The sequence below is a fragment of the Lampetra fluviatilis genome, chromosome 9 (assembly GCF_964198595.1).
Source record: "Lampetra fluviatilis chromosome 9, kcLamFluv1.1, whole genome shotgun sequence".
NCBI lineage: Eukaryota > Metazoa > Chordata > Hyperoartia > Petromyzontiformes > Petromyzontidae > Lampetra > Lampetra fluviatilis.
Window position 1 is genome coordinate 6,746,099 of NC_136283.1, and position 117,314 is coordinate 6,863,412.

Sequence of the window (117,314 nt, forward strand, 5' to 3'; positions counted from 1 at the left end):
ACATTTTGAATCATTGCTTCACTTGATGCAGCTAATCTGGCTGTGACGGTCCCACCTGATGACGGAGACTTGTGTTGCCTCCGAAACGTCGTGAATTTTATTTTTATTTTGTTTTATTTTACTTTCATTACTTTTAATGTTTTACCTACGTGACTTTACCGAAAAAACCTGAGAATATGAATCATTGCAGTCACGAAAGCTTCAAATCTAGAATTAATGCCCTCTACGGGGAGGAATTCCACCTATCTGTTAGAGTTTTTAACAGACAACGAGACAAGAAGTCACAGCTTCTCGAGACGCTGGCCTTCCTCAAGAGATGCCGCGATAACAAGGTAATACCCATCGCTTTCACACTCACATCCGCTGCTGTGTCCTCACCGAACTCCAAACAGATCTTATTTAAAGCTAGCCTATCACTAATCTCGGAGAGAATAAGGTTACTCCGATCTGAACTCGATAATTTAGACAAGACTCTCTTACAAACACATCTAATGTTAACACAAAAAATGTCACCTTCTGATTGGAACCACGTTGATAACATGACTTCTGCTTCTGCTGACTCAATGTCAGCCAAATGCAAAGCTAACCTGATTTCTAAATTCAACCTCCTATCTAAAAAGAAACCAGAGCCACACATCGCAAAGCTGGATGTTAACAAGACCGTGATTAATCAGAGTAACATTCCAATCTCTGACAATCTAAAAACGGTACTGGCCAAAGGACTAAATTTCGCCGTCACCCCTAAATATATACCAGTAGAGGATATGATTTCTCAGATTGATGTAGCCCTCAGAGGCATAGGACACATCCATGCTGATGTAGCAAGAGCTGAAATAGCTACTATTCTCAAGAATGCTAAGAAACCCACTAGTAACATCAGCAAAAACGAACGCTCTGAACTCGCGAATTTAAAAAAGAGAGATGATATAGTCATCCTCTCGGCAGACAAGGGCAATACCACGGTCATCATGGATAAAGATTCATACAACAACAAAATCCTGGACCTTCTTAATGATGGGAGTTACTCCAAAATTAAAAACGATCCCACTAAAAGCCTAACGACAAAAACCAACAGTATCATCATGAGTTCGACTTCCCTAATCGAACCAAGCAAACGTCCCTCTCTAAAACCATCGGCGGCAAGACCTCCCAGACTCTATGGTCTTCCTAAAATCCATAAAGAAGGCACCCCGCTACGACCCATCGTGTCGACGATAAACTCTCCGACGTACAAACTAGCCCGTTTTCTATCAGATACTCTGCTCCCCTTCACAGGCAAGACCTCTTCGGCAGTACTCAACTCAACCCAATTAGTCTCTATGGTTAAGGACATGGTACTATCTCCTGATGACATTCTCGTCAGCTTTGATGTAGTATCTTTGTTTACCAAAGTCCCAGTACCGGACACCCTAACAATAATTGAGGACTTAGTCCAACAGGGATTGAATTCTGATGTACCTGCGCTGGTTAGGCATTGCCTCACCAACACCTATTTTACCTGGAATGGCACCTTCTACAAACAGAATGAGGGTACCCCTATGGGCTCCCCCTTGTCACCAGTTATAGCCAACATTTTCATGGAAAAGTTTGAATCAGACGCCATCCAGACATCCACCCTGCGTCCTTCCCTGTGGAAGAGATATGTGGATGACACTTTCGTCATCTGGCCACATGGCCTCCCAGCATTGAACCACTTCTTGGACCACATCAATTCTAGACACCCATCTATCAGATTCACCATGGAAGTGGAGAAAGACGGTAAACTACCATTCTTGGATATTCTGTTTAAGAGGAGGCTTGACGGATCCTTGGGACATTCTGTCTACAGGAAAGCCACCCACACAGATTCCTACCTGAAACCGGATTCCCACCACCACCCATCTCAAAAGAATTCTCTCATCAAAACGCTATACCACAGAGCCCATGGCATTTCTGACCAACACCACCTGACTGATGAATTAAGACATGTACATCGGGCCCTCAGGATGAACGGATACTCTGACCGTACTATCCGCCAAGCTGTCTCTCACACCACACAGAAACAACCACATGAAACTCCGACCAAAACTATCACGTTACCATACATAGCAGGCGTGACCAAAAAGATCTCCAAAATTCTAAACAAACATAAGATCCAAGTCCGATTCAGCACAGTGCATAAAATCCGTGATCTGATTCCATCTGTGAAGGATGTCGTTCCTGACTTACAGTATCCTGGAGTCTACAAATTGAGTTGCATTTGTGGTGATTGCTACATTGGAGAAACAAAACGTCATGTTGCTGATCGTGTCCGCGAGCACAAGTCAGATCTGAAACACGGCAGAACTGATTCTTCGGCCGTTGCCGATCATTGCTACAACTCGGCGGGCTCTCATGATATTGTCTTTTCCGAGACCAAGGTTCTCTGCAAGCCTCCTGGCTACCATCAAAGGTTTGTACACGAAGCCATACAAATATACAAACACAGACATAATTTCAACCGTGATGATGGGTACAAACTCAGTAATCACTGGAAAGATGTTATTAACCACGCAAAAAAGACTTAATTACACTTTTTGGACCATCTTATCTGACAGGCACTATTTTAATTTACTTCACCGAGTGTTAACATCCCCAGTTATTTTTAACAGTACTCTCTTCATTTTTCAGCCTGCATTGGTATAAACATGGGCATTTTCGTTCCTTTGTTCTATCATGTGTATCAGACCTCCCCTCCCCCCTTTCTGCCCATTGTGTTGGCGTGCGCAGCAGCCGCGTCCAAGCCGTCGCCAAATGTTTTGTTGGCTCCCTCCCCCTCCCACCCCCCTCCCTCCCGATACGTTCCATTCATTGGCTACCACATTCTGATGAACTCCCCCCCCCCCTCTCCTCCCCCCCTTCAACTTGCTTATAAGGGATTACATTTTGAATCATTGCTTCACTTGATGCAGCTAATCTGGCTGTGACGGTCCCACCTGATGACGGAGACTTGTGTTGCCTCCGAAACGTCGTGAATTTTATTTTTGTTTTGTTTTATTTTACTTTCATTACTTTTAATGTTTTACCTACGTGACTTTACCGAAAAAACCTGAGAATATGAATCATTGCAGTCACGAAAGCTTCAAATCTAGAATTAGTGTCTACGTAGTTTGTTTAATGAACACTGTATTGTAGTGTGTGCCTTGTTTATCTTGGGAGTGTCTAAGTAGTTTTTTTTATGAACACTGTAATGTAATATGTGCCTTGTTTATCTTGGGAGTGTCTACGTAGTTTGTTTAATGAACACTGTATTGTAGTATGTGCCTTGTTTATCTTGGGAGTGTCTACGTAGTTTTTAATAAACACTATTGTAAAATTTTGACTTAAAACTTTCGTGACTGCAGGAATTCATATTCTTGGTTATTTCGGTAAAGTCACGTAGATAGAAAACAAAATCAGAATTAAAAGCAAAAAAAACCACGTTTCAATCGCAACACAAGCGACCTGAAGAAGACTGCTTGTGTTGCGATCGAAACGTCGTGGGTTTTTTACTTGTAATTTAGATTTTTTATATCTACGTGACTTTACCGAAAGAGCCAAGAACATGAACACTGTATTGTAGTATGTGCCTTGTCTATTTTGGAGAGTCTACGTGTTTTTTTTCCCTTTGCCTGTAAATTGAATCATTAAGCACATTGCTTTCACTCAATATTTAAATCTGTTATTAACCAATTCCTCTCCTTGCGCAATCTATAAGTAAAGATGAATATGCTTACGAATCCCAGTCAGTATTCATTATTTCACAATGAAACACAACGTGAATGGCCATACACCTAGTTTTTATTTACCTAGCTTTCATATCACGTACAAACGCAAACAAAAAATCAAAGATCTACACGTAATGGATTTTTACTTTGGCCTCAAAATAAACATTCCTGCAGTCACGAAAGCTCCAAATTAAGATAAACATCGTGTTTGAGAACTCTCAGATAAGCACTCTGCATTGCCAATAAGACTCGTGCCTTTTCAGCTTAGTATTCTAAGTGAGCATGCTGGACGCATCAACTCCCCAAGAGTGTAAGTCCTTGTTTGCATGACGCACGTGTCTAAACACGACAGTAAACGTGCGTACGTGTGGTCATCGACATGCCCTGATATTCATAAAACGTAACTTAATAGCCCTCTTTCAATAGCCACGAACAATGCTTTTTGATCAGACGCAACCGCACACTGGCAGCGTGGATTGTGAAGGTAGAGGTGGAGCTTAGATTTTGAGAGCATAGAGGGGGCAGTGCAGTGGGGTCAGAGAAGGAGAGGGTGGGAAAAGTCATAGCCGAGGCTTACGGGTCTGGATCACGGCTCGCGTAAACAACATCGGGTGTACTCGTACGGCTGTAAATCAACGAAGAAGCCGCATTCCGTCTGATTTAACCAAGATAACGCGAGGGAATCGCTTCGGGTAGTTTTTTTGGCTTTCCCATTGGACTTTTTTTTTGTTTCCCCTGGGCGGCGGGACAAAATTGTTCATTCGGAAAGAGCCACACTCTTGCGGGAATGTCCTGGCCAAAAGAACACTTTTGCTCGTATGTTTGTAGCAACCCGCACGTCTTCTGGTCGTGACCAGTCCGTCCTTCCCTTCAGACAGCAAAACTTTTAATGTCCTGTGTATGACAGCACTGTGATGTATAGACACGGTATGGGGGACCCTTTCACCCAGCACAGGACTGACAAAGGGCCTAAAATTGCTGTTATAGGACTGCCCAGATTGTCGTTCGGAATTAATGCCTTTAATACTTAATTTAATAGGTCTGCTACTGCGTTGGGGGTACAGTACATTGGTAACACGATTCCAACATTACGGAGACAAATCACCTTCCGTTCTATCCACTTAAAACGATTTAAATCTTTTGTTTTACGTATTGGCATTCCAAACATTGTCACCGGCAGAACTTGTTTGATCGTGCTCATTCTGAACTGGATTTAACTGGATTAGCAAACTCGGAAACGGTCAGTAGTCTCAAACGGATACCTTAACGCCTGGGAAATCAATAAACCGATAACATATACACAATGTGGAGATAGGGAATGCAATATTACATTGCTGTGGCTTGGGAGGCTTTCATCCAACAGTGGATTGACCATGGCTCATGATGATGATGGTGGTGGAATGGAATTATTTAAAAATGTATTACACTCCCATTGCATGCTATGACATTTTTAAAGATTTGTTTTCTTATTCTTTTCCTGATTGTTTTACAGACTTGTGTATTCATTCTTCACTTTTGTATTTCTATCTCCGATTATATTTCTCCTTTTCCCCAACAAATCTTTTGTGGTTTCAGGCAAATTTAGTTTTCTTAGCTTTCCATACCCACTTTCAAAATATTGTACAGTACTGGGAATGACTATCCGAGTTAATTCATTATTTTAATTGGTGGCATCTCTTTGATACATTTTCTATAGCCATTTGAATTTGTGTGCTTAAGAGTTCGCCTATATTCGGTTACCTGCTGGTCTACATTTTGATGTTAACTATCGTGGTTGTGCCCCGTCTTTCGGATATGTTGCAGTGCAAATGAAAACGCAACATTACATATGTAGTGGGTTAAATTCAGGCGCACACTGGAACTTTGGAGGCAACACTATTAGCTAAACACAACGGGTAACTCTGAATATTAACAGGATAACGACATAGGCTGGTAACCACCGTTCCTAACTTGGCTAACACACGGTGATACTACATTACTGGACCCGAGACCAAGGATCGTAGATGGTGGCTTCATCCCAGACCTGACACAGCAGAACAGCGTCCACACCCCGCTTATAACTACTCTGGCGTGGCCGGCTCCGCCCCAGGCCACGCCCCCCTTCCCGATCCTTCGGGAAGGCCCGAGCCCCCAACCACGTGACCCCCCTGGGGCCCCTGGTACCCCTTTATCCGGTCACGTGTCCTGTTGGGTTCACGGTAAGTGTCACGGCCCGACACGACCCCCGTGACACCTGCCTACAGCCCCCAACCGAGCCAATACAGTAGTGTCGTTCTACTACACTACGTACGAACTGAAACAAATGTAAGCTTATTTAAGAACTGAAAAGAAAGCAATGTGGCTTGAAGTCATGCAATATATAAATAGTTGGCAAACACACATATAAATAAATAAAAATACCTTAATCTGTATGTCTCAAAAATGAACGTATAATGCTGAAAGTTGGTACATATGTAGCTTTTCAGACATAAACAGGGAAAATCCGGATTTTTTATTTTAAGACTCCCAAATCTCGATTTTAAGTGACCCATAAACGTGTGTGCGTGTCATTTAGAAACCGTTCAAAATAAAAAAGAATTGCGGTTTTTTTTCCCTTTGATAAACAGCAAATAAAATGAAAGGAAGAACCATTTTTCTATTTTAAGTTTTTGAATTATTTCGGATTAAGGTGGGGTTGAACCAAAAAACACGCATTTTATGATGTTCAAATCTGAATTTGAAAATAGTAAAAGATAGGAGCTTCCCCTCATAGATTATTAAGTTAATTATTTTTTGTTCTTTCTAATAAAAAAAGCGTAATCTTTAAATTGAGCAGTTTCCGATGGGTAGTCTTTAAAAATAAGTTAAATCAAGTCGTCAACAATTTGTGTTGTTAGTGTCTGATCGTCGATAAAAAAAATGTTATCAGGTTATTATATTTACTGACATTATTTCTTGGTGAATCCACATAAAAAATATCCTGGTATCAATTTCGCTTGTATTTTCCTTATGATTACAACATAAAGCACTATTCTATGGCTGAATAAAGTAATATATTAAGTAATTATGTATATATTTATAACATCGTCAACTATTCAAGTATTTTACTATATATTAAGTAAAGTATACAGTCCTGTAGGTTAAAAGCACATTTCAATGATATCTTGACGTTTCACGAGCTGGTAAAATATAAAAAAGCATTCGTTTAACATGTTCTGTAAATGTTAGCCAAGATGTAAATTCAAATAATTTTACAACGGATTTATAATTGGCATGACATGAATTTCACAGTGTATATTTTATGGAAGGATCATTGTCTTTTACACAGCTTTGGTCACAATTCATGAACACCCCCTAATATTACATGCGTTTGATATTTCTCAGCATTACCTCTGCATAATGGTTAGGTTTTAAAAAGTGAATCTCTAGCATCGTGTATGATTGACCTTGAAGCATTGACCTGGAAATAATTTAATATATATTTAAGCATAAATTACTGTACATTTCATACTAAATTAATTACTCTATTTGAAAAATGGCTTTCTGAATATATAGATGCTTAGGCAGTGTTGTAGCCATACTCAAGGAGTACAGAAAGACCAGGAAATATCCTTATTTGAGATAACGATTCTGTAACACGTGATTTTGAATTTTTCAAACCTCATAAATCATGATGTTAAAAGGTTAATCTGCTAGTTTTGTAATGTTTATATGAACGCTTTCCCACCTAGCCTATTAATAACCTAAGCCTACGACCTGCCTAATTAAAACCATGATGACACTTGAGATTACAGGACATCACAGGGGCAAAAAAGCAAACGGCCATACCAAGGATATAATTGACGGAGATTGTCAGGCAATAAGATTTAGTGGAAACTGCATTCAATGGTATGCAGTGTATCGTAAACAATGAAGAGTGCTGCTTTTTTAAAGCCGAGAGCATTCATCTTTAGGTATTCCTCTTGGAAAAACTCTTCTCTTGGATTTCCCTGCAATACAGAGAGGGATTTGTTGCATGTGGTTTTTACCACTTCATTATTTATTCAACATTCAGATTCCTAGATTACAATATCAAATACCATTCATCAAAGTAAAAATTTTCATCAGCTTTTATATTCCTGAACAATGATAAAACGTGTCAAAAGGGTGTTTGGGTGATTCCAGAAATACATTAATTGCATGTTAGCCACATTTTCTGTTCTTTTAATCACACATATTTAAAGCTGCTGTTATGCTCCACATGTTCACAACTGTTTTACTATTACTGTAATTACCATATATAAAATAAGGAACTATAAAACTATCATAGTCGTAGCATGTAATCCATATGAAATAGGCTTTACAATAAATTGTTATATCGCTGTTTGTTTTTTACTTTAAAACAGCACTGTGATATATCTTACCACATATCCAGTTTCCTGAATTGGTGGTGTCTTTGATCATGCAAAGAGAAGACAAATAATTTCAATTTTACAATACAACATACATAAACCATATACTTAAAAAAAGTGGGCAAAGTGACAATCTAAACTACCGTCAATTTAACATGTAGGCTTTCGCAACCAATATTCATAACACAGGTTTTTGGGTTAGATCGCGTACGTATAAATGTGTCGTAACCCTCCACCACCCGACCCAGCCAGTAAGGTTTGTCACGCAAACAACGCGCCAATTAGTTACTACTTCAGCCCACCGGTGTGCTGGAGAGTAAATCCACAACATTTACAATTTGAGTACGACGTTTCGCTGGTAATTACATCCAGCATCATCGGGAGATTTGCCAGAATTTGTGAAGCAATCCACCTGCTTCCGGTCTTAAATAGAGCAAGATCTTAAATATCCTCCAATGCACTATTTTCATGAATGTAAGCAATCACACCAATACGCCACATTAAAGTAATGTCAAAGTTATTTCCTGCTTCAATGCTCATTGAAGCGGTGCTCACCTCCTGTTTATTACCCTGAGCCAGTGGAGGAGATTCCATGATCCTTTGGCAGGGGCGAGTCTACCCATAACACAACCACTGTTGACTTCTCCACAAGTGGTATGTATTTTATAAACCCCAGAGTGATGATGGGCTGAGTCAACCCCAAATCAGGATTTGAACTTGCGAGTTTCCAACTGTGAGCTGCTCACTCTACCACTGAGCCAACTGGCTGGTTGACCACATTAAAATAATGTTACTTTAAAACTGTTACCATGTGTCCGGGTTAAATGTTTTGGTTTATATGGGTGCTTCCCTTATGATACCTTATTCATGGGTGCTTGTGCAGGATTTATCTTCTCCTGCCAGATCTTGCCTGCAGGCAAAAGCCACAGGGTGTAAAAAAAACAGTCTTGCTTGGTATTATGCACAGTATAGGAAAACTCTTATGGGGCCATCCATTTAATACGTACGCATGGAGGGGGGAGGGGGGGTTAACCCAAATGCGTATGCTTGCGTATAGGGGGTCTACTGACAATGTACGTATGTATAGGAAACGAGGGAGGGGGGGTGAAGCCTCGATAATAATTTGTCTACATTGGCCTTCAAATGAGCCACAGTTCAGTTTCTTCAGCTGTGAGACAAGTACTACCGGGAGAAGTGGGACTGTGGGAGAGGTGTCACTTGTGTGCCACCGTGCCCCTCACTGCGAGCTATCACGCAGCTCAGCAAAATAAGTGGCCAAGGTACGCAACTTAATTATTTAATGCAGCCGGCGTGGACTATCTGTTTGCTTAAACACGTTAATATTATTAATCCTTGATCGTTTCTACGTGGATTAAATATCGGCCAAATATCGGCCATTGTATAGGATTCTGGGGGGGGGGGGGGGGCAATGCGTCAAGCGTATGTACGCAGGTGGGGGGGGGGGGTGTAAAAAGTACGCGTGTGTACAGGGAGGGGTCAAGTTTTGACAGATTTTTGCGTCCCTACTAAATGGATGGCCCCTATCCGTGGTGGGGGGGGGGGAGAACAATGTCACAAATCATATTATCCGTGGTGTGAATTTACTCCACTCAACTGCGAGTAAAATGTTTGTGTAATTGCAGAAAATTGGAGGAATTTGCGTCGCCAATGCTCTTATCCACAAAAATAGTGGATAATTGGGGCTATGGTGTATTTCCCCAAATGCATGCACCATGCTGGCGAGGTTATTGAAGGTGCCCACCCAAGAATAATGGAGATATCACCTTCCACTGTGATCAAGTATTGGTCTGGGATTGCTGGGTTAGAAAAAAGCAATACCCTAACCAATATGCCACTGCTTCCGAACAATGTATGTAGACAGTGCAAACTGAGGAATGGAAACATCAAAATATGAAAATAGCGATTCAGTGCCAGAAACTCGTGTATCAGGAACAATGAATGGATTACAGTAATGTAATTAAGTTGTAATTCAGATATTAGTGTAATCTGCAGTCTTGTGAACTTACGAAGGTTATCTGTTGATATCTTGGTTGGTTTCTGTTAAAAAAAAAAACATTCACCGCTTTTCATTCAATATGGTTGGAAAAGGTGTTGGTAATTACTGTATTGGAATGTATGTTGTATTGTTAAAACTGTAAATTATAGCTTTTGTTTTGAAACGGATGTTCTACTACATTAAAATTACATAGTTCTCACATCGTATCTGCTGTGTATAAAGTGTTAATCTGATAGCTCTTATTAAAATGCAATTTACCGCATATTTCCTGTGTTCAAGGTACACCTTGGCCATCTTCATAACAGCATGCTGCTGACGCCAAGGGACATCTGTAGCTACGTAGTGCCAAGCCAAGACCTGTTCAAGTGCTTCCTTCTTCTGATTCCTGATGCAACACACAAGCAACAATTATAACATACTCCTGTCAATGCACTGAATGTTTGCTGTTGTAATGAATATTATGAGAAAATGGGGTTTTGGCCATTTACCTCGTGTACGCAATGGGGAGAAGATTTTCAGCTGATTTCAACAGGTTGTTCAGACAAGGCAGGTGACATCGGCGACTATCCTGTGTAGAACATACAATTGATTACAGAAAACTAGGCAGCGATAGGTAGAACAGATCAGATGAATGTGTATATATATTGCAACATACGTACCATGTATAATGTATTCTTTAATACAGCACTTATCTGTGAAGATCACAATTAAAACAAATTTTAGAAACAAAACTGCAATTGTAATCACCAGCAAAACGTCACACTCAATTTTACATGTTGTGAATTGCCCTCCAGCACATCGGTGTGCTGAAGTACTGCAGTAACAAATTGGCACGTTCTGTTCACGTGACAATCTTTACTAATTGGATGTGTCGGGTGGAGGTGGATGAACGACACATTTACATAAATGAATCACTCGCTTTGAGATGCACTTCTGCGGCCGTCTGGAACGTTCTTCCGATATTAGTAAGCCACGGCAGCTATAGAACTTTTAAACCTAGATTGAAAACTAATTTCTTTAGAGCTGCTTATTGTTTAGTTTGTTGTCTTTCACATCACCTCCGATTATCACGGTTGACTACGTACCGTGCGAAAGAAGTTGAATATACAGGTAGTCCCCGACTTACGATGAAGATGCGTTACGACGACCCCATCGTAAGTCGAAATTATCGTAAGTCGAAGATGGCCTAGCCTACCCAGGTGTCTTAAAGAATGGTGATAATTTAGCAAAACAGAGCAATTTACAGTACAGTACTGTATATCCTGTATGTATGTAATTATGAATTACAATACTGTATTGCACAGTAACATGTAAAGTAAAAAACAAGGTAAATTCTTAGCCTACCTATACGAACTGCAATTTCATAGAAAGTTTTTTCAGGAAACAATCCTATCTGCATAATCTGCTATAAAAAAAAAACTTTTAACATGCATTGAACGTATGTATCGTATCGTGATAACCCTAAATGAAATCGCTAAAGCTACGTATCAAACATGCATTGAATGTATCGTAACGTATCATATTATACTGTACTCTGATTTAAAGTTTTCGTGACTGCGGGGATTCATCGTCTTGGTTCTTTCGGTAAAGTCACGTAGAAGGGAAGTAATACAATAATACAAATAAAACATAATAAAATTATTCTCACGACGTTTCGGCCACAACGCAAGCAGCCGTCCTCAGGTGAAAACCTGAGGACAGCTGCTTGCGTTGTGGCCGAAACGTCGTGAGAATAATTTTATTATGTTTTATTTGTATTATTGTATTACTTCCCTTCTACGTGACTTTACCGAAAGAACCAAGAAGATATACTGTACTCGCCAAGATTCTGTCCGTCGTCTGCATATTTGAATGATGTTAGGTTGTTGGTGGCAATTTTTCGTATCGCTATCGCCATCGTAAGATCGAAATATCGTAAGTCGGACCATCGTAAGTCGGGGACTACCTGTACACACATTTAGTAAAAACTAAATCTAACAACATAATTGTATCGGTGAGTCCCAGGACAATTCCAAGGGAGTCTGAACTCTTCACCAGTGAAGCCTCAGTGGCAGACAGAGACAAGAGGACATGGGAGTAGATTCTGGAGATAGCATGAGGTCAGGGGTTATAACAAACGGGGTTTGAACGATAACGAAAACATAGAGCAGCAGAGGTGATAACCAGGGAAAGTTTTTTGTGAGTATTGGCAACACCACTGATCGGCACAGCCTCGTTCACCATGACATAGGCACAGCCCAATTTAATAACGCCGAACATGTCTTTCACTTCCACAAGATATTCAGTTCTAGATAATTAAATGGGGGTCACAAGACATCTGGACTACCCTGTAAATCGAGGAAATGTTTCTGATTTATTGGCACAGCTATTTAATCAGTCATTATCAATCAACTGCTTCAAGTTCAAGTTCATGTATTAGGTATAGCCCTGTGAGCCATTCGCTTGATGAAGGCCTCGCCTTTGCCACATCACGATGTTGCGATGTTAAGAATCCACCTGTGTTGAATCTTTTTCTCTTCTAACACCGGCTATTTACCATTTAAAAGTTTGGTGAGTACTCTACAGCACGTGTATGATGCGTTCGATGATGATGGCAAACAATCTTGCATAGCTCTCAAACCATACGGTTTACCCTGTATTCGCGTAGTTTTCAGGTCCATACAGCCCACAACCGCTTAAATACCGGCAAAAATAATGTTTTTGTTTATTTGTTTGTGTTTCTCCCTTATGATGGGACTTTATAAAATGAACGTTGAGATGTATAAGGGGCACGGGGTGACCAATAAGGTCTGAATTGGTCTGTAAGGTAGGCTGACAGGTATGAGCTTGATATCTTTACACATTGCTTTCCCGATGCTTCACATTTTTGCAATATTAAAGAAATTACGCAGCTATCGGAGGAATGACAAGCATGGAACGCGAATGTTGTTAGAGCGCTGTTTTTAGTTCAGGCCGGTTCCTGATTGCGCCATGCTGAACTTACCAACACATTCAATTTCTCTTTTTAACACATCAAACAACGCCCCCCACGGGAAAACTTAAAGAGATACTTTTCGACAACGTGTATGCAACAAAACCACAAACAGTGAATACTTGTCATTATCTTTAAAGAAGACATTTTACTATTAAAAAACACACGACTTACCGTACGCAGTCTTGACGTGCCTTTTTAAAACTAAAATGTACTGTACACTTCCTCTTTCGTTACGTGCAGGGGGCCCGGCAAGTACAACATTAACAATAAGCATCCAGTTTATTTGTTTAAAAACAACTTAAAAATACCAAGAGCCGCGAATGCATGTGATTGTATACGAGACGGTGAGATCCATAATAAAATTAACGTCGCCAACCAGCGCACAAAATAACCGCAGATTTGGCCGACTTCCGCAAATGTTCATTCTGCCTCGGGGTAGTTTCTCACAAGTTGACGTACACACTCAAAAAAAGAGCGCTTTTATTTGAATGTGGACAGACATGACTTTGTCCTTAGGTTATTCATCACCACCACCATCATCGTCGTCGTCGTGCATGACGGTGGAAAATTATATTTGGACAATTTTGCTTAATTGCATTTGATTTTGGCACGGGCAAACCCCATTTGGCAATACATGCTCAGTTTTGAATGGATACCTGGTTATAGAAACTTGTTCACAGAAAATAAAACATGAACGCAACTATCTTAAAGCAACTGTATTTGTAATGAATAGGCTCAGATGTGTTGATTGGTGGCCGAGTGAATAACCCATCTGGCAAATTAGCAGAATTTGTATCACGGATCTGACTGTTGGTGGGAATATTGGAAGGCAAAACCAGTCGAAAATTGTCTTGCTGAAACAGATGGCCCTGGAAAAATATTGGTCGTTCCTTTATTTTAATGTGGAGTGGTCGTTTCTTTATTAATCTTGCATTGACTGAGCGAATGACGTTTCCTCGGCCGGTGCAGCTGTGTGTTCTCTTGCTCGTAAGACCTTTGTCGATATTTTGATTGAACGTTTTCGTAAAAAAAATGCTCCAGTCCAAAGTGCCATAACGAATCAGCGTTCTATGGGGTCGCATGTAATAGTGGGGTCCCGCAGTGGCGAGATGTTAACTTCCTCGCCTGGGTTCGGTCCCAAACTCTGACCCCGGTATATTTGGATTTTGCACGTCTCTCCCCGTGGTGTCGTGTTTTTTTTCTTCCCTTTGGGTCCTCCGGTTTTTCCCTTCACATTTATAAACATAAGTTGAGTCGTACTTATTTGGCTGCTATACATTTCCACGCGATAAGCCACTTCGTTGAGCTATCATTTGTGGCCAGGTGGCATCTGAAAAAGAGCTGCACACATCTCAGTGCGCTTTTACCTGGTAAATTAAGTATTTTAGTTTTAGTTCACGGCTGCTCTCGTCAAGTGGGTCCACTTTGAATGAAACTTTCGCGTAAAGGTTCGTTGTAAATTGTGAGTGGGCCATACCTGGTAAAATTAAAATACATTTGTTGAGAGTGAATCGTGTTGAGGGCCACCCACTCTGGCCCGAGTCTGACACCTCTCGGATTAAAGGGGCTCCGTGTCGCGTGCAAGTTTGGCACCACGTGAAACGCGATTTCGTGTTAGAGTGCAGTGGCCCTCGTCGCGCGCCGTCCGATACGGAGTCGATTTTATATTAATCTAAATAAAAGGAATCGACCTTATAAACGATAGATACAAATTAAATAAAAGCAAACTTGAACGTTTAACGTTCACAACAAACAGACCTAAAATATACCGATTGTATTCAAACACGATAGATTGTTAAATTTGTTATAACTTTTATTTGGGGTGGGGGGAATCGAAAATAAATGTTTTTAGTATCGATGAACAGGAATCGATTCCACGACCCTCTCGTCTCGTCTCGATACCACCAATGTTGTGATCCCCGACGGATCGAAAGTGCGTCCGCGAAGTTACAGCGTGAGTACTGTGCAGAAACGCCGCTCGCATTGCCTCTAGTTCCATACCTGTCAACCCCTTATCAGTGCCTGACCCTATTACAGACCAAGTCAGACCTCATTGGTCACCCCGTGCCCTGATAAGACGTTGCTCTGGATGGACTGACTCGGTCAAAGGAACGTGGAATGTGCCACCCCCGAGTGTCTGCCCCGTGTAAGGACCCTTTCCCCCCCTCGTCACACGGCGTCACAAAAAGTCAGACCCCCCCCCCCCTCAAATATGACGTCACAAAGCTCTACCCCCCCCCCCCCCCCAATAAAATAAAACATGCTTCAAATCGCTTTAAACTATTGTCATTCTAGTGCGTATTTAATGTGGCGCTGCACTCGGATGTTGTAGGAGAAAACATTTATTAAAATGTCTATTTAATTAAGTAGAACGTGTTGTCTGTATTTATTTAAAGTTGCGCATTTTGATGTGACGTCACATTTCTCAAACCCCCCCTCTCGTCACACATCGTCACAAATGTCTGACCCCCCCCTAGGTGCGTGACGTCATTTATGGACGGCCCCTAATGCTGATCGCAATATATATTTGTAATATATAACTTTTATCAACCCACTGGTGGATTTCGCCTCCCCATGCCTTGCGGGTCGTGGGGCGCGGTTTATCTGACCATACTTCACCACGCTGTCCCGTTATTAACTGTATTGGCTCGGTCAGGTACAACAGGTAAAAAACAAACAAAAAGAAACTAAGTTGCATACAACCCTTTGCACGTTACAATGCATTCGAAGAGTTGCAGAACCACTGCAGGAAACTGCACGCTTAGCTTCCCCCTTCAGATCAAGTTCAAGTTCATTTATTAGGTATAGCCTTGTGAGCCATTCGGCTCTTGAATCATGAACACTTTCCAGATGATGAATAACCATGAACACTTTTGTTCACTCTTTAGCCCCCTTCTGGCAGTGGAGTTGAACTATCATGTCTGGCCACCAGTGCCCCCACGCTTCCTGCTGTCATCTGGACCCTGCTCCGACCGGCGTGCACCAGACCCTGGATGAGATGGACTTTGAGCGCGGTAAGATTGAGCGGTGGGGCCGTGATCGGCGCACCACGCTGTAAACCCTAGTCACCTTGGGTTCGATTCCTGGCCACAGCTCACATCAGTGGCGAGCGATATGTGAAACGTTCCCGGGTCTCCTCCTCCTCCCCCCCCCCTTATTTAACCCGCAATGACCAGCATGGTGAAGTATGATCAAACAACCCCAGTGAATGACACGACATAGGGTGATCTTCAACAGTGGATTGGCAAAAGGCTGTAAAGGTCCCATTCATCATATGCAAGCTTAAAACTCCATGAGTGTTTCTTTAATAGGCATGTCATGATACATATGTAGTGGGTCCAACGGAGTCGCAGACGTTCCTTTCAGAGGCCACACATTTATTTGTAACACTGTAACACAAAGGGGTAACTGCCCCTTTACCAGATACAGCCTAGGGTGGTGACCACCCAGCTAACTACACTATACAGAGGAGTTACAGCTACGGAGGGTCGGACCCTCTCACTCGGGTCCGCGCCACGTGTTTGCCTCGTAGGACGTAGAGCTTCCAGCTTGAGACGTGGAGCTTCCAGCTTGTAGAATGCAGCGACCCTGGTCTCTCTCAGGGACCCGCCTTATATCCCCCCACGGGTCGGGGCTGCTCCGCCCTTGGCCCCGCCCCCTTCTGGAGCCTTCCAGCTCCCTCTCGATTCCTCTCGAGAGCTCTCGCCAGACACGTGATCACCCCCTAGCCCCCCCACCTGGGGGCCTCTCTGTGGACACTCCGGATCATGTGTCTGCGGGGTCAACCAGAGTGCCATGGCCCGGGGCAACCCTGCCCCTGGGCCCGCACCACACGCTATGCGTGGTGGCCGCGCTATCCCAGCGCACACCAAGCCCTGCTAGGGCTGGTACTACACCCGCCCACGGGGTGTATACGATGATAGTGCATCCATCGCGTGCCGTGGCCCTCTCAGGCCGGCACCATACAGTGACATCCCCGATGTCACTACACATACTTTAATTGATTAAATTATTGATTATGCCTGCGATATGTGTCAGATTATGGTTTTTCACTATCTATTATGTGTCATTTGTATGTACTGTATGTAATGGGTTCATGAGACCTCTGCTTCCACGAGCAGCACTACATTTACAATGTCAAAAAATTTATATTCATCAATTGTGACTCCGAAGCGTGAACATTAATTGATTCGTAAGGCACGTACATTTTTGCAAGTTGACCGTCAAATCATACCTGATCACACACAGCTCTATTAGCATTGACTTCATGAACTCAAATTCACGATCCACTCTCAAATTCTGTGTTGCTAGTGTTCCATCTTCGATGAGATTCTTTATGCTAACTTCTCATCTCACTTTACTCCTCCTGACAAACTCTTTACTCCAGTAAGCAAGGCTTTTATCGAAGCCCCCAGTCAACCTTCGCTGAGTTGGGAAGGTGCTCTTTCGTCTGTTGTCCCCTTTCTCCTGCTACCCATGCTGTCATCTCCCTGCCCCTGTTGCAGTTTGAGGTAATTTGTGTCCTACACCTATGACTGTCTCTCATTCTATGAAACTAATCATCCCAAGGAAGCACATGACCGACTGTTTTGCGCAGCATCTTGAGGTTTGCTGTTGTATTTAGACACCATATCCATCTAAATTATGTGTAACCCAAATGTCTGCAGAAGCTGTGTTTCTGTGGAAGAATGATATAATAATTTGTCGAAACTGGCTGCATGCAGGAATCTGGTCAGCAGCCGGTGAAGGGGACCTCAATAGAGTGGTGTCTCAACTGAATAAGGGGACTGATCCAAACAAGACTGATGCTTCTGGCTACACTGGACTAGTAAGCATTTTTTTATTTGCTTGTTACGAATACTGCCATATGTAAACATATATTGGAATATATTTCTAGAGGCTCGTATGTATTAACACTTGAGTAAAATTACTAGAAATTAAATTAGAGTTTCTAAATATATAAATGGCTATTTGTGGCCAATTGTTGTAATAGTAACAATATATTTCGATTTAAAGCTTTCGTGACTGCAGGGATTCATCTTCTTGGTTCTTTCGGTAAAGTCACGTAGAATGGAAATAAAATAACTAAAAGAAAACATAATTAAATCATTCTCACGACGTTTTGGCCGAAACGTCGTGAGAATTATTAAATGTTTTATTTTTATTATTTTATTATTTCCATTCTACGTGACTTTACCGAAAGAACCAAGAAGAGTAACAATATAATTCAGTCGTTTAATTTTTACAAATGCAACTGTAAAACAATTATATTTTTTACGTGCTTACATTTTATTAACAGTGGTACCTTCAATCCAAATATGAGATGATATATTGTAATGCTAATTTGCATTTTTTTAAAGTGAGTAGGCCAAATTGGCTGTTTGGTTCAGGAGAGCACAGTTGGAACTCTTGCACGATTATTGCTTGGTCTGCTTTTAAAACAATGTGAAGAAGAAAGGTTGCAAAGAGGATAGGTGTAACCCTGCAATTTCTTGCTCAGATCACCATACCTGTCAACCCCTTATCAGTGCCTTACTTATTACAGACCAATTCAGACCTTATTGGTCACGCCGTGCCCTTATAAATCTCAACATTCATCCTACAAAGTCCCATCACAAGGGAGAAACACAGACAAAAAATGTGTTTGCCCGTATTGAAACGGCTGTACGGCGTATGGACCTGAAAACTAAATTTCCCTGTACAAGAATACGGGTTAAACCATATGGGTTGACTGGTATGGATCACTGCTGGCAAAAGGGCCTCTACTAGAGGAAGCTCTCGAGAGCCCCTCGTAACAGGTGCGTTTGACCTACTCGTCTATGCTGGCCAGATGTATGATCTGCTGGTAAACAACGTTAATACAAGAGTCCTCTATTGTGTGTGGCAGCACTACGCCAGCCGGAATGGGCATGAGGCAGTCTGCCGGGCGCTGCTGTCCCATGGGGCACTCGTGAACGCGCAGACGCCGGGGGGAGCCACTGCACTGAGCCGAGCGGCGTACTGTGGCCACGCTACCATTGTGTCCCTTTTGTTCAAGCACGGAGCTGACTGCGGACTTCGTGACAGCGATGGAATGACTGCGCTTCACAAAGTAAGCCTGTCGTTTCTGCTAAGTATTTGAACAGTTGCAACAGGTTTTTTTTTATCTTCGCAATAATATTTAGCATTCGATTTTATTTCAAATTTATACTATTTTTTAGTGATGTTTATGATTGTTTTACTTAAATCTAAGAAGATAAAGCAATGGCCAAATAACATTTTAAATTGTGAATTCTCTGTTGGCCTTTTGAGATTGTTTGGTATGTCATTTTAATATTTATAATATACGTCACAAAGTTCTGCAAGTCACACAGTTATAGTTAAATTATTAGCAGAAGTATTTTTTTTTAATTCACTCACTCTGTAGAAACTTACTTAATTATGCCAGGTGTTGTGTAGCATTAAGGAGGTGCTTTCTGTGCAATGCCCATTTTATACTTTTTTAAAATAAAATGTATACTAGCAATATGAACATCTCAAACTAAAATCTGATTTTGCAGGTGGCCGAGGGAGGGCATTTATCAGTCTGTAAATTGCTAGTCCAACAGCAGCCTGATTTGAAGGACATTGTTGACAACAAGTGTAGGAAGGCCTGCGATCTATTGAAAGAAGATTCTGAACTCAAGGCCCTTCTTTCTACAGGTTGAATTGATTTGGTATTGAAGATAGGCACATTTATATAAGTATATAATAACATGGACCATTTTTCTGACATTGGATATTAATATATGAAAAATGCTTTAGAAATGCATATAAGTGACATGGTGATTTTGACTAAAACAATTTGGCAATTGTCATGTTTCATCATTGAAGAGACCTGCATTTATTTAGTAAAGGCAAGTGTTTGACCTTTATTCCAAAATTAGAGGACAGCACACCAATCTAGAATAGGTCAAGAAAGAAGGAACCAGGCCTGGGAGATGAATGGACTCTGCTGCATTCTAAGAATCTCCTGGACAGCCCACCAGACAAATAAGCCAATCCTCGATTAAACAGGCAACCAAAGTGTATTTCGTGAGTAGATTAAGGAGATGGTGTTTCTGGGACACGTCCTGTGGAAACCCTGGAGACTGCCCGGAGAAGATGATTGTTCAAGGCTCAGCCCCCAAGAAAGTGAGGCCGACCAGAAGAACGTGGATTGATGATGCAATTGCTTTGGACAGGGCTCAGTATGGGAAAACTCGCAAGAACTGCTGAACACAGAGCCCTGTGACGTAGTAGAGTCCATCTCACGGCCAACCCTTGGGTCAAGGAAGACCAGAAAATGGAACTCTGGTCCCACAGACGTGTGATGTAGAATAAAAAAAAGTATAACAATTTATAGAATCAAATTTTTTAATCAATGTAAAACGAGCACTTTCATAGGCTTTAAAACACACAATTTTTTGTTTACATTTGGTTAAAAAGCTTATTTAAACTATATAACAAGTAGCATTTCAAAGTATAAAATTGTATTTCATGTCATTAAATCATCTGTTACTTGGTTCCCTGACGAAGTGAACTTGACCGTAAGAGATTTGTTTCAAATAAACAATAGAGTTTAAACATGCCACCTCTAATCTCAAAGGCATGTTTCAATGTTTATGTAACTGATATGTGCAGGGCTACTCGGAATGTTGCGATTTGTTCCCAAGGAGCAAATTGCTAATATGTACTATATGTGTATGGAACAGAAAATCGTATAGACACTCATAAAAACATTCAAACGGCTATGGTATAAACATTTTAATCACTAGACCAATAAACAAAGTGCTACCTGACGAATACATGTAATTTGAAAAACTATGAATAACTGTATACCTAATAAAACGCGATTTTACAAATATCAAAATAATTGTTTAATCCTGCAGATTTTAGAGGAATTAAATCTTGCAGTATAATTGGCACTGATTTTATATCATAATTGCACTAGCGATATGCTATATAACTTGCTTGTATTATTAGTATTATTAGTTTATGTCACTTGATGGCTATTATCAAATTTGTAAAGCTCCATATTAAATCCATAGATCTGGTGAACTAACAAACAACTGTGTTTATAGCAGCCGGTTACCCTTGTATGGCTTTTAAATCGACCAATACATCAAGGGAAGTTCCTGTTATACACTCTCCTCTTATCTCTTCTGCCCTTTATATGTTCCCTGAATTGATCCATAGATCATATTGTTATCTGTGCGAATGTCTGCACATGGCAACGAAAAGTCTATACATGATAGCCCTGGCGTGAGGAGGCCATCATCGAGTAGTGGATTAACAAAGATCTATAAATAACTATTTATTACTTTAAATAGGAAATATATATATATTTAGAGGATATCAAAAACATAATTAGGAAGCACAGTGTATGTTTTGTTGCAAACATGATTAGGATTTTTGATGAAATCAATTATAATTGAATTTAGGATCACTGCAAGTTGAGGTTTTTTTACGTACTTTAAAATAATATGTATGGAAATGCAAACACACTAAGAAAGTTGTTTCATTTGGAAAAATGAAGTGCAGTATACATATTATACCTACTGGTTAGGTAAGTTGCTAATGTTTTTCTGCTCGTTCAGTTATTCATAGTTTAAATCGAATAAAATATACATTCAATCTTGATTTGTAATGTCCACATGTTTTTGGGATTAATGTTTAAAAAAAAAGTATAATTCCATTATGGGAATCAACGTGTGGCCCTGTTATCTAGCTGAGCTCACAATGATTTGATTGGCATTACCAACGCAACTCTTTTTTTGGTAACTTTCAATGAGCTCCTTCCACAAATCGCTGCGCATCAACAGATCTTGATTTCCTGGAAAAGAAAAGCAAGCATCGGATGGAACCGTTATCCAGTGCTGCTATGTTTATTTTTAGATTAGATAAAGTTCCAGCCCTGCAATACCTTGTTCATGCCAGTGCTAGCAAAAGCCCTCCACGAGGGGGATCTTTATAAAACCCCTCTGGAGGGTATTTGGCCTACTCATTTACCCTGGCGAGTTGTCCTGGAAAAGGTGGCGAGTATCAACAATTTACCTCATCACATGCGATCTGCCTATTGACTAACTCCGGCTTACCTATTTAACGTCAACTCGTAACGCGCCCAGTATTCACTCACTCTCTAAGAGAACGACTCGGGAGGCGTGAGGAACCACAGACAAGTGGGAAGGCAGCCACGCGGTGAGTCGCCTACAATTGCCAAAGCTCTTTGGGTTCTCTATGTATTAAGGTGTTATCAGCCAATTATTGAGTGCGAGAGGAAAGAGGAGCACCCTGAGAAAGCCCACACAGATGAAGGGGAAACAAGATCCCATGGTGAACTGCCTTCTGGGAAGCCAGGGAATAGTACCTAGATGCCCACGGGAAGGGAGTTTCGCAACATTTGCCTCGACAGTGCTGGATTACAGGAGTGCTTCACCGCTGTGGCATTTCTACTGCTCGGTAGATAATATGGGGCGGGGGGGGGTGAACCTGACTGGCCACCCAACTAGTAACCTCTGGATTGCAACGGCAGCATTTTACTCTTAGGTAAATGCTACTGAATTATGCATGTCTTTGGTCATGTGCAGTTTCACCTGTATTCCGCATAGAATAGATGCACAAAGTGGATTGTACATATCCACTTTGTATCCATAACCTCAGGACGAGGGCGTCACTACACCATATGGGACATGGGGGTGACTTTACCTTCACGGGAGTATGGGTTGATAGTTGTAGAGAATGCAGGGGCTAGGGGTCCTACTCTGAGTCTGGGTCCCTGCCGGCTAGCTCCGGTCTCTCGTGTCGGATCGTGGACTCTGCCGACTCCACCGACCGGAGAGAGAAGCACCTCTACGGCTACCACCGGCTTCTCCCCAGACTCCCTATTCGATCCCTCTCTCTACCCCTGGTTCCCTCTTCACCCTGCTTACTTTACCCGTTTTCACAGTGACCCCGCTTACGTCACGGGGTATCCCTTAAGTACCCTAGGAGACGTGACGTCATCGTACTGAATGGCACACCTGACGTCACGTCCCCATTTTACTCTACAAATGCAAGGGCCAAGTGGGAATATAGTAATGGATTTTGCTGCCCTCTGCTGCCCATCTCTGAGCTCCGCAGCAGCCTATGACAACCCCTTTGTGGATGGTGGTACCCATCCAAGCACTCTCGAGGCTCAACCCGCTTAACTTCCGAGACCTCACGAGATCGGGTGCTTGGCACATGATTTGGTCATAGGCCAAGGATGTTACACTTATTAATAAGCTCAAGACCTTAATTTTACTTTAACAGTGCTTTGCTATCGAGACTGGTCCATGCTGTACAAATGTGGAATTTCTGCCACTGAATTAGGACTGCCAATGGAAATGAATCCCATTAAATTTTGGAAAATATATACTTGGACTTTCACTTATTAACTTAAGAAGATCCCCCATGATTATGTTATAGTGCACTTTAAGCAGAATGCTTACAATCTTGTGTATGTAAGGAAACATTTTACCTATAATGCAGAGCCCTTCCTTTGCTCGGGTTAATGCCACGTTGACTTGGTTTTCGTCGGTGATGAATCCCAGCCTCCTCATTTGCCAGCCCCTTGATGGATTGGCTTGTAATTCGTCGAGAGAACAAGAACGAACCGTTGATAGTAGAACGTAGCGCCATTCACTTCCTGCGATATGGACAACAATAGTGGATGTACAAAGATCATTTTCTAGCATTTGGCATAAACACAAATCTCTGCAAGTAAAGCATTCAGCTATAGTACACACACTAGACGACACCATACATTTTGCTTATATTTCTCACGCAGACCGAATAAACTCGTGTTTATTCAACACTGCATGACCGACTGTATAACCCAGAACTAACTGTGAATACACCGGCAGAAACCTCTCTAGGACCGTTGGAGCTGCTCCATCTGCCATCTCCAAATTTGCTCCATACTTGCTGCCTTCCCGGCTATAATTGACAGTATTGTGAAGTCACTTCTCTCATAGCTGCCCCCTCCCTCTTCTTCCAGTGGGCATGTGCGCCCTCTGTGTTATTCGAACAGGATATGCCATGGACATTTCCACGTGTTCTTCCCTGGAACACCTGGTCACCTCAATGTGGCTGGCAGGGAGGTGCTGTCAAGAGGTATACACTACGGTTTCTGAGCACAAGCACATAGGCCCAAAACATCGAGCAGCCAGCGATAAACAGTGCTCTTGAAATTGTAACAGCTAAAGAGTGAATACTTTTCTTGAATTGAGCAAGGTTATACGAATTTTGGAAAAGAGATGATGGTAGGGAATTCCAAAGTTGAGCAGTGTGTGAAAGTGCAGAAAGAAGTGTTTGACCTGCAGTGAGACTTGAATATTGTGATGGTTTTCTATTATGGTATTTTGGAGTATACCTATGTTTAGATAGGACCTCTGTAACCCCCAATATTACTTGTTGAAAATTGGGTGACCATTCAGTCTGGGATATACGTGTTGTTTGGCACAATGTCTCAGGTTTTTCTTCATTTGCTAGGAGCTTTTCAAGGAATAATTCAGTTCTTGGTACAATATTATGCCTTTAAGGTAAGAGGTGATCCTCTTTTGTGAAGGCACATGGATTCCTGGTATGAAATTAAGGATTTACCAACACTAGATGTGTTTTCGGCTCATTAAATGAGGGTGATGGCCACATCTTCGGCTCTTTTTTGTGGTCGTTTACTTGCTAGATATTTGCAGGGCAGTGAACGCTGGTTCACCGTACATGGAAACTTCAGAAGAGGCTTCATTTGGAGAGTGCTGATTTGATTATACCTCTAGTTTTCTGCCTTTTTAAAATAAAGAATGCCAGTTGTGGTATAAGTAAAAGTTTATTCAATATATTTATGTCATGTGTGATAGATACCAAGACAAATCTATGGTGGCATCAGTGTTGGTAAAAGAATTTTAAGGGCGGTGTATGTCAAACTAAAGTTTTAATATATTGCAGGTATCGATACATATATGCACTGTGCTAATGTAGTGCGTGTAACAGGAAAACATCCATAATACATCCATAATACATGAAAACAATTATACATTACAAAACAGAGGACATGTGCTTACCCTGGCTCTTCGTAATGGTGGTTGCAGTAACTTTCTTGATGTGTTTTTTTTCCAGAGCTTTTTGAATTTCATTCGCTTGTGCATTGTATGGCGTCAAGATTGCAATGTCCTTCTCTGCAATGGAGCCTTTTTTGACCAATTCACTTACGAGACGCACCTGTAGAGAATACAAAGGGGATCTTTCAAAAAGCCATTTGCTGAAGACAATTAGCACATTATGCCGTAGAAGGCTATTCCAGGATTATAGTTTAACATTTCCAAGTCAATCACCCTCACCAATTTGGAAATAATGAGTACTGCTAATGTAACATATACTGTTAAACACAAAAAATACAATAATCTATGTATTTACACTGCAGTGTTATATGCAAAGGTGCATCCTTACGAGCGCTTGCTGATGCTACTGCTGGCAGAGGGGGGTGGACTCTGTGAATGGGACCTCGAGAGAGGCCATTGAAAGGCTATTTGGCCAACCCTTTCATGTTGTCTCAATGTCTTGGAAGAGGTGGGATTTACCCACACTTTACCACACCACACGCAACCTTCCCAATCGGCTGTGGTGCTAAGCAAGTGGCTTAAACTGCCGCACCGGGGAAAATCTAGACGGCGAACGTTGCACCAGATTGGAATATTAGACCATGCTTGGTGTATACTTCTCTGCTCACCACTTGTTCAACCTCCACTTTGTTGGCCTTGGAGTTCTCGCTGCCTTCTTCTGTAGACACCACCAGTGTCACTTCTATTCCAACAACATGACCAAACAGGGTTGGGCAGCTGGGTTTATCAGCATATCCTAGGATGCTATTAGGTCGTCCATAAACCTCCTCTGCAGTTTTAAGAGTTGTTTTGGTGTCACTGTAGAACTGCTTTGCTGGAAATTCACAGATATCTGGATGCTATAAATCGAAGAAACAGGTACGAGTCATTCATGTTTCAAACTGTCTGAATATGTATATACAACACTGGTAATATCACTTAAAAAGAGGGGGAAAAAATACAGTTTCATTTAACCATGTAACCTTAACACGAAGATATGTTTTAATTACAGCTATATAGTGTTAGTGAAAACAAAGTATACATGTCCATAGCCTGGTCTTTCTATACCAGAATGGACATGTCTAGGACTGACCATGCGATACTGTGTGTCGAGCATAATGGCCCGTTTTGCGTAGCGCTCAAACATAGACGTTTCCATTCCCAGTCTGGCTGCCGTCTGGTTTAGCACAAAGGGGCGAAGTTGCTTGTGGTCTCCCAGCAGGACAACCTAAAAGGAATGCAGATACGAGAGTCAACAAAAAAGGTATCTTTGCAAAAATAGCTCTTGCATTTGGGTACATTGATGTGTTAATATCACACCCCTGTGATATTAACAAGTGAATACAATGCTGGATGAGGGCCTCCCCAAACCATGCACGTCATGGGGGTTATTGGACCATACTTCACCACTCTGGTCACTTAAAGTTGAAGGCTGAAAGCAATAGATGGGGGATAATGTTGTATCCTAAGCCTTCTTCCATCATTGATATATATAATGAATGAAAACACACTAAAGCGCAGCAAACTGCAAAACACCAGGTGTTGTAGTAATGAACGGGAGGAGGGCTAGGATCAGAATTGCAACCTTGCTTCAAGGAAAGATAAGGGCAGAGACAGTGGGAGAGTCAGCCAGACATGGTTAAGGCAGGGGGCCCAACCATCTATGACCTCAGCGCATGGGCGAATAATGGGGCAGTGTCGACTCGAAGGCAATGGAAGGAAGCAGAGGCGCCTTTGTCTGGATCACGGCCACAGAAGGCCGGGGGTCATCACTGATTGTGTGTTAGGGATTTCGAGCTAATTGGAACACGTGCACACAGGGAGGAGAAATACACCTTGTTCTCCTGCAGCTGAGGGAGCAAAAAAAAAAGGCCAAGGAATTAAATTATTAAATAAGTGGGTCAGCTCAAGGCTGTGTACACACGTGAGGGGGCCTTGTCCTGAAATTAATCACACTCCCAGAGCAGAAGGTTGGATGACCACAGTGAGACGAATAAGAGTGTTGTGCATCTCTCAAGGATGCGGGCTCAGCTGAACAGCGAGGCTGCGGGGGTCACCAGAAGTTCGTGTTCGCCTAGTTAAGTCAAAAAGCTCAATTATTCTGTATTGCTATTAAAGTCACGTTAAAATCGGAATTTAACAACAGGGTAGGCTAAAGTTATTGATATGAAATGTTATTTCCATGCCTTAATACTTTATATACAACTCGACCCGAAGCATAACGGGATGAATCACCACCAGGTCGAATATAAAATACATAATAAAAGAGCGATGTTAAACCCAGGGTCGGAGAGAAGGGAGATCCCGGCCGTCTTTGTATCCCCGCAGCGCGGGATAGGAGTGTATACGCTCGGGGAAACACCTCCACTTGAGTCAAGCACCACGATGGGAAATGACAGACCTTAGGTTACATACAGAATCATAACTGTGAAATGGTAAGGGACAAATGTTAAAACTTTTAATCATTTCTTTGTGCGTCAGCGAGGGTCGGAGGGAGTGTGCCCCTCCCTCCAGGTGGTGCAACACGGACAAAGGTGCCTATGAGACGATTTGTAACGTCTGTGTTTTGGTTCATGAAGAAGGCCAAACAAGAGATAATATCGCACCCAGACAGAGAGACGACCTCGAGGCAATTTGTAACACTTGACTGTTTGCTCGTGGATTTTATGGAGGGAATATGACAACGGAATATACCGTGGGTGAGGCACACAAGGACATACGGACGTACGGACACACACATGAACACACCTACCTACGGACAGATCCTGACACAGTAAATCAAAAGAAAACCCCGCCTTGTGGGCAGGGTCTAAAGGGATTTTTCGGCATAAAAGAAAGGACCCTGAGCATTGGAAACCAGTTCGACCAGGAGGGTCGACTCATCAGCCGAGCTCGACCGGGAGGGTCGGCTCAGGAGCTCGACCGAGCGGGTCGGCTCAGGAGCGAGCTGCGACCAGCGGGTCGGCTCGACTCATCTTCAGCTCGACCGGGAGGGTCGACTCAGGAGCGAGCTGCGACCAGCGGGTCGGCTCGACTCTTCAGCTCGTCTGGGACTCAGCCGAGTTCGATCGGCTCTCGGGGCTTGACTCAAGCGGCTCCCCATCTCCTCTGCAGGCGGGCAAGACCCGCTTGACAGCTCAACTCGGCCTGCGTGGGTCAATCTCTGCCGAGTCGGAGGTCTCTGCTGCAGCTGACAATCGCGGTTTGGCGACGAGGCGACGACCCAACACTGCACGCTGCGAGCGAGCTGTGGGCGCCACCTACCGACCGGGTTCCGAACTACGACAGCGTATCAACAGGCATCCAAACCAATTCAACACGGCGACAGGAGAGCGACTGATACGTATGACGCGCACCGCCCCCTCACCACACGACCACCAGGCGTCTGTTTGACATAAAGAACCGACTCCGAACACTGACTATTCAAGACAACTCTTACCACTCAAACACACTCGAACCCATAAGCCATCCGTGGCTGTGAAGGCACCACAACGAGACCGAGTGATGGCCATCCGTCGTTTATAAGAGTGTTCGTAATTTTTATCTTTAATATTTAGTGGGCTGTACTCTTAATCGCATAAATTCCCAACAGATCCATCAATACGAATTGATTCTTGGCACCTCCTTCCGCCGAGCCACGCTCACGTGGGGAGTGGTGGCCCACCAGATCCTTATCAGGTGATCTGGTCCCCAATTAGTAAACTTGATAAGATAACGATCTTCGAAAAAGGAGCACCGTCGCAGGCCCTTACTCCGAGCCATTCTGTTGTCAGATAACCTGCCGATGTATCTGTTGAGATTGGTGCCTTTAAGAATAATAACTGTTTTTGATTGTGTTTTTCATCACCGTATAATCTTTCAAGTATCTTTCAGTCATAATCGCCGCACGTACTCGCATCCTATCAATAAGGAGTACGGTACTGCGTGAACAATATTGAGTAATCATTCATTAACGTTAAGGTTTTTCTTAGCATAGTATTTGCATGTTTTAACGACTCTCTCTCACTAACAACCATCGCGTTATGCGGGATACATGTGCCGTTGTCAAAGTGAAATCAGACAATCATTGATGATACTGTATTGATGCCGTGTTGACGTTCCGGGATTGAGAGTTCGCATACTATATCATAGTTGAGGTTGAATTAGTAATAAATTGATTAATACAGAAGTGGTTGTGTGATTCTTTCCTGAAATCTATGCATAAGATCTGCTTCTGCGTTGAGATCTGAACTTGGTGACCTTAATAAACACACTAATACATACTCAGTAAATGTTAAAGCGATAACGGGGTGAACCGGGGACCTAAAAATAAGCGAGAATGAGACGAACCTAGACAACGATGCCGAGTTAATCTAAGTTAATCTTGCATACTTACACCACACCTGCATAACTGCATACGATTAATTGCCTTATTCCGATCGATAACCCACCCTCGTCACCGAGGCGGGGTCTGGTTATCATAACGACTTGCATTATCATAATTACACCCACTCGCATAATTACTACGAGTACCTCTCGAATTGGCATAATTAAATGTGCATAATTACATAAATTAACATATTTCCGGATAATTACACGTTTGGCCAAATTTCAATTGATTATTATTATTTTCACTGAATATTCATAACCCACATATACAACATAATAATTTCACCCACGCACGCATACAACACATCAAAATTTTCATACCCAACATATACAACAATGAGAAGTATAGTACAACAAGACATCTTTCTACGTAGCCCCTCTCTGATTTACTTGGTCATTAATGAGTCAAAAGACTACATTGAATTGGTCAAACATCCTAATGCAAGACCCCTAACAAGTATTTCTTTCCACACCTCCGATTATCACGGTTGGCTAAGTACGTTGCGAAAGAAGTTCAACATACAGTAGATATCTACACTCGGCAAGGTTTTCCGGGATACATGAAGCACATCAATATTCATTATTATTATTATTAAGACATGCAATCGCATAAACAAATACAAATAAAATGCACATTAGCCGATGTGCCCAGATTGACTGACGAAGCCTTTGTGTCGTTTACGGTGCGCTGACAAACCTGAGCGATATCTTTGTAGCTGGTGAGAGGGATGAGGCATTCCGGCTCCGTGCACATGCCACACTCGTCTACGAGGCACACGCGAGGATCCAGGTTCTCGAGGAGAATGCTCGTCGCGGCGGTCGAGCACGTGGTTATAACGACGTCGCTCTTCTTCAGCTCAATTACCTTTGCTTCTTTTATGAGTTTTTTATATCTACATGGTACAGGACAAAGGTACACGCACGTGAGAGACTCACGAACAACGTTCACTGAAAAAAAAAGCAATAACTGGAAAATGTTGAGGGATTTTGACTGAAAATGTCGCATGCAACGTTCATTTAAGTATTATAACTTGTGGACTCCCATAAATCAAAGCTACTACGTTCGAAACCTTTTGAATCACCATTAAGGGCATCAAGTCACATGTAATATGTACAGATAAACATCTTACTCTATAATTTCTTCAGGTGTAAGGTCTTTTACTTCTTCCGTTTGTCCATCAGTTTGTCCATCAGGATCATCAAATTCATCCAATTCTGCCACACTTGGGTGGGAATCTTCACAGTTCTTGGATTGCATTGATCTGAATTGAGGATAAGAAAGTAATTGTATTAGATGCTGAAACACGGTTGGTAGATTAGGCAGTGAGCAAAGATAAACAAATATATATTTTTAATCTACTTAAGCAACGTTTGTGATTTCAGTCCACTTTGTAGCTTCTGGAATGTTGGTGTTTTGGTGTTTTGCAGCTGAATTCGAGAGTGTTCATGCATCTACTTTGTCCATCTGCAACAGGGCATAATAACGCTCGTAAAGGTGAATAAAATGTGCTCTGTCATAAGGGACTTAGCCTATGGAAAACCAGCAAAATTAATAAAGGGTGGCCAAAACATGGTGACGAAAACCAGCGCTTGATGGATTCGCTTTTCTTGCCATGATGTGTGTGCCTCCTTTCCCCCTCCACTCCAAATGATGTCATGTGTGGCGTCATTGTACAATACATACCATAATAATCACAAGCATCGATGTTTTTATCTTGTTACTTGTATTGTTACTTTCATTGTCTGTATATTTTAATGAAAACCAACAGAGCAGTGTGCCAAAACGAGACCGTTTTTAATCAAGTATAAAAAACCCGTTTTAGATCAGAAACGTGGACATTAAGAAATATCATGGAGCAAAAGCTGAAAAGTGTGAAAAGAATGGAGAGGGGAGTAGATATAATTACACAAAGACAGAAGATGAAACACATGGTTTGGAGAAAAAAAATGCTAATTTGCGACAAAAAGGATTATTCAGAAGAGTGAGTTTTGTCCAGGACACATCGCTAGAAGGGACGATTGCCAATGGTAGAGACTGGAAATGGAGTAACAGCCTGAGAGGATGATCACCGTGGAAGTGGATATCTGTGAAAAAGAGCTTTATAGCCGATTGGATTCAAGCAGTATAAATAAAGATTCTGATTCAATGCGATTAGTTGGTGTGCAGGAATGAGATATAATGTTGCATCATGAAACCATAAAGGATGGTGATGACAGGAAGGCCTTCATCCAGTGCTAGATGGATCATCATGATGATGAGTGTTAAATATGTTGTGACATCGTGTACAAGAATGGTACACGTTGGGAAAATGTGAGACACTGCAACTGTTTTAGTTTCCCATAATATTTAATTCAATCCCATAACTTGTGCTCTTTCCCAGTTGCACCAAAATAAAACTCATTCCTCTGCTGCAATAGAGTATTTAAAGTTACCAGATGTTTAGACAACAAATTAGAAACATATGTTCCGAAACATGTAAAGTATATGTGGCACATTAGGAATGGATCACTCTTTTAATTATGTCCTTGTGCAGCAAGGGAGTAAAGTGTGGTTCTGTGAAAGTCCTGATGTGCTGTGCAGTGCATCAATGCATGTGTGTACAGCAGCATGTGATGACTGAGTCGGGCCTGTAGGTGGCTGGCAGGGTTATTGAATGACCGCGCGGATACACCAGCCACATGGTTAATGGCGACTCGGAAGAAATGCTGTTGTAACACGTGCTGTTGCATTTTACAGAGTAACGGTGCTGTTCTTCACAAGATTGCTATTAACCACAATAAATAAATGTGCTTGCCCTCGATTTGGAGCACCTGCCCACGTCCTTCATTTCGAGTGTGCAACATATAAGAGCCTTACTGTTCAATAGCTTCAAGTTTTTCCTTTTCAGCCCTTTCGCGTCTTTCTTTTTCTTCTTTCTTAATTTTCAAAATCTTAATCCTGTCATCATATTTACGTATATTTTGTGCATTCGGGTTGGTATCCTCCCTGATTTTGTAGTGCAACGTGATGGATCTGAAATGGAGAGCATAACATTTCTTAAAGAGCAGTTGAAGGCTTGAGTAGAGAGATATTTACATACGGAATACGCAGATATAGGAGGCCTTAGTCTAGTACAATATATTTGGAATTTAGAATCCATTGTGTTGCTTTTGATACCAAATATTCAATTGAAATACATGAATTGTTCAGTGTGCTACCTGGGTTGTGCACACCTCAATTATAAATCTATCTACTATTTTTTTTTTAATGCTGCCATATTAATCTATAGAAGTACTCCGATTCGTGACACCAATTTGTATCAAAATTGAAAATATGTTTTCCCCTTTTTTTTGGCAAACAAACCAGGTGTTAAGATGTTAAAACACCAAACTAAAACCTTTTACAAGGAATCATGTCTGCATTAACCACAATACAAACAAAAAACATACTCTGATAGTATATGCATTGTCTTTGAAACTGATTGGTCCACACCAGAGACAGCTTTCTTTCGGGCCTCTGGTCTAACACTGTTTGAGACTAGGCTCGAAAGAAAGCTGTATCTGGTGTGAACCAATTCGTTTCAAAGACAATGCATATATTATCAGAGTATGTTTTTGTTTGCATTCTGACCACAAGTATTGTGGTTAATGCACATATGATTCTTTGTAAAAGGTTTCATTTTGGTGTTTTAACATCTCAACACCTGTTTTGTTGCCAGAAAAAAGGGGAAAACCTATTCTCATATTTTGGTACTGGCAAAGGAGGTCCCATGTTGTATCAGAATTCCTGAAATGGTTTGATTTGAATGAGTCTGGCAGATATACCCTCGCATTTTTCGTGAGAATATTGGGTGATATGTTAACATGGGTGGAATCATATTTTATGATTAAACTTTAAATATAGTATCATATATTATCTGTCAGCAGGTGCGTTGATAAAAACACGTGATGCACTTGATGTAATGTACTTGATAGTCAGGTTGACTCTTGGTACTTTCTTGCTCCTTAGAAACATCACATCAGTTTCCCCTGGAATTGGGAATTCTTCTTCCTCTGTCTGTTGACCATACACTCTTAGAGGCTTTAAGTCTTCAATTTTCACCAAATGCCCTGGAATAGTCGACATGACCTCCATTACAATTTTTCTGTTAATAATGTCAGTTGCATTTCTTAATGAAATGCAACGTATGTTTCAATTAATCACACAAAATCTCGCACAATATATATTTTAACGAAATGTGTGTCACTTTTGGCCAACATTCTAGTTTATGCTAAATTATGATATCAATGGTTCATAGTGTAGATTTCGTTTTCTGAGAAATACAATCCTTGGTACTGATAACCCACCTGCTACTACATCCACAGATTTGTTTGAAGGTCCACAATAAAGGCTGCAGATATGCTTGGCATCAGCTTGCAAGTTCTCTCGCAGTGTTTTGATGACTTCATGGAACCATTTGACCAAGTGGATTCCCACAACGGTTTTTCCAGTGCCTGTTGGTCCAAGGAGAACATTAATTAGGAAGCCAAAAAGGCATCTATGCTCAAAGGAGTATTTGGGACAGTGCTCATATTTGTTAGACAATACAAAATACACAAAAACTACGTGTCCAACGATCAACGAATTCATCCCATTCAAACGAATTCTCATGCTTCCAATGCATGTGAAGTATTGGAAAATGACGGCAGGAAACTCCTTGACGGGAACACACTTCTTTTATTAAATCTTGACTTGTAACGATACAACGCGTGGCCTCTCTTCTTCACAATGCGGTCACCATACAACGGTACAACTCGTGACCTCTTCTCTCCGCCCTACGCTTCTCTTGACTCTCTTAGATTCTGTGCTGCTGGCTCTCTGTGCCTCGTGTAGACTCCGCGCCTCGGCTACACTCTTCTCTCGTCTCGTGTAGACTCTGCGCCTCTGCTACACTCTCCACTCGCCTCGTGTAGACTTGGCATCTCTCTCTGGCTACACCGTATGCATACTCGGCTCGTGTAGACCTTTCTCTCTCTCTGGCTACACCGTATGCATACTCGGCTCGTGTAGACCTTTCTCTCTCTCTGGCTACACACTATACATTACTCAGCTCGTGTAGACCGTTCTCTCTCTCTGGCTACACACTATACATTACTCAGCTCGTGTAGACCGTTCTCTCTCTCTGGCTACACACTATACATTACTCAGCTCGTGTAGACCGTTCTCTCTCTCCGGCTACACACCTATACCTTACTCTCCTCTACTCTCCATTACTCTCCTTTACTCTCCTCTCCGGGCTCTATCTCTGCACCTTCGTCTTCATTCTTAGATGGTTCCACTTCTGCCCCCCTACTCCTCTGTGCATCACCTTATATATCTCTCCTTCCCGGGAGCCGGAGCGGATGCGGACCTCAACGTCGGCACCGCTCCTCAGTTACCCAATCACCACGCGCTATCTCTACGATCCGTTTCCGCCCAGCGCGTGTTTCCACTCCCCGACCAATCACACCGCGCTGCCACCCGATCACTCCCTCTCAGCGCGTCACCGGCACACAGCCAATCAGCAGCACTACCCCCACCCGCGCACTGACGCCTGCTCCTCCCCGTCAGCGCGCGTCACCACACACACACCCGTACATACGCGCTGGCACACGACGTATACACCCAGCGCGTATCACCACTACATCACCCCCTCCCACATAGCTCGCAGCCGGCCCGGCTGCTAACAACAACCAACCGCAACGATAAGACGACAACCAACAAAAAAACCCCGTAACCCCCCCAGTGTGCCCCGTAACATAACAACAACAACAACAACAAGAATAACTATGTACAGATTGACAATGAACACGAAAAGTCAACAATAACACGATACAAGCAAATTCCAAAAAACGAACGCGCCCCACGTCCCTGCGACTACACGCAGTGACGAGGCGCTCCAACTGCCCCGACTCCTCACGAGGCAGGTCATGCAAAGTAGCACGACCTGGCGCGAGTCCGTCTGGCTGGTCCGTCGTATGGGGCGGGACACTGACGACCGTCCGGCGGTTCCGGCTGCTCCAGACGGCGCGGAACGGGCCTGAAAGGGCCGGCCCTGCCGCGGAGATCCGGCCGCCGGTGATCGGCAGCTGTCAGTTCCGAGACACCTGGGAGCAGATCAGGCGAAAATACGTGTGGATCAGGCAGAGACATTTCCCCCTCTGGGTCGCCGGTCACGTCACACGCCCGGCCATCACGACACAAGGGGAGGCCATATGGAGGCGAGAACGGTTTCAGTCGGGAGGGGTGAACGTACCAACGGCGCTTTCCCCACTTTATCTGAACGCACTGGGGCCGTGCAACGCGCACGACCTCCACGGGTCCCCTCCACGGTCTCAACAATTTAGGCGACGTAGCCAAGGGTGCCTGAGGGCAATGCAGCCAGGCCCTGTCACCTGGTTTCCATTCGTGCATGGACACCTTCCGTGCCCGCAACCGTTCATTAGCAATTTGGCGAGCCCGCGAATTAAGCCGTGCGGCCTCCCTCGCCTCTGTCAGCTTGTGAATATTAAACTTAATATGTTCTGCCAAATTAGAATTAGTTCGTGGAGCGGACAGGCCAAGTTGTGTTTCCATTGGCGGGTCAGCTTCCCGACCGTACATCAAATAGAATGGGGAAAACCCCGTAGCTGCATGGGGGGCCATCCTATACGCGGCAAGGACTCCCGGGACCTGCAGGTCCCAATCTACATGTGCCTCGCACACCTGCTGGCACAGCATGGAAGTCAAAGTTTTGTGGAGTCTCTCCACCATCCCGTCTGTCTGCGGGTGGTACGGGGAGGTGCGCACCTTCTTAGTACCCAACAGATCGCACACCTCTTGCAACAATTTACTCGAAAATTTTTTACCTTGGTCGGTCAGCAGGCGTTCGGGAGCCCCCTTGTCCAGGACACAGCCCTGGACGAAGGCATCCGTCACAGCCGCTGCCGACTGGTTAGCGAGAGGCCACGCCATAGGCCATCGGGTAAAGTATTCGACCCCCACTAACAAATATTTATTCCCTCTCGGCGTGACTGGGAAGGGCCCCAAAATATCGAGTGCAACGAGCTCGTTGGTACGCGAGACCTGAATAGATTGCAGCGGTGGATTAGCTGCCACGGGCGGTGGTTTACGCCTGGCGCACTCAACGCACCCCTTCAGAATATTTACCACATCACTTCCCATTCCCGGCCAGTAATAGTCACGCTGAAGCAGGGCAAGCGTCTTGTTAACTCCCAAGTGCAAGAGGCGTTCGTGTGCCGCCAAGACAACCCTCCCCCTCACAGCGGAAGGCACCACGAGTGCGTTCCGCCGGGACAAACTGTCCCATCTCAATAACATGCCCTGCTCAAGTACATAGGAGCCGGTACGCTCCTGGTCCCCCTCGGGACCCCCAACCTTGCGGCGCAATGCTAGCAGCGAGCTGTCCGCCATCTGGAGGCGGCCCCATTCGCTGAGCGACAACGAGAGCAGCGAGTCCCGACCCTGAGAGGCAGTGGAATCATCCACGATCGGTGCGCCCGCTGTCGCAGCCAGTGCCCCCATCTCCTCCGCAAGCGTCGGTTTACAGCGCGCCGATCCCGACAAACACGCGCATTCATCACAAGGCAACAACCGCGACAAGCAATCGGCATTTGTGTGTCGCAACCCCTTACGGTACGTAGTCGTAAACTGATAGTCCTGGAGGACTTCCAACCAACGCGACAACTGGCCCGAGGGCTGGGCGACCCTCAATGAATACTGTAGCGCCGCGTGGTCCGTTCGGACCGTAAAGTGACGACCATAGAGATATGGCCTAAACTGCTGCACAAAAAAGACAATGGCAAGCAGCTCGCGACGGGTGACGCAGTAGCGCTGCTCCGCCGGAGACAACACCCTACTACCGTAGGCGACAACTCTTTCGACACCCCCAACGACTTGGGATAGCACCCCCCCAATGCCCGTGTTGCTAGCATCCGTGTCCAGCAAAAAGGGACTGGCAAAATCGGGATAACACAAGGGTGGGGCACCCACCAAGGCGTCCCGGAGGGAGCGAAACGCGGCCTCCTCCTCCGGTCCCCATTTGAACTTCACTCCCTTCGCCGTTAGAGCGTGCAAGGGTTTTGCAATAGTGGCGAAGTGCTCAACGAACCGCCGATAATAAGAAGCAAACCTGATGAAACTACGCACGTCGGAAACGGACGTAGGTGTCGGCCACGAACCGACACAATCCGTCTTCGCGGGATCGGTGGAGATCCCCGAAGAATCGACAATGTGACCCAAGTATCTAACCGACCTACGAAGGAGGTGACATTTGGCCGGTTTAAATTTCAACTTAGCCGATCGCATTCGCAAGAACACCCCTCTCAATCGCTGGAAGTGTTCTTCAAACGTTTTACTGAAAACAATGACATCGTCCATATAAATCAAGCATGTATCCCACTGCAAGCCCGACAAAACCAGCTCCATAAGTCGCTGAAACGTCGCTGGAGAGGAGTGAAGTCCCATGGGTAACCGGTTAAACTGGAACAGCCCCCCTGGAGTCCGAAATGCTGTCTTAGGTTTCGACTCTTCGTCGAGCGGCAACTGCCAAAACCCCGATAACAAATCAAGAGTCGAAAAATATCGCGCACCAGACAATGCATCGAGGGACTCATCCATCCTGGGGAGCGGATACGCGTCAGCCACAGAGATCTTATTCAGGCGACGGAAATCAACGCAGAATCGCAGGGACCCGTCCTGCTTCTTAACCAGCACAATAGGCGCTCCCCACGGGCTAGAGGAGGGCGAAATAATATCGGCTTCTAGCATTTCGTTAACAGCCGACTGAACATGTTCCTTCTCCACGGGACTCAGTCGGAAGGGATTTAGCTTGACCGGCGCCGCATCGCCCGTTTCAATGTGATGGTGCAACAAATCCGTGCACCCAATGTCATACTTATGTTTACTGAATACATCAGAGAATTCAATGAGCAACTCGCGCAGCGCACCCAACTGCGCCGCCGACAAATCGTCCGAGGCGGCGCATAGCGAATGGACCCACTCAAGGTCTTCCCTTGGCTCAACGTTCCGCGCGGGGCTCGAGCCCACCTGCGCAACCAACCCATCATCCACAGGGACCCGCGCCGCGTGAGCCAGCACGGTGCCCTGCGGAATGACAGCTGGTCGCGACCCCGCGTTCAAAACCATCACAAACGGATCCCTGTCAGCCCGCACCAAAGTGTGAGCCACCGATAAATCAAGACCCCCGACAGCCTTGTTAGAAGGACCCAAAAGCATACTTTGTCCCGAAGCCTCCCTCACCCATGGTTTCCGCAACCGGAGGGGAATCAACATCTGTGAACCCGGGGGCACTTGCACGGTCTGCGTCGCCACTGCTTGTATCGTAGCGCACGCCGTCCGAATGTCAGTAGGGCCCGTCAAAAATGAAATCCGGCGACCCGATGGCAGTTCAATGCATCGTTGATCGATAAAAATTTTAATAGGCATTTTAGCCAAAAAATCAGTGCCCAAAAGACACGGAACTGCCAAAGAAGACGAAACGAAAACGGGTCCCGACAATTTGATATCTCCAATGCAAATGGACGCCCTAACCTGACCGATAATGCCCAACGATCCCCCATTAGCGGCGTAAAATGGCACATCCACTGGAAGCAGCGGACGACATTGGACTGGAAGAATATTATAAATGAGGTCCGATATAATAGTTGCCGATGCCCCCGTGTCCACTAACACCCTAATCTCAACCCCATCAATAGATCCTGTAACAACGGACGAACCCGCCGAAACAGCCACAATTCTATGCCCCAATTCCGCCCATTCAATGTCTCCCTGGTCCCGGCCGAACCCCCCTCGCCGAACCGAATCCCCGAACCTTAACCGGCCCTCCTCCGCCGCAACGCGGCGTCCCATGTGTGCCGAATAAACAGGCCGAGCGTGTGAGGTGCCGCGACTTGCCGGGGATTGTAGAGATGACTTGGGCTCTCGGTCGTCGTCCAGCCGAGCTCCCATGGCGCGCTGCCGCGGAGCGCGGCACCCGGACGCCACGTGGCCCCGGAGGCCGCAGTTATAGCACGTGACGAGGGTCGGAGTAGATCTTGGTTGCTCCGACTTTCGGCCCGATCGCAGAGGCGACCGGGCCCCCGGCCTCCAGTCCCCTGGTCGTCCCGTGGCGAACGCCTCCTCTCGTGGGCTGACGACTTGGGGTTCGGTGACCACCGAACCCGGGGCTGCGACGACAGCAGCGTTGCAACCAACGCCTTGTTTCCGTTGTAGGGCCTCGTGCGCTCTCAAAGAAGAAATATCAATCTCGTCAGCTGTGTTGATAGGGACCCCCAGGTCCTGCGCCAACTTAAGCAGCTGCTCCAAAACCATCGCGTCTTGGCCCTCCTCGTCCATCCGAGGGAACGCAGCATCAGCAAGAGCCAGCAACGCCGTGCGATAGGCCAGCGCGGTCTCCGTGGCCGCTTTCCGTCTTGCGTAGAAATGATGGCGGCACGCCGAGGGAGGTCCGTAGACCCTGGCCAACAAGCGCATCCTTCAGCGTGGAGCGGTCCGACTTCCGTGCAGCCCTGAAGGCCGCGAGCGCATCGTCGTCCAGCATGGCGGGCAACGCCCGCAGCGCCGTAGCATCGGACCACGCTGACATCTCTTGATGCGCCAAAACCCTTCGCTGAAATTGGCCCCAGTCTCCGCCTTGAAGGCTGACAACGTGGGCAGACGCTGTTGAAAAATGAAGTCATCCACCTCGTGGTTCCTCTCCGCCTCTCCGGCGGTGTGTAAGATGGCGGCTCCAGCAGCAGACGTAAAATGGCGGACCCCCTCGCGCGCTGATGACGTCGATGCGCGCGCTTGGGAACCCACCACCACGTGGCGCTCGCCGTTCCCGCCAAAAGTAGGCCCAGGCGCAATGGCGGGAATCCCCCATTCGTTTTGGCGGGAATCTGTGGGGCGACCTTGTAAAATGTCCCCCACCGTCCCCGCTCCTCCCGACGAGCTGATCTCCGCCAAGATGGACGCGGCGGCGAGCAGCAGCTCCGCCAGTCGGGAGTGCGCCTCACGAAGCCCGGCGTTGGTCCCCGGTCGCTCGGCCGGCGCCGTCGACGGATCCTGTAGCGTGGGCAAGTCCTCCTCCTCACCCCCCGCCACCAGCGGCCCCGAGTCGTCCAGGTTTTCCTCGCGGTCAATCCCGTGGGTCCTACGGGTCTTCCTTGTCTCCATGCTTGGAAGCCCGTTTCACTTCTGACGCCAGATGAAGTATTGGAAAATGACGGCAGGAAACTCCTTGACGGGAACACACTTCTTTTATTAAATCTTGACTTGTAACGATACAACGCGTGGCCTCTCTTCTTCACAATGCGGTCACCATACAACGGTACAACTCGTGACCTCTTCTCTCCGCCCTACGCTTCTCTTGACTCTCTTAGATTCTGTGCTGCTGGCTCTCTGTGCCTCGTGTAGACTCCGCGCCTCGGCTACACTCTTCTCTCGTCTCGTGTAGACTCTGCGCCTCTGCTACACTCTCCACTCGCCTCGTGTAGACTTGGCATCTCTCTCTGGCTACACCGTATGCATACTCGGCTCGTGTAGACCTTTCTCTCTCTCTGGCTACACCGTATGCATACTCGGCTCGTGTAGACCTTTCTCTCTCTCTGGCTACACACTATACATTACTCAGCTCGTGTAGACCGTTCTCTCTCTCTGGCTACACACTATACATTACTCAGCTCGTGTAGACCGTTCTCTCTCTCTGGCTACACACTATACATTACTCAGCTCGTGTAGACCGTTCTCTCTCTCCGGCTACACACCTATACCTTACTCTCCTCTACTCTCCATTACTCTCCTTTACTCTCCTCTCCGGGCTCTATCTCTGCACCTTCGTCTTCATTCTTAGATGGTTCCACTTCTGCCCCCCTACTCCTCTGTGCATCACCTTATATATCTCTCCTTCCCGGGAGCCGGAGCGGATGCGGACCTCAACGTCGGCACCGCTCCTCAGTTACCCAATCACCACGCGCTATCTCTACGATCCGTTTCCGCCCAGCGCGTGTTTCCACTCCCCGACCAATCACACCGCGCTGCCACCCGATCACTCCCTCTCAGCGCGTCACCGGCACACAGCCAATCAGCAGCACTACCCCCACCCGCGCACTGACGCCTGCTCCTCCCCGTCAGCGCGCGTCACCACACACACACCCGTACATACGCGCTGGCACACGACGTATACACCCAGCGCGTATCACCACTACACATGCATCAAATTGTGCATCCGAAAATGTATAATTAAATTCGTATGTTACCTGTAAATAGTTTGTGATCCTTGCCGCTAGAAAAGCCATTATAACCAGTGTGTTCGACGAGTGAATCCACAACATTTAGAATTTGAGTACGACGTTTCGCCAAGACTAGTGAGAGAATCCATCGAAATTGAGAGAAATACCAATAATTTTAACCGCTCTGATAGCTACAGACTTAGCACAGCCTTGAAGCGTATTATTAAGTAATACACAATACATATTACAATTCCTTATAGAGGAATCACATACTAATTAACTGATTACTAATCTATTATATAATTACAATACCCCCCACCTCTGCCTCTGATCTCGAAACGTGATGGGGTTCAACAACGATGACGTCGTTCTGCTGCACTGTTTAAGACCGGAAGCAGGTGGATGTCTTCACTATTCTGGCAAATCGCCCGAAGATGCTGGGTGTAATTTCCAGCGAAACGTCGTACTCAAATTCTAAATGTTGTGGATTCACTCTTCAAACACACCGGTGGGCTGAAGAAGTAACCAATTGGCGTTTTGTTAACGTGACACATTTTTACTGATTGGCCGTGTCGGGTGGTGGAGGGTTGCGACATAATAACGCGATCTAACCCAAAAACTTTAATTATGAAAAACAAATACACCTGTGTGAATTTGCATAAAATACTTCAAGTGAAACATCATTGACACTGTTGTGAATAGGAGCTAAGGGAATGTTGTACTTTAATAGTTTTATACTCCCGGCCCCTTTACTCGTGAGTGAAATAAAGTCCTCTCGAAAACAAGTACTCAAATATTACAAGCATCGATTGATATTTTTTAATCCTAACTTTCTCATTATACTCTTTGGTTCTTTTGGTAAGGTCACGTAGGTAGAAAAATAAAACTAAATAAAAATAATAATATTTCTACCTACGTGACTTTACCAAAAGAACCAAATAGTATAGATTCCTGCGGTCACGAGAGCTTCAAATCAAGATTTCTCATTACAATTGGATAGGAGTGCATGCAATTGAATATTGGTCCCACGACTTTTTATTTAACTTAAACCTCAGCATAATAATACATGATAATATCAAGCCACCCAAAAGCCACACACACATTTGTGTCGATACATGTTCACTACGAACCTGGAGGACCTTGGATGACCGTGAATGTAGACGTGAGAGATTGTTTTATAACCGTCGCCTGCATGTCATTTAGTTTAAAGCCTGGAATGTTGAAATCTGTTTTCTCTGTAACTCGATGTCGGTGTACTAGGAGAGTTAAAGAGAATTACACATTTAGTAAGGCTTTGAGCTATGAGTGTGCACTTGCTGAACAACAGCCGCATAGGACATTAGCTCAAGAAGACATAAATAACGACTCTTTGGGCAGTATAGAAATATAATAAAGTGGTCATATATTGTCAACGGATGTGCGATAACTTTTCAGCAAGAAAGTTACATGGAAAATATAATAGTTAAAAAATGTACATAGAAACACGCTGCAGTCTAGTCACAAACAAGATGTGAAGAATGTGTACGTTTTGGTAAACTTACTTCGAGCTATTTCATCATAGCCAAGGGCAATATCCTTAGCAAGGGGAGCTTCATACAGCGTTTGAATCGCCTTCTCCTTCCGCCTGATGTAGAGAAGGCAAACTAATATCAACTTGAGGTACCAATATTCCTTAATTCTAATATGCAGTATTTCTATTTGTGTATCCACAGGATCATCTAAGTTTATTGTGACCATTAAACTAAATTCACTTGTCATAGAATAAACATAAAATAATATCACTCATTTTAACACGTAGGCTTTCGCGACCAATATCATCAATACAGGTTTTTTGGGATAGATCGCATAAATATATAAATGTGTCGTTAAAACCGCCATACCCGACACAGCCAACTAGTAAGGTTTGTCACGTTAACAGAACATGCCAATTCGTCACTAGTACAGCACACCGGTGTATTGGAGAGCCAAGCCACAACATTTACAATCTGAGTACGACGTTTCACCAGTAATTATGATGAAGCTAGTTGTAATTCCTGGCGAATCGTCGTACTCAGATTGTAAATGTTGTGGCTTGGCTCTCTAACACACCGGTGTGCTGTACTAGTAACGAATTGGCATGTTCTGTTTACGTGACAACCCTTACTAATTGGCTGTGTCGGGTGGTGGCAGGTTTAAACAGGACCCTGCGGGGTGGGCTGGTAGGAATAATACTTAGTACCGGTACAGGGATATCGACCGGGCTGGGTGGGGAGGGGCTGGGTGGGGAGGGGCTGGGTGGGGAGGGGCTGGGTGGGGAGGGGCTGGTCACCCCATGGTGCCCTTATAAAACTCAACGTTTAACCTACTCACGCCGGCTTGTGCCCGCCCTCACAGTCGGGCATATTTGCGGAATACACCACGCCGCCGTTGACCCTGGCCATTGACCGAGCAACCCAACGTTCCTACCAGCTCCCTCCGCAGGAATGTGTTCTATGTGCCACTCAGTCCGTATTTAGCCGCCTATTCTGTTGTTCCACTCGGTCGACTGAACGGGTTTAAGGCAGTGACTGGAGAAAATGTGTTGCCCGTAGTGTGCAAAAAACTCATCTTGCTGTGATTTGCTTACTAATGTAAAAGCGGGGGTGCTGCATCATTGTTTTTAATTATAATATCACTCAAATATTGGTGGGGGGAGAGGGCGGGGGGGGGGGAGGGCTGGGTGGCGCGTCTTCTCGGTGGTTTTGTTTGTGTGCAGATAATAAATCGCAACAAAATTGAAGCAGAGAAGTGCACCGCCTCCTACACCAGTTGACAGCCCCCCCCCAACACCCCCCAACACCACCCTCAACACCACCCCTCCCACCAGCTCTCACCACCCCCCACCACCCCCCACCACCACCCAACCCCACCACCACCACCCCACCACCCCCCACCACCACCTTCTGCACTAGTCCTCGCGAAGCCTCCCGCACTAGGCCTCGCGAAGCCTGCCGCACTAGGCCTCGCGAAGCCTTCTCTGCAGTAGACTTAGCGAAGCCTTCTGCACTAGGCCTCGCGAAGCCTCTGCAGTAGGCCTCGCGAAGCCGCGCTTTTCGTGCACAAATAAGGCGATTAAATGTATCTCGTCTCTGTGTTAATAAGCCTGCCGCACTAGGCCTCGCGAAGCCTGCCGCACTAGGCCTCGCGCCGTGCTTTTCGTGCACAAATAAGGCGATTAAATGTATCTCGTCTCTGTGTTAATAAATGTTTCTTGTCTCTGTGTTTAAAAAACGTGCTGCGTTTCAGTAAAGTATTTTTTTTAAAAAACGTGCTGCGTTTCAGTAAAGTAATTTTGAAGCGAAGTTTAAAGTTTCGCCGTGAGGCGCCGGAAGCGACGGCTATCTTGTTTAGTTCACAGATCGCAGGGGGAGCGGGCGGCCATCTTGACGGACGGACGGACGGACACATTAATCTATTGGTGGTCTGGTCCACTTCGTTCCTACCAGTATGACACATTTATACTGGTAGGAACGAAGTGGACCAGCCTACAATAGATTATATCGTCCGTCCGTTTGTCCGTCCGTCCGTCCGTGTAGCAACATCGCCCCCTACTGCAAACACTTGGCATGACCCTACAAAAACCTTTAGACTCTGTGAGGATTTCCTGGCTAAACAAATGTAACATTCCCTTATAATTCCCTCAGATAGCTTTTAATTAAAACATTTAAATTAATGAGGCTTTCCTGGCTAAACAGGTGTAACATTCCCTCATAATTCCCTGAGATAGCTTTTAATTAAAATTTTGAAATTAAATAAAAAACTCACAGTGCCCTGAAGCCTACAGCTAGGCCTAAAGCCTAGAACTAGGCCTCAAAGTCTCCCTTCGTATCGTACCCCCGCGTGTGTGCAAGGGAGTTAATGTTTAACAATGTTACATTCCCTGATGCTTTTAAATAGAAACATTTAAATTTAAAGCTTTTACATAAATAATTAAAACAGGTAAATTAAAAATTAACTCACGGCGCCCTAAAGCCTACAGCTAGGCCTAAAGCCTAGACCTAGGCCTCAAACTCTCCCTTCGTATCGTACCCCCACGTGTGTGAAAGGGAGTTAATGTTTAACAATGTTACATTCCCTGATGTTTTTTTAATAGAAACATTTACATTTAAAGCTTTTACATTAAAAACAACTCCCTACCACCTCCTCGTCGGCGGCTTTCCAGCCTAGAGCCAGGCCTGGGAATCGGGAAAATGTCAAAACTGGGTGGTTTTTAACTTTTGCCGACAAAACTGGATCCCAAATGTCAAAACTGGGTGCACCCTGGGTGGCCAAAAACTTGAGTTTTGGACACTCAGGGTGCACCCAGTTTTGACATTTGTCAAATACACTTGATAATTGTATACTAGCACAGTGTGCCAGCACCCCATTCATCCAAACACTTGGTATTTGTATACTGGCACACTGTGCCAGCACCCCATTCATCTAAACACGTGGTATTAGTATGCTGGCACAGTGTGCCAGCACCATATAACTACACACACTTGATATTTGTACGCTGGCACAGTGTGCCAGCACCCCAACGACCAACATTTCAAGCTACGGCTCGGACTCGGAAGTGAGCTCGGGGCGGGCTTGCGACCAGGCGGGCGCACTGCCACCTTGCTCACATTCGAATGGCAACCCTCCACCCCAAGAAGACTTTTACCACGCGCCGCGAGGCCATCCACGGCATCCAAGACTTTGCTTTGCAACAAGGCAAGCGCGCGGTCCTTGACCTCAAGCGAAGCGGCGGACGGCACGTTGCCATCGTCTGCTCTAGTTCAACACCTTGTTCCTTCAAGGTGAAGCTGACGAAGCTCACGGGGGAACGACGCGGCTTCCGCGTCTCGGCGCTGTGCACGGATCACCACGGCTGCACGGGCACTACCAAGATCACGCAGCGCCAAGTGGAGGCGAACACGACAGCCCGTTCGGCCTTTCGCGCCAACCCCCGTACCTCCGCACCGACTGTCATTGCCCAGGTCGCCGACGTTGCTCGCGTCATTGTCCCGACCCGGATGATGTACCGCGCCAAGGACACGTGCATCGCGGCGAACGAGAGTGCGGCCCATGCAGGCTTCGAGTTCATCAACTCGCTGGTGGAGACGTTCGGCAAGCTCAACGCGACGACCTGCAGTGTGCGAGAAGACGCGGGCATCTTCTGGGGTGCGTTCATCTGCAACCCGATCGCACGCTCGTTGCAGCCAAGTCTTCAACGCGTCGTCGGCATCGACGGGTCGCACATGAAGGCGCGCGCCTACAATGGAACCATGCTCGTCCTCGTTGGGCGCGACGGCAACAACCGCAACGTCCTTCTCGCCGTGGCGCTGGTGCCGTCCGAGACGGCAGCGGCCTACGACTGGTTTCTCAACTGCTGCACGACCAACGACATCGAGCTCGACGGCACGCCGGTCTTCTGCGATCGTGGCACGGGCATCCTAGCCTCCGACTGGAAGGACCTCATGCTCATCCACTGCACGCGGCATTTGATCTGCAACGGCGTGGACAACATCGGCTCCGCGTTCACGCCCGACCTCCAAGGCATCATCTACGATGCCCAAGGGTGCGCTTCCGAGGCCGCGTTCCGCAGCTCCTTGGGCTGCTTGGGCGTAGCTCTGCCTGCGGCGGCCACGTACTACAACAAGATCGACCCCCACACGTGGGCGCTCTACCCGCACCTGCACACGACGCCATTGTACGGCTGGCGCACGACGAACTTTGTGGAGTCCACGAACAGCGAGGCCCTGCCGGCTCGCGAGATGGACCCCTTCCACTTCCTCATGCACCACATGGAAGACATGATGACGACGGCCTTTGCCCACCGCAGCGACGCCGAGAAGTGGGCCGCTCAAGGGCGTGTCATTACGCCGTACGCTCAAGGACTCATCGACGCTCAGCAGGCGTTGGCCCCGAGGTACAAGGTCTACAAGAGTACCTCGACGCGTGCATACGTCAAGGATCCAGACGCCTACGCCTCTGCCAAGCGCCGAGTCGATCTCAGCTCTCGGTCGTGCACGTGCGGGTACATGAAGCAGATGGGCTTGCCGTGTCGGCACTACATTCGTGCCCTCATGGCGTTTGGGCGGATGCCCGAGCTCTACGACGCATGTGCGGTGTGTTACCAAGTCTCTGCCATCAACACGACATGGACCTCGGTTGCCGGTATCGAGCTGCCCATTGCCGAGGAGCTGCAACGCGACAACACCATGATGCCACCTCCTCGCCAGAAGAAGGCTGGCCGCCCGAAGAAGCGTCGGATTTGCAACCGTGGCGAAGGTGGCCCATTGGGCCTCACGCGGTGCTCCTTCTGTCGCGCCAAGGGCCACAACAAGCGCTCTTGCCCGTCGAAGTAGTTATATATATGTAACAAACATGTTTTGTTCTAAGTGTGCAGCACCATACTTCTCGACGCAAACACTATCTACCGTTGTTCTACTGTAGTAGGTGTAGCATGCAAGCTGGCACACTGTACCAGTATACAAATGGCAAGTTCGTGTATGTTCGCGAGCTGAAAGTGTTACTGTAGTTGCAAGCTGGCACACTGTGCCAGTATACATATGGCAAGTAAGTGTTACTGTAGTAGCGAGCTGGCACACTGTGCCAGTATGCAAACGGGAAGTTTGTGGTGCAAGGTATGGAACATGAGCCACGAGAAACATCATTTGGAACGCTCTAAATCTGTGGCGACATATGGATGAATAACGCAAGGACCTAAACGTGTACAAAATGATACATTAAATCGTACACCTTCTTCACCCAGTTTTGACATTTGTCCACATTGAACATCACCCAGTTTTGTCATATCAAAAAGCACCACCCTGTTTTGCCTGTCGTTTTCCAAGACCACCCAGTTTTGACATTTGGGATCCAGTTTTGTCGGCAAAAGTTAAAAACCACCCAGTTTTGACATTTGGGATCCAGTTTTGTCGGCAAAAGTTAAAAACCACCCAGTTTTGACATTTTCCCCCTGGGAATCTCTCCCCCGCTAGGGGTGTATTGGGCGGGGCTACAGCGGCAGGGGGCGGGGCTACGCGGGGCTGGGCGGGGCAACGGCGGCAGGGGGCGTGGGCACGAGGTGGAGGGCGGGGCTACGCGGGGTTGGGGCGGGGTTACGGCGGTAAGGGGCGGGGCAACGGACACCGAGATGGGGCGGGGCCACGGGTGGCCGGGGCGGGGTTACGCGGGTGGAGGGCGGGGCCACGGGGCATCCACTTATTGGCGGCCATTTTTTGCCATTTCATTTTATTAAAGCCATTCAATTGTTTGTTCCTACCAGCCCACCCCGCAGGGTCCTGTTATATTAACGTGCTCTAACCCAAAAAAAACTCTTTAAATTGAAACGTATGGACATTTTAAATACACATTGTTTGTGAAAGTTATACGTACACATCCGTGATGGATTTGGGAATAAGTTCAATAATGTAAGGCTGATACTTGTTGCAAATCTCCTTTGGAATCTCCTGCATAGACCTTGTGCATTCCACAAACTTCACCTTCACCTCAGTATCATCCATGTTTTTACATGTCTCATCATGATTGACTTTGGGGATGTGTACTTCTGTCGTTTTTGCATGACAGACCCAGGTGTACCAGTCACTGTCTGTGGTGAGTTTCTGATCTTGAGCACCCTGAAGAAAGATTTAAACACAATTCTGCACGTCATCAATTAAAATCTACAACAATATGGATATATAAAAATGTAAATGGAACAGAATATCAAGATGCCATACAAAATAAATGAAAGAAGCATCATGGTGGAAAAAAACTGACCATAGATTTTAAATAAAAGGATTGGTCATAGGCAAAGGAGGCATTTTTATGTCATGACCCTGAACTTGAACAGAAGAAACTACTGTGCAGGTAGCCATATTATGGTGGCAGCAGAGTAGAAGTAATATGAAAAAGTTAACTCAGGGCTTCACTAAAAGGCCTTCGTATAGAGCATTGAAGGAGTGAAATTTAGGTGAACAGAAAGAGGTGGCAGGGATGGGTCTATGGAGGATCCTGAAGTCACTGAGGATGGGCTTTGAGTTAGTTGATCACAGATAGGATTAAGAACTAGTGGATAGGTCAAAGTATATGGTTATGTGGTCAAATTTACCGGTGCGGGTGAGGGATCCGATCGTGATATTTTTGCACCTAATGATTGGAGGGGACAGATTTGGAGAACGTAGTGGAGAGAGTGGCAGCAGTTGAGTAAATGAGGTGATGAAAACATGCACAAGGATTTTGGCAGCAGCTGGGGCAGGGAAGCGTTGGATAATGGAAATGTCGCAGAGGTGGCGGTGGGAGGTCCTGCCGAGCTGAGATATATGGGAAGAGAATAATAACTAGAAATTAATTATATTTATCTTGATAAAAAAAAACAAGATTAAAACACATTAAAGTAAGATGTGATCATGGTTTGTTTGTGGCAAAGGAAATGTACAACTGAGTGCCAGCAGCATGGAAGTGAGATTTGACATGAGAGCCGGAGACTATTTTCCAAGGGGAGGAGATATATTGAGGAAAGGGTAATGAATGGTACTATCTGGGGTATCATAGCACAGAGGTTTCTAACAGGAGTCGATCCTGGCATGGATATAAGGTCGAAGTGGTTTGAGAGGTAAGAATTGGAATAAGAGAAGTGTGTTGGAAATGCTGATGTGGTTGTCAAGATATTTAATGAGGAGGGAGTGGTCAATGAAAAGAGCATCGGGGAACTCTAGAAATACTAGGGCGTCAGAGAAATCCACAGTCTTAGGAGAGAAGGTAGTTCAGTAGATAGGAGAGCAGTGTGGAAACCAGTTTAATTTCGACCATGGAGGGAAATGTGATTGGACAGATGACCCTTTGGAAAGGGATGTTTGAGATAGGATCTATATATTTTTTCAGGATGGCAGAAACAGCTGTAGTCTCAAGAGCTCCAGGAACGGTATTGTAAGAGATGGAGGCATTTACCAAGCCAGTAATACAGGATGCCAACGTGGATAGGCAATGGTGGATGAGTTTTATGGGCAGAGTATTGAGAGTGAAATAATTTTTTTAAGTTGGAGATAATTGTCATGGTAGTAATGGTAAAGCTAATTATAAAAAAAAAGCTTTCAAGACTCTTAATTAGAAAAAAAAATACGACCCTTTTTTTGAGTGAAAAAAAACATGTGAAAGTATAAATGAGCTAAACTCGATTAATTACATCGATCACACAATTTATATAAAGGAATATACAGTGAAAACATTGCACGAAACAATAAAGTTGGTGTAATATCTGCACAGATAGATTATAATGCATATTTATAACACTGACCTTGGTGGGGTTGATCTTGCAACGAATGCAAAGATAACAGTGTCTGAAATCACACTTTATGAAGTTCTTATCCAATAAAACTTGTTTTAGAGCAAACATTCCTTTCAGTTTGTCTTTGTTCGTTGTTGAAATCTCTCCCTTTGAATGGTCTATCTCGCCATCCCTACTCCATAGGATCCTCATGCCACGTAGCATTATAGAACTGTGTTCATTCACTGCTACTGTGACTGATTCCATTGCAGACAATGGTGCCCATATTCCTTGATAGTTCTGAAAATATAAAATAGCTGTGTTTATTCAAACAACGATCTTCGTTTTCAAATGCTTTCCAACTGAGGCATGTATGCATTAGCTCTGTCGATTTAGCCTCTGTCCATCAGTCCATAATGGTGGGCGAGGGGTGGCCATGATAGCTCTTAGAAAGGTGATTCAAAATGAATTAAACTTTACTATGAAGTTGCATTGCTATTAGAGACCTGGCCAAATTGAAATTGCATGAATGCAGTGTGCGACAGAATAACAACCAAAGGGATAAAACAACTTCTAGAGGATGTCAACTGTGCAGATGGTGGGGGTGTGAGGTTAACTCAGGTGCAGGAGTGAAATAGATTATCGAAAGATGATGATTGATGATGATTGATGATGACGTTGAAATATGATGGTATTCATAAATACTTTACCGTCACTTCCAAGAGCTCGGAACTAAAGCCATGCACACGTGACCAAATGTGGCTCCCTGTGCAGTTTTGAATAGTGTTTTTGATGGAAACTTCATCTTTGGCTTATTCGAATTAGCTTACTTATGTGAATGTGAGGCAACTTCAGAGGTAAGGTATTTGTTTAGGGCACGTGACATGGGGAGCCGATCACAAGAATTTTAACACCTCGGAAAGAGGCATATTTTTCACAATACAAATTCTAATGTTCTCTTCATGTAGTGATACTAACTCATCTGCATCATCCTCGAGTAGTTTAATTTCCTCGTGTTCTACACATGAGGAAATGTCCTCATCCATTTGTAACAGGGAACAATTCTTCATATGTACACAGCTTTTATCCTACCTTGACATTTTTGTAGCGGTCTCTGGTTTTGCATTCAGCATGGCAGTTGTACGTGGACACAGGATCTTCCGCATGTTCTATACAGATATCTGGTATGGCCTCATTGAGAGAGAGCAGCTGCACTGCAGGGGACAGGAATGCGCCCTGCACCCTGACTCCCAGCTGCACCCTGATGGGAGTACCGGTCTTCAGAACAACGTTCCCGATGTTGAAATGCTCTTTCATCTGCTGGAGAATACCATCAGAGCTTTGAGAAACATTGCACGAAGTTCATCGAAATGCTAATTATCAGCCTCTGTTGCAGTGGTTCCCAACTTTTCTAAAGCAGCAGATATTTGCACAACCCTCAACATTGTTTTCATGGACCATCGTTAATTTAATACGAGAGATTTGGGATGTGTTTCAGACAGTCCTTGCAACTCTACTCCAAACCTAAAAAAATACACCTATATAACTTTTCACAATACAAAAAAAAGAATAAAGACCATACATAATAAAACGATTGAATAATAATAAATAGTTTTAGATTTGAAGCTTTCGTGACTGCAAGGATTCATACTCTTAGTTTTTTCGGTAAAGTCACGTAGGTAAAAAATGAAATTAAAATTAATAAAAGTAATAAAAATAATAATAATAAAATAAAAAATATAATAATAAAAATTCACGACGTTTCGGAGGCAATACAAGTCTCCGTATCAAGTGATACAGCAAATCTAGCTGTGACAGTCCCACCTGATGACGGAGACTTGTGTTGCCTCCGAAACGTCGTGATTTATTATTATTATTTTATTTCTATTATTACTTTTATTAATTTTAATTTCATTTTTTACCTACGTGACTTTACCGAAAAAACTAAGAGTAATTAATAGTTTAACCATCATGTTTGGTGGAAGAGGGGTGTGACATTCAGTATTTAGTCCTGTTTATACCATGTATCATCTACGTCTAGGAATGAAGCATGGAAAGAAGAATGTGAAGCGCCTTCATAACATAATACATCCGTGTCATTAACGAGGGCATTGTGTGTGGCTCGTGCATTTACATTGACCACAGTAATAGAAAAAGTATTGGTCTGTATTTTGAATGAGAGGGTTACTGGACTTTTGCTCACAGAAAGCGTTTGTTTAGTCCCTCTAAAGGAGCGCTTTGGTGAACAACAAACTCCGAGCAGAGGACAAAGTGAAGACGTGACCCCGAAATGGTTCAAGCAGAGAGGCATTTTCTTCTATGCTGTCGACATTGAGGCATTTGCTATGCAGTGTAAACTTGGGACAAAGGTGAGCTGTCATGATCATGGAATTAAAACTCTGGTTTGCATGTAAAAGTCTAGGAATTACTGAAACCACCTTCCTACCAACATTCTATTAAACTAAACTTTTTTTCTGTTTTACCAGATAAGGCCCACTGAGCAACGTAGCTTTTTTAGAAGCGACTTAGCCACAAATGATAGCTCAACGAAGTGGCTTATGTGAAAATGTCTCACAGCGAAATACTCTTAAATGCACATTGATTCTAAACGTGGAGGGAAAAACTGGGGGACCCAGAGAAAAATCCACGCAACTATGGGGTAGAACATGCAAACTTCAAATATACAGGCACCAGGGTCGGGATCGAACCCACAACCTCCTGTAAACCAGGTGAAGTAGTTAACATCTTTCCACCATGGCACATTCAATTATATTTAACCAATTGTTGTGGTACTGAATAGTACTTACGTAATCCTTGTCTTTTAATGGAGTTGTACTGCTTTCACTTGCACCAATTTCATCCATGTACTTGTCCTCTTTCTGGATAAGCTCGCATGCCTTTTCAAAATCGTTTTCCTTAGCAGCCAACAGAATGTGTTTCCAAGATTCTAACCTAACGTTACAAACTTCTGTCGAGGAATGCTTTGGCATAGTGGGAATTTGGTTGGCATCTGATTGTACTGAGTACATGCGGATTCTCCACTGGACCGTGACATTTTTCCTTCCATTTTCATATTTGTCAAACACAGGCTGTGTGGCCAGCTGTAGAGACTGAAAATGTACATTGTAATAATCAGGCAAGTTAATATTTTCGAGTGGAAATACCAGATCAAAGCACTTGTTTTGCTCATCAATTGAGGAAATCAGTGCCAGCTTTTGCGACCCTCGAATTGAAAGTTTTTCAGAGAACTTTAATTTGGTGGCCAATTTTTCTAATCCTGCAGCTACTTTCCTCTGACCGTTGAATTTACGACAGAGGCTTTCAATTTCGTCAGGCGAATAGGCTGGTCTTTCATGCATTGATATGGCTGCCAAGAGCCTCTGCACCACCAGGTCAATGTAGCGTCGAATGGGGGATGTTGATTTTGTGTACAAAGGCAGACGTAAGCTGTAGTGGCCCATCTCCGTCGATGGTGGAGAAGAGCAGGTATACTTTAAGGGACACTGAATTTTACGGAATTCCTTCACTGCAGCCACCAAAAAAGGATGCATGTCATCCAAGGCAATTAGTGTAAATAGCCTGAAGGAATCGTTATCCTGTATTGCTTTCTTCATCTTCTCCCAAATAAACTGCATGAACTCCAGATCACTTGGTGTCTTCAGATTTTCAATAGCTTCAAAAACACATTTTATTGAATGTTAGTAACACATCATATCAGATACTTACGTTTCAAAACTTTCCAAAAGGCTCAATACTTTGGCTTTTCCTGATTCCCATAGAAATACACCAATATCTTTAAAATAGGTTCCTACATTGGATGGTAAATATTATTGAAGCCTTATACCCTGGCATAATAAAAGATTGTCACGTACATTTTCTGAGACCTATTGTGTCATTTGGTCAAAATTGGGCTTCAACAACACAATTATGCAATACCGTATTTACCGTATTATCGCATTAAACAAAGCTTTACTACTGCAAAATGTGCTTCAATGTTGTAGTAGCTTGACACCTTTCCTGTTAAGTCTATTACGTTTACAGTGTTGTAATTTGAATTTCTGCAGACGTTCACGTCATACCACTTCACCAGAGGCAGGGTCATTGATGTACCTTTTGTTGGCATTGGAGAGAGGATGGTGGTGAGGTTCAGCGAAAAAGGGATGACCGATTTGTACTCTTCCAAGTAGTTTTCAATGTAATTTGGACACGGTGGAAACTGGTGGCACAATGGAGTAATGGCGGCGGTGGCTTCATTCTCCAGCAACCTCTTCGCCACCAAGTGGTTGGTTGTGATCGCGAACTCCTCAACCATGACGCGTCCCCGGCACCCGTCAATGGGCCTATTTTCATCCGGCTGAACGTACAGGGCGCCGGCACGCAGTCGGCTCTGACGCAGGAACTTGATCATGTACGAATGGGCAAACAAGCACACAGACATGCAAGGTGCGGATAAAATGGAGACGTAATTAACTAATTTATAAACTTGTTCACAAAATGGAATACAAACTCATTATGCACTTTTGCTGAGCACGATGGGTGTAAAAGTATAGACAAGCTGAACTCTGTGTTGTGTCTGCACATAAATAAAACGTGTTCTAGTACATTGGCAGATTGGCTTTCTCGACCAATATTAGCCAGCAGCATTTGTTTAAGCAAGCAAACAACGGACCGGTGTAATCCTCCTGGGTCTCATCAGTAAGTCATGCTTGTTCAACAAATGCTGCCAGGTTACCAGTGTTAATCCACATCAGCGATGAGGGCTTGTTCAACTCAAAAGCAACATTGTATAAAAACATATGCGCTGTGGAGGTTTATGGGTAAATGTATTTATAAGCAGAGTTCCATTGTGTCCCCACATATAAATATAAATGTTTGTACTGTATCACATTTCAGTAAAATATGCAGTATAAAGCATCAATGTTTGCGTATATAATGTTTTAAATAAATAAAAACATCTATTTTCTAACAAGACAAGCAGCTAGCCTATGAGACTATGTGTTTGACACCATGGCTTATTTACAGAACTATTATTAGTTTGTTTCACTAGTGTGTCTCAGGTAGCCATAAAATTTACCCAGTGTGTGCATAGCATAACTTGGATATGGGGAAATAAACACTTTTCTCATTGGAAAATTACGTTTAACAGGTAATAATTGACATAAAATTGGGATGCCTGCAATGATTAATCTTACCTGTGAAAAGAAAAAGGCTACTGCGATGTTGTCCTCCATAGACTTTATGTTCAGGGGCATCGATTTGTAGCGACTGATGATCTTGTCAGCTTCGTCGTATGTAAGCTTCCGTTTCGACCGGATGACTGTTTGTTCAAAGGACGTTTCAAGTTGCTCAATGGTTCTAGATTTGAAGCATTCGTGACTGCAAGGATTCATACACTTAGTGGTGCCTGGACACTTTTTGAATGTAAAGAAAAGTGAGAAGGCTGAACGATCTTCATTGGGGAGGAGACTGCAAGCTTCACACAGGCCTTCGGGTAGCATATGGAGGGGTTTTTCACCATCCTCATAGTATGTGTTTCCCTGCTCCTGGGCACATGTATCTTCATCACTGCCCTTCCTTACCAACTGCACTACATCTGTAATGTGCACTCCAATTTTGAAACACTCTTCAAGGTCTTCAACACTAATTGCATCATCCAGATCTCTGGCTCCTGGCGGGTCCACAGTGAATGTGAATATTTCGCGGCAATCTTTGCCATTATTATTTGCACAATCTTGTTCATATTCCGACCTATTCATGGAATGCATGTGATGTGCATTCTTAGACAAATGAATTTCTTTAAACATCTCAAGTTGACCACGAACATCTTTTGGATCAGGCAGGACATCAACCACAATACCAAGTGGGTAAGGCAAACCCCGACGCCATTTTTGGATTTTTACCAAAAAAAGCTTGCTGCTCCTGTTTTGATCCTTTAAATGTTCATGATAGTACCACCTTCCATCAGGACACTTTTTTCTTACAACGACCTTGTTCCGATTCGGGCAATGCCTTCTGTCAATAGGTGGGTTATAAATCTTGGGCATGCATTTGTCAATGGGGATCATAATGTTGGCATCATAGAGATCTACACCACACACAACACTATCGTGACGTTCAACGTCCTGATTAAGTACCCCAACCACGCGGCCACTGTAATTGGTGTTTTTTTCACCAACATTGGCAGCTTTCTGACCTTTCTTATTAGCATTTGTACTCAAAATTTCAATGACAACCTCATCTCCTGAAAATGAACAACCAATGCTTTCCCTCGATTGAAGACATATTCGAGGAATACTTCGGTCTTTTGGAATTCCGTAACCACTATGAAAAGATTGTATCACTATCTCACAGTGCTTGTAAACATGTGGCTGTGTTGTTAGTAGCTCCTGAAGTGTGTCTTTCGAATGATTTATAAACTTGTTTTGGATGTTTTTGCTACCAGATGTTATTTCTGGATTGGCTGGATTAGTTGGGGGTGGTGATGAGTTGGCTTCTTCTGAGTTTTTCTCAGAAATTCTAGTGTAGCCTTCTTTTGTTGTCAGGATATAGACAGCTTTGCTTTCATCCAGCAACTCAGAGAGAATTGGGTCATTTAAAGCATCACTTTCACCATTGTCACCTGAGACCCAGGACTCCTCTGTGTGGAAAAAGGCAAAATATAACGTTGTCAAATGTGATAAGATACTCTCTATATATACACACAGTATATGAACCAAGTGAAAATCAATTAAGAGAGCCAAGGTGTTGCGCTGCAATTGCTTGCTCACACCACTGCTGGTAGAAGGGTCTCCACTAGCAGGAGCCCTAGAGAGCCTTTTTAAAGGGTATTACATCTTGGTACAGGTAGGAGAACCCACACTTTATAGGATCACATGCAACCTCTGATGGACTAATTGTGCTGTACCCATTTATACTGCTGGCTGGATAGAGACAGGGAATTTAAGAAACTTTCCCTGCCCATAGTTTCAACTGCCACGCTAGGAGATCAAATCAAATCGGTGGGCTATGGGCAGCAAGTATAGGCCGATAACCATGGAAGCATCCCTGCCATGAGAGATACAATAATCTTGAAGAAAATCGTTATGGTTCCTTCTGGAATGAGTGTGGAACAGTGCTTATCTGTTTACAGCTGTGAGCCATAGTTGAAAATTCCACATTCCACGGGCGGGTATGTTACACTCAATTTAACCACTGTTATACTGTACTGACTTTGTACGATGTGGAAGTCGTGTTATAGCCATGTAGAGTTGAAAGGTTGTTCAGATATTTGGATCGAGATTTGAACTCTCACCCTTACGATATGTGAGTCGCGCACTAAATCCCAGCGCCGTCCAAACGGATTGACAAAACTTAAAATAGAAAATGCAATGGAGCCAGAGGTATAAGTAAATTATGAAATGTGGAAAGTGAAAATATTCAAACAGAATATCTCAAGAAATATGCTACAGTAGATTTTAATAATCCACAGATCTTATATTTGTGGCAACCCCACAATCCGACAGTTTTTGCATATTATGAAGGGCCACTAATTGCTCCGAAAATTCACGAGACACCTTGATGGGAGTTATCATTATATGGTCTGAAACTATGAATGAAGTAATACCCCAATTAGTTGTACCACGGCTAGCCGGATTCCGCATTTAGATGAACCAGCTCGGCTAAATACTAAAATTGGTTGTGGTAAGGTGCTGGAGTCAATTTGTACACTATAAGCCATGCATCTTTAACGCCATATAGAGAGAGTACAGTCGTCTAATACATCTGTAAGTGGACACGTGTTACCTTTGAAGCCAGGAAGCTGCGATCGCCTTTCAACACCCTCCAGCTTGGCCAAGTCTGACAGACTGGCGGCAATGTCCTCAGGCACCATGCTGGGTGGTAGCATGCTGCTGTGGACGTGAGCCTCGCGCAGGAAACTCTGCCACACGCGGCTGCAGCTCCCCACGGAGCAGAGCGCCATGGCATCGCCCACGGCGAGCACGAGGGCGCGCGCCCGCGTCATGGCCGTGTTGAGGGCGCAAGCATCGGCCAGGAATCCCAGGTTACCGTCCGTCACCACGCTCTGCCGGCTGGACCTCGTCCTCACTGTGCTCAGCACGATCACAGTGAACTCCTTCCCTGGTGGGAGACAGTGGTCGACTTGAGCGTTAAATATCGACATTCGTCATTTTCATCATCGGCATTGAAGGCCTCCTCAAAGCTGTCACCATTTGTCTTGCGATGTAATAATCCACTCAGCTGCTGGACAGAAGCTGATTTCGGCACTTCAACTCTTCTACGGACATACTCTAAGACATATTTCTTTCATATTACAGTCTGCAGTGACTTAAAACTTTCGTGACTGCAGGAATTCATATTCTATCGGTCTTTCGGTAAAGTCATCAGGTGATGACGTCGCTTGTGTTGCGATCGATTGAGCCTATCTACGAGACTTTACCGAAAGACCCAAATAATACAATCTGCAGTTACAAGGTTTTGCCAGGAAACACTCCATTTGTGACAATCCTCAGGAATCCAACTGGACGATGTAATCACACTGTGGTCTCTCACAAAGTCTACATACCCCGATCACACACGAGATGCCCATCATCACAAAGTCCTACTTGGCCTGAAACAGCCTGAAGCTGATCAAACAAATCTGATGCCAGACAACGCTTCTGAAGCAAAGCGGCTACTGCTGAACAATCCACTTAAGCATCAACTGGTGATGAAATCACAAATGCAGTCACACTTAAATATAGTTGAAAAATTCAATTTTTATCAAGGCTGTGGAAACCTGATATATAAGTTTCCGTGGTGGCCATTTTGTTATTATATTTCATGATCGACCGTCATCACTTTTAGCAACACATCCTGCCCACGCCCACTTGAATGATGAAATTAACCGGCATATGTGCTCTCATCCACGTGCTCCTCTTTCTCTCTTGAAGTATAATACCAAGCATGCAATACTCCATGCTTCTTTGGGCACTTCTTCGTTTTTGTTGTATAGTTTTAGGTTAATGACCACATTTATGAACCATATGATAAGAAGTAAATTTATATAATTTACACAATAAGAAATTAAAGCTCGGTGGCTGGATAACCAAGAAGGAGTCATGGTGGTATGAAGATCAAAGAGTTAACTTTATGCTAAGACACATTCATATGTTCTTGGGCTTGATAAGGAAATGATCAATCAAGGGTTTCGGTATTGTTACTTCCCTGGCAGGTTGTGTCATGTTGTCTGCTGCAATATCCTCATGAAATAAAGTCAAAACATTATTTTTATGCTGTGAGAATCACAATAGATTAAACATGTATACATCCATGATACACAAACACTTTTAAAAGGTGAAAATAAGCTAAATGTTTCCAATTAATAATTTCCCATGTATGCTGCTCACTATACCCTTGACTACTTTAAATAATGAGGAGCAAACTGGAAAAATACATTTGCAATGAAATATTTTCTCTGCGGATGTGAGAAAAGCGAATGTGATGTCACGATGTAACGCAACTGGACATAAATCATCTCTTGTACGAGTGTTTGCAGAGCAGTTTGTGTATTGACAGCACCTTGTATGTTTTGGAGAGTGTCGACATTGACAGATGCCATGTGATTCCTCCGTAACACGTACCGGATTAGCTTGACCTGAAAACACACACACACATAAGTTAATGTCCATAATACGGGTTTTTTGGGTTAGATCGTGTGAATAAAAACCTGTATCATGGATATTGGTCGCGAAAGTCTACGTGTTAAACAAATGAATGTATTTAACTAATGCAAATGTTAATTTTAGAACTTTCGTGACTGCAGGAATTATTATTTGTTTCTTTCGGTTAAGTCACGTCTAAAGATAAAATAATAAATTAAATTAAATAATAGAATACGACGTTTCGATTGCAACACAAGCAATCATCATCAGGTATAATGAAATAGCGACATAAAATCTAACCAGAAAACTATAGACAGACATATTAGCAGACAGATATCACCAAGATACATAGCGAGAGCAACACAGGTAACAGAGAGGGGTGATCGTCTCTGTGGGGTGGCCTTAAATAGACAGAGGGGGGCGGAGGCAGAGAGAGGGAGGAGGGTTAGAGAAAAAAAATAGCATATCAATGAGTGGTCAACAGACGTGGTGCTGCGAATGCGATGGCACGGCAAGCAAGCCTGAAAATCAGGAGAAGGACACACTAAAATTAAATAACCTAGTAAAATATCGAAATGTAATGTAATACAACACAGAGGGTCGGTCAACACACAATTAACGCATAGCCTGGTTGATTACGTATTTCAAAGATTGCTAAGTTAGAATTCAAGTGTGAACAATCTAAAGAGAGGACACAGGCAGAGAAAACAAGTCGCCAGACTTGGTGATATCTGTCTGCTAATATGTCTGTCTATAGTTTTCTGGTTAGATTTTATGTCGCTATTTCATTATACCTGATGATGATTGCTTGTGTTGCAATCGAAACGTCGTATTATATTATTTAATTTAATTTATTATTTTATCTTTAGACGTGACTTAACCGAAAGAAACAAATAATAATTCCTGCAGTCACGAAAGTTCTAAAATTAAGATTGAACCACTTCTACGGGGAAGTTTTAAGCTTATCTTTTTTCTCTCTCTCTGGCGACTTGTTTTCTCTGCCTGTGTCCTCTCTTTAGATTGTTCACACTTGAATTCTAACTTACCAATCTTTGAAATACGTAATCAACCAGGCTATGCGTTAATTGTGTGTTGACCGACCCTCTGTGTTGTATTACATTACATTTCGATATTTTACTAGGTTATTTAATTTTAGTGTGTCCTTCTGATTTTCAGGCTTGCTTGCCGTGCCATCGCATTCGCAGCACCACGTCTGTTGACCACTCATTGATATGCTAAATTTTTTTTCTAACCCTCCTCCCTCTCTCTGCCTCCGCCCCCCCCCCTCTGTCTATTTAAGGCCACCCCACAGAGACGATCACCCCTCTCTGTTACCTGTGTTGCTCTCGCTATGTATCTTGGTGATATCTGTCTGCTAATATGTCTGTCTATAGTTTTCTGGTTAGATTTTATGTCGCTATTTCATTATACCTGATGATGATTGCTTGTGTTGCAATCGAAACGTCGTATTCTATTATTTAATTTAATTTATTATTTTATCTTTAGACGTGACTTAACCGAAAGAAACAAATAATAATAATGCAAAGGTCATGTACTACTCAATGTTTTGTGCTCAACATCTTGTATTTACCATCTTTTTACATAGATGGTTCATTGTGTGTTGAAATGTTCACATGTACAGCACTTGGGGATCTTTGAAAGACGCTATATATAAATAATTATGAATGGATCTGATGGCACACAAAAGCAACCCGAGTAAAAGTCTGGTGATATTAAATTGAATTGGCAAACTGAAAACAGTGTATTCATTCACCACCGAAATTCTACAAAACCACAATTTACTACACTATACCACAGAGCTCATGGCATTTCTGACCAACACCACCTGGCCAGTGAATTGAGACATGTACATCGGGCCCTCAGGATGAACGGATACTCTGAACGCACCATCCGCCAAGCTGTTTCTCCCACCATACAGAAACAGCCACTTGAAACTCCGATCAAAACTGTCACGTTACCATACATAGCAGGCGTGACCAAAAAGATCTCCAAAATTCTAAACAAACACAAGATCCAAGTCCGATTCAGTACAGTACATAAAATCCGTGATCTAATTCCATCTGTGAAGGATGTCATCCCTGACTTGCAATACCCTGGAGTCTATAAACTGAGTTGCAGCTGTGGTGACTGTTACATTGGGGAAACGAAACGTCATGTCTCTGATTGTGTCCGCGAGCACAAGTCAGATTTGAAACACGGCAAAATTGAGTCTTCCGCCGTTGCCGATCATTGCTACAACGCGGTGGGTTCTCATGAGATTGTTTTCTCCGAGACTAAGGTGCTCTGCAAACCCTCTGGCTACCATCAAAGGTTTGTACACGAAGCCATTCAGATATACAAACACAGACATAATTTCAATCGTGATGATGGGTACAAACTTAGTAATCATTGGAAAGATGTTATCAACCATGCAAAAAAGACTTAATTACACATTTTTGGACCATCTTATCTGACAGGCACTATTTTACTTTACTTTACCGAGTGTTAACATCCCCAGTGTTTAACAGTACTCTCTTTATTGTTCAGCCAGCACTGGTATAAACATGGGCATTTTCGTTCTTTTCTATCATGTGTATCAACAGGTGCTTGTACACACACATGTCCACGTACACTTGCACCCCACACTCTCTTTTGGCCTCCCCTCCCCCTCTCCGTCCAATACGTTGGCGTGTGCAACAATAGTTGCTTGCGCACAACCACGTCCACGTCGCCGACTCTCGTGTACCACTTCGTGCCTTCTTTTGGCCCCGCCCCCCTCCCCCTCCCGATACGTTCTACGTAGCACTTCATGCCTTCTTATAGCCCCGCCCCCCTCCCTCCCGATACATTCCATTCATTGGCTACCACATTCTGATGAGCTCCCCCCCCTCTCCTCCCCCCTCAACTTGCATTTAAGGGATTACATCTTGAATCCTTGCCTCACTTGATGCAGCAAATCTGGCTGTGACGGTCCCACCTGATGACGGAAACTTGTGTTGCCTCCGAAACGTCGTGATTTTTATTGTTTTATTTTTATGAATTTCACTTTTTTACCTACGTGACTTTACCGAAAGAACTAAGAGTATACTACATTTTTATTGTATATGCTTGAAAAATAATGGAATGTCACTATGTTTTCTTTTCTTTAAGTATTCAATGTTTCTGGTGCTCACGACTTGTTGAAAAATGGTAACAATATACGAGCGAGAAGATTTAGCCAAAGCCACAGTATTAATCAAGTAAAGTATTTCTGTACGACTGAAGATTTTCATTGATTTTGTTGTTGCAAGCATCCGAAAGCCTCGAACCTGTGAGGTGTAATAGGAGATGACACAAATTTGGCTTTGCTCCAGCCGTCCATGGTTCTCAGGCCAAGTTTGTAGGATGTTAGCCACACGCTCCGCAACTTCCAGGGCCTCCATGGTGTTGTACCTTCAGGCAAGGGCATATTTTCACAATACATAAGCACGGTCTACGACAGTGTTCTAGATTTGAAGCTTTCGTGACTGCAAGGATGAACATACCAACTCTGTCTACTTTGGTACGTTCAGCCCAGAAGTTGAACACGAAATTTAGCAGTCTTTTGAAATACGTAGTCAACCAGGTTAGTGTCTGACTGTGTTGTTGGCCGACTAGTTTTGCATCACATTATGTTTCTAAAGTTTGTTGAGTTCTCATCTCCCATCTTCTTCTTCTTGTTGTTTGCCTCCGTACAGTTTACCGTTCTCTGTGTGGGCTGTGTGCTTGGTGTCCCCCTGTGTGTTCCCTTGCTGTGTGTTGTGCCCCATTTCTACCTGATGATGATCGCTTGTGTTGCGTTCAAAACGTCGTGATTTATTTTAATTTTATTTAGTACAAATTTTTGTTATTCTACATACGTCACTTTACCGAAAAAATTCAATGAGTATAGCACACAATATTTTAGTTTAATATTCATGGGTACAGTATACTAATTACACATTGGAGCTCAACAGTTGTTACACAATCGGTGTCATCTACTACTGTACTATTATTTACTGTACATAAGTGTATAGATACTGAATGTTAGTTATTGCTGTGTAAGATATGCGGACAGTTGGGAATTTACAACAATGAAAAGGGGTGGGAGGTCTGTTGGCATATATTGCTAAAATCACAAAAAATAGATTTTCTTTACTTTAACATCAGGTATCAATCACAGGTTTGGTTGAAATCTATGTGTATTTCATTGTATCCTATAACCACACAAAGCCAGTGCATACACTCTTTTTCACTACAGATGAAATATTGGTAATTACATATTGTGACTCTACATTGGCTTGGCTGCTGCTCATGCTTCTTACCATGTCCGAGTGACTTCGTCAAAGTCGCATTTGCCGCTGACGTGAGAGAAGGTCAGTGGGTAGAGATCGGGGTGACGAGGAACATCGGCCCGAGCCTTGATTCCTTTAAAGTCCTTGTCATGGTTGCCCAGGTAAAAATGCTTTGATACGAAGTTGACTATCTCCGGCCTTGAACGGTAGTTATCCGTCAGGATGATGCGACTGCACTGTGCGGTGTTGTGATTCTGGCGCTGGTAATGGTGGAAGAGTCTCTGGAGTAGAGTCCGTATGACGAACTGCTTATCTGCAAAAACGGGGACCGAGATACAAGTATCATACTGTGATTCCCAGGTTTACATCTCATCGGTTTCTGTGTTTATGAGCAAGCACTGCTGAGAAGTAATGGCTCATAATGCCGGTTATTTGGAAATATTATTTTCTACGTAAGCACTGATATAGTTAAAAAAAACAATAACTTTTGGACATTACATTCAATAGAACGCTGTAAAATTACCAATTTAATTGGTCAACATATAACAGATGGGTTGCACTAGCCAAGTAATCCACTTGTTCATGTCTAAATTGCTTACGTGTTTCACGTCCGTTATAAACATTCTCATGTTGGAAGCAATAACCTATCCAGCATTATTAAACTGACCATCATTTGGCATGGAGTAGAGCTTGGGCGTGATCTGCTTATGGTCGCCGGCCATGAGCACACGGGTGCTCGAGTCGGCCAGGGCGAGTGGGATGAGCGTGTCTGCTTCCAGTGCCTGTGCCGCCTCGTCCAGCAGGATATGAGAGAAGTGGCCCCGAGGCAGCCCCAGCTGCCGCAGCGTGTGGCACTGCGCGTACGTGGCAATGACCACACGGTGGGCCCTCACAATCTCGAGGCTTGGCACGGCGAAGAATTGGCCGTTAGGATCCAGGCAGCAGTACCTCCTCACGACCTCGCTTATTGTGTTCATCTTTCGCCACTTGGAGACTATGCGGAGCGGCGTTGCTTCCTTGAAGCCAGACGTGACGTACTCGTGAAGGTATTCTTGGATGTAGAGATCGGCCGCACTGCAAAATAACTCTTGTCAGTAAGAGAATCAATCCAAACTTCAACTGATTTGCGCCACGAATAATGTCTGTGAAAATAAGTTGAGTGGAGGTCACGAATACCCGGAGCATGAATGCATATTGTTGGCTCTGCCATAAAAGGCATGAGAGCTAATATCCACCACTTGTTTTGCCTATTTTACGACTCGAACAGCAGTAAATGGCCTATAAAGGGTGGTGACATGGCCTAGCAGTAGTGCATTCACCGTTTGTTAGAGAATTGTGGCCGCCCTTTTTAATACTGCAGATCTATTAACCTTAAACATATGGGCCAAACAAAAAAGCTAAATATTCATTTGGAATCTACATAGCAATCATCGCTCTCTACTGCGAAAACTTGGGTGATCACTACTGAAAAAGAGTCATGAGATTCACTGAGACTTTCCTTGATAAACAAGTGTAGAACATTTGCACATATCATAAACTGCTAAAATTGGTGATTTTTTACATTTATCATGTGAGTCATTTGTTTTAAATCGCGAATTAGAGGGTCCGCGAATATCATCGCCAACATAGACGTAGACTGCAGGAGATTCACGACACGCGCAATGCGACGTGGGACCTGGCAGACATCAACGAAGCCCTGCGGGAGGGAACGCACCTGTTTGCCTCGGTGCAAATGAGCACCCGAGCGTTTGGCTCGGCCAGGATCTGCACTGTTGCTTGGAAGAGAGTGTAGGTCTTGCCCGTGCCAAAAGGCCCGTACATGAGGAATGGAGGTGTTGGCTTGTCACACGTTCTCTCCCCCACTGCAAACATGATCACCTTCTTCTGCTTGTCATTGCCTGCAAGGCAATGCGTTGTATGTGATGTGTGGATATTATAAGTTCTAGATTTGAAGCTTTCGTGACTGCAAGGATTCATACTCTTAGGCTTTTTCGGTAAAGTCACGTAGGTAAAAAATACAAATAAAATTAATAGAAGTAATAATATAAATAAAATAATAAATCACGACATTTCGGAGGCAACACAAGTCTCTGTCATCAGGTGGGACCGTCACAGCTAAAATTACTGCATCAAGTGAGGCAAAATTCCAAGAGACAAGCCCTTAAATACAAGTTAAGGGGGGAGAGGCTTATCTGAATGTGGTAACCAGGGAATGGAACGTGGGGGTGGTGGGCGGGGCTACAAGAGAAATTGGCGAACGTCGTCCTGTGCAAGAGAACAATCGGTGTACCTCGACCTAAACAGGTGTTGGTTGAGAATCCAAATACAAAAAAGCAGTACTGTTAAACGCTGGGGATGTCAACACTCGGTAAAGTAGAAAAGTACCTGTCAAATAAGATGGTACAAATATGTGTAGTTAAATCTTTTTCACATGGTTAATAACATCTTTCCAATGATTACTCAGTTTGTATATCTGGATGGCTTCGTGTACAAACCTTTGATGGTAGCCAGAAGGTTTGCAGAGTACCTTGGTGTCAAACTGAGTAATCATTGGAAAGATGTTATTAACCATGTAAAAAAGATTTAACTACACATATTTATACCATCTTATTTGACAGGTACTTTTCTACTTTGCCGAGTGTTGACATCCCCAGCGTTTAACAGTACTGCTTTTTTGTATTTGGATTCTCAACCAACACCTGTTTAGGTCGAGGTACACCGATTGTGCTCTTGCACAGGACGACGTTCGCCAATTTCTCTTGTAGCCCCGCCCACCACCCCCACGTTCCATTCCTTGGTTACCACATTCAGATAAGCTCCTCCCCCTTTAACTTGTATTTAAGGGCTTTTCTCTTGAAATTTTGCCTCACTTGATGCAGTAATTTTAGCTGTGACGGTCCCACCTGATGACGGAGACTTGTGTTGCCTCCGAAACGTCGTGAATTATTATTTTATTTCTATTATTAATTCTATTATTTTTATTTTTTACCTACGTGACTTTACCGAAAAAGCCTAAGAGTAGGATATTATAAGTGTTAAGTTTGTGGTGGTGGTGGTGGTGGTAATAATAATGGTGATTTGGCATGGCATGCTTCATTTACTAACAAGATGTTTGCACGTGCAGTACATGTCTAAATATTCGATGGCTAGCCAAAAGCCGCTGCTGTGATGGTTTATGCTCCTTGACGAGATCAGCAAGGTATTGTGGTTCATTTTTGGAAAGCACTTTGTGTGTAATGAGTGCAATCTTAATGAATACTTCTACTGTATAGTATTGCACAAAACTACTGGACATCTGTGAAAATTACTGGACATCTTTGCAAAATAGTGTTCCATCTCATTGGATTCCTCCAGTATAAATAAATATTATGATTCTGATATTCTGAAAGCTGTAGCCCAATATGGCACCTTTGAGAGTGGCAGGGAGCACGTCTGGCCTTGTTGTTGGCAAGGCACAGTTGGTGATGTCGGGGAGGATGAGCCGTGCATCCATTAGGTCGACCGCTGCGTGCCGAACGCAGAACTTGAGGTGGTCCAACTCGAACTGCACGTCCAGGGGCCGGCTGGTGCCGTCGTCGAGCGCGAGAGCACGGCAGACCGATTCGGGCAGCAATAGGCGCAAGCAGTCGGTGGAGCAGAGATCCTTGGACAGGGAAACCTCGTAGACTGGCGAGCCATCCTCGCTGCCAGGCAGAGCGACCAGTGCCACGTTCACACTCCGGCTGGAGGGCAGCAGCAGCAGCCGAACCGGGAGGGCGGAGGGGTGAGCAACGTTGACGCGTCGTGTTTTAAAAGCGTAATGTGCACGTGTGTGCACTGGCGGAGCCAGTGGGGGTGACACGTGCTCCCCCAATGATCCGATCGAAATCCCTAATTTCGATCGGATCATTGACGTTTTTTAGTAGTCATTTTGCGACCCCCACTGCCACTGTGTAGCATATTATTATGTGCCAGGGACTCTATGAGATGATAGGACAATAGTCTGAGTCCATAATTGGCAATAAGTAACAGCAAAGCAGTTATAAGTGACTCACAGAATTGTGCGCAGTTGCGTATAGAGTACACGACTTCCCTGAAGGCAAACACCTTCAGCGAGCGCGATGCCGATCACACAACGCGGTTCAAATTCGACCCTCGATCGATAGCTGCGCCATCGCCGCACACGCGTCGAATAAAAAGCAAGGGACAAGTCCTTACTTACTAACAACTCCTGTCATTTTTCATTGCTGGAGGGGTTGCCCCCCCTACCTGAAAATCCTGGCACCGCCATTGCGTGTTTGGCCACCGGGGCAGCAACCCATACCGAGTGTAGGTGTAGCCATCTTAATGTAAGTTGTGATGGCAGTAATAAATTAGTATATTTTAAGAAACTTAATTTTGTCCACATGTGAGTCAGTCTGTATTGCAATACACGTATCATTTGGATGAGGTAGTGATGCACCATCCATGTATGCATTGCATGACATGTTTGTGCACAGCCCTTTGTCAATACATGGATGAAGGCCCTCTCCATGACGTGCGGGTTGTAGACGTGCGTGTTGTAGGGGTTATTTGGCTGATCACAACATAACTCTACAGCCTATAAAACCTGTGTTATAGTGGTTGTGCAATTTCTACCGATGCTTAACCCTAATGCTGATCTTGGGTGCATTCTGTGTGATTTGATCAGAGGATGAATTACCGTATTTTCCCGCATATAGGGTGAGTGGTGGTGGTGAAGGTGAGTGGTGTGAGTGGTTAGGGTGAGTGGTGGTGGTGAGGGTGAGAATGATTGGTGAGGGTGAGTGGTGAGCGTGAGTGGTGAGGGAGAGGGGTGAGTGGTGAGGGTGAGTGGTGAGAGAGAGTGGTGTGGGAGAGTGGTGAGGGAGAGTGGTGAGTGCTCTGGGTGAGTGGTGAGGGGTGAGAGTGAGTGGTGAGAGTGAGTGGTGAGCGTGAGTGGTGAGGGTGAGTGGTGAGTAGTGAGGGTGAGTGGTGAGGGAGAGGGGTGAGTGGTGAGGGTGAGTGGTGAGAGTGAGTGGTGAGGGTGAGTGTGAGTGGTGAGTGATGAGTGGTTAGGTGGTGAGTGTGAGTGGTGAGGGTGAGTGTGAGTGGTGAGGGTGAGTGGTGAGGGTCAGTGGTGAGTGGTGAGAGGTGAGTGGTGAGGGTGAGTGGTGAGCGTGAGTGTTGAGAGAGTGGTGAGGGAGAGTGGTGAGGGAGATTGGTGAGGGTGAGTAATGGTGGTCAGGGTGAGTAGTGAGGGTGAGTGGTGAGGGTGAGTGGTGAGGGTGAGTGGTGAGTCATAGTGAGTGGTGAGTGATAGTGAGTGGTGAGTGAGGGTGAGGGAGAGTGGTGATGGTGAGTGGTGAGGGTGAGTGAGGGAGAGTGGTGAGGGATTTTGCCTATGATGACAGCAGTACATGCTGACGTTATGTATGTTAAATGTAAAAGCTAAATGTGTGAATGTGTGTGTTTGTTAGAAATGTAAAGCAAACTTGGCGACATGCAGTTTTTAAAACGGGAATAGGGCGATTCGAAAGTAATCTTCAACCTTCGATGATTCCTTTGCGCGATTCAAAGAATCGATTCCTGGCGCGCTGGCGGATTACATTTTTAATTAGTGTTTTATTTTAATTGGTATGTTATGTTTTAAAGCTTTTAGGATTTTTAAATTACATTTTTGCCCCGGTAAACGCCGGATATTTCCCATTCGTAGCAGTTTATATCAACTCTATAACCAACTTATATTAAACGGGAATAAGCCGATTTTAAATTAATCTACAACCTTCGATTCCTTTGCGCGATTCAGAGAATCGATTCTTGGCGCGGTCGGGTTTAAAATTTTAATTACACAGTTGTATTTTCATTGGTATGTTATGTTTTAAAGTTTTCAGAAGATTTTCAATGTATTTTTCCCCCGGGCAACGCAGGGTATATCGAGTTTATAGCACAAAGTCTTCGCCTGACAAGTGTGGGGTGTCGAGGCCTAGTACCGTGCAGAGCCTCCGGCCTCGCCTAGATTGCCCAGCCGGGTGAGGCTGGGTGCTGGGCCGCTACCCCCACCCCCCGCGCTAGAATAATAGTCTAATCGCTATAATTTTATTATCTACCGACCCTATAATAGTAATTGCACACATTGGCGTGGGGGGGGGAGTGAAGAGGACGTGAAACTTTGATGAATTTACCTCAGCATCGCGTGTTAATGCATGTGCATATCTTTAACGGGAATGCAAAATGTCGTCTGCCCTGCAGCGATGGCGTTGCTGCCCGTTGCCAGGGGCAACCGCCCGTTGCCAGGGGCAACCCTGGGTCGGGGTCTCGCGCAGGCGCAACGGCGTGCTTCGTCACGTGCTGGTCGGCAAACGTAAATAAATAAATGAAGAGATATCGCACTAAATCGATAATGGGACCGATTTAAAGTTTAGAGACAAAAAATCGGAAATGCCTATTCCCACCGCGACAAAAAATGACTTTTATAGGTTAGAAGATGTGTGACTGGTGGTTATTGTCGTTGTTATCTTACCAGAGTAGCATGCCTTCCTCTGAGTCTGGGCCCATTTGCGGAGGTATCGGCACCTCTGCAAACAGCATCCCTGTCGATGCTATGTATATCTCCCCCGTTGGCATGTATACCATCTTTTTGATCAGCACTTCGGTCTGCAAATTGAGCCTGTAATCACGCATCGCACATATAACCATCAGTTAATACAGCATATAATACCCAATATGTCTATTGGCAGCTTATAGGGCACTAACACTTTTCACAACACGTCAGAACTGATGAAGCTTGTACAGCTAAAACAGGAACAAAGTCATGTTTTTTTCCACAATGAACCCCAAACTGTGTGATGTAACAAAGATTGTACAACATAACTTTAGGACATACACCCTATATGTTATCTGCAAACCCAACAAGTATCAGTTTGTTCCTTAAATTATTATTTTAAAGAGTAAAAGGTAAAGGTGCAGCCCTGCAATGTCTCACTCGTGCCACTGCTGGTGGAAGGGCCTCCACTAGAGGGAGCACTAGAGATCCCTTCTAGAGAGTATATTGGCCTACTCGTCCATGTTGGCCAGCCGATTGAATAACTGTGGTGAAATTTTTTTTATATTATTGGGTGTATGCATGTTGAACTTCTTTCACACCGTACATAGGCAACCGCGCTAATCGGATGTGTAGTGGACAGAGATGGGTGGCGGGGGTTTAAGACACTTGCCCTTTGTTTCAGTTACCGCACTGAGAGGTAACATTGAAATGACGACCTATGGATGGCAAGTTCAATGCGCGAAACATTGCACCACAGCAGCATGCCCGTTTAAAGAGTGCTCTGGGATTAAGTCCCAGGTTTAGTAAGCACTCACCTGGACAGTACCGTCTCTTGTGCCGCTTCCTCACGATACAGCGCTGTGTGCAGGCTCTGCTGATAGTTGTCAGCTGTGATCTGTGCTGGCAGCGGTCTTTTTGCGAGGGGGTCCAGTGTGACTGCAGGACTCTTATAGCGTGCGAGCAGACGATGCTCATCCTCCGAGTAATCTCGCAACAACATAACAGTGCGGTTTCCGCTGTGCCACCGTGTGCTTATCACTGGCACGTGACCCACGATTCCTGCAGGGCACATGTTGGATATGGTACTCGTTTGTAGCCATGGATTTATTTCACATATTTTGGTTTATATTAAGGTACATCATGGGACCTCCCTTGCCAGTATCAAAATATAAGAATAGGTTTTACCCTTTCGGGAAATAAAACAGGTGTTAAGATGTTAAAACACTGAAACATTTTGCAAGGAATCATGTCTGCATTAACCACATATACTTGTGGTGAACAGGCAAACAAAAACAACATGCTCTGATAGCATATGCATTTAGTGGAAATGGTGATATTGATATTGTTATTTGGAAATGTTCATCACGGTGTCAGTAAATTATTACAACAAGATTGTCTTTTGGCATCAGCACTGTTAATGTCTGATGATATTGTAACACTAAACTATAGTTACATTGCCAAGTAGAGCATAACTAAACCATAGGTGCCTTGCCAAGTAGATAAAGATACAGCATTAGATATATTGGCTAGGGAGGAAAGCCCTACAAGTAACATATACAATGTATCATGGGACCTCCTTTGCCAGTACCAAAATATAAGAATAGGTTTTTCCCTTTTTTTCTGGCAACAAAACTGCAAGCTTTTTACAAGGAATCATATCTGCATTAACCACAATACTTGTGGTCAGAATACAAACAAAAAACATACTCTTATAATATATGCATTGTCCTTGAAACTGATTGGTCCACACCAGAGACAGCTTTCTTTAGATCCTAGTCTCAAACAGTGTGCGACCAGAGGACGCCAAAAGGCAAACAGAACACTTGTTATATTGCACCTATTTTATTGCACCTGTTTTATTGCCAGAAAGGGTAAAACCCATTCTTATTTATTCAGGTAGTTTGGTTCTCGATACGAGCAAAACATGTTTTGGACAAGGCCCTGCTTCATCATCTGATACGAAGAAGGGCAATTACCCAAAACGTTGGCGATTGTATAATTTCCCATGTTTCGAGGGCCATGTTATTGATGAATGTGCGTTTTCCTTGCACAATAATAGGGGGTTATTTTAATTTGTAATTCATGAAGAAAGGAATTGCTAAATTAAAGCGATCATCTGATAAAAGTATTGTTCTGTATTGCCTTTTGTGAGTACTGTATGGCCTGAATAACTTGTATATGGTTGCGTTTAGCTCTGTTTATTTTGAATACACATTCTGATGGCAAAAAAAAAATTTTTAATGCCCAGTCTTGATCAATTGAGTACACAAGTAATTCTTAAATGGATACATAGATACATGAATATGTATTATTATGCATGTAATAAAGCATAAATTTACATTGATTCTCATACGATAGTTACATTAAATCATCACGTGTGAGAATTGACTAGTTTATGATAATTATATGTGAATGTTACTTTAAAGCTAATGGGACAAATAATACTGTACAAACAAGAGAAAACACAATTCAAGTTAGATTGTAAAAAGAAGACAAAAAAGTGCTGATTCTTGTATCAAATCATGATCTAGAATCATGAAAACTCGGGAAGGGTGGTGATTTGTTTGCATTGGATTCCCTGGAAACTGGAGTACCTGGAGAAAACCTAGAAGTATGCAGTGATAACATTCAAAATTCCACAAGGATGAGTCGTTATGAACCAATTTGATGTCCTGCCATCTCCTGGTCACCTCACAGCCCTTCATTGCTATGGAAATTTATCATCTAAAGCAGGGGTCCCCAACCCCTGGGCCGCGGACCGATACCGGTCCGTGGCCTGTTAGGAACCAGGCCACACAGCAGCAGGAGGTGAGCGGTGAGTCCGCATGTGGCCCGCCCGTTATTTTATTTACCACTTCCACCCGCGCCTCTTTCCCGCACTGCGCACTTGTGTCAGTCACAGTTTTTGTGAGCCCACAAGCTAACTCCTTGCCACAATGAGTGAAAAAAAAACGTCGCTGGAGAGCTTCTTTGAAAAGGGGGAAAGACCCGATGATGAACCCCCCCCCCCCCCCAGGTCCGTGAAAAAATTGTCTTCCACGAAACCGGTCCCTGGTGCCAAAGAGGTTGGAGACCGCTAAAAGTAATAAGCTATTTTATATAAAACTAAACAATTTTATTTACCAGGTAAAGCCCACTGAGCTGTTAGCTCTTTTTCAGAAGCGACCTGGCCACAAATGATAGCTCAACGAAGTGGATAATCACGTGGAAATTTATAGCAGCCAATACTTTAAACGCATGCTTCTAAATCTGGAGGGAATAACCGAAGGGCCCCGGAGAAACATTCAAAATGCAAACTCCAAATATACGAGCATCAGGGTCAGGATGGAGCTCATGACCTCCTGCATAACAGGCAGGGGAGATAACATCTTGCCAATGGGGCACCCCTTCACCTTGCAGAACAGCGGGTTTTGTAGTTCAATAGCATGTGGCGAAATCTGTCTTCCCATTCTACCGCCAAGGCTCTAGATAACAGACGTTTGCCACTAAAACACGTTTTAAATACAGTGGATTTATGCGAGGTCTTACCCGAGTCCACTCGTTTAGCAGCGGCATCAACCACCTCCACGTGGAGTTCCCTCTTGAGCACAGGTTCGCTCCCAAAGTCAAACACCAGCCATTGATGGTAAGATCCATACCTTGTGGCCTTAAAGGACACTTGAACAATGGCGTGATGGCTCGCTTTGTCGCCATATTGAGGATTTAAGGACACTCCTTGATTTCTGCCAGGGTCGGTGGCTGGTGTGATAGCAAAGACATCTCCTTTTGCCTCCACACAGGTCTCTCCCAGACCTTGCCCCACCAGCTGGAAGCTTACGTCAGGGTCACTTTGCAACAGGGCGACCTGCGAGAGGGGTCTCTGCGACACAAATATTGAGCATTGCGTTACAGTGCAAGTGGGGTTTGATGTGACTCCTACATGTAATGGTGCAGTCCTGCAATTGCCATCTTGGACCACTTCTGGCAAAAGGGCCCTTCCCGAGGGGAATCGCAAGAGCCCCTCGAGAGAATTTGGCCTACTCTTCCATGATGGTCATTTTTCTTGTAATAGGTGGGAGTGTCCACATTTTACCACACTACATGTGAACTGCCAATCAACTAATTCTGGTGTAACCGTTTATACTGCTGGGTGGACAGAGGTAGGGGCATTTTAGAAACATGCCTCCTTGTTTCAATTTGCACCCCAGAAGGTCATGTTGAACTGGCAACGTCTGGATTCAAAGTCCAGTGTGCTAACCATTACACTATGGCAACATCCCTTCACTCTTATTAATTGTGTTGACTCCTGACTTCTACCATACTTGTGTTGAAGTGCAAATGGCTTTAAACTATTACTTTTTTTTAAACGATCTATAGTTTAGACAACTTGATTTTATTCAATATTGAGAGTGAATATCAATGGCCATGAGACAATTCACAGTGCAGCTGCATGTTCACACATTGTACAGGAAATACATGTGCATAAGATATTCAGACAGACTCATATTTTATTTCAATATAGTAACTCCCAACATGCTCATCTGTGACTCCGACATTTGCTCAATAACATAAAACAACTATTTTATTATTCTTGGCATCAATGTCAACTGTTGTTCAATTTTAGAAAACGTACCTTGGATGTAACATTAAATGCCCATGAAATATGGTGCTGTAGTTGGCAGGTTTTGCTCAAGTTTTTCTGGCATTCCACAGTGGCATCGTCTATTTTCTCTGCAATCTATAAAAAAAACACATCCGTCTTTTAATACAGCACTACAATGCAATGAAAAAAATGTTTGACACGGGTAACGGTTGTTCGTGAAGACATTCCACGCTCAATTATGTGCATCGTAATCATCTTAAAATTGGTCAATGCAAAACGACTGTCTCACTGCGCAAACCAGCGGGGGCTGCGCCCAGGGGACCGCCGTTGGGGAATCTGCGTTGACCCACCACGGACACCTCAGCCGGCGACGAGGCGTACTTGTCCAGCAGCTGCTCGCAGTAGGGCTGCAGACCCAGCCGGCGCGCGTTCATCGCCCGACTCTGCCGCAGCTCGAGGCGGCTCTCCCACTCGTCCAGCTCCTCCGTCGAGTGCGCCCTGGGGCATTCGCGGCCAAGTTCGCACTCCTCTCCACTGCGCGACACAGCAATGACAACGACGACGATGATGATGCATAGCTGTCGACCCGTACGGTTTAATCCCGTATTCTTGTGCAGGGAAATCTGGTTTCAGGTCCATACGGCCTACAGACGTTTCAATGCGGGCAACAAAACACGTGTTTGTGTCTATCTGCTTGTGTGTTTCTCCCATGTGATGGGACTCTGTAGGATGAACGTTGAGATGTATAAGGGCACGGGGTGGCCAATAATGTCTGAATTGGTCTGCAATAAGGTAGGGATTGATAAGGGGTGGACAGGTATGATGATAACGATGATGATGCACTTTATCAACACACTGCTGGATCCAACCCAACCCATGGCCACACTGTATTGACGAGAAAAAACATTCTACACTATCGTGTAAACTATGTCCGAACCCATTTAATACATTTTACTTGTGTTTTCAGTTAAGTAATAATACATTTTAAAAATAAGTACTATAATGATGCACGTCCCTCTGTTAATCCACTGGATGATGGCCTCCGAACGCCGTATCAGTCATAAGGTTTGATTTGCCATACTTCACCACGCTGGTAAGTGCGGGTTGTTTATTGGATTGCCTGTAATTCCACAGTCGTCAGATTGACTAAATGCTCAAATTGTAGCAATCATCGCATCCACTTTGTTAATTCATAACACATTTTTTGTTCATAATGTGCCAAGCACAGCAAACAAATAAACCGATCATTGTATCCGAATATTTTTCTCACCGGATACATGTTGTGTAGCGTCCGTTTGTGACATTCAGTGGTGGACTTCTGTGCTGCCAATCCAAATCTGAGTCCATGGCGATCATGCGCCTGTGCTCGGCTGATGTTTTGTGGGCAGCAAACTGTTGCGGCGATTCGCAGGTGACGAGGCAGAAGCAGCAATAGATGCGTTCTGGCAAATCCTCTTTCACGTCCGTGGGTAACGCTGCGTGCTTTTTCGCCGGGGCAATCTGCTTCGACAGCTTTAAGAGGTGCGCTCGATTTAATCTGTCCGAGGTTTCAGCCTTCCATACGGACAACTCAACATCATTGTGTGCGTGGGGACATCTGCGATCAGAAGAAGAAGAAAAACATCGTAGTGTGACAGTAACCGAGCTGGTGCTGCAGTCCAAGAGGACTCACCCGCGATCCTGTTACCCACGATTCCGAATGTTCGCAGGAGCTTCAGGGTATGTGAAAACTCTTATTACCTGCGGCACTATTTTATTATTATTATCCGCGATGATAATAAGTGGAATGAAATCGCACGTATGCCCTGCGGCGTTTGTCCCCCACGTCAATTGTTAAGAGTCCATTCTGTGGAACAATCTTAAACACACCATGATCATACAGAATCATGGAGTTTGAGTTCCACACGCATATCATTGTTTTGTGTACTAAAACATACATTCAATGTGCGATCTTATGAGCTCAAATTAAGTGTTGCATGCCATTGACGAGTATTGTGAATAATTAACGCGTGGTTTACGCATAATTGTTTAAACACGTTTTGCAGAATATGGAGTTACTTATTGTTTTCTTTGCAGCCATCTGTATTTCCTATTTACCAGTTACAAAGTACTGCAGTTTTAAATTAGTGGTGCACATTACAGGTGAATAATTGGGTGATTTTTAGTTCAGTCACCAACACTAAATGGTGCTGAGTTACTGAGTTAGTGTAAGTACCCTTTTAGACCTTTGACTTCAAGCCGACGGTTATATTTTGATAAAAACAAAAAATACTTTCCGGCAGCAGTACATTCCATAGCCTCATACCAGTCACACTGATCATTACTCGACATGGGGACTTTAGTGGTCTCCAGTTGTAAAAGAGCAGTTAAGGCTGTCTCGGCAATGCAAGAGGCATTGGGTGAGGTTTATCGCCTGGAGTGTCAACCAGTACAGTACTCGATATCGGTGCTGCGGTATGTTTTGACGCTTAGTGTATTGCGTTCTCTTAAAGTCAAGCAGTTGCAGCAGTTTGTGGTGAGATAAAGGGCCATACAGTATTGTTCATCTGAAGACCAATACACATGGATGTATTGTTGTACAGTCAATGGTGTGTTGGTGCAATGCTAATTCACAGATAATATCGTACCGATAAGGGCACTGTTTAAGTTATATATATCTACCATGCCTATCTTTTACAGAAAAAAACCCCTCACGACTGCTTATCGCAGAAGGAAGATGATAAAATTGCTTTACATCTTTGCATAGACAGTAATCTGACGTGAAAATCATGAAAATCTGAACAAAACGGACAACTTACATTTCACCTTTTGGACAATGGTGTTGTTTCAAAGCATAGTGACATGGTGCCAACCTTGACTTGTCATTGAGAGGACGGACTTCCTTGTAACTGACCGACCTATCTGTTTTGCTCACGTGGACCAGCAGACCTTTCCAAGGCCAATGCGGCATCAGGCGACGGCAAGCGTCGTCACTGATCACCTGCGGCACACTATAGAAGCACTGGCAGCAAATTTCTCTGAATATACCACCAAACTCATCCATTTGTTTAATTGCCACCTCTGAGATTGAGTCTTGTTCAGGAGCGGCACCGGTGGATGCCGTGCCCTTTGAACTTTGTTCTCTGATTTTCCTTCGTGCAGCTTCGACCATCTGTGCCTGAGTACACTTGTGCTTTTTCTCAAAGCTCCAAAGGGCGACTTCCTCCTCTGACCATGCGAATGTACACCTAGCCCGATGCACCGAGCAGCCTTCTTTCAGGTTAAAATGCCAGCACACAACGTATTTGTGTGGCTGACGATAAGTCGGCCGACGTCGGACTATCTTCCAAACGTCGCGCTTTGCCGGCGCATTCTTCTGGCCTTTGTTTTTTATGCCGCTTGCAAATTTCACGAGCAGCGTGTTACCGTTGCACAGGTGAGCATTCGGGCGTGATAGCTGAACATCGATGGAATTAATTGTTTTGCAGCACTGTTGGCAGGCGACTGTATGCAAGAGCTTTTTCTCCAGCTCTTCGAGCCAGATTTCTGACCCGTCCATTTCGCGGGCGCAGTTTGGTCTTTACCTGCATGTTGGATGATAAGAAAAATAATGTTCAGTGACATTCAAGTTCAAAAATCGCGTTCACTGCTCATTACATAATTGTACATGCCTTCACAAAAAGCACAACATCTCATTTTACATTGATTAAGATAGCAACCATCGACCTCGACTTACTATTAACTGTAGGTGATATGCAGGTGGTAAAATAATACGTTTTACCCTTACTGGAAATAAAACAGGTGTTAAGATGATCAAACAACAAATGCAAACCTTTTTCAAGGAATCAAGTCTGCATTTCCACCACACATTCTTGTGGTCGAATATGCATACAAATGTAATGTGAGGATATACTGATGTATCACAACTCGTCACGATGATTGGCTCTGCCGGTCCTGGTCCATAGCCAATGGGGGGAAGCCTAGGGGCGTGGCCCTGACGTAATGGAAAGGTGACAGCTGTAAGTAGAGGATTGGTTCTGCTGGCTTTGGCCACAGCCAATGGGGAGATGAATCAGGGGCGTGGTCCCGGGAGCCTACGATGGAGTCTGGAAGATTCCATAGAGGCTAACCAGGATTGGTGGAAACGTACCACGTGACCCGGGTATTAAATAGGGGTGGAGACGAACAACACGGGGTCAGAACTGGAACGAACGGAGGAGGAGGCCACGCGAGAGCGGGGCTCCAAGTTGCCACGTGGCTGCGCGTCTCTCTCTCTCTCTCTATCCCTCTCACGCTGCCTGTCAGCAGCGTGAAGGAGAGCTGTAATGAAAAGTGAATAAAAGACCGGATTCCAAAAGTCGCCTCAACGACCATTATTACACAAACATGCTCCGATAATATATGGCACTGTCTTTGAAACCAATTGGCCTCCACACCAGAGGCAGCCTTCTTCATGGCCTCGCCTCACCAGTGTCAGACCAGAGAACGCCAAAGGCGAACAGTACTTTGATACTGGCAAAAAAAGAAAAAGGTCCCATGATATGAGTTCATTACAGTTAGTCGACCGGTAGCTAGGACGCGTGTGGTGGCCCAATGTGTGGGCAACTGATCCCCACTGTGACCCTGCCATGTCTCGCTCGCGACACTGGTAGCTGAAGGGGTCTCCCCACAAGAGCAGTGGTTGTCAACCGGGGGGTACACGAACCCCTGGGGGTTACGTGGCAATATCTCGGGGGGGGGGGGGGGGGGTACGTGAGGTTATTTATAAATGTGTGAACTTATATCGTGCACGAGGTTCATTGGCGAATAATCGCGTATGAATTTTCCAATATAGAATAACTACGATACATTTTCAATCCATATTGTAACGTAGAAATGATATAAAATACATTTCTAAACTCATTTTATCGTAAACCATGCGGTTTTCAAGAGTAACCAGCGAGCGCAAACAAATGACGTGACACATGTAGAACTTTCCTTTGATTTTTTTGTATTCGCTTGCAGTTACTAAATGGACAATTGGGTTCAAATATTTACGTTCATTATTCAAACATTTATTTCCTAGAACCATGTGGGGCCAGGCAAGGGGGTAACTCACTGTTAACACCATTACATTATCCCTGTGCAGGTGGTGTAGTAGTCGTTTAATTGAAATGCTTGGCTTGCATGACAGCTGAGCCCTGGGCCACTTGTAAACTGACTCTTTAGTTAACACTATGAGACCTCCTTTACCAGTGGCAAAATATAGTAATAGGTTTTTACCCTTTCAACTGGTACAAAAACTGACACCTTTATACAATGCATCATGTTTGCAATAACCACAACACAAGCAGTCAAAATGCAAACAAAAATAAACAACTCTGATGATGATAATGATATGCACTGTCCTTGAAGTTGATTGGTCCACACCCGAGACAGCTTTTCTTAGAGCCAAGTCTCCATTGGTGTTGGACCAATGGAGACTAGGCTACAGAGTCAGTAGGTCCTACTGACTCTGTAGTATTTGGGTTTAGCAGCTTTCTGTCTTTGCGTGAACCTCGTTCAACACAAATGTGTGTGTATACTATGCAAATCTTCTTATAGCTATGACTAAACAAATACGTTGGTATGAAACTTCATTTTTGGGTGTTTACTCAGTGTTACCAAACACGGAGATACCTTTTAAAGCATTGGGTGTGCCTCGTGATTGCATTTGACAAAAATCTTGTTTTTCCAGAATTCCTGACATTCAACCATTAATCAATATCTCTTGGAACTAAAAATAGTTTTGTAAAGTCATTTATCGACCTGAACACAACATATGACGGCATTACAGAACTTTAAAAGGCCTTAATATTTTGCATATATGTGTATTAAAGTTATCTTACAGTGCAATAGTTTACCTGCGTCATGGTGATCATATTTTTGCATATGAAACAAGCAGTGAATGTTTATGTTTCGTGAAATACACATTTGCAGACCACAATGTACTGACTAGTGAGTGATTAGTATGCATGTTAAGCATTTTATTTTCCATTCATTGCGATGTATAACATCACCCACATGCATGAATGATCTCGTATGTTGTTGTAGGTTAAGATACTAAATTGATGAGTTTACAATTCAAGTTTTTGGAGGTTATCTGAAGGGTCTCGATGACCCAACAACATGCTTTACAGTACTACACCCACATTTAATGAGTTTTCTGCGGTTAGGTCGCGGCTCAATCATAAACATAGCAACATGTTTTACAGGTACAGTAAGTTATCGGGTTGCGGAAGACCCGACTTACAGGAATTTGAGGAGGCGTAAGGCAGGGGGCCATGCTTCGCTCGGATTCAGGTTAATGGAATTATTTGAAACGTTACCTGATTCGTTTTCATTCGTGGCATTACCTATTTGATTTCTATGCTCAGAAATATCTTGTTTTGCCCATGTTTCTATTGCCAGTTTTGTTAATTTTGAGTTTATTTCATGAGTTTACTGTGCGTACTAACACAATTACACTTCGATTGGTTATGGTCTCAGCCAACGGGGAGGTCGAGGCCTAGCCTAATGCACGCTAAACGAACATTCGGAAGTGATTGCTTTCTGTTAACAATTGATATTAAAATGTTTCGTGGTATTAATAAACAACTGGACACAGTATATGTTCCATTACTTTAATTGTGAGTTAGTGTTAGGGTAGATATTCGATGAAATTAAAGAATCGTAGGATGTGCAGAGTGTATGTACAGCGATACGATTAAGGTAGCGATAGAAAACGGACAGTGCCATACAGCACTGAGAGAAAACTGTAGGGGAGGCACAACTGTTACCGGCTATGGTTTTTTTCTTGATTTTGGGGGAAAAATTGTTCAGTTTCCGACTTACGGAAAATTCAGGAACATAACCCTTCTGTAACTGCCTGTACTGTGCCATATCACGAAACACAAACAGCCACAATTTAATCTATATAGCTGGCATAAGCACTACCTGCTTCCTCCCTGACGCCAACATACTTTTTATTTCGAACCCGAATAAATGTCTTGAATGGTTCACGAGCATCATACAGATTCGAATAGTGGACGATGTAGAGGCTAAATGAATATCAAATACAAATTCTCCCAGCTATTTTAGACCATGAAAAGACATTTAATATCGTGGAAACTGATGCACTCAGCTATTGTACTAAAAACGAAGGCCTTAATGTATCAATACATTCAAAGAATCGCTGATTTATTGCTGCAATGAGCATTGAAGCAGTGCTCATCTCCTGTTCACAGCCTTTAGCATTTCCCATAAATATGCTAAATTCCTCTTGATATACAAATTATTTTGTCAAGGCGCTCTTCTTCCCCCTCCAACCCAGCTTAAATATACGCTCCAAGCTTGGTGGCGTTTCATTCTTCACCTGAGGACGGCTGCTTGCGTTGTAGCCGAAACGTCGTGAGAATTATTTAATTATGTTTTATTTTTATTATTTTATTATTTTCCTTCTACGTGACTTTACCGAAAGAACCAAGAAGATGAAGCCTTTAGCCAGTGAAGGAAAATCCAATGCCTGGGAAGTTAGGACAACCAGTACATTTCTCCACATTGGTAGTATTTAATTTACCCCAGAGGGATGATGAACTGACAGACTCCGGGGGCATGTATACAATTTGTCAGGTTTCATTTGTTGCACTTTAGAACCTGTTGCTGTTACAGTGTTTCAAGTAAAATTGTAGAACCAGGTGAGAACTCAAGACACCAGGAGAGTCTCATTTGCAAGAGTGACCCAGGGAATTAGTCAGCCAGTAGGAGGCGATTATTGCTATGCATAATTCTAATTGGGTTATTTTGAATTAGGAAAATGTTGACCCTGATGCTGTCACGCAATGGGCCGACTCTCTCGCGAATGATGTTAGGGTATCTTTAATATCCGCTGCGAAACAGACGGCAGTAATAATGAGGGCGGTCACTGGATTCGAACCATGCACCTCTGCTATCGCTAGGCAAATGCCGTTCCGCTCGGCCATATCACCCCCATTTGGAGTTTGTGGTTTTTTTATTCCGGATTTTACTTGGTGCATTGACAGTTGCTTCCTGTTACAACATGTTCATTTTTTTTTACCAAGCTCTATTTTTAAAAATAGACTTTTGGTCGCAGCTGGTGCTTAAGATAATATAATTTTCAGCCCTTTCTCAATCCACTCCTGAATGTAGGCCTTCCCATTGTGTTTACCTTGTATTAAATAATGGAACTGTATTGTATATTTTTTATTAACATGTTTTAACTCATCAGCCAAATTTTCTTGGGTAATTTTGACGATATATATAGACAGGAAAAAAGGCTTCACAACTACATAAAGTAAAACTTCGGTGTCTTGGCTGTGCAAAGGTTATCCATAAAGTAAGTTTATTTGGACCGATTGTTTGGGGTCTAAGCAACCTAAGCAATATAGGCAAAAATGTGTCTCGTGATCTGGGATGTTGTGATTAACAGCCATCTGCTAATGTTGCTTTACATCACGTCACTTATTTTTTCGTGTGCGTGAAGCGGACATGCTCTTTCCCAACCGTGTTCACTTTTCTTGTTATTGTTTCATAGCAGGAAGGGCATGTGATGCTATGGTGCAATTGCTGTTCTAAGTGAAAACTGAACTGGACACCAGTACACTCTATTTGTAAGATAAATCGGTTGGATATGCGACACTGTACTGTACATTGTACATATCCACAAAAAACAATTTCCTGTCTACCCCAAGAGCCGTATTTGTGCATCTTATTACTGTCATTGCATATAACTGTTCACAAATCCAACCTATTCACATCGAATAAATGTACTTTTAATTTCAGATACATTCACTTATCAAGTCCAAACAACCACTGTGTCTCTATGTTTGGGACAACTCGCACTTGATGTTTGTCCAGTGACCCATTTGTGCACAATGGCGTAACTATCATTTTCTCTCTGTTCAAATATTACCCAACCTGTTCTCATGTCCACCTTAGACACCTGTACGGCTAACCTATGAGTGTGAATGTGCGTGTGAAGTGCCCACAAACAGCTTCAACAGACCCCGAGGCGAGCCGCGGCATGTTTGGCCTTTTAACGTGGTATATATATGGCGTGAATATGAACACTGATGTACACAGTAAATGTACCGTATGTGCTTTTATAGTTTCATACAGACTCCAGTCGCCTTAAACTATCCTGGTTAAAATGGGATCCTGAGCAAGCAATTACGGGGCTGCATTGTTACCTGTACCTTCTATTACCACTGGCACAGGGCCTCTGCATTATAAACTACACCGAATAAATAAAATGCGTGAACGAAAATTGCCTATTTCCTTTAAGACGAGTTGTTTAAGTACCTTGAGCTGGGAAATTTTGACCACACTCTACTACAGTGTATATACAACAACAACCGCCATTCGCCACTAAGTGGCGGTGACGTCACCACGACGCTTGTGCCAGGCCATGTGCACCTTGAGGCCAGTGTATATATACACACACACATAGAGACGTTATACTGACATTATTGGATAATCTGTTCAATATTTGCAAACAAGTTAATTGTTTTATATAGAAAAAGTTATATAGTACAGTGCATTATGTTCTTGTGGTGTGCCTGTTTACTATTTGTGTTTGGGTGTGGAGTGACGCAATCCTGGTAGCCCACCTACATTCAACGCTCAACCACCCACAACGCCATTGGCAGGTGGAATCTGGATCTGGCCCCTTTTAAATCAACCCCTGCCTAAAATGAGTTCAGTATTTGTTGCCATGTTGGGCGATAAAGGGGGCTGACTGGGTCTTTTGTTTCGCCACACTGCCCACTATTGCACACTGCTAAGATTCATAGTCTTAATGAGCTAAGATTGGTTTAGTTCGGGTCATATCGTGGAGTGTATGTCAATTAGCTATAACCCTTCATCGCCGGACAGAGCAAAACAAATCACGTTGTCATGTGCCAACTGATATAATGTTCTTCAGAGAACGGGTATGTTAAAAAGCAAGTAAAAGATCTGAGTTCTGATGATGCTGAGTGTGATTTCCAGAGAAACGTATACATTGTAAAAAAACACATGCTTGCTTTACAACATTTGCTGAAAAAACACAATCACTTGTCACGTTTGTCCAAGTGACATCTTTCTTTGTTTCGTGGTGGAGGATTATTGCTAATTCACACGACCGGACCTAAACGAAACCAATTGTGAATCCTGATATTGGTTGTGAAGCGTGGGTATGACATATTTTCATGAGAGGTCAGTAATAATACTTGACCTGACAGTCAGTAGAGAGTAATGGTGAGCTCTTTGTGTGTGTGTGTTTGTTTACCTATGCTGTGTGATCTGCACTCGTGTTGCCATAGTGTGCCTCTTGTCTGTGCTTGCCTGCATTGAGCTTTACTTGTTGCCCTATTATTACTCTGTGCGATGCGAGGGTACAAGACTAAGCAAGCATATTTAAACGAACAACTTTTACTCGGGAGGAATCATACTTTGACGATTGAATAAATGCTTAAATATACTACCAAAGCCAGACGATAGATGTATCCCCGTGAAATAATTGACTTTGAGCACGTATGAGTTGGACACTCATACGTGATTGTGCTTCTCGCTTAATGAAAGTCATAAGATGTCCAAACTGAAGACAAATGAATGAGCACAAAACAGAGTTCGTATTCTATTTACGCGGCGCTCCATCTCACTTGTTATTTTAATGAAAGCACATTTAACCTTCTATTAAACTATCATCTCTCTGTAGCAATAAAAAAACAGAAACACGTTAGAAAGACATGCTGTACTTCGCAACTATTATTTAATTCGACATTGGCATAATGTAATTTAACTGTTGCGGTGTGACTACACACAATCTTAGCAAGCGCTTTTGGCGCAGTATTATATTCCTTAATTCACACTCACCGAGATGGTCCAGACTTGTGTGCATGCCATGCATTCTCTCCGCTCTGCACAACAACCTGTAAATGTGGCATAAATAAGGCTGCTGGCTAGCAAGCTACGTCAATGTGACGCAGCCGTTCCATTTCTGGGAAATGCTAATTTGCCTTGACGGGTCTAAAGGCGCAATGTATGCTCTACCGCCCAGGTGAATTGTATTGAATGTTTCCTCGTGAGTTCGTGTGCAGTGGTGGTAATTATTGGCTATGTTTAACACATTCTTTTCAGCAATATAATATATTACTCGGTGTGTCTTCCATTTAACTAATACGTTTGTGGCCGATGACATTTAATTATTTAAGTCATTACAGATACATTGAAATTATAAGTGATTCAAGTCTGAAGTAATTTTTTTTATTTTACAGTGAGTGGAAAAGTTTGGCAAGCATTTTATCGCAAGTATTTTAGTCTTACAAAAATTATCCATAATGTCTGTCAAATTATTTAATCATTCACTCTGCCATACTTAATTAGGTGCTGTTTAATTTACTGCCATTCATACAACATATATTCATTGGTACTAGATTTTACATGTTCGTACGATAATATTATGTTTGCGATGTGACACTGTGAGCCAGTTACTTTCCCCCATCAAACATTTGTGTCTGCATTGACGTAGTTTCTAAAAAATTACACAAAGTGTCACAACATTTAAAGGAAGACCAATCAAACCCGTTATGTGGTGTCTGCCTCTCAATGGCTATTTCTACAATGTATGCACGTGTACATGTATGCATTTATCACCATAATGTTGCTGTTGTGAGAACTACTTGAACTCTGGTAAAGAAAGCTGTCTCTGGTGTGGACCAATCAGTTTCAAAGACAATGTGTATATCATCAGAGCATGTTGTTTTTGTTTGCATGTTCACCACAAGTATATGTGGTTAATGCAGACATGATTCCTTGCAAAAGGTTTCAGTTTGGTGTTAAAACATCTTAACACCTGTTTTATTGCCAGAAAAGGTAAAATCTATTATTATAACTTGATTTGACGCTTTCGTGACTGCAGGAATTACTCTTTGGTTCTTTCGGTAAAGTCACGTAGGTATAGAAAGAAATAAATTAAATAATAGCACACGACGTTTCGATTGCAACACAAGCAATCGTCATCAGGTACAAATGAAAGATAAAACAAACCTAGCCGACTATCCGTGTTGTATTGCATTATATTTCTAAGTTTACTAGGTTTGTTTTCTCTTTCATTTGCACCCGATGATGATTGATTGTGTTGCAATCTAAATGTCGTATGCTATTTTTTAATATATTATTATATTTTGATATACTGGTTAGGGAGATCCCATGATTAATGCAGTATACCAGGGGTGGCCAAACCGTGGCTCATGTGCAGGTCCAAGAGTGGCTGGATAGATACTTGGCATTTCTTTACATTTTAATGCAACTTTATTTTAAACAAGAAAATCTGATGAAGTTGGGGCACCACAAGGACACTGACACTTGACAACAAATCCAGACATGAATATTCCATGTATAATAAAATACATTTTTACATGTAACAAACGCGAGTAATCATCCAACGTAACCCACTCATTTTCCTGTGGCTCCTCTCCACATGAAGATTTTCAGTACGTGGCTCATCGGGTCCGGGAGTTTGCATCCCTATTACCTGCAATTGGATCGATTCTTCCTGTTAGACACGTTTACCCGTGGATACGTCCACCAGAAGTGCTAAATTAATATAATTTACTCAGAAGTCGTGGAAAATGTGAACTATTTTCTGTATTTTATTCATGGGCAAGTCACCTGGTTGTGAATGGTCGCCTAAAGAGTGCTAACACTCAATATATGTTTCCTTTTGGCATAGGTAAGAGTAATGATCTGGAAGTGGTGACAAATTCATCCTATTATCCACATTTATCCGTGTATAGTCTTGTGGATGGCAGGAGTTATTTTTGCAGATATGTGCAGAAAATAGAGAGCCCAATACCCCCCCCACCCTCTTTATACTTTAATTTGGTGCGTGACATTCAGGGTTCAATAATGCAGAATTGACACGTGACAGAAAAATGTGAATCTGTCATACTGTGCAAGAGCTAAAATTGAGCAACAGGTTTATGAATCACTGAGTCGTTGTTCCATGACTGGATTACACAACCATCTCTTCAGGCTAAGACTATTGCGTGAACATACTTTACAGATTGTTTAATGGTTTGTGCTGCTCCACCTTTTTTTGTTGTGACAAAATTATAGTTCAACTCGGAAAAATACAATGAATATTTTGACTACAGTCTTCGGGCTGCCTTCACGCAGACCACCTGTGAAGTGTCTAATCGCACGCCTTATACCCTCACTTTGGCCTTTTGGGAAATCGTGTATATATTGTTTATGCACCGTATTCGATTTCAAGTTTGTAAATCCCGTCCGAAAAACGAGGTAGTGTCCACTCCACGTTGAACATAAATTGTAAATGCTGTGGGTGAACTCTCCAGCACACAACGGATGAGTGCTGAACTCGTAACAAATTGGCATGCTTTATTGACATGACAAATATTTACTAATTTGCTGTGTTGGGTGGTGGCGGATCTAATGACACATTTCTATTTATGCGATCTAACCCAAAAATAAACTTATATTATGGATAGTTGTCCTTCCAGGTCGTAACAGAAATCACTCTGCAAACTATCAATTCGGCTACACATTACTATGAAAATTTTCCCGCCGCGCCATCATCAACAAATAACCCCAGAGGCAACCGAAAGCGATACACTCCGTGCTGGAATCCAGAGAGCGGTGAACTCTTGAAGGAGTTCAAATTCCTGAAGGAGTTCAAAAAATTGGCGATGAGACAAAGGCATCATCAGCGCTTGTAGAGGCATTAAATTCTGCCAGACAAAAGTGATCGTGAGAAACGGTTAAGGAGCTTGACTTTGCACACTCTGACTGCTATGCGTGGAATCTATAAACTACAGTAAACTATTTTTATTTGACCAGGTAAGGCCCACTGAGCTATTTAGCTCTTTTATCAGAAGCGACCTGGTCACAGATGATAGCTCAATGAAGTGGTTTATCATGTGGAAATTTATAGCAGCCACATACTTTAAACGCATGTTTCGTAATGTGGAGGGAAAAACTGGAGGACCGGGAGAAAAATATACGCGACCACGAGGATAACATGCAAACTCCAAATATGCAGGCGTCAGGGTAGGTATCGAACCCATGCCTTCAGTATACTTGGCGAGGCAGTTAACATATTTCCCCCACTGCCCCCCCCCCCCTTTTACAATTGTGGTGCTAGCATACCAGCTATCAAAAGGTGCCCCAAGTCATCAGCAACAAAATCACCTCTCACCTCCTCGCCTGCACAAAAGCCACAGTATACGAACAGTATAAATAAGACGTGCATGAAGATCTCACCGCAACTGTTTGGAGCCTACCAACAAGCTCCACATTCCCCCATCCGTACTCGAGGGAAGAGATTGTTGACGCACTACAGGCTACCAAAGCCAAAAAAGCCGCAGGCAATGAGAACATCTACCCCAAATTCCTCAAGAACTTGGCACCTGTCGATGAGCACTGGCTGGCCACCTTATTTACTGTTGTCCATTTACGCAGCACAATCCCCAGAGCCTGGAAGGAAGCAAAGTACTTGCCCTGGTAAAACCTGAAAAACCAGAAGATAAGGCCACAAGATACAGGCCTGTCTCGCTGGTATAATGGAAGGACCAATCTAATGGTCAGTCATCCCTTTTGGATTCCAGAAGTCATATTCTGCCTGTTTAATAACTCTTATTTGTTTCCAGCCTGAACTCACTTTTGAGTGTATCATCATTTTTATGAACTCCATATGCTTTTACGTAATAGAGGTCACTCCTGCTAAAACTATTTCAATATATAATTAAACACGTTGGCCATATATGTGTATGGCCTGTCTTGTGGTTGTTCCTTATTATGTTTTTGCTACATTTCTCCACTCATTCTTGTTTTTTTTGAGAGTTCAGATAAAACTATATCAACAGATATAGTACGTGCAGGATAAGTAAATTCCGGTACAACTGCATTCCTCATCTGGGCAATTTTAGAGAACATGAGGTTCCACTTAAATATAGAACTGGCAGAGTTGGCAATACTAATAATTAAGAAGGTACTCTAGTAGTCATCAGCTCTAAAATAAATCAAATTACACGTATAATTGTATGCCAATTCAGCAATAATACAATGTTTCCCACACCAAAGGATGCCATGCTTATTAATGCTGCGTGTTTCATCGGTGGGTGATGAGTTGCTGTTAATGGTGACGCAATTGTGCTCTAGGCCAGTTCTTCAGGCTGTACAGAAATAGCTTCATTCATGCATGATATGCACGCACATAAGTTGGGCGGTGGTCACCTGTCATTGAATTCTCTGAGGGGTTTGATATTGCACAATGACTGCAATGACGATAGCAAATTTGGTGTATAGGTAGATGTTTTCATTTCGTGTCCGCCCACCAATGTCAACATCTCGGCGCTTGCAGTTTGCCCACAGTAAGATCTCGCAGAGTGCAGGGGCCTTCTTGAAACTGTGGACAGAGCGACCAAGAGGTAAATATGGTGTGCCTCTCGCCATACTTCGCCGCACTTTGCTCCAAGTCTGACAAATAAGCAAACGATTTTTGATGAATTTCGATTTAAAGATTTCGTGACTGCAGGGATTCATCTTCTTGGTTCTTTCGGTAAAGTCACGTAGAAGGGAAATAATAAAAATAAAACATAATAAAATACAATTCTCACGACGTTTCGGCCACAACGCAAGCAGCCGTCCTCAGGTGAATAACAGGTTTGTCGCTGTCTTTCCGACAGACCTGTTCTTCACCCGAGGACGGCTGCTTGCGTTGTGGCCGAAACGTCGTGAGAATTGTATTTTATTATGTTTTATTTGTATTATTTTATTATTTCCCTTCTACGTGACTTTACCGAAAGAACCAAGAAGATTTTTTATGAGTTTCAGAATCAAGGTCACTGTGGGGCCCGACGTCCACCCGCCACCCTCGCTGAGCAGGTGGTTTGCGACATCCGCCTGTTCCGCTCCCTCCTCCACCACGTCGGTCGGCTCCCGCCGGGCCCCCGCCGACCGAGTGACGGGGCCATCCACGCTAGCGCCCTCTCTGAGGGACATGCTCGTGCTGCTGGCCTCGGAGCCGCGTGGGTTTTAAACACACCCCCATGCATACCGCAGCTGTTGCTAACAGAGAACCGCGCTATCACCGGCGAGCGATTAACTAGCTATCAGTGGCGAGGACCGCACGCTCCCCCCTGCACGCAATTAACTCTTAACGCGCACGCACACCACGGCCCCGCTTACAAAAGGGGGACTGCGAGCGCGCTCACACCTGTGCAATCACCTCGCGCAAATGTGGTAGCGATCCCGCGATCACAACCCTGCGTTCACTCTCGCCATGTGTTCCCCCACGGCTACCCCGGGATTTGGCTTGCACACGCAGTCGCTCCACACAGATATCACGGACACCACACCTATGCTCTGTGATAACTTTTATTCTCGGCGCAAACCACAATCCCTTAAATTAAGCTTCTCAGTCGGCACTACCTGGGGGGAATATCTCGCAAGAAAAGCCTACCCTACTACCATCTACACTCCTGCTCACTCAAGCGTCCTACCACGTACCTCCTAGCCGTACTCGCGGCTTCACACGGACGCTGTGAGAGACGGAGGGAAGAGGACGAGAAAGCTTTGCCTCACACTGCCTCGCTAGCGTCACACGAATGCTGCGAGCGGCTGGGGAAGGCAGGATGAGCTGGGGGGGTCTTGACTGCTAAGATGTGGAAGAACACTGTTTGAACGGTCCCAGTATTGGTGGCCATCCAAATACAAAAAAGGAGAGTGCTGTTAAATGCTGGGGATGTTAACACTCGGTATGACCTCTTCGGCAGTACTCAACTCAACCCAATTGGTCTCTATGATCAAGGACATGGTACTATCTCCTGATGATATCCTCATCAGTTTTGATGTGGTATCTCTGTTTACCAAAGTCCCAGTGCCTGACACCCTAACAATAATTGAGGACTTGGTCCAACATGGATTGAATTCGGATGTACCTGCGCTGGTTAGGCATTGCCTCACCAACACTTATTTTACCTGGAATGGCACCTTCTACAAACAGAATGAGGGTACCCCTATGGGCTCCCCCTTGTCACCAGTGTATTTGGATGGTCACCAACACTGGGTAAAACAACATGTGCATTGTCGTTCTCTTCTAGCACCATGTGCACCCTTAGCATGTGACCTGTTGTTCTCTTTTAGCCCCGCCCCCCCCAATACGTTCCATTCATTGGCTACCACACTCAGATAAGCTCCTCCCCCCCTCCTCCCCCCTTGTATTTATGAACTTGTATCTTGAAATGTTTTGCCTCACTTGATACAGTAAATCTAGCTGTGACGGTCCCACCTGATGACTGAGACTTGTGTTGCTTCCGAAACGTCGTGATTTATTATTTTATTTTATTTCTATTATTACTTTTTTTTTACCTACGTGACTTTACCGAAAAAAACCTAAGAGTATGAATCCTTGTAGTCACGAAAGCTTCAAATCTAGAAGATATGTAATGACCAATCATAAGGGGGGGGCGTATCTGGGGTAAAGGTGAAAGGCGGAGTCAGTCGGGTAGCTCCGGGAACCTGCTCAGTGTTGTGCTCAATGTGAGAATAAATAAGAGGCCTCTACACAACGTATCTCGGAAGTCGCTCACTACATTTGGAGTCAGAAGTGGTTGAGAAGAAAATTGTATTCAATGGAAGAATGTTTTAAGTACCAAAAGAAGCGGAACCCACCTGTGGCGTCTTCCAATGACGATGAAAACGAGACACAGGACCTCCTGACAGCCCAGGGAACCGTGGTCCCGGTTATTGAAGCCGCGGTGAGAGAGTTGGCTGCGCCAGATATGGTGGGACTGGGAGCAGCCTCTCCGCAGCAGCAGACTGAAGAGGGTTGGTGCATGGTATCGGCGCAACTTGAGCTCCAGGTGACGGTCTTACAGTTGGTGGGGCTCATGGCGGCGTCTACGATGGCAGGGCGGAACACACAGACCTCGCCGGAGAGAGGAGATCAGGCGCCTGGAGAACGACGTTCTGGCGGGAAACGTCCGCGGGCACGGCGGCCGCCATTACACGTGACGCAGAGAACACGCAGCTGGAGGCCGCCATTACGCATGGTGCGGGAGAAGTGCTGCTGGTGGCCGCCATTTTACAACTCGAGCGTGATTCGCCGGAAGCGATGACCGCTGCTGCAAACGGAGAAAGAGGAACTGAACGTACCCGTCTATTGCCTCCTGTCAGGGAATTCGTTGCAGCAGGGGGTGATTGGAGCACCTTCACCGGTTAGTAAATTGGACCGAGGAGGAGGCGCTGAGAGCTTTGCCGACGGTTTTAGACGACGACGCCCTCGCTGTTTTCCGAGCCATACCCGCTGGGAAGAAAACTACACTTCATGGTGCATACGCTGAGATGGCGGACACATGGATCGCCACGGCCGGTGCTTCTGCGATCCATTGTCCTCTCTACCGAACTCAGGAATATATTTTACTCACCCTCGTTAATCCGGAATAACGCCCGACTGGCGAATACACACCCTGCGAGTGTATATTCGGTATGGGGGTCGGAGGGGGTCATGACGCTGCGCTCCCCTGACCTCATGGTCTGCCTTTCTCGCTTATTCGTTGTGCCCTCTAGACCACCTGACTACTTTTAATGTGTTAAACGCTTAATATAAACTCAGTGCTGTTGACAAAGGCCGACTGATAACATTGGCCAAAGTGCAGTTGACATTTTATCCATCGGAACAAAACGTCAACTTGGAAGTTAAACACAGTTCTGTATTGTATAAAGGACAATACTGGACAGTGTTGATTGTATATCCACATCTTAATTCACATCACTATGGTGTGGAATTATTTAATGAAGTCTAAATCCGTGTAATACATACTAGGTTTGTTCCGCGGATTATGGGAAGAGCCATGGGTAATCAACTGCCACCGGAAGTGCACACTAAAATCATTCTCAGATCTAAAATTATTTCATGAGGAATTCTTAAGATACGGCTGAAGAACTTTGAAAAATGTATTAATTAACATGCGTTTTTTTCTACAATACAATATTACTTATTCTACCGTGATTACATATTTTGAATATTTACTTTAGGGGCCATCCATAAATGACGTCACGCGATTTTGGCCGATTTTTGACCCCCCCCCCCCCTCGTCACACGGCGTCACAAAAAGTCAGACCACCCCTCAAATATGACGTCACAAAGCTCTGCCCCCCCCCCCAAAACCAAAATTCCATTTTGAAAATAAAACATGCTTCAAATCACTTTAAACTATTGTCATTGAAGTGCGTATTTAATCTGACGCTGCACTCTGATGTTGTAGGAGAAAACATTAAAAGGCGTTGGAAAGGTGAAATTTTGCATAAAATTCACTTGAAAATATTCAACGTCTAACTAAAACTGCAGATGTTCAGAATTTTATATTGAAATTCTCTTATGAATATAAAATATTAAAAGTAATTATAACTGTAAAAAATACTTGAAACTTTGTAGTAGAACTAAGCAAAATGTAGAGTATAATTATAACAATTACATATTCATTCCACAGAATGAAAAGCCCTGGTAGAATCATTAAAATAAAAATGTTTATTAACAATCATTCAAATTTTTTACAAAATGTATGCTTCTCTATTCTCCCATGGATAAGCAAAATGCTCCTTCATGGAATAAATAAAAGGTGACCTTAGTCAATTTAAATAATCAAATAGTTACTAATGAAAATTAATCAAAATTAGTGTTATAACAATTCAATTGTTTATATTTATTTAAAGTTGCGCATCTTGATGTGACGTCACATTTATCAAAACCCCCCTCGTCACACATCGTCACAAATGTCTGACCCCCCTCCCCTCCTAGGTGTGTGACGTCATTTATGGCCGGCCCCTTATCTACAGATCAGTGGGCGTTTATTATCTGCGTGCAGCATTTGCTCTTAGCGTGTGCGTTCATAAGCCTGTCAACAGGTGGCGATCGTGTAGTACGTTTCAATCGCTCGTGATGATGAGCACGCCCCGCTTATGATTTTGCAGAACTGTCTGAATCTCTGCTAACTTTCAAATGATCTCGGCATACTTCGTGATACCAAATGCGATGATATCTAGCCCGCTTTCTGAATACTCCGTGTGTGGCTGATACACGGAGCATTTTTCTCATTCATGGAAATACACTAATGGCAGGAGAGAGACTGACAATGAATGCATGTTGTGCAGTATTCCTTGAGGAACTTGTACTCATTCTAAACTCAACCTCACATGTTTGCCATCTTTAAGATTCTCCAATTTTGCCACAATACAGCTGATTGAATCAAATTTCCGCGATTGGCCTGTGCCTACATATTGCACTTCATAGATGCCTTGCCAAATGTATTGCAGTACCTTTTGTAACGAGTGGTGGCCTTTACGTATCCCTAGCCTGGCAAGGGAGATCTAGATTGGATTCAAGAATGATACCTTGGAGCAAATGACGTCTATAACTTCTACAACAGATTCTAATTATCTGCAAATGTTATGCACAAATATGTAAATGCAATAAAAATGAGGGGTAACCCCCCCCCCCCCGTCAGGTATTGAGATGTATAATTTTCCATAAGTGTGTAGTGTCAGTGATTCGGAGACAAGGTTTGTTGGAGGCACCTTTTATTGATCAACTTTCACGGTCTCGTTCACACACTCTCAACAGTCGCTTAGCCTAGCCCAGGGGTCGGCAACCAAAATAACAAGAAGAGCCATTTCTTTCCAATTCGGTACAAAATTCAGTATTTCAAGAGCCGCAATGCATCTGAGTACATACTGTACATACGTACATATCGTCAAGAAGCAGCCCGTAAAGAGCCGCATGCGGCTCCGGAGCCGTAGGTTGCCGACCCCTGGCCTAGCCTGTACACAATACTAGCCGTCTAACGCTCACGGCGCCGACTGAGATAGCCTACAACTTCTATCAGCGAAGACGGCAGCGACGACGGCGACGAGACGACAGCGGCGACGAGACGAGTCCACTCCCAGAACCGGCAGCCTCGAGCTCCTATTCTCGGCTCCTTTTACTGGTAGTAACCTCCTGGTTACACCAGCCCACAGGGGATTATTGTGTCCGTCCGTCGTGCAGGGAGGGGCTGGGTGGGGAGGGTGGGGCTGGGTGGGGAGGGTGGGGAGGGGCTGGGTGGGGAGGGTGGGGCTGGGTGGGGGGTGGGAGGGGTGAGGCTGGGTGGGGAGGGGCTGGTCACCACGTGGTGCCCTTATAAAACTCAACGTTTAACCTACTCACGCCGGCTTGTGCCCGCCCTCACAGTCGGGCATATTTGCGGAATACACCACGCCGCCGTTGACCCTGGCCATTGACCAAGCAACCCAACGTTCCTACCAGCTCCCTCCGCAGGAATGTGTTATGCTGCCAGCGCGGCCTGGCTCCGCCCTAACTGCGCCTCCCTTCTCGAACCCGCTAGCAGGTTCTAGGGGCCTCCAGACGGGGTCCTCCGTGACCCTTGCCCTAGTTCCTCCGCTCTGCCAACACACCCGTGCTCACGCTCACCGGCTTGTGTACTGTCTGTCCACCACAACTGCCGCTGCTGTCCACTAGCTAGCGCTAATACACTACAATTATATGACCACTTGAATTCCGCACCTGATGATTATTTTAACGTGGTTGCGTGCGCATTGGCTTTACTAAGGATGAGCTCGGATGAACAAGTGAACTTGATACATCACTGTTGCACAATGGCAGTTTCACACCTGTGCATACCAAAGTGATCTGTGCAGAGTCGTGCATGTGTGAGATATTAAACATGGAATGGAGCCAATACCGACTAAGCTGTTTGGGTATTTGCTCCCACACCACCGATAGTTGCATAACTGAGTGGACTCTGTGAACTTTTAATGTATTTGTGTATTTTCTTTGCAATACACATCGCCACGGATATGAGAACTATTCTATTAAAACACATTTTCCACTTTCTTCACAAAGTTTACCTTGGTCTTAATGTTATCGAACGTAAATTAAAATGCAATACATTTACGATACTTTGCAATAGAGACCTCCGTTGTGTAAACAATATAAGCGTTAACTATGTTGGGTGGTTTATCAACATTTATTCATGTATTGTACTGTGATTCAGGTTTTGTTTGTATGCAACGAAGTCACTCAGCGTCTTGTGGCTCTGCTATATGAAGATCTTGACAGGCAGCTGCTAGGGTCAGGTGTTTTAACCATCTCTGCGCTAGATGTTGCTTACATTCCCAGTTTTGACAAATTATATTTTGGTATCTAGACTAGATCTGCGCCTTTTTTTTTACATCAGCTCAGTTTAAAGCACCTGGTGTGGTTCTGTGATCACCATCAACAAAGATATGTTAATATGGCCTGGTGTGGTGCTAGCCACACATACCCTCATGTGCTATGCTGACCCTGACAAGTGCTTGGTGACAGCATTTACCCCAACAGTTTATAAGGCTCTTCATTAATATTTTGCCCTTGAAAATAACAATCATACTATTATAGTAGGGATTGCTATGTGATGCTGTAGAAGTATGCTTGTCTTGACAGTTGATGTGGTTAAAAATATATATTGTGAGCATGTCTGAAAAATGTGTGTGCACAGTATATAGTGTAGATATATTTAAAACCCACTTACACTTTTTTGCAAACTCCGTACTGTGGGGTCCTTTTCAAAGACTAGGTCACTTAGCCTGAAGAGAGCCGCTGGGGACCAGTAAAATTAGGAAACAGAAGTCACTGTCATTCATCTCCGATATCAGCACCGTTGAAGGTTGCCCAAAAAGAAAAGAGAACCCTTGAAAGCAAATTGGTCCCACGTGAGTTCGAGGCGAATTTAGCCAGCACGAGTTAGTTACATCAGTTTTCACTCTACCCCGTCAGTTGCCCAGCGACGCAAAGTGCATTAGAGCGCGCTGAAGTTATCGATGCTAAATTCGCCCAATGCTGTGCGTGACCTCTGCTTTTGAATGCCGGGCTCAAGGGCTGGGATGGTTCATCCACTTCGTAAAAGAATTGCGAGTTGAAAACGTGTTCCCACTACATCTTGTTGTAGTACAGAGTTAGAATGATGGCTTTAATCTAAGCTGTCTTGTGGTTGTTTGTTGTTTGACTTGCATACCACCGGGATTTTTGCACAGAGCGTTTCGTGTACGGTGCTTTTTTCTGGAAGATTTTTTGCTGTTTTTTCCTGGATTTTTCTGTTTGTGCATAGTCACTTTAAGATGATTTCTTGTTCATGTTTTTGTTTTTTGTTTGTTGCGGTTGCACCCGATTCAAGAGCCGAATGGCTCACAGGGCTACACTAAATAAATGAAACTGAAACTCCCTATTATTAATAATAAATGCAAGCAGAAGTGAAGAAGACAACTGTCTAACAATCCCTCGTTACCAATATAAGCATGTTTAAAGTGAAAAATTATTCTATTAACAGAGAAATATAATCCACTTCGTAAAAGAATTGCGAGTTGAAAACGTGTTCCCACTACATCTTGTTGTAGTACAGAGTTAGAATGATGGCTTTAATCTAAGCTGTCTTGTGGTTGTTTGTTGTTTGACTTGCATACCACCGGGATTTTTGCACAGAGCGTTTCGTGTACGGTGCTTTTTTCTGGAAGATTTTTTGCTGTTTTTTCCTGGATTTTTCTGTTTGTGCATAGTCACTTTAAGATGATTTCTTGTTCATGTTTTTGTTTTTTGTTTGTTGCGGTTGCACCCGATTCAAGAGCCGAATGGCTCACAGGGCTATACTAAATAAATGAAACTGAAACTCCCTATTATTAATAATAAATGCAAGCAGAAGTGAAGAAGACAACTGTCTAACAATCCCTCGTTACCAATATAAGCATGTTTAAAGTGAAAAAGTATTCTATTAACAGAGAAATATAAATACGGTAATATCTTGATTTAAGCAAACACGGCGTCACTTTATTAATACCACTTTATTTATTACTACCACTTTAATCGTAACTTTATTGATTTGCGTTGCCTCAAGCCACACGTCGCTGACAGCATCATCTATTATTTTGCCTCAAGCCACACGTCGCTGACAGCATCATCTATTATTTTCCCGCAATCCACCACCTCCGTCTTTTGCCTCCACCTACCCTGTCAATTGACGTCCTTTCGATATTCGTCCCACCTTTCAGGAATGCATCCGCGACGTAAACCAGGGTATTACTGTGCTTAGTTTGGCAAATTCACCTCTACATCTTTTTTTTATGCACCTGGTGAGGAATGCAATAAAATGTATTGCTAATTACAATATTTTGCATGTTCTTCAAATTGTAGACACACGATAGTGAAATATGTGTACTTTACATTTATGTAGCCTTTTAAGCGATGGTATGAAAAAAAATGCACATCTGCATTTTACGGTTTATAGGTCAGGGTAATTGTGCACATAACACATGTCTATCTTCTGGTGGGGCTTACACATGTTCCAAAGACACCTTGCACACTAAATACCCATCACATTGACGTGTGTTTGACATTTTTTCTCGGTCTACACACATTCCCCCCCCCCCCCCAGTTGATGGGGATTCTCATCACGTGGGGACGACGTCAGTTTGTTTAGCACCTGCTTTCAAAATGGCATTCATTTCCAACTTAAGAATTGTTTAGTTAAAAAAATATAACAGAGGGACATAATCATGGTGTTTAATTTCGAAAACGCTTGAGATATTCTCACTTTTCGACCAACAAATTAGTAGAAATGCAGAGCAAAACAGAGAGCACGGAATCATATTGACAGAATAAAATACCGGGTTAACAGATGCTGTGAATTATATATAAAGCTGAGAGCAAGAGCGACCTGGTTTACTAATGACGATTCAATCCGCTTTGGATGCTCGCCAAGCCAAGCTGTTGGTGTCTGCTGTCACCTGCAGTGCTCGGTATAAGGACCCTGTGTTGTGCGAGCCGCACATTTTTTTTATGCATCGGTGGATGGGGGGTCGAGGCCCCCCGCCAATTTTACTCTTAAAGGCCACCAGCTGTTGTCATTTCTCAAGCGTGCCTGGAAAAGGCGTTGTCCCATCTGGTGCAGCGTTTGTGCCGCCTCAAGCACAACACGGCCGCACGCGCGCGCACCATCCTTGATCACAACAACTTAACAATACCAAACGTCCGTTGATCCGAATGCCTATCCCTGAGTTCCATGGGGGACAAAAGACTATACAGTACACGTACGGTCAGGGTTGTCATTCTGCTGTTATTGCTGGAGTGGTTGTAAGGGGTCATGCATGTTATGAACACTGAGCAAACAAACTCCACGCACTCGTAAACGACACTGCCTTAAAAGACAAACAAATCGGCGACGTTTTGGGCAATGGCCCTTCTTAATAACACTTGTTGTTGTGCGATGAAAGAAGACTTGTTAAGTGTGCGCGTACACCACTGCCAATGCAGCATCACCCAAAAACCAGTGGCGGCTCCTGCAAAATCTCTCAGGGGGGGCAAATGTCTGGATGATTGATAAGGATAAGGTCCACCCATGCAATGGATAAATTAACAGCTTAAGCATGTAAAGGCAACTTCACTTCTTTAATATTAATGAAAAATAAAGTGACTCTTACAATACATCTTGTTTGTTTCTATACTCACTATTATTACAATCCACTCAGTTTCTTCTATTAAAGATTCCACTAAGTGGCGACAAATAATATTGTTGACTGAAACGTGCTTACGTATGATGACGTAAGCACGTTAGTGCGAGCCCTCCCGGAAGCCATAGAGAATGCATTGCAGCGCCCGCCGTTCGAAAAAAAGCATCTTTGAATGTAAGTCTATGGGAACACTCGGGGCGATTCTCAGCCGGAGTGAAATCGCCCAAAAAGAGGCGGTACTCCACAGAACGTAGCATGACGCTGATTGGACTATATCCAGAGGCACAGTAACGGCTCGCGAAACTCTGTGGTTGAATGACATTGGTGATACGTCGCCCAATCGCCCTAATGAAGAAACCGCCCCTGCCAAAAACAGTGTTTAGTTATGAACAATGATGATCTTCTGATGGTTTTTTTTTTACTCCCAAATGTAATTGTAATTCATGGTCCGCAATAACGTCGCAATACATTAAACCAGTAAATGTTTTCTTGAGCTACTATTTGACGGCTGTAGCATATCTAAGCTGCATTGCCGTTCGTGCTCGTGATTTTCTGAGCCTAATTTTTTCTGAAATTGTGCCCCCCTCCACGTCCTCCCCCCACAAAAGCGGTCGGCAAGTGTTCCTCATTCATGACTTGGCAAAGGTATACAGAGACGCTCGTATCAATTAATGTCAGAAACCTGCAGTGGAATGCAGTGCGGCACATTGCTAACATATGCGTTGCCTCGCAAAAAAAACTGCTCGTGCACATGCAGATGTTGAGGTAGCATTGGTTATGGTGGTGGTCTCTTTTACAGGCCTTGCCCTTGTTCACTAGAAGTGCACTGAAGAATTAGGAGCAGCCTTGCAGTGTCTCTCCCGTGCACTGTTGTTCATCATCGCAGACTGATGAGGCGGGTTGTTCGCTAGTTGAATAGCCAAGCCCTCGCATTGAAAATATATACACTTAAAACATTCACCTGTGCCGCATTTAATGTCATCGCAAAAAAGTGCCAAGCATTTCCTTCTGGATTTGACAAGAAGGGATCAGCACACTGGCTCAGCACAGGAATATGGGGCTCGCCTAAGCATTCACACGGGGCAAATGTCGTTGCTTATACCAGTAATTTTACTTGACTGGTAGTGAGACCAGCAGGCAATGGTATATGAAGTTAAGGGCCCACACACAAACAGATGGCTTACTTATTTTATGATGCAACGTGTTGTTGTTAGGCCGCCTTGCCGATTAACAAAACGAACAGAATGGCATTGGGCGTTTCTCCCACTACTCTTCGGATCTTTGACAAGTTGATTGAGTTTGGCTGTTGAAGCATAATGGCATTGACACTGCATTGCAAGATCCTAAACATGATCTCGCGTGTCTTTGGAAACTTGCAACAACCCACAGTTCTTAAATACACTGTGAAAGTATTTTATTTCTTAAACTAATTATTGTTTTCGTAGCAGAAGTTTGATTATTCATGTGCTCATGTCTTCGTGGAAACGACCTGTGCTGGCTTTCTGATTGACGCATCGGTTTTTTATTTTCTTTCCAGACGTGGCACGAGATGGGTCCAGTGCTGATTTTTTTTATGACTGTTACCACTTTAACTCCGTAACCAGCATGTTCTCATTACTTTACCCATTGATCTATTGTGTAACAATTTGAATGTCTGCACTTCACAACTAGAGGTCAGGAGCTTTTGTCTACACATAATGTGTAGTGGAAGAAGATTAAGATACAAAGATATGATTTGATGAAATATATTAATAATATCTCCCAGGAGAAGAAATTAAAAAGTAAACCGTATTGTCCAGTGTCTTGGATGGGGTGATGCAACATTGGTGAGTGCACTGCTCTACGAATGCAGAATTTGATTTCTGGCCACAGCTGTGTTGGATTCATGGCCACGGCCAACATGTGATGAATTATATCTGAACTGAACCTGGACTTCCCTTTACAAATCTGCACTGACCGTTGTGGTGAAGTATGGTCACACAAACCTGATGACTGACAAGGCATGAGTAGTCCTCCGTCCGGTAGGGGATCACCAGTGGTCTGTAAATTACAGTACAGTATAGCGCCTCGTCTTCAGGTCGGCACGTTCAATGTCATTGATGCCACCAACATTCTATTTTGACATACATGCCATATCCCTACATAATATAGATATATTATAAAGGCAGTGACAGTCCATTTAAAAAAAATAACATACATACAACGAGATGATTTGTGTAAACTAGCTTTTTATATTACGTAGTTGAAAGTTGCACATATTCAAGGCATCCAAGGCTATAATAATACATTTGTAGTTTTCACAGTGAATGTCAGAGTTCAATACCCTTTCTAGTAACAGAGTTGTCTTTGGTGCTTTCAAACACAAGTTTCCCATTTGCAATCCTCTTCTAATCTTTGTTATTATAGAAGTAGGAGTCTCTTCCTATTGGAATCAGTTGGACTTAAGCAGCATTTCTGGCCTGGCCCTCTCTAAAGTCCCAGACTTTGTTCGGTTTGTCCTGTGATTACAGCAAAGGGCAATGGAGCATGTATTGAGTGCTCCTATCAAAACCAACGTAGGCTCTGACATCACAGAGGATTTCCAGTCCGTTGTTTTTCCAACCCCAGTGTAAATATAGGTGCACTGATTGCAACAAGGTCATGCATAAAGAAAGACAAGACAATGCAAATATCTGGAAATCGATATTTTTACCAGAGCATGTTTTTTTTTGCATGTGATCGGCAGTGTGCAAGCGGTGATTTACAGCGTGAATACTCCCACCTCTCCCAAGAAGTCTAAGTCAGTGAGGAATAGTTACGTCAAATACCTTCAAAAGGGGTTCTCTAGAGCTCCCTCTGGTGGAGTTTCTGAGCAAGTGGTCGCACAGCTGCGTCATCATGTATACATTTAGTTTAGATCTGTGCAATCCCTTGACTTCTTCGGATCAGCGTCTGTCCGTTGGCTCAGGATCACATTAACGTTGCTCAATCTTCACACCCGCCCTTTAAGTCGAGTGTGCGCTTCACGCTTGCTGTGCCGACCAGACTGTTACTTTGCTGTGCAATGCGGGAACACGGCCCACTAATGCGGAATGACTGCCCTTGCTAACGAAGCAAATCGAGCACATTCCGGGTCACTGGCTGCGGGTGATTTCGTCAACACCACTGCCGGCTGGGATCCTTGTGGGGGGCGGGGGGGGGGGACTCACTCTCAGTTTCTCCGATGCACAATGTGGAATACGACTCAGCGGATACAAAGGTATGGTCATGTTAATTTAGAACGATAATTGAAGTATCCTTCTGATCATATCTGCTTTGTGCACTGGGAAATCTGACCCGAATCCTTCATTTGTTTTTGTTTGCTGGAATTCCAGTTCACAGCATGCTTTGAATTTAAATAACCGATATACAGATATAGTATTAGTGTTTTATCATTGTGGGAGGATTTGTGATTATCACCTGCTCATGGAAGTGTAGACATGCGATTATTTTGCGTGTCGAATTCCTGGAAAACATTTCTACTTGGCAACAGGGTGCAACTTCAGTAAGCCTCGCGCATTTTCCTCTGCAAGTCCGCCAACGACACCGTGAAGTGCTCTCAGAACTGCTTTTTCCTGTTCTCAGGAATGGCATATGTTTGCCAATGCTTAGGCTTGAACACTGAGTAGCTTTACAGTTGACCAACCCGGTGGGCCTTATAATTTAGCTTGCTTACCTTGGCCTCAGCGTATTAGGGCTTTCCTACAAATTCAGCCCGCCCGTATGTCCAAACTAATGAGATGTACCTACCTGCTGCTCTTGATTTGTATTTTTGGCAAGAGATTGAAGCTTAACATCATTATTCAGTAGAGGTTCCTTGCTTAAGGAATACACATGCACAGGTTATAAAAGGTTCTCCACTGTGTGCTTGTTGTTGTCTGTCAATAAACATACTCTGATTTTAATTCACATAATACGATGTTTATATTACAGCACTGTGGACAATGTTTCAATAATCTTTTAAAGGAAGCATTCTGTTAGAATTATGCTCACATTTATATCATTTTAGTAATATAAGGGGTACGGTATAGTAGTTGTGAAGTTGTGTCCAGTTGTATACATTGATTAATACAACCTGTCCATACGTTTCAAACTGACCAAGTTGGTAATAAAGATTGAATTTTTTTTTTTATCAGTGCTGCAACATTCATTTAAGTGTAAATGCACCGCCGTGAACAGAGTTTTTGTTGGCGTCCAGCAGCAGTGTGTAGTAAAGCTGTAAATGGTATCTGGCTTCAGGCAAGACAGACGGGTGGGGCTCAGCAGACATCTTCTCACTGCTGCTGTGTCTGCAGATGCTCGCGTGTGGAATTTTTATGAAGCCACTTGGAGCGTGTCAATAAATACAAAACTACAGTGCAATGTTATTGTTACGGTGAAGGAGAAAATCAATTGAAGGAACATTTTCATTCAGATTAAAACACAAAGTAAAGTAAAAATGTCACTGTTCGTGTAAATGTCGCTGGCGAACAGAATGGAACACCATGAATGTCTAGAATAAACACGTCAATCAAGACCCAAACATCGCATACCTCCTGGATTAGACATCCCTCGAAGACATTGTAACCGCCAACGTTATCAGAACAACAACAGACCGATGTGCACATGTCCTTCATAAATGAAACATTAAAAACACAATAGAGTGCGATTGTGGCCATTCAACCCAAACTATGGACCACAATAAATCACTGCAGTCTGCGCTCCTTTAATTGAGGAATAACAAAACTTAACAAACTCTGGTCAACAGACCTTGACATTGGCATTTAGCTCTTGAACATATTGCAATAATATAATAAAACGAGCCTTTTGCCCGTCCGAGGACAGAAGCTCTAATATTTACGAAAAAATTTAGTATAATTGTATCTTGTGTAAATTTAATGGCAGTGAATCTTGCACAAAAGAATGTCATCAAACACTTCACTGCAGTTCACTATATCACTGTTTAATGGCAGTGAATCTTGCACAAACGATGTCATAAAACACCTCATTTCATGTCACCATAGCACTGCATTTAACTCACCTTCAATTAGTTCAAAATCACTGCTCTGATACGTTATTTTATTCTGCTTTCGCTCGCTGGGGTTGTAATCAATTTAAATTGGATACAATGTCTGGAAAATCACGGAGAAATGTATAAATTGTATTTTATCTCCATATACTGTATATAAAAGGCAAAGTTTTGATTATGTGTGTCTGTTCAAAATGTATAGCGTACTTCCAGACATGCAACAAACTTGAAATTTGCCATGTGGGTACTTTCCAGAATGTACACCATTCAAAAATTATCAAAATACACTTTTGTGTTTTTTTGGGGGGGGGGGGGGGGAGCTCAATAATGCATTTATTTTTTGCACGGCAAGTGAGCTGTGACGTCACATCTGTCACGTGACCCGCGCACGTGGAAGCGTAACGCATTGTAGTGTAGTGGTTAACGCGCTGCGCTACGAACCCGGCGACCCGAGTTCGATACCCGCTTACGGCCACCACCGGTGACGATTCTTTGAACCGGTCCTGGGCCTCCTCTCGGTCGACTCAGCCTCAAACAAGTAACTGCTGTGGTGTGTGAACATCGCCACTGGGGAGATAAAGGCAGCCGGGCGTGGTGAATCCAAGTCCCGGGCGAAGCCGGGTAGTCAAGCTAGTTTTATCATAATTGAGAAGCCAACACTAGACTTACCTTTTGCTTCAAGTGCTGAAGAAATAAAGACACAAAATACACTTTGTTGCTGCGTATTTGATTAACTTTCAATAAAGAAACGTCAAATTTAAAGCGAATTTGCGTAAAAAAAGTCTTGCTTATGATAGTAAAGGGCCGTCCATAAATGACGTCACGCGATTTTGGACGATTTTTGACCCCCCCCTCGTCACACGGCGTCACAAAAAGTCAGACCCCCCTTAAATATGACGTCACAAAGCTCTGCCCCCCCCAAAATAAAACATGCTTCAAATCGTTTTAAACACTTGTCATTGTAGTGCGCACTCTGATGTTGTAGGAAAAAACATTTATTAAAAAGTATATTTAATTAAGTAGAACGTGTGCGCATTTTGATGTGACGTCACATTTCTCACCCCCCCCCCCCTCGTCACACATCGTCACAAATGTCTAACCCCCCCCCCTAGGTGCGTGACGTCATTTAGGGACGGCCCCTAATGACGGTAGGGGGGGGCCTCTTTTGCAGTGACGTCACGTACGGATGTAGCACTGTGCAGCGTATATTTATTTTATACTGTCACTTTCTGTAAAGAAATGTTATATTTGAAGCAACTTTGTGAAAAAAAACACATGTGGAGTGACGTCACGCGCGTTACACACATTTCTGGGCTATTATAGTAGTAAATACGTATGCACGGTTTGTTTGTAATTATATTTTTATATGTTTGTAAATTAAATGACCGTACTCTGAATCTAAGGAGTTGCCAGTTTTTATTTAATTAAAATTAATCTAATGTAACCCAATAAGTTATAGAACATTTATTACAAAGGTGATGAGAGAGGGATCTCCTACCGACAGCCATGAATTCTGGCTTTGTTTTCGATTTAAACTCTGCTCTTTCATACATTGCCAAGTGAGGATTAATTATTGTTGGTCGAGCAGACTGCAGAAACTGTGCTTATCTCAGTTATCAAGCAAATCCCCTTTATTCCTGTGTGAAACGTTGGCACGTAGAATTTGGAGCCAGTCCAATAACTGTGGTTACTGTGCAGATCCGAAATCTGCAGGTTGTTCGTATAAATTATTAAGGTCTGTGAAATTATAATAATTTAAATTGTGAGTTTTCCCTATCATATTCTCTCAAACCTTTTCTAACAGGAATATGTCCATCGTAAATTATTATGAACCAAGTGGTGTTTGGCTTCAAACTTCAGCCAGGGTAAAAAAAAAGTCATGTGGTTGCTAAGGGTTCCCATTATTATACTGGAGCGAAGTTAGTGTGTTTGGGTGATTTTTTTTTACATTTCTTGTACTTTGCACGACTATTATTTTTTGTACTGTTGTTGTTGAAACGTTCTTACCCGCCCCTACTGGACATCTGTGATAAAGAGCTTTATATATTATCGGATTCCTCCAGTATAAGTACATATTCTGATTCTGAATTGACAGGGCACGTGTGGTGGGGTAAAGTGTGGGTAACTCCCACCTCTTCTAAAACATCTGGCGACCCCTATTGGATATCTGTGAAAAAGAGCTTCATAGCTCATCGGATTTCTCCAGGATAAATGTTGTGGATTTGCTCTCAAACACACCGGTGTGCTGTACTAGTAACGAATTGGCATGTTCTGTTCACGTGACAAACCTTACTAATTGGCTGTGTCTGGTGGTGGCAGATTTAACGACAAATTTATATTTACGTGATCTAACCCAAAAACAACCTATATTATGGATAAATAAAGAGTCTGATTCTGATAAAAAATAATTGGAAGGGTAGATGTAATACTCCCAAGAAGGGGGAGTGTTTCAGCTCCCTATACAAGAAGTTCTTCCATCAGCTTGTAATTTGAGAGCATCTCATTTAAGGCTACACATTTACCTTCATTCTTTTCACTATAAGATCCTGTATTTGCCTCATTTGCTTTGGTCATTATGGTCATGTGAGTGAATGTATGTGTCTTTGCAAAGCGAATATAAATTAAATGTTACGACAAAGCATCACAGTTCATGTCCGCATGTAGAGATGGCACTGCGTCAAATAGGCTATGCAGCTCAATGTTTGAGGCTGCACATTTGCCGAATAAATCGAGGAGGGCCTCCATTCTCCACACTATCAGCCGCACCCCACCACTTTTAAAATATTTGGCACTACATCAACAATTTAAAGCACTAAAATCCTATTCAATGACATGGGAGAAAACTCCTCCACAAAAGCTCATTACCGGAATGATATTAAAATGCTGATCTATGTTTTTTTTCCATGGGCCTTCAAACTTATTTAGTTAGGAAGCTAAGCCCTGCTTTCCCACATTCACCCGTGTGTCCTCCCAATGTACTCTGTGTGGACCTGCAGCTTTTGTGTATGTGACTCGATCAGGTGAATTATGTCAACATTGCAGTCCAGGTGAGATCACACCATGTGTGAGCATAAGGCTTCAACATTTGTTATGAGCAGCACTGAAATTGTAACAAACATTCGCTCCATAGTTTCAAGCAGTTGCTCAAGGCAGAATGTCAAAACAAGTGCAACTCTTGCCCCCATGGCTGAGCATTTTCTGGAGAAGGCAAGGGAAGATGGTTTTTCGTGCCAAATCGCGAAGCTGTCTTTGAGTCAACGTGTGTTCTGAAAACAATATTCCATGGCATGTTGACATTTTTATCCGTGTATACACCAAGAAAGCTGTATATGTGCTTTTGGAACGTATGGAATGTTGACTTATAGGTTGACTATGAGGTTGCAAGAAGTGTGCATTCAATCGTTTTGTTTTAATATGGGTCTCGCAGTCATAATTTTTCTTCATCTTTACTGAATGACTTTAGCATATTCTTGGTGTCGAGTACAGAAGCAGATTTCATAACCTTACGTTTGTTTTAAGAAGGTGGAAAAACTTCACCGGTCAAACCTTGATTTGTCCTTTGGCTGAACGTGAGTGTGGTCTTTGTGTAAGCACGCAATCGCAGTCACTGCACCCTTGACAGAGCACTCGTAAGAACAACTCTTTTGAGATTCTGTATCCACACATATACAAATATACATATTTTTTGCATTTTTATATACATGTAAAATGTCCATGCTACATCACCCCTCCAAGATGGAAAATAGAAATGCGTAATTAGTTTAACAATGATTTACAGCCCTTTGTCAATCCACTGCTGGATGAAGGCCTCCCCTGGCACTTTTTCGGTCATGGGTGTTGTTTGTCCATACTTCATCATGTTAGTCGGTGTGTGTTGGTGAAGTTGGAGGGGGGTAATATCACCACGGTGGAGAGCGGTTGTGTAGCGGTTGTGTAGCGGTTAGCGCATTGCGCTATGAACATAGCAGCCCGAGTTCGGTTCCCGCTAACGACCAATACCAGTGGCAGTTATCTGCTGTCCACCCACCCACCCCCTTCTGTGCCATGATGGCCTTCATACTCACGTTATGTCTTGATGGATTGTCTTAATAGAATGATGCACTCCTACTACTCATTGTAGTAACTAGAAGCTGACTTTTAGGAACTGTTATAACTTACCTGTAAGAGCTTATGTATAAAAGTAACTTGCTTGCATGTGCACACCATTCATTATGTACATTTGGCACCGTTACAAAGAAAATAAATCAGAAAAAATGTAATGGTAATTACTTCATTTCCACAGCTTAAAACTGACCCAAAAGCTTACAGTTCATTACCGGTCTTTTAAAGCTTGTTGTTACATTCCATGAGGATTAAGGGTTATATTGTATATAATTTTACCCATAAGACTCATGTTTCGTAACTTTTTAGGTGTTTGGTGTTTTTCACCCGTTTTCATTAGATCTCTACAGAGTGATTTTTTTGAATGTCTTAAAAGACTAAGTTATGTATTCTTGGTTCTTTCGGTAAAGTCACGTAGATATAAAATATAAATACTAATAAAATAGATTTAAAATTAAAAAATAAATGTGAATAAAAAAGAAAAGCAAAAAACCACACTAAGTTATGTACCGCATCTTGAGGTGCATTTACATGTAAGTGTTACGTACATGACGTATTGCAAGTTGAACGTTGCATACTCTATCACTGAATAAACCGAAATGTGCCCCATCTATAAGACTTTTGGTGCCACAGTATGTGATTAATTGAATAGAATAATAATTTTATTTTTTAAGGCGCATTTCATCCAAGAATCCTAATGTGCTGTGTATGGAAAACAGGGAACTAGACAGAGCCAGCAGCGTAAACAACCAAAGCTAATGGGGAAAGGCCATTTTAAAGCGGTGAGATTTCAGGGCAGATTTAAATGGCACTAAAGATTTTGATAATTTAGGAGCTTTCGTGACTGCAGGAATTATTCTTTGGTTCTTTTCGGTTAAGTCACGTCTAAAAGTAAAATAAAATAATAAATTAAAATAACATATTACGACGTTTCGATTGCAACACAAGCAATCATCATCAGGCATAAAAGAAACAGCAACAAAAAATCTAACTAGAAAACTATAGACAGACATACAAGCAGACAGACATCACGACGGCACACAGAGAGAGGACACAAATCGGAAAACTATAGACAGACATACAAGCAGACAGACATCACGACGGCACACAGAGAGAGGACACAAATCGGCACAAAGAGAGGGGTCGTTTCTGTGACGGTCCTTAAATATAGAGAGGGGGGGCGGGGACGGAGAGAGGGAGGGGGCAGAGAGAATTAGCACATCAATGAGTGTACGGCAACGTAGTGTACGGCAACATACTGCTGTGGAACGGGCACGCAAGATTGAAAACTAGGAGGCACACGAAAATTAAATAACCTAGCAAAATATCGAAATGTGATGTAATACAACACAGAGAGTCGGTTAACACACAATTAACGCATAGCCTGGTTGATTACGTGTTTCAAAATTTGCTAAGTTAGAATTTTAAGTGTGAAAATTCTTTCTGGCTATTTGTTCTCTCTGCCTGTGTCCTCTCTTTAGAATTTTCACACTTAAAATTCTAACTTAGCAAATTTTGAAACACGTAATCAACCAGGCTATGCGTTAATTGTGTGTTAACCGACTCTCTGTGTTGTATTACATCACATTTCGATATTTTGCTAGGTTATTTAATTTTCGTGTGCCTCCTAGTTTTCAATCTTGCGTGCCCGTTCCACAGCAGTATGTTGCCGTACACTACGTTGCCGTACACTCATTGATGTGCTAATTCTCTCTGCCCCCTCCCTCTCTCCGTCCCCGCCCCCCCTCTCTATATTTAAGGACCGTCACAGAAACGACCCCTCTCTTTGTGCCGATTTGTGTCCTCTCTCTGTGTGCCGTCGTGATGTCTGTCTGCTTGTATGTCTGTCTATAGTTTTCCGATTTGTGTCCTCTCTCTGTGTGCCGTCGTGATGTCTGTCTGCTTGTATGTCTGTCTATAGTTTTCTAGTTAGATTTTTTGTTGCTGTTTCTTTTATGCCTGATGATGATTGCTTGTGTTGCAATCGAAACGTCGTAATATGTTATTTTAATTTATTATTTTATTTTACTTTTAGACGTGACTTAACCGAAAAGAACCAAAGAATAAAGATTTTGAATTGTCTTATTATCGGAGGCAACGCGCTCCATAGTCTTGGAGCTGCACTGGTTAAAGCCCGATCACCCCAGGAAAGGAGCCTTGAATACTAAGAAGAAGGAGATCAGAATATAAGAAGGACCTCGTTGGTGGTGTATATAAGTGGATCAGTTCCTGTAAGTAATGTGGTGCTAGCCAATTGACAGCCTTATACATCAATACCAGGACCTTATAAGAAATTCGATATTGATTGGTCCCCAATGCAAAGACAAGAGAACGGGTGTGATGTGCTCACGAAATGGGGCAGTGCAGGAATATATATTGTACTGTACGTCTATGCTTCCCTGTTTTCACTGACCGGCATGGTGAGATATTGTAAAATAACCCTCATGGCACAGGGAAGCCTTCATCCAGCAATCTTTAACAAAATGGCTGTACATTTGCAGAAAAAGTACTGTGAGATTGTATGTTACGCTTGCTTGTTTCGTCCAAAACATGTATGACAGTACAGAGTCGATACACCAATAATCACCTGTTCTGTACCATAAACCAAAATACTATAATCTTGTTTTCATGTCAATATCTGTGTTAATTCATCATGAAAATCCAATGCAATAAAAAACTTTAATGGGATTTTATGCACCTATCCGCTCTTATGAAATACTCCACCATGATACTTTCTAGCTCAAGCTCGAAGGGCGTGTGATACAGTGAGAACAATAACTCTCTGTTAGTATATTGCCCCATATAGTGAGTGGGTCACGTTTCTTTGGAAATTAATTGCGAATGTCAAGTTGAAAGTATGCTTTCAAGTACTAGAGATAAACACAGAATGACGATGGAATAACTTTTAAAATGCATCGTCTTAGATTTAGTGGAAAAAGGTAACTATCGTGGATAAGATTAGTTTTCGTGGCCATTTTAGTTATTGCGATGATGGGAATGGTGTTGGCATTGTTTGTGATGTGATATTGCATAGTATTGGTCTAAGGAAGCATCCATTATATTTGATTCAGGCTATCAAGATGTGTGCCGGTTTCTTAATAAGAGTGCATTTTCACAAATTGCCCATTATGACTGAAATGTATGTGTAAGAAAAAAGCTCATACCAAGCTAAAAAAGCAATTACACTACCGCACTCTTTTCCCACATTTATATCTGTCCCATCGTGTTACTGTGAGGACTTTGTTCAAGGGTTATTGGTAACGGTTTTTTTTAATAATCTGTAATGAACTGTAGCTCTCCAATGTGTTTTACGGATGTACCTTGTGTTGTGGTGAGATGTTAACTACCTCGCCTAGTACGCCGCTTAGTGAGAAGCACGATGGAATATTTTACCAGACACTATCCCTTAAATTCGTGTGTAAAATGTTACGCAGTCATGTAAAACAACGAAGCAGACAAGCTCCGGATGCATAACACTAAATATTATAGTATTTCCGTGAAGTCTTGGATCACAACAACGTCTTGTTAGCACCTGTACGTGCAGTGTGAAGGCGAGGTCTGACAGCGTCTGGCTTGCCCGCATGCATTCACGTTTGATGTGTGTCGGGAAAAGGTAGCGTATACAAGACCCCTTTGTTGATGAAAGGGATTATGCTTCTCTAAGCCTGTTTCCCCCATGTTTTCCCTTTGGAGAATCGGCTTGGGTTAGGTTTCCAGGCTGGATAAAATCCGAGCTCCTTGACTACGGAACAAAACAACCTGGCATCACTAAATCCTGCATTTCTGTGGAATTTGGGCTGCTGAACATATAATGGCCGTCTCGGAAGTGACTCATCGGTTAGCTATTTAGACAAATCAGATAGCAATACGTATGTAATATAATGTGTGTTCAATATTAAACATATCTCAGTGAGACAATTGCAATAATGGGCAAGTTTCTTAATTGCTCCACCTCTGTCCTCTCAGCAATGTAAATGGGCATGGCAGAGTTAGTTTATCGGCAGATTACATGTGGTGCGGAAAAGTGTACGTACTCCCACGTGTTGTTAAATATCTGGCCAGCGTTGAGCTCTTAATCTGTCGTGAATTATTTGGTAATGCTACGTTGGCAGTGGCCCTTCGTGAGCTATGAAGAAGAGCCAATGCCCAAAACGTTACCTATCATATATATTTTTCCATTTTAAGACCACAGCCTTGTTCAAGAACGTTCGTTTTTTAAATAATCTATAGTAGAGGCCTTTGTACCAGCAATGGTGTGAGCAAGAAATTGGTCTAAGTTTTTACCGTTGGCTTATCTGCGTTCATGTGCACAATAGATATGGAAGAGTGCCACTTATTTGCAAGTATATGGCACATTACAAGCACATGTTACGTGTACATATTGTGTAAAGCTATAGAGGATGATTGGCTATGTTAGGTCTTGTAAGGTATATCTTGCCTTGTACATAAACATGCCATATGGTGGCTAGTCACTACACAAACACAAGCACACAATCAGTTGATGTTTACCTATTGGTAACGACTTATCAAGCACCATCAACTTCAATTCCTTAAATTCCACACCTGACCTAAAATTGCCAAAAAAGTCCATTGTCAACATGTGTGTCTACCACACATATAGCACCCAGCAAAAGTGCTAGAAATTTGAAACATCTGTGAAATGTTAAAGTGGAACAATGTGCGTAGTGTTTCTTAGCCGGTCCTGTCGGCTAGGTATTGTACAGCAGTTTGTGAGACCTTCTGGGGCGTGATAGGCGTTCATTTGCAAGGGGGCCCATACAAAGGAGTGGTTGTTAAGCATCTGTTGAGAGTGGCAATGTTCTTCATAAGGCCGGATCTCCACAAATATCTTGCAAAGCTTCACCTGTCTGCCCTTTTACCTTCCACACAAATAACTCTCCCTTGTCTCGTGGCCGCACAGTGGGAATTCTGTTCCTTTCCTCACAAAATGAATTCAGAAGAAAGTAACAGACGTTGCCTTGTGCCTTAAAATCGCACCACCGATTTGCACGGTTGGCTATGTACAGTGCGAACGATGTTCACACATACATGCATACATACAATTTAAACAATAAAGTTGACTAAGATTTAACATCACTTTGTGTCCGCGGGGACATCTGTCACTACGGGTGCCCTTTTCAAATGCATCAAGACACCCCATTTATCAAAAACAAATCATTATTACCATGCTTAATCACACTGGTTAGTGGAGGTTGGTGAAATCAACACAACGTTTAATACTTTAATTTTCATAATTCCTGATACATGGAATGGTGGTACTGTGGATGGCACCCGAGTGACCTGAATTTGCTTCCCAACTATAGCCAACATCAGTGGCAAGTGGTATCATCTAGCAGTGGATTAATACATTGCCATAAATTAATATAATTTGCATTGTTAATGTCTGACGTGATTCCAGATTATTTTATATTGCTCTACTGTTTAATATATGTACCGTTGCAGAATACCCATAAAATATAGCATAACAGCTCATTGGGCCCTTCCTGATGACATAAATATCTAAACCACGCATGGATTACCCTGTTAAGGCTTAACTAGCTGGACCCCAGTCTTCAGAAAGAGGTTGACATGTCCGTTATCAGATTCGAGTTTAGTGCATTCCAACCGAACCTTAGTACCACGGAATGGTGTCATGTTTTTCTGTCTGCCATTATCATCATCGTCATCGTCAACAGCCAGCATCTCTCATCCATGTCATTGACATCCCTCATGATCTTACGTGCCAGAATCCACGCCGCTCCTGCATTTGAGATAACCTCATAGCTCCAACGCCTCGGTGGCCGACCTTCCAGGCATGATGTCTCCTTCGGCTGCCGTTCCATCACCAAGTGTTGTCGATCTTCTCATCATTCCTTCCAGCAACATAACCTGCCCAAGATCACTTACTTTTCTTCACAGTCAACAAGATGTCTCTATTTTGAAAGTTTTTTTCTTTGATCCATGTGGTCGTCTTTTTCTCTCTCCCTCAGTGTAATTCCCAGCATGCATCTTGTATTACAACTTTGTGTATCTTTTAGGTTTTATTACATTTTATTGTCTATTTCCATGTTTCTGATCCATATGTCACAGGAGGAAATATGCACTGGATGAAGAGATCCCTTGTAGGCATATTGTTACGTTATTTCTCATGATACATTTTCAATGTTCCAAAAGCGCTCAAACCTGCTGAAACTCAGCTCTTTATTTCATCATCCAGATGCCAGTCTTCCTGCAATAATAGCTCTACGCACTCTTTTGTGTTTTCCAATTGTTCCTCCAACAATAATTTGGTCATCGAACTTTAAGTACGAGACTTTTATTTCGTGCAAATGTATCTTGAGCTTACATTTTCAGCCTTGTCTTGTAAATGCCTTAATCGTTTCCTTTATTCAATTACCATTCGTTGTTAAAAAGATAATGTCATCAGTAATTCTGAGATGGGCATTTTTTCTCTTTTTAAATTGTATAAATGTATTTCTTCAAACACGTTTGGTAACATATTCTAATTTTGATGTGAATAATCTTTGCGAGAGTGAATATCTCCTTGCCCTTTTCTCACGTT

The 117,314-nt window shown here is 43.5% G+C and overlaps 3 protein-coding genes across 4 annotated transcripts; 1 reads left to right on the forward strand and 2 right to left on the reverse strand.

Moving 5' to 3' along the window:
* Positions 1–5,922: 5,922 nt before the first annotated feature.
* On the reverse strand, positions 5,923–10,796 carry LOC144934170 (uncharacterized). Its single transcript, XM_078859716.1, has 7 exons — positions 10,772–10,796; positions 10,601–10,680; positions 10,371–10,497; positions 10,123–10,153; positions 8,956–9,005; positions 8,108–8,137; positions 5,923–7,693 (listed from the first exon to the last, which is right to left on the reverse strand). Exons 1-7 carry the CDS (start codon positions 10,772–10,774, stop codon positions 7,571–7,573), a joined length of 444 nt encoding a protein of 147 aa, XP_078715842.1. The 5' UTR covers positions 10,775–10,796; the 3' UTR covers positions 5,923–7,570.
* Positions 10,797–14,970: 4,174 nt separating this feature from the next.
* On the forward strand, positions 14,971–20,592 carry ANKRD39 (ankyrin repeat domain 39). Of its 2 annotated transcripts, none has more exons than XM_078859714.1 (5): positions 14,971–15,040; positions 15,975–16,100; positions 17,811–17,914; positions 18,974–19,177; positions 19,626–20,592. In XM_078859714.1, the coding sequence occupies exons 2-5, from the start codon at positions 16,004–16,006 to the stop codon at positions 19,770–19,772; spliced, it is 552 nt and encodes a 183-aa protein (XP_078715840.1). In that variant the 5' UTR covers positions 14,971–15,040; positions 15,975–16,003; the 3' UTR covers positions 19,773–20,592. The 2 variants fall into 2 exon arrangements, with proteins under 2 accessions (XP_078715840.1, XP_078715841.1); XM_078859715.1 differs by lacking the exon at positions 14,971–15,040 and adding an exon at positions 15,184–15,232.
* Positions 20,593–20,733: 141 nt separating this feature from the next.
* On the reverse strand, positions 20,734–79,644 carry HELZ2 (helicase with zinc finger 2). Its single transcript, XM_078859717.1, has 32 exons — positions 78,891–79,644; positions 77,363–77,689; positions 76,443–76,626; positions 76,123–76,227; positions 75,039–75,369; positions 72,326–72,569; positions 71,487–71,633; positions 68,396–68,709; positions 66,702–66,885; positions 65,655–66,061; positions 65,018–65,300; positions 64,004–64,127; positions 60,613–60,688; positions 58,837–59,172; positions 56,247–57,691; positions 55,165–55,453; positions 53,862–54,727; positions 52,147–52,371; positions 51,085–51,354; positions 49,185–49,426; positions 43,343–43,425; positions 42,932–43,057; positions 33,897–34,043; positions 33,518–33,659; positions 32,428–32,583; positions 30,701–30,832; positions 30,268–30,463; positions 26,296–26,430; positions 25,832–26,062; positions 25,167–25,323; positions 23,585–23,752; positions 20,734–21,919 (listed from the first exon to the last, which is right to left on the reverse strand). The coding sequence occupies exons 1-32, from the start codon at positions 79,628–79,630 to the stop codon at positions 21,807–21,809; spliced, it is 8,925 nt and encodes a 2,974-aa protein (XP_078715843.1). The 5' UTR covers positions 79,631–79,644; the 3' UTR covers positions 20,734–21,806.
* Positions 79,645–117,314: the final 37,670 nt, after the last annotated feature.

What these genes read in the sequence shown, in the direction of transcription:
- LOC144934170 (XM_078859716.1), bottom strand. An exon ending in TTGAACACAGGAAATATGCG is followed by an intron (nt 10,154 to 10,370) that starts GTAAATTGCATT and finishes TTTTTTTAACAG; the next exon opens with AAACCAACCAAGATATCAAC. An exon ending in CACAAGCACCCATGAATAAG is followed by an intron (nt 8,138 to 8,955) that starts GTATCATAAGGG and finishes GCATGATCAAAG; the next exon opens with ACACCACCAATTCAGGAAAC.
- HELZ2 (XM_078859717.1), bottom strand. Translation starts at nt 79,630, where the DNA reads ATGGACGGGTCAGAAATCTGGCTCGAAGAGCTGGAGAAAAAGCTCTTG. An exon ending in GACGAAGTCACTCGGACATG is followed by an intron (nt 64,128 to 65,017) that starts GTAAGAAGCATG and finishes CCTTGCCTGAAG; the next exon opens with GTACAACACCATGGAGGCCC. An exon ending in ATCTGTGGATGTAGTAGCAG is followed by an intron (nt 33,660 to 33,896) that starts GTGGGTTATCAG and finishes CGACTATTCCAG; the next exon opens with GGCATTTGGTGAAAATTGAA.
- ANKRD39 (XM_078859714.1), top strand. Translation starts at nt 16,004, where the DNA reads ATGTCTGGCCACCAGTGCCCCCACGCTTCCTGCTGTCATCTGGACCCT. An exon ending in TGAGATGGACTTTGAGCGCG is followed by an intron (nt 16,101 to 17,810) that starts GTAAGATTGAGC and finishes GGCTGCATGCAG; the next exon opens with GAATCTGGTCAGCAGCCGGT. An exon ending in GAATGACTGCGCTTCACAAA is followed by an intron (nt 19,178 to 19,625) that starts GTAAGCCTGTCG and finishes CTGATTTTGCAG; the next exon opens with GTGGCCGAGGGAGGGCATTT.